This window comes from Neovison vison, chromosome 6 (assembly GCF_020171115.1).
Source record: "Neovison vison isolate M4711 chromosome 6, ASM_NN_V1, whole genome shotgun sequence".
Classification (NCBI taxonomy): Eukaryota; Metazoa; Chordata; class Mammalia; order Carnivora; family Mustelidae; genus Neogale; species Neogale vison.
The window spans coordinates 113,491,590-113,635,768 of NC_058096.1; positions in this window are offsets into that span (position 1 = coordinate 113,491,590).

A 144,179-nucleotide genomic window follows, 5' to 3' on the forward strand; every position below is an offset into this window, starting at 1 on the left:
AATGAAACTAATAAAAAGTGCATGTGCTTTCAAGTCATGGACCTGAGTTTGAATCTTGGACCTGCTACTCAGTTGTGGTGTGACCATGAAAAAATCAAAGAAAGTATGTGAGCCAAGGCTCTTAAGAGTTTACTGCATATGATGTCTTTCTCCATTTTTTTCACAAGATATTGACAATCTTCAGTTTTAAGTACAGTAGACTTTCAGTAGAATGTTTTGTTTTTGTTTTTAGTCAGGCTTTTATTGCATGTGGGCTTTTTTTCCTGCATTTTGTTTCCAAAGGATATGTTCTTGAGATGCCAAGATGGTCTTGCTGTAAGACTATCTTCCCTGGAGCAGCCTCATAGCTGATAAGTAGTTGTACCAAAAGTGACCCATGTGAGAAAACATTGTCTAATCATGGCACCTAAAGAAATCAGAGTTAATGAAAATCAGGCTGATGGTTTGATACATTTACTAAAATGCTGAAATACTTCATTGAAGCCTTTGTTGTTGGAACCTGGAGATAATGTGTGTGTTGGAGGAATTGGAATGTGGTGCAAAGTTATCACTGACTCATAGACTGCTCTTACGAAATATGGATACTAGGTTCATAATTTAAGAAAGAACTTGGTATATATAGAGAGCTGGGTATTTGTTCATATGGGTATTTGTTCAAATGAACATTGTTCAGGTACTTGGGACTGATATAACAGCTTTATCACATGAGTGTCACAATTTAAGACTAATAGCAAGAGTTATATCTAACAAATGACGGCTTGATTGAACAAAAAAATCTAACTATGGCAGCTTCCCATACTTAGAATGAAATGTCTAAAAAGATACTGACTCACATTTAGTTCATTTGCTGGTTTGGTTGTAAAAGAAAGTGTGTATTTAGTAAAAGAAGGACTAATAGACTTCTAAGGACCTTTTCGTGAATTGCTTGAGGAAACGGAGTTGCTAATAAGACTTGAATGATAGGAAAAGGCTGGTCGTTATTCTTAATCATCTGTTTGTGCTTAAATTTACCTTTAAAATTCAACTAAAAAAAGTTGTTAGGTCTTATGGTTTAACAACTTTAGGAGATAGTCAATAAAATTATCTACTGTTAGGTTAATAAATGCCAATACATCTATTTGCAGTTAATCAGTTCACATTTACTTAACATTCCCTGTCTCATTAGATATAAATTAAATGCATAGTTGGGAAGCTAAGCTGAAAACATTTTCCAGAATTTATACAAAGCATGAATACAAAATATGTTAATGGCAGCTGGAGGCAGAGCAACTTCAATACTGTGATGTTTAGTAAAAAACATGTTGCTATGTTGGTGAGCAAAAACCAGAGTGAAAGACAATTAGACATCTCTATTAAATGTACATTTTGTTATTCTGTGAAGAAAACATCAAAGGCATGTGTGGCATTGTCATGGCAACGATGGGATTTTTTTTGCCATCTATAATCACTACATGCAGATTTAGTAACATTGATTTCATTTTGCCTATTTCTGGGGCTATAGTTCAGGATATTTCTGCCTGGTTAGTTCAGAGATCATTAATGTAAGTTAAATTGAAGTTTTGAAGATACAATATTCAGAACTGAATTGTGGCTAAAAAAAATCCTAAAGCTAAAAAACTATGGTGGCTAATTTTCAGAAAAGGAAAGAACAATCAACACATGTATACCATTTATTTCTAAACTTGGAATTTGAATTTAAGTGAGACGTTTTGTCATGAACATGGCATTTTTGTGACCATAAATAAGTGCAGTCTGTTGGGAATTTATTAGGGTTCTTATTTCATACTAAGTACCTAGGGTCTGCAAAACAGTCAAGTATGACTTCTTCAACACATGTAAAGATTTTCTTCTTTTTAAATAAAGAAACAGTTTAGCAAAACGGTTCCTTCTTATTTGGTCTGTAAGATTTACCCAGTAATTCCCTATGTTTTTGCTACCATGATTCTCTTTTTCACCCTCCTGGTTTTCCAGGATTCCCAGAGGAGTGGGAGGCAAAACTGATAGCAGTGGATATTTCCTGCTTTCCTCATAGACACGCTCATCCTTTGTATAAAGGAGTTTTCCTTAGAAATTTTGAGAATTCTTCATTTGAAGAATTGAAGAACACAAAAGATTTAATTTGTCTTCAACCTCCCATGTTGAACTCATTATTCGTAGGTTTTGTTTTTGTTTTTGTTTTTTTACATTCTATTTACTTATTTTAGAGAGAGAAAGAGAGCATGTGAGTGAGCTGGGGGCAGGTAAGTAGCAGAGAGAGAGCAACGATCATACTCCACACTGAGCACAAAGCCCGAAGTGGGGCCCAATCCTATGACCCTGAGATCATGAAATCAAGAGTCAGATGCTTAAACTACTGAGCCACCCAGGTACCCCTATTCAATATGTTTTATATTAGTTTATTTTTTAAAGATTCATGCTATTTATTTTTACAGAAACAGAGCATGTGAGCATGGGGGTGGAAGGGGGCAGAGTGAGAGAGAAGTCCCGAGCAGGCTCTGTGTTGAGCATAGAGCCCAACTTGGGACTCTATCCCATGACCCTGAGATCATGAACTGAGATAAAACCAAGAGTCTGATACTCAACTGACTGTACCACCTAGCACCCCTATTCAGTAACTTTTAGAAACATGCTGGGACAACAGGTAAGAAACAGAATAATTTTAATACTGAAGGATTAATTTCACTTGGGGTTCTTATTTTAAGAATATTGCAGTCACAAATAGGCTACAGAGTCATCGTGAACTAATACAATTTCTGGGACTAAAAATAGGTCCCCAGTAAATTTGACTTAGCGTTTATAAATATGATAAAGATTCTGGATTTTAGATCAACTAGAATCATCAGTTGATAATGACCATACCAGTTTCAATGATTAGATGACATGCCCTTGGTCTTACCGCATGAGAAGATTGTTGCTTATCTATTTTCTAGATTAAAGTCATGACCTGGATTCAAAAAGGAAAACCAAACGAGGGATCAGGATAGAATAATGATAGAGTTCAGAGACTGGGCTTCTCTTCTGAGGGTACAGTCAATATCTTTTAAAAATATTCCTATATGTAGAATTATTGTGGATGTAGGTATTGACTTATGTGAGTAAAGAGTAGTAGATAAAAAATGGCTATAATTTGCAGCATTGAAATCTTTCCCTCATTTTTTCCCCTCCTTCATTCCAGTTTAGAGGTCATTTGAAAGTACAAAAGAAGATGAACCAATGTTAGTAAGTATGCACAATGGGGGTTTATGAAGGCAACTTGGGAAAAAGAAGTATTTTGTCAGTAAGTTAGCAATTTGATTTTTAAAAATATTTTATTTATTTATTTTACAAAGGGAGAGAGAGAGATAACACAAGCACAGGTGAGCTGCAGTCAGAAGGAGAGGAAGAAGCAGGCTCCTGTGCTGGGAGCCTGATGTGGGGTTGGATCTGAGGATTCTGGGATCATGACCCAAGCTGAAGGCAGATGCCTAACTGACTGAGCCACCAAGGTGTCCCAGCATTTTGATTTTATCTACCATTTTTATAACAAGAAACTCATACAAGACCATCTTTTAGCGTCAGCTAAAAGGGAAGAGTAGAGCACAGAGACTAAAGCAGCCACCTGGGGGATGTAATACAAATCTCCCAAGTCCTCAGATAGAAGTGTGAACACCTGAGTTTTTGTTCTTAATCTGTTCAAGTTGAATTATATGAACTTGGATAAGATCTTTTTACATCTCTCTCTTTCTTTTTAATATTTTATTTATTTATTAGAGTGAGAGAGGGAGAGAGAGAGCACAAGCAGGAGGAGCTGCAAATAGAGGGAGAGGGAGAAGCAGGCTCCCCACCCTGACACAGGGGCTCAATCCCAGGGCCCTGGGATCATGACCTGAGCAGAAGGCATGATTCTTAACCCACTAAGTCACCCAGGTTCCCCAAATCTCTTTACATTTCTGGTTCTTGGGCTTCATGTGTATGAAATGGTTTAGTTGGAAATGTCAAATGATTTGGTTGGAAGTGTCACCCACTCTGGAAACACAGATGACTATAGTACATAGTACTATAGTACATAGGTTTTGATATGTCTTTGCTTTCTTTCATTTCAAGGGAATTCGTTTGTATTACATTTTATAAAAGTATCAATCTTTGATTCTTGAGAAACCCTTACAAATGCTGGCTTCACTGTAGATTCATTGAGAAGCATTATTCTAGATGATAATGAACCAGCATTATTTTGAGTTCATGTAAATTGAAACAAACGATGTTTCTTCTTAGTAGAGCCTTTCGGGCTTCCCCAAGTCTGGAATGTCAGAGGACACCTTCCATATTTGACTAATGTAATTTATCTTTTTTGTACTCACCATTCCCTGCTACTGGACCCCAGGTTCCTCAAGGGCAGGATCATCTCTAAATGTCTCCCTTTCAGTAGTGTCGATCATCAAAGAGACATATAACTTGATGCATAAATCTCTTCTTAGTGATTTATTAGACACTTGCCTTACCTAGAAAAGAATAGGAACAATGAAGATCTGGGATATCTAGTGCTAGATGAATTGGCAAAGACAATGAGTCATTTAAATTCCCTCACCAGGGGAAGGCAGCTTGCTTCCACATCCACTTAGCAGATGCTCAGTTGCCCTTCTTTGTGCTCTGACTTTGATGAGGGTTGCATGGTGTCTAAATTTAAATCTCCAATGTGTCAGTTATTTAACTTACAAGGTGGGGGGAAGTATCACTCCCATACAGAAATATTTTGAGGAGCAGCATTTATAAGTGCAAGATTCTGAAGTACTTAACTTGGAAATGCCCTTATTTTGAATGTTCTACTACTTCTTGTTTATTCAGCAGGTGAGTATTTTCTCCCCATTGTGTGGGGGCAGAAGAGACAAACAGGAGAGAATTGGAATAGTTAGTATTGTAGATAGAGAAGATGAGAAGACCCAGAGAGAGCCAGTAATTTGCATGAGGTCATCCACAAAATCAGTCATAGAACTGACACCAGCCATAAGGCAGTCTCCTTCCAGTTGTGAAGTTCTTTGCTCTATGCTACCCTATTTATCTGAAGTAGTTTCAAGCCTCTACTTAGCATGCTGTGTCTAGTGTTCACATAAGCTGGGAATAAAGAAATAGCTGGGAATAAAGAAATTATTTGATCTATTAGCAGAATTGGAACAGTTTGTGATACAGGGACTGAAGATCACCATATAGATGAGAGACAGCACTGTGTCACGCTCTGGGTAAGCAGCATCAGAACTGAAGATGCATCTTTGAAAGATAATCACTATCTGTTATAAAGTGATGCATTTATGCCAGCATTGTTTTAATTCCTTTACCTACTTTACCTTATCTTCACAACCATCTTATGGCAATTACTATTATTGTCATCATCCCTACTTTGCAAATGAGGAAATTTACCGCAGGGGATAAGTAATCTGGGTAAGGTCACACAGCTGGCAATAGCTTAAACTAGAGTTAGAACCAGGTGGTCTGGCCCCAGTAGCTCTGCTCCTTCCCACTATGCCCTGCTGTCTCTCAATAGAAATGTTTTCTCTCCTTCCTTTCTTTCTCTTTCTTTCCTTCTTTCTTTCTCTTTCTTTCTTTCTTTCTTTCTTTCTTTCTTTCTTTCTTTCTTTCTTTCTTCCTTCTTCCTTCCTTCCTTCCTTCCTTTCTTTTTTTCTTTCTTTCTTCTCTTTCTGTTGTTAGGAAACATTTAAAATACAAAAAAATTACAAAGAAAATAAAGTTCATCCTATCCTACCCCTCAGATGTAATCGCTGTTAACAGTACTCCACAGCAAATCAAGAGACAGGAAGATATGAGGTAATACATTTCAGCAGCCCTATAATTGAATGCTTGAAGCTCCTTTTGAGTTCTTGTCGTTGAATTGTTAATCTATCCCGGAGCAAGGCTGCCTCAAATGGGTTTGGGCACCGTAAGGAGCTTCAGTTTGAAGGCTTACTTCCTCTTACCTTAGCCCCACACTGAAGTGCTTCTGGCCCCTTTGGTGTGCTGACAGTACAGATGGAAGTGGGCCTCCTAAATGAAGTCCTTACTACTAGATACATGGAGGCTTCCTATTACCTGGTCCCCCTTCAACCATTACTTAGGATAAAGGCAGGTGGGGATTGATGCGTCAGAGCTGGGGACAGCCTAAATTACTGTGTCTGATGTTGACAAACATAAAGTTCTCTAGAATTTGTAATCAAAGTGGCTTTCCATACATTAGCAGTAATGTCATTGTTAACTGATATCACAGTGATAGTAAGTCCAAAAGGAAGCATTTAAAACATAGACAGCCTTTTCTAATAATATAACACAAGCAGCTTCAAACATGTTAGGCTCACTCTTCTGAGTTAGCTCAGTAAGGTAACTGTTGATGGGAATCAAAGGAGCTCAGAATAACATCAATTCTTAGTTATGTGAGAAACAGGCATTTCTAGGATCTGGCTTGAGTATCTGAATGTTAAGTGTGGGCTTCCTTACCAATATTCAGTGGCCTTGCGTCGTTGTGTCACTAAGGAGAAAGTTTTGGGGCACACAAACAAAATTTATTGTGCTTTCTTAATTTTCTTTTTGTCTCAGGAAAGAATGTAATATAAATATGTATAATCTCATGAGGAAGTAAAAAGGGGAAAGAAAGTTCTGATTTCAAATGCCAAAATCTTTTGGAGTCCAAGAAAATACATGTGGCCTAAACATTACAAATCAAATTTCTTTGCTGGAATTGTGATATTTGTGATTCACACATTGTCTTTTACTAGTTTATTATACAACCTGTTTTTGAGGAGATACTACTGAATTCTGTGGAATAAATTCAGTGTGTGTGTGTATGTGTGTGAAGAGTGTATGTATGTGTAGAGTCCTAATATAATCCTTTTCACTTTAGCTTTCTGTAAATTTCTAAATAATCTGAGAGGTAGAATTTTTTTTTTAATTTTATGCAAGTAGACAAACTTCTGGCATTTATTCTCTAATTAAATCATAATTCTTACAGTCAAGTGATGATGCAGTCATTGTGAGTTACATAAGAAAAAAGGAAAACGAAGTAAAGTAGCCACAAATTTAATAAGATATTTCTAAATGGAAATTCTGGCAAGTTAAAAATGACAAAAAAAAAAAAAATCTATTAAAATGTTTTTGGAGGGGGCGCCTGGGTGGCTCAGTGGGTTAAGCCACTGCCTTCGGCTCAGGTCATGATCTCAGGGTTCTGGGATCGAGTCCCGCATCGGGCTCTCTACTCGGCAGGGAGCCTGCTTCCTCCTCTCTCTCTCTGCCTGCCTCTCTGCCTACTTGTGATCTCCCTCTGTCAAATAAATAAATTTTTTAAAAAATCTTTAAAAAAAAATGTTTTTGGAGAAGGCCAGAGCTTGTGCTGGAAGTGGAGAGGAAACAGACTTCCATGAGGTAACAATTCACCTTCACGGAACTCATGCTCTGCTTGGGTAATGAAAAATAAACACATAAGAGAGAAAGCTAAACTCATAAATTACAGTTCTCATAAAATATAATTTTATGCATACAAGGTAAATTTCATTGCTATATGATTTTAATTTTTATTATTGCCTTCAGTTATGAAAGGATCTCAAAGAATTTTATAATATGGAACTAGTCTTTCCATTTTGGGGACTGGGAAATTTCAGGTGTTAACAAATTGAATAACTTTTCTTATCAATGATGAAGAGAAGAAATTTTCTGAGATTTAGGCCTCAAGTTTTCATTCACTTTCCCATCGTTTGCCAGTCTAAATAACACACTTTATTTATCACAAAATCACAAGGCCGCAGTCCACCCTACTTGACACCTGTGGAGTCACCTGACCCTTCTTGATAGAGGGAAAGCATTAATGCATGACCCTAAATTAAGGCAATAAAATCATTTCCATATTACTCGAAAATGAAGGAATATATGATGTAGAGATACTGTAGAACATATTTTCCTGTGGGGAGCTATACAAAGAGACTATGTAGACTTTTAATGTTGATACAAAATTCACTGGAAGATGGGGAAATGGAACTGGCTGGAAGACATTCAAACCACTTTTCAACCTTACATGTTTGTGGTTTCTTTAAGTCTCCTCTATAGTTCCATGAGTCTGTGAGCTAATAGAATACTACTATGTGGATAGAAACAGAATTTTTTTCCTGGGCAAATCTTTATGAAGGTGAACCTTTTGAAAATGATATGATTTGTTCACAATATTCTTTGCCAGTGGTTATGACATGTAATGCTGTCTTGCAACAAAGGCCGAATTTCAATCCTGGAAAGGACACAACTAGAATAGAACTTCAGCTGACATTGTTTGATATTCCTGCCCCAAGAGGAATGGTTACCAGTGAGGCTCTGAGTTGGAGGAAGAGGAGAAATATAAAAAGGAAAGTCTTTAGCTATCTTTTTGAAGGCTTATTGTCTACCCACTTTGGTATAGATGCCCAGTGCTTGAACCAAACTCTTACTTACAGATTTATGCCGTCTTCCTTCTTCACCCCCATAATATGTATTCTTATCAAATTCTTAACTTCTTGTCAAAATCTTATCTATTTTAAAGACATTTTCCAAATGTCATCTCCTTTTAAAGTCCATTCTGATTAGGATCCAATCTCCCTTCAATTGAGCCTGTAAAGCACTCAGTATTTTCTGTATACCTTGCATTTCTCTGACTTGTATTAAAGTCATTTATGTTTGGCTTTCTTCACTCTTCTAGGCCCTGAACTTTATGTGCAGAAGCTATCTCCTACTTCTTCTATATCTTTCTGTATCTTCCCAGTTGCCTAGCAGAATACCTGGATCCTGGCAGGTGCTCAAAAGTGAAAAGTGAATAATTTTTTTTGCATTGAATTAAGTATAATTCTAATGAAATCTATCTCCATTTTGAACTTAAGGGATGGTTCACTTAACAGGCTAATAAATATAAGTAAGTATATATTATTTACCACAAAAGAGAGTGTTGTATGGTTATTAAGAACTCAGGCTTTGGAATTAGACAAAATACAATAAAAATCCTACCTCTACAACTCAAATTACTTGAATCAATCATGCAGTCTCTCTTTTCTTTAATTTTCTCATTTGTAAAAATGGGATAACAATTGTACCTCTCTCAAAGGTGGTTGTCAATAATCCTGGTAATATTTAAGGTATAATTTTAAACAAGATAATTCATGGAACAGATTTTATTTTCATTGTGTCACATGCCAGGGATATATTGGTATAAAAATAGCAACTAGTGTCCTCCAGGATCTTGCAGTTTGGTTGAGAGGACAGAGAAGACCAGAGACAGTTGGGTTCCATTGCGATAGGTCTGTGTTTAAGTGGTTTGCTGACAACAAGCATTTTCTCTTTAGCTGCCAGTCTCATGTATGCTTGCCAATATAAGCTGATCAATCGGATCAGGAAGATATCTGGTTTTCTGCCCATCAGTTTAACAGCAGTCTAAACTTTCAAACTGAGGAGATCTGTAGAGGCTCTGAATTTATATTAGCACTAAATGAGTGTAACAAATAATCCCATGGTCCGAGAAAATCATTTCCCCTAGCCTTTTAATGTATTTTATGAGCAGGGGGAGTCATAAAAGTGTTTTACTTAGCAGTTCAAGAGTCAAACTTCTCTTAAAAATTTTCCTTAAATAAAGCAATCTGAAGGAAAGTGATAGTCATAGAACCATAACAACTTTAAAGCTTAGGGATAATATTATCCATGTCTCACTCTACAGATGATGACAGCATAACCTTTAGAAGGAAAGTACTTGCCCCAAATTCTACAGTTCCTAGCTGGGAGAGCTGAGGCTCTGAGGACAACTTATATGGACTTTTACAATGTCTTAAGGTAAAATCTATACCTTTAGCTGGTTAAACTTAAGAAAATTGCATTTGTTTAACTTCTTATACAAGAATAAATTGCTTCAGGCACTGCAGTGGATAGCACCTATCTTATGATTTATCATGTACAGTGGAGGGGAACTTACTACTTTTCTAGACCACTTTCAAGATTAGACAGCTTTAAATGGTAAAAGTTATTTTTTACTTGTTCTACCCCTTCCCACCTCCACGTACTTAGAAGCAATAAAAATAAAATATTGTACTGTTCAAAATGACACTGGGAGCCTGGCAAGAAAGGGAAATTTTCAAGTGTCAGGGAGGAAGATTGAATGCATAGCTCTAAAATGAGTGGGGATAGTAACTTCATTTCATGAAGTATACAGGATCACAACCACATGACTAGTAGCATATTAAAGTCCACACAGAGCCTACAGCCATGACCATTAGAAAGTTTCAAACTGGGCTCCCTTCATATATCAAGAATCTATAAAAGATGCCTATAATAATAATAATATTGAATTATATTAATATAATTTATATATAATTAAATTATTATGGTAAACATAATAATAATAATAATTATTATTATTATTATTCCTACTACTACAACTGCTACTAGTAGTATATCATTATTATTTACTGGTACTAGAAAAACTGAGTCAAATGGGCTAAAGATAGATTCCTGCCCTGTCAAATAATTAAAAACAATTATTTGAAGGGTATTTGGAACCTCAAGCTTGCACTGAATGAAGATATAGGGCAAGAATTCTACTAACTATACATGATGAGAACAACAGAGAGAAAAATAAAAATTGAAAACTTAAAAGATATTATAGAACTAGGGATGGTTAGAAACAATTACAAACCACCCTTCAATGTGGAAGAGAATGATCACTACCAATAACATTATAGGCAAACATTTTAACATAAAGAGACCATACATAGTTGTGAAAAGCAGCCAGTGTATATAACAGGTATATTGATATGCAAAGGACCAGAGAATATGGATTGATCTGACAGGAATTTTAATTAAGTAGGCTTAAATATTGAAAAATTAAAGAAAAAAAGAAGGGAATCCATGAATCATAAAGATTTCAAGGAGTGAATGGACTTACGAAATAAATTTGAGTACGCCTAATAGGAATCCTAGGAATGACAAATGTAACTGTCAAAGTAAAAATAAATGGAACAAAGCAAAAAATCCTTATTAATAACTTTGATAATAAAATTATCAAAAGTTAAACAAGCAATAAGAAAAATCCCTTCTATGTAATTTCTGATTATAATAATTCTTGACATATTTGGGCCAAAAGATATAGTACATTCATAATTCAAATCTCCTGGGCACCAAACATTTAGCAATAGAATTGTGTATAATAGGTAGATAGATAGATAGACAGATAGGTGATAGGGACAGAAAGACATGAGAGAGAGAGACATAGAGATAGAGACAGAGAGAGAAGAAAGAAAATAAGACACAGAGAACAATGGAAATAACATCACTATCTCATGGATCAGACTTAGAGATATGCAAAATTAGCGGCAGAACAGCTATAGCAAATATTATCATCTTCTATAAAAGCAAACAGTAACTGAAGGCATGGTTCCTGAATGGTAAAAAGGAATAAGTCTTCCATGCAAATTGGGAATTTGGAGCCATCTTGCTATTTGGAACCAGAGATGGGTGTGATATTCCTTCCTTATCTAAGTATGTTGTATCTAACAATTATCCATGGCTGCCTGGGTCCATATCTTATATGGAATCCAGACTTGGGTGGTGAAGGGTGGGTTACATATATCACTGTGAGAATAGGAACTGAATCAAGCCACTTTGTGTCTGAATGTTCTGCAGGGTGCCTATATCCTTGCAGGCTTGGATCTGGGACATGCTATCATAATGTGGTTCTAGACTGATGTGATAGAAGATACAAGAAGAACTTGCTGGATAGTGAGATGTGAGTTCAGAGGGATAATAGGGAAGTTATAGAAAAATAAACCAACCATTTCCCTTAAAATGAACCTGGAGTTCCTAATTGCATTGTTATTTAATGCTAAGAATTACAGCAAGAAAATTTTAAAAATTTGATTATTAATTTACTCTACATGAAATTAATTTTATCAAGCTTTTTTGACAAAGACTAACAGAAGCATCCTATTTAGTTCTAATAATTCATTATGATAGTACTAATACATTCATTCAAAATAGAGCTGATTAAGAAAGAGGTAAACAAAAAAGAGTTATTGATGATAGATTGAGAGGATCCAATATATATTTAATCAAAGTTCCAAAAGAATAAAGAAAATATTACTGAAGCCACTTTAAAGAGAGATTGAGATTCTGGCTGAGAATTTCTGAGGATTGAAGAAAGCTATGATTCATGAGGTTTAAAGGATACAATAACAGCCAAATAAGATAAATAGAAATACAAATAAATATACAAACTAGGTTTTCTGCTCAGGTTCTTATTAGATTGAAATTAAAATATTGACCAGAGCTGAGATTTCATCTGAGGCTGAGTTCTCTTCCAAACTCAACAGTCATTGGCAGAATTCAGTTCTTCACAATTATAGGGCCAAGAATTTCCATCTCTTTCTGGTTGTCAACTGAGAGTTGTTGCTCTTAGAAGCCACCATTTACCCTGACAGTTGGCCTTCTCTACAGCTTGGCAGTTTGCTGTTTCCAGGTCAGCATTAAAGTCTCTCATCCTTCCTGTCTCTTTGTTCAGGAAGGGCCCAGTCCCTTTTAAGGATTAGGTCAGGAGAGTCTCAAGTCAGGATAATCCCCCTTTTGATTAACTCAAAGTCAGCTGATTTGGGAACCTAATTACAGCAGTAAAATTCCTTAACCTCTGCATATAACAACCTGGACTTGAAATCATCATACACATAGTCTTGCCCGGATTCTGTTGGTGGTCTAACTCTTAAAAATAATGCTTCTATATATTAGAGACAACCAATTAGAAACCTTCACAGAAAATAAAAGTTACTATTCACCATAGCTATAGAAAATATGAAATGCTGTGTTGGTCAGGATTCTAAGATGTCCCCCTGTATTTTCCTACTCCAGTATACATGCCCAGACCATGAAAATTTTAAATTTTACTTTTGTAATTAGATAAGGTAATATGGTACAGCTGATCTGGTCTGGGTGGGCTTGATCTAATCCTATGAGCCCCGTAGAAGTAGAGTTTTCTCCAGGTGGTAGTGGAAGAGAAAGTTAGAGAATCACACTCTACATGACCTGAAATAATATAAACAAACACACATGCTGTGGATTGTCAGTAGAGAGGGGCAGCCTTAAGGAGCTGCAAACTGTCCAGCACCAACAACCAGCAGGAGAATGGAAACATCCGGCCTACAACCCCAAGGAAATGAATTCTACCAACAACCTGTATAATCTTGAAACAATCACAGGTGACTTAATTTAGGGAGTCAGAATTAGAGCAGTCTTTCCAAACTTGAAATAACCTGCTTGTTTAACAGAAGACAATCAGGACAGGAGGCTGTAAAACCACCATTTGCTGGCAGGCTATAGGAGAATCAGGCTATGCATCCCACAATGTTGGCCATTTATTATTTTGAACTTTTGCTATTAATATAGCGTAGAAGCTTGTTTCCATACTTGCAAAACAGAGACAGGGATGTGCAGTTTCTCAGAGCACCTCTACTTTAATATCGGAGTTTATAAGGAGTACAAACAAATTATCTGACTTTCCTAATAACCCACCAAATCAGTCTGCCTTTTAATATCTGAATCTACAAAGCAGAACTTAGGCTAGGTAGAGGACAAGAAGTGATGTCTAGAAGTAAACAAATAAGATGCACTGTGTAAACAATTCCAGATGGATCTCAGGAAAACAGCTTGAAGGGCAGCCTTATAGGATCACACCTCTGCAGCAGGAACAAGCACTTGATAATGGGACAGGCTTTATTTGCCTGCACACTCTGCATTTGCTTTCAATCAGATGAGAAGGCGAAGTTTCTGTCAACCCAACAGAACAAAACTCTGCCTCTGTTTATGTTTTAGTCCCCTAGGTAGAAGCTTAACTTTGGGGATGACAGATGAAATGCTTTGGTTTGTCATTTATACCACTGTGCACAGATGGCTCTCAGGCATCTATATGATCTTTCGCCGTACTATTTACTGCTCCTCCATCCGGTCCCAGGAGACCAGGTGTGAAATCCAGCACTAAGCAGTTTTTGCTAGCTGTGAATTGCATTGAGCCAAAGAGGCCATGTGGCTGGACTTTGTAATGTAAAATAACGTCATTACTTATACCATCAAATTAAACTGCATGTTAACCAAACTCCTAAAATATGCTCCAGGGAGAAATTTTGCTCTTTTTTAAAGATGATATCACCAGCTTGGCTTATCATATAAGAAATATGACAACTTCCACATTTTAATTCTCTTGGTAGAAATATGAATATTTTTAAAATTTCTTTTTCTTATTTGCTAATGTAATTCTCGAGTAATGTGTTTTATTTCAACCCATTAGATATTTGTGGATATCTTACTATATATAGGTAATGCTTAAAGAACTAGTAAGGATTCTGTGATGGGAAAGTTACAGTTACCATTGCCAAGCATCCCACAGTTCTTGGGAAGGAATATGGCATGAATGGAAAAAACTGTATAAGAAATGCACGAAGTGCCTCTTTGGAAGGTAAGAGGATGGAGAGATGGTTAGTTGAGTGATATCAGGAATAGTTTTGGGTGAATTGGTATTAAGTCTGCTCAGCCTTAAAAGATGGTTAGAATTTCAACAGATAGAGATGGGAGAGAAGGTCATTTCATATTCATGAAAGTCAGCTTGACTGGGGAAGGTATAATGTACAGAGCAAGAAATGGCATATAGTTCTATATAGCTGAAACCTTCAGATTGGAAGAGTTTAAAAAAAATTTTGTTGCATGGAAACCATTCATCTTTCAAATAGAACTATATTTCCCATTTCACAGAAAGTGGAACTGACAATGTAGATATTAAGAACTGTAATTAACACTTTGCTGGGGCATCATGTGCCAGGCACTGTTCTCAGATGCTTTCCAAGGGTTCCTTCACTTAATCTGTAAAACAGCCTTATGAGGTAGTGCTCTAGTAACTTCACTTTACTGCTGGGGAGCTTAGATATACAGAAGTTAAAAAATTTATCCAGAGTTACAGACCTACTCATCATAAACTGAGCACTGGCTTTCCCAGTCTGTATTTACTGTTTTCTTCTTACCATTTCTGAGGGTAGAAAGTGAAAAAAAAAAAAAAAAAAAAAAGTTAGGCTCAGAAACTGGAAATTAATCAGACCATGAATGAGGCATTAAAATTTTTGAACAGAAAGATGCTCAAAGCTAGGTTCAGGCAAAATTGGAAAAAAAGAGAGAAATAACAATAGAAGAAATGATTTAGAAAGCCATTACGAAAGTCAAGGTTTGTGTGGATGAGATCTGTATTCGAGCTGTTCTAGAAAAACCTCTAGCATGGCCAGGCTATGGATGGCTGACTCCTGAAAGAATCTGAAGGTATCCTCAAGAAGTTTGCTCTTTATTCATCAGGTCCAAGTTGGGCACAGATCCAAGATTCTTCATGTGATTGATAGACTTGTGGCATTTTCTGGGTATTTTAATTTGTTTCTATTATTAGTTTTAAAGAGATTTATCGGCATGATTTTGCTTCTGTGGCCAACTGAGTGCATTAACAGATTTACTTTTCCAGAGATAGCGACTACAAAATCTGGAAAAATTACAAAAATGTAACAACTTAAAGGAGAGTGAGAATGAGGAGAATCAAAACTTGGAGGAAGGGGTTTGCACATGGTGAGTTTTTGCTAGTTTAACTTGAGAGCAGGGCAGCTGACATTTGGTGTCACACATCAGAAATAAAGCTCTAATAATTTACAGACTTTCTGACCTGAAGAATTAGAGAAGAGAGTTCAAGGTGATTACTGGTTCAAAAAGGTAAGGACTGAACCTTGAAACAGATACAGCCAGAGAAGAGGACCCCAAATCTTTGTATAAACTTTTCTCAAATCTCTGGCTGGCCCTGAACTGTTTACGTGTGGGAAGACTCTAAGCAACCTCATCTAGATAGGACAAAATAAATAAACAAACAAAAAACCAAACTGAAATTTGAACTACTACCTAGGAGACAAGGTTGCAGTTTGTAGTCAACAAATTATTGCCTACTAACCAAAAATATTGCCTACTAACCATTCTTTGGAAGAACAAATGTGACCCATTGTTAAGAGAAAAAGCAATGGAGGCCAAATCTGAGAAGACCCGAATGTTATAAGTAGATAAGTCCTTCTGTCAATTAATAAACTATGCTTAATATAATGCAGGAAAATATACTCATAATAAATGAAAAGATAGGCTATCTCAGTGGAGAAAAAGAAGTTCTAAGAAAGGACCAATGGAGATTCTTGAACTAGTCATTATGTACTTCATCCTGTAGTGGGGGACAGACCCAAAATACGATGAGAACCAGAGCAGAGTAGACTTGAGAATTATGTTTTCAGAAATGCCTAGAAGACCTAGTAACTATAAAACCTCTCAGACTTACTCCAGTATGCCTACAAAACAGTGCGGACAAAATTGTAGCCCAAAATCAATGGTAGAAGAAATTCTTGAGTGTTTCCTAATGAAATCCATTGTTGGAAATTTCACCATTAGCAAAATAATTCTAGGGGCTCCTTTGCCTCAGGTCATGATCTCAGGGTCTTGGGATCTGCCCTCATCTGCCTCTCTGCTCAGCAGGGAGCCTGCTTCCCTCTCTCTCTCTGCCTGCCTCTCTGTCTACTTGTGATCTCTCTCTCTCTCTCTGTCAAATAAATAATAAAATAAAATCTTAAAAAAAAAGAAATAAAGTAAATCTAAAAAGCTGTTGTCCTTTGTACCATATTTTGAAAGCAAAGCACATGTCACTAGAATAAAACGAGAATAAGGTAGAACAGGATGGTGTACCACCAAAAACCATGCATATTTTGAGAGCAAAGCACATGTCACTAGAATAAAATGAAAGTATGGGAGAACAGGGAGGTGTACCACCGTAAGATAAGGACAATAGAATGAATAATGATTCACTCATTTCTGCCTGTCACCGCCTTTGTCCCTCACCTAGAACAAACTCCAAGCATGTGGTCTTTAGGATATCTCCATTTGCTTGCTTATCTCATTTAATTATATGCATCCTCCATACTTTCAGGGATAATACTTAATTATCTTAATACTTAAATTAGCACATATTAATAAGAATGAGGTATAGATATCAATATAGTTTTCAGAATTCATGCAGAGAAATAAAACAAAATAGTAAATACTCCCATAATCTGTGGTACAGTGGTTTTAAAATTGTATATTATATTTTCTTTTGATTAAAATTTAAGGGCAAGCTTCATGGATATTAATAAATGGTATTAATAAATAATTATTTTTGTCATTAAAATCCTAATTATGAAGACTTTGAAGTAATATGGAAAATGCTTTTGCTATGACTGACATGCAAATTACAAAACAGTTTATGTACTCTAATTATAACTAAGTTAAGATCATCTTTGTTAGGCAAGATATAGAAAACAAAGAAAAAAAGAGGAATTTCAGAACTGAGGAAATAAAATTAGAATAGGTTTTTCCTAATTTCTGTAATGACTATGTATATGTAATAAATAAACTTCAGCTTTGCCCTCTAGAAACTAAGAAACAGCAACTGGTTTTATTTTAATCATTAGGTAAGGCAATATCTGAATATAAGAAGCTATTAAAATCATAAGAGTTAAAACAGCAACAACAACAAAACTATAAGGGTTTTAGAACTCTTCTGGACCGAGAGAATCCTTGAGATTCACAGTGTGTGTATGAAGCTACCCTCAGGTGCTCTGATGACACACAAGGGTTTGGAAGCCCCACATGCCCCTATCCTTTCAGCTTCTGGAGAACTAAAGAAGAACTCAAGATGGATGTAGAATACTTGAACTGTTGTGTTGTTGGATGAAGCTAATGAAACCTGGAACTTTTGTTTTGTTTCTTTCAAGATGTTCTTAAAAAATGATTCTCATCTCACAAACCACTTCAGCACAAAGGCAATTTAAATTGCATTTTTAATCAATAATGCAAATCAAGTGCTCCTTTTCAAGCTCGAGAGTAGGAAGATAACACATTATAAATGACGTCTCGAGTCTCCGCTAGAATCTGCAGATTTTTGCAGTTCTTGGAGAAAATGAGAGGATGGCAATTCCCACAGTAACTTCTTTTCTTCTCACTAAATGTGTTTAAGTCCCAAAGCCAGTGCCACACTCATAATTCAATTGGTAATTTGACTAGCATAAGAGAGAGTTTGAGGAGATTGAACAAAACACCCCTAAGACACAGGGACTTGATGGTACTTTTATAATAGTTTGGTTTACATCGTCTGAGATACTACCTGTTTTTTAAAGACTTCTATGAATCTGTCCCAAAGAGGTCTCTCTCATCTTGTGATCCAACAGTTCTTAATTTTCCACATTCTTATGGTGCTTGTCATGTTCTGACGGCCATTGTTCTTGTGCAAGGCAATAGGGAAGACATCAGCTTTGCTAATAGTTGGATATCATATGGCCTCAATCCTCTGATTAATATTTATATGATGTCAGGTGAGCGTTCTTAAATTCTGAAATCAGAATATTTCTCATTAATAAAATAGATATACCAGAACTCCTATGTTTTCATGAGGATTACATAAAACAATACACAGAAAGTGTTTAGCGGAGACCTGAAAAGGAGTACATGCTCAATGAACTGTAAGCATACACTTTTCTTATTTCTTTTACTGACTTTTAGCTTCTTGAGAGTCAATCTTTTTCTGCACAATAATATTGGAGAAAGTGAAGAGATAATACTGATACAGTTTCTGTAAAAGAACATTCCTGAATCATAAGCACACATTATAAAAAGAACTTGTTAACTGCCCTCTATGACATCTAATCTCTCTGTCTCCATGAGTATTATGGTTGAAGATTTTATTTATTTATTTGAGAGAGTGAACAAGTGAGCACAAGTTGTGGGGGAAGAGCATAGAGAGAAGCAGACTTCCCACTAAGCAGGGATCCTGACAAGAGGTTTGATCCCAGGTCCGCAGGATCGGGACCTGAGCTGAAGGCAGATGTTTAACCAGCTGAGCCACCCAGGCACCCTCTATCTCCATGCATGTTGATCGTGGAAAAGTTCTTCATCTTTTCTGTTGGATCATTGGTTTGTTTGTTTCCTGGGTTTTGCTCTGGTACATCTGATAGATGAGCCTGTGTGACTCCTAGGAAGTAATTTGTCTCCTACATAACAGAATAAGCAGAAAGGCAAGAAAGTGTGACTGGGTTATGAAAGGAGCACTTGATATCTGTTCCAATTTGTATATATATATAAAAAGAAGCACATCATTAAAGACTACTCATACTTTAAGTATTATTGTGCCTAAATTATTTGTAATGTACTTCACAACTGATCAAAAATCAGGAATATGTGTCAAGACTCAGTAGTTGAAAGCTGCTTTAATGGTTTCCTCACTTCCCTCTATTATTCTTTTTAGGACATTCTAGTAATTACTTTGATTATCCAGTAAGATACCTTTCCTTTTCTAATTCTTATAATCATATTTGAGGATGTTTCCTCCATGGTTAACACACTTGCATTAATTCTAAACTTTTAAAAATTTCCATATTTTAAATGTTTTGTTTTTTCTACATGTTATTACAACTGCTTAGGTCAACCAACTAAAATAAATAGGAAGAACCTATTTATTTTATCAATTTTCCTCTTATAGTCTCCTACATAGTAACCTTCATTTCATAGTATTCAAAAGTCGGTAGATGGAAGATTATCCAGGAAGGTCAATCAAGCATTGAGAATTTACCAGAGACTCACATCCAAAGGTATTGTTCCCTACACAAAAGCTGAAACCTTTCTCTTTAGTACAGGGGAATGATTCAAAACTCCAGAAAAATTAAAAATTTCATAAATTGGATAGTTTTCATCATTTTGTTAACTTCTCTAGCTGTTAAGTTGCCTGTGTATTTACTCACAGTGGAAATTTGGCTCATTCATCCTTCAAGGATAGATCTAGTAGCCCGAATTTCAAGATGTAAAACAATGCAAGAACTGAGTCAGAAAATAATGTCTCTTGCTGTAGTCAGTGCATTCTTCTTCAGGGGCAACAAAACAGCATACATCGCTGGGAAGGTGACTTTGAAATCTAACTCTGAAGAAAAAAAAAAACAACTGCTTTAACAGGAAATATATCTAGAGACTGCAGGAACTGCAGCGTCAAAAAACCCGGCCCACATCCTTTGCCTAACAACTCCAGCCCACGGACAAACTCTGATAACCACACAGGGGGATTTAATGATCCACACTCTGTGTCCATCTATAGTGTTTCCAAGGAACAGGCTCTCTGCTGAGAGAGAAATCTACCCAGTCCAGATGATGGACAAAACTGTGGGAGGTACAATTAGCTTCACAAATTGTCAGGGGCTTTTAAGACTTATTCACTCTTAAAATACTTTAATGATTAGGTATCTCAGGATTCAGCCTTTATGGAGGCAAAAATAAATGTCAGTTTTAATCTCCCAATCAGTGATTTCTCAAAATGAGTCTGGCAAACCACCTCCCATTTATCTTCCGCCTTGCCTGTGAGGAAGAAACTGGAGCAAATAAGATGGAAATCCCAGCAAGGTAGATGAGTAATGATGATTGCCTCTTTCCCATTTATCTTTTCTCTCACAAAATAAGTGGCTGGAATTTGAGATTACCATGGAGCTGTTTGTTAGTGGTGACAGCTGTATGGTCTTGGTGTAGAAAATGTGTTCTGTACTGGCTTGTTGATTCATGTAGGTCACTTGCAGTGTTTTTTCTTAAAAAAAAATGACAGAATGATAATTTAATTTCTGAAGTCTGATGGCTACCGAGAACTTAATGACCAGTTCTGCCTAGATTTTCCCTTTTGTTGGACAAAAATATCAAGTCATAATTTTTTAAGTTTTTATTTAAATTTCAGTTAGTTAGTGTACAGTGTAAATTAGTTGCAAGTATGCAATCTAGTGATTCAACACTTCCATACAATACCATTGGTCATCATTTAAGTCCCATCCCATCACCTACCTGGACTTAGGTGTGACAGCCTTAGGATACTGCACAAAAAGCATCTTGCACAGCTAGAAAGAGGGGACAATTAAGCATAGGAATAGAGGATCTATATTGGAAGGAGTGATTACCATAGTTCATAATTATGTATCTATTTCGGTACAGAACCTATCCCTCATTGATGCTTTTCTCAATTTTTGAGATGTTTTTCAACAATTGAAAGTTATTTCCTGGAAAATACAATTGTTTCTTATAAGGCTATCCACCTTAGATATTTTCCATGTAGTATATAATACAGCCAATATTTCATTGGAGAGCACATGGAGTCCAAAAGGAGAAGCTACATGAATGTCACATTGAGCAAATCAATGTTGGCATTAATTTACATTGTTTATACAGTAATTTTTATTCATAAGACTTCTAAAAAGTTTTTACAATTTGAGTCACAAGCTCATGCTCTCATTGATCATAATTTATTTAAAATCAGCTATTATTGTGACTTCCATAGAAATAAACCATGACAAAAAAAAAAAAAAAGAAAATGTGAATCAGTCTTTGTATGTTACAGGACAAGTAGTAGTGTCTGCAATTAGTGGAGGGTAAAAGTGGCTATTAGAACTGTATTCGGACACCTGGGTGGCTCAGTTGGTTAAGCCGCTGCCTTCAGCTCAGGTCGTGATCCCAGGGTCCTGGAATCGAGTCCCACATTGGGCTCCTTGCTCAGTGGGGAGTCCACTTCTCCCTCTACCTCTGCCTGCCTCTCTGCCTGTTTGTGCTCTTTCTCTGACAAATAAATAAAATAAAATAAAATAAAATAAAATAAAATAACTGTATTCACAGAGGCAGAAAACAAACAGTCAGCATTCCAGATGGCTGTAAGAGGTAATGGGGGTAGCACCTTAAGTGGTGGTAACTGTGTATTTGTTTCCTTCCCTTCTTGAAATGTTTTGTTTGTTTGTTTGTTTGTTCATTTTAATTTGCCAGAGAGAGAGAGAGAGAGTAAGCAAGCACAAGCAGGGGGAGTGGCAGACAGATGGAGAAGCAGGCTCCCTCCTGAGCAGAGAACCCAATGTGGGACTCTATTTCAGGACCCTGGGATCATGACCTGAGCCAAAGGCAGATGCTTAGCTGACTGAGCCACCCAGGCATCCCTGGAATGGGCTTTTATAGGACATTTATTAAATATTATGTATCAGTGCCCTGTTAAGTAGGTCATCTGTATGCAGATTTAGTGTCTGATGTCCAGGAGAATTTCCTGAACTTGAAGAATATCTAGTAAAAAAACCCGATATAAAAAAAAAATGGTGAAGCAGAGATTAGGCTTTGTGACAATAGTACACCAAGGTTTAAAAGGTATATTGAAATTCATTGTTGAGCCATTTGATTGAAATTGCTATTGTTCAACCTTGTCTGCATCTTAAAAATATGTAAGAAGATTTAAAAAAATATTGATTCCCAGGTGACATACAAGACTAATTACATCTTTGACAGTGGGATCTAGGCATTGATATTTTATAAGGTAATTTCAGTGTATATCTTGAAATGCTGGTCTAAATGATAACAAAAATGTTGCTAAATCCTCTGACAGTTCAATTGGCAGAGATATTTATGAGTAATTAAAACAAATGAAAAATAAAGGCTTATGGCTAGTGAAAGTTGTATGATAGGTGAAATTTTTCATTGTCATTGTAACCAATGATTTAGAGGTAGTGAAGTCTTATTTCAAAAACATTTGAAAAGACAAAGTAAGACAGTACGAAACATTTCTATACTAAGAATCTTTATCATTTTAGTCCATGTGTTTCTGGAATCATCAATATAAAAGCTTCCAGAAATATCTTTTTAGCCTTTCATGGGGAGCAGGAACAAAGGATATAGTCATTGGGATTGTCTGGAATATGCAGTCAACAGAGATAAATGTAAATATCAGAAAGACATAAATATATCTGACCTCTTTTTCGTAACCTTTAGCTATAGAGACTAAGCTGCTTATTCCCTCCATTCCCTTTGTCCTCCATTCTAAAGTCATCTAATAGGAAATGGAGGGACACTTTTTCAATAGCTTTGACAAAGGCCTGTCATTGCTGGGAAATAATAACAAAATAGTGTCTACATCTCTATGTCTTTTTCTTTTGGATTTTTCAACATTTATTAAAATGGTATGGAATATCCTAACATATTTATGAAAGAAGTTTTAGAACAACCGATCAGAAGTATCTTTGCAAATAGCCAGTCAACTTTGACATGGTTTCTAATGAATTCTGAGACACTAATTAGTACCATCTGTTACTGCAAGCTCTGCAGCTTTCTTTGTTGTTGTTTCTCATAAACAGAAGCTTCTAAGACTTTGGAGGTGATGAAAGTATTTTTCTAATTACTTCCTCTTTTCTCTTTTATTTCATGTTTCTCAAGGAAGAAGAGTAAGATACATTACATTCAAGACCATGATGAATGCAAGTTTTTCCTAGGATAATTTTAATTCAATAAGTACTTTTTTATTTCTTTTATTTCTTTTTTATTTCTCAGATATAACTGATAGTATGCTCCTTAACTTTTAGTTAATCCACTTGGAGCACAGGAGCCTCCTGAGTAATATGTATTCCAGCCTTTTTGTTGTTATTTTCTTGTTTTCTTCCTGTGATGATGTCTGGTCTCAAATTTTCACCCAATCACCCTGAGGTCATACTGTTGTGATATTCTGATCTTCTGGCCAGGACTTCCATGTTCTTCCTGGAAAGGAAGAAATATTGCTATGTCTACATAAACATTGAAAGCCTGAATAGTCCTAAATTTATGTTGGATGGCACAGCATTCATTCGCTGTTATTAAAAATATCCCATAATGTACACAGACCTGTACCCCTGGGGATAAAAATACACTATATGTTTATAAAAAAAATTTAAAAAATATAAAATATATCTCATAATGTGTCGTGTAGAGCAAAGAATGCTCATGAGAAGAAGTTCCTTAAAGAAGATGTTTGGGTGCATATGCATGGGTGGCTCAGTTGGTTAAGCATCTGCCTTCAGCTTGGGTCATGATCTCGGGGTCCTGGGACAGAGCCAGTGCAGGGCTACTTGCTCAGCAGGAAGCCTGCTTCTCCCTCAGCCTGACTCTCTCTCTCTCTGACAAATAACTAAAATCTTTTTTTTTTTTTTTTTTTTTTAGAAAGGTGGTTGAGTGAATAAAATTCTCAGACCGCCCTCATACATTTTCTTTCGTAGAGATTCATAAATCCAAATTCACACTCTGCAAAGACCACACTGTGAAATGCTAATCCATTCACGGCAGACCTGGTGAGCAAAGTGAAGCAAATGCTTTTTAAGTTCAGAGGGAAAGGCAGATGACACTGTCTGTACTAGAAAACTCGCCTGAATTGGTTAAGCATAAAAAAATTGTCAGGAGAAAGACAAAAAAAGTTCCTACTATACATATACCTCTGAGAAAGGTAGTGTGAATTTTATGGAAGTGAATTATACATGCAGTCTTTCCTTACATAACTTATCATCTAATAGAGGATATAAAACACGTCTGGAAAGGGACACGAAGTGTGTAAAATGGGCCACAAGAGAGGTACAGGATACTATGGATATTCTGTGCTAGTAGAGATTATTACTACCTGGGGATAGAATGGAATTAGAGAAATCTTCATAGAGCAATGGCTTTAACTGAGCATTAAAGGATGTACTTTAAAATGGAATGTGGGAATGGGTACAGAAGTAGGAGGCTAGAAGGCTTAGACCATGGTTGGGGGTGGGAATAGATGGTGAAGTGTTAGCAAGAAAGTGGTTACATTATTTTCAATTTTATGCAAAGAGTCTTAAATTTCAAGCTCAGGAGTTGGCTTAGGAGAAAGTAATTTAATGAAAATTAGGTCTAAAAAAAAAAATTTTTTTTTTTTTTCCTCTCTGTGTAACAATTAAGCATACATGGTAGGCAATTTACTCTGGTTTTACTCTGGTGCTTTTCATGTGAAACTTGAAAGCAGTGAAGAAATGAAGAATTGGAGATAGTTAACACTGCCCTCCAGTCTTTAGAAGAGCAATCTACAACCAGGCTCCTCACAATTTGGTGCACATGCTGATTACCTGGGATCTTGTTAAAATGTAGATTTTGGAATGGTATATATATGGAGTCTGAAACTAAATTTTAGCAAACTTTTAGGTACTAGGGTCTGTTCAGTTTTTGTTTTGTTTTTGTTTCTTGTGGGGAGGGGGCAACTCTATAGACCACGTATCGAGTTGTAAAGATTTCAGACCAGTGAACACCCAAACTGGGCTACACAGCAAAATCACCTGTGGAGCCTTAAAAACTACCCAATGCCTGGGCCCTACTTACAGAGATTCTGATTTAATTGTGTCTTAGGTGGGGTTTTGGTTTCAGTACTGTTAAAAGTCCTCCAGCGTATTCTAATGTGAGGCCTCTATTGAGGAGTACTGCTCTAGGCTACATCTTAAGTTAGGGTTTCTCAACCCTGGCTGCACATTAGAATCACCCAAGGAGGTTTTAAAAATCCCAGTATTCAGGCAGCATGCCAGACCAATTAAATCTGACTCTCTGGGGAAGGGACCTGGGCATTGGTATTTTTCCAAAGCTCCCTAGGTGATTCTGAGGTGCACAAGGTTCAGAATCAATGACCTGGAGGAATATAGGAATTTCTCTCCTCTATCTCTGGCCAGAAGCCTGAGCCTCTGTTGCTGTTTATAGAGCAAAGAGCACATGATAATCTGTTGTTAAATCTATCAAGTATTTACCATCTGTATGTAGCTCATTAATGCAAATAAGACCAGTTGTCTAGGGATCTTAGTTTGGGGGTGAAGAAACAAAGCTGATTTTTTCTGAAATGAAAAATGTTGAGGAATAAATAGAACAATGAGGAGTTGAGCCCATTACTTTGTCAAGAGCCAGTGGGCTTAGTGCAGGGGTCTCTGACAAGTGCAGGTCTGCATTATTAACACATGGCTCCAGATAGTCTCACTGAAAACCCAGAAGAGACACATAAAATCACTGTAAAGTGGTGAAACAAAAGTGGTGTTTGAATTAGTAGGACAGGACTAGGCAGAGAGGGGTAAGGGTAGAAATGTGTAGAAGGGGACTCAGAGGGTTTGGCCCTAGCCCTATTACTGGCTCTGTTATGAGCACCTCAGCTTCACAGTTCACCGACTGGAAAAAACTGACACCTATTTAGGGGTTATTATAAGGCCATAATAACACAAGTATTTTGCTGTAAACTGAAATGTACAACCAAATGTCAATAATTAAAGGCACAATATCTCCAGAACCACAGGAATGAGGATGAATAGCATTCGTGTTGTTCAATTCTCTTTTTTTTCCCCCTGGAATTATTGCTCTCAAGCATGCAGGTGCTCTGTATTGGCACTTAAAACTCTCAATGTTTGTTTGGGGTTTGATGAACAGTTCTCAACATGAAATGATCATTTGGGAGGAAATGAGAAACAAAAGAAAAGTTGGAAAAAAAATTCCTGTCCTGATCCAACTATATTTTTTAGACAACATAAGATGATGTTATTTTTAGGGCTATAGGACATCATTCTGTCATTAATAATAAAAAATTGAAGTTATTATTCAAACATGGGTTAGCAAGAGCAAATCTGTGCTATTTATACTGAATAGGTAGGTTAAAACTTAAATCCTAAGTTGTTTATGAATGTCGACACAGACTGACTAGGAAATCCATCTGGACTCAGATTTAACAAACATAAGAAGTATTTAACCTTGAAATATCATTATAAAGTCTCAGAGCGACTAAGAGAAATAAAGGCATGCACTTGAATTATCCATAGTAGATAATTATGTACTAAGTTGTCATTTCAACTGCTTAGTCAGACATAGAAAAGTCACTCATGACATCGAATTCATAGAAAAACAATATAAAATGTGGGAAAGATGCTACAGATTCATGGTGGAGAGTCTTCTTAATTTCTTTTTGCTTTTGATTCAACACTTTTCTTATTCTGCTAATTATAAGATTCAAAGAATAGTCAGAGTAAGAATGACATACTATATAGCCCACATTTACTCAAATGACTGGAATCATGAGGTGCCCAATCAGGGGTATGAGAAAAGACTTGAATGTTAGACTTCTGATCTACAACCATTTTCTAGATAGAATCAAATGATATAATTTATGTAAAAATCCATTGCATTGTGCTTGACACTTGTTATGCAACCTATTTGGGGATTCTTTCCCTATAGTAATAGGTCAAGCATTTTTGAGTTTTTATTATGTGCCAGGTAATGCTCTTAGTTCTTCAGAGGTATTGGTTTGTGTGATAGTTATAAAAACTACATGAAGAACATACAATCATTTCCATTTATTTTATGGGGAAATTCAAGTACAGTGTTTAAGCATTTGCCTATAGTCACGTAGCTAACAGGTGACAGAGCTAGGACTTGAGCCCAGGCAGTTGGTCTCTAGAGTCCAGATGCTTTCCAGTAAACACACTATCCTTTCTTGATTCACATATTTTGCTGCCAATCCCTTACCCCATCCCTGGTCCACATGTTACTAATGAGGAAAATAAGGTCCAGAGGAAGAAATGTACCAAACTATAAATTAAACAGAGCTCTCGGGGCTTCGATTAGCTTAAAGTGTTACAGCCACTCACAGAGTCAAGTGTCCTTTGTTCCAAGATCACATCCGTGTTCTGTGTTCTAGTGAACTGTATCTGAAATCCCACCTCTTTTGCTGTTTGGATCTCTGAGAATCCCAGATTTCAGAAACTCAAAAGGATTTCGGAACTTCTACTTTTGATAGTGTTTTTTTTTTTTCAATTTCTTATCCACTTGACTTTTTCTTTAGTCTTGTTTCTGGGAAACCACATATCCTTGGCATCTCTCCTGGTTAGCTTTTGGCATCACGTATCTATTTCTTGCTTTTATTATCTATATTTTGTAAACCAAACCTTGTTAACTATTTTCTGAATTACTACTTGGTTAGGTTTAGTGCAAGTTACTGGGGATGAGTGTAGCAGACCGGCATAGTTAACATTCTCAACGGGCTTGTAGTTTAACAAGACACTCAAGCCATTAAACAGGAAGCTATCATCACTTAGGGAGGGAAGTCTATGATGGGGGCTGTAGACCCAGATGAAGTGGATCCAGAGAAGTCTTCATAAGGGAGATCTCTGAGATGAAACATGAAGGAGGAGTAGCAGTCATCCAAGTTCCATAATGGCAGGGACAGACATGTCTAATTGATCTTAACAGAATGTTGCCATATATTTAGAATTCTGTAAATATTTTTGAATGAAGAGATGAATGCAAAGTGAAGAAGTTGAGAGAGACTCCTTCTTTGATCAAACTTGATTCAGGTTCCCTTGAGCCCTCTCTTTTTGGCTAGGCTTCATCCATGGGCCTAGCACTTGGCCTACTGAGTGCAGTTTTAGCAAGAAAAAGCCAGTTTATTGAGAATACCCCTATCCTTGGTATCTAATAATCTTAGCTTATCTTTATCAGGAATCCAGTTTAGCAGAAATCCTCCTATCCTTGATAAATAATCAAATTCCTCTTAATTTTTCCTTCACTGACCTCTCCTCCTCCCCCTTCTCTGCTCATTGGATATAAATCCCCAGCTGCCTTTGCTGGGTTTGGGATTAGGTTTAACCTCTGTCCCTCACTGCAACAGTCTCAAGTAAAATGGTTAACATTTGAACAAGTGTCAGAATAATTTGTCTTTAACAAGAGTAAATATACTATGAAGGCTGAGATACAAGCACCCTTAGTTCATTTACTTTCCTCCTGTCCTTTGGCAGTTTTTCTGCAAAAGAAGACATTTTTTAATAACACTGATTATTATGGAGATTAAAGGAAATACTGTATGAAAATGATTATGCAAAATATTAAAATAATGCTAGGCATATAATAGATGTGAAATAAGTAGTAGATACCATCTTTTTTTTTTAAGATTTTATTTATTTATTTGACAGAGAGAGATCACAAGTAGGCAGAGAGGCAGGCAGAGAGAGGAGGGGAAGCAGGCTCCCTGTTGAGCAGAGAACCCGATGTGGGGTTCGATCCCAGGACCCTGAGATCATGACATGAGCCAAAGGCAGAGGCTTTAAGCCACTGAGCCACCCAGGCTTTTTTTCTACTGGCATTTCTTCATGCCATTAGTTATCCAAAGCAAGCTTTGCTTCCCTCAATTTAGATAGAATCAATGAAGTCTGAGCATCTCCTAAAATTATGTGCAATATGGTGCATACACTCTCCCCCTTATATAATACCCCTAATCCTTTCATATCTCCTGTCTCAACACCTGCCCCAAATTGGCTTCTCTTTCTAAAGACTGTATTTTTTTTCTGTGGTATTATTTTCCCCCTTAGTCTTTCAAGGTACACACCTTGTAATAAACTTTGGTGGTTCTCTCTACTTTACCCTTTTCCAGTAGTTCTGCAATTAAATGTCAACAGTGTTTCTCTTAAAATGCTATATTTAGTCATTTTTTTCCTACTCTCACTTTGGACCATCTTCACTTTGTGCTGGGATTTCTGTAAGATCCTTCTAGCTGGTCTCCTGGCCTCTAACTCTTCTTCACAGTGAGTCCAGCCTTCATGGTATTGCCATATTTTACAATTAATGGATTATTCCTGTACTTCTAACACCATATTATTTCTTAGGTGAAGCCCCTTACCCACTATGATGGCCCTCTGACACATGCTTTATTGTTCAGTGCATTTGCTATACTCTGTCATCAAGAGTAAAATTAATTTTCCTGATGGATCCTCTTCCCAGTAATTAATAATTATTAATAAGTACTTAATCCAGGCAACAAATGATCTGAGCCTATTCTGCTTGTTTTTCCCAAGAACGTCCTTCCACTCTCTCTTCTGCCTCTCCAAATCCTAGTCATCTTTCAGGCTTTAGTTCAAGTCCTGCCTATTTCACAGGAGAAGTCCCTAATTTTCACTATTTTTATGTTCTAACCTCTGACTGCATAGATTGTTAGTTTCATACCATTTAGCCCTTTGTACTTACTGTATAATGTCTGTGCACTTGAGCACGCAGACGTATGCACCACTTTCTCTTCCTGTGCTCATGACTGGAACAGGACTTGTTTTATATTTCACAGTGTTCCCACCACCAGACTACTTTAAAATGGTAAAATGTACCAAATAATTGTAGTTGATAAGCAATTTTAACCATATACATAGATAAAATTTTAAACCTAATTTCTTAAATATTTTCAGAAGTAGAAAAATGTAACCATATAAATTTTAGTTCTTTAGAGTAACAGTGTACTCTGAACATTGCTTAACAAGTAGTCAATTCTCCTAAGTATGGAAAAAGATACATAAATCAATAAGGAATCTGTTATTTTCAAGCTACGTGCTCCTGTAAGACATTATTTATGAATAAGTTTCACATTAAATCAGAAGTCACATCACTCCTTTTGATTATGTCGTAAGTTATTATCTGACTCTGCAATCTTGGCTCTTATTTCTCCAAAGACAAGGACCTGAGCTTAGTGCTTTGCAAAGGTCTTTGCCATCTGAAAATTTCTTTATTTTTTTTTAAAGATTCTATATATTTATTTGACAGAAAGAGACACAAGAGAGGGAACACAAGCAGGGTGAGTGAGAGAGGGAGAAGCAGGCTTCTTGCTGAGCAGTAAGCCTGATGCGGGGCTCCATCCCAGGACGCTGGGATCATGCCCTGAGCTGAAGGCAGACGCTTAATGACTGAGCCACTCAGGCACCCCTGAAAATTTCTTTAAATAGTTCAACAGAGATACACTTTCACACATGCATTGAAGGTCTTGAAGGTTATTTTCCTTCCTGAAATTTATATGCAAAGTGTACTGTAGGCTAAATGAAACATAGACAAAAATGCACACACTATTTTTCCATTTCCTAATTCAGAGAAATGACTGAGTAAATTTAATTTTAATCTTTAACAACATCTTACCTAAGAGAAATGACAGACAAATAGATAAAACAATGATCATTTTAGACTGTTTGAGAGAAAGAAAGCAATGAGCCGAAGTGAAATAATAATAATAATAATATAATAAATATTTATTTATTGCTTACTATGTTCCCAGCTTTGGTACACAATTGATATCAACTTTTTGTTCTTCAATTCCAAAGTGAAATATCTGCTGAGCCCATATAAATAATAAAATGTGAGAACTTTATGGGACCTTAGAGATCACCTAGTCTACCTTCTAATTTTATGGATAAGGACACTGAAGTGAGGAAACAGGAGTTAAATTGTCCAAGGTCACAGGGCAGTTTAAAGATAGTCTTACTAGAATTAAAAATACAGTTTTCATGACCTTCTCCCACCTGATAATTTTATCTTAATCCTTCCTGATGTAAAGGGATGAATTTTACAAATATAGACTTACCTCACATTGAAGTCTGATCTCATATCGATAAGGATTCGCTATACAGCCTTGCATCCGCTCTACAACATAGTGTAGGATGCAATGTTGTGCACTTAAGAACTTTTTAAGAGGGTAGATCTCATGTTAAGTATTTTTTAGAAGAAAAAAAAAGGAAAAGGAAAAAGAAGCAAGGAGACATAAATCCTTTGGAGATGATGGATGCATTTATAACCTTGAGTGTGGGTGATGGTATCACAGGTATATGAATACATCCAAACCCATCAAAATGCATATATAGTAAAAAGGTATGATTTTTTGCATATGAAGTATACTTCAATAAAGCTAGGAAATGTCACGCTCAAAAAATAAAAAAAATACATATATATTTGTATTAAATGTTAAATAAGTGTTAATTCATTCAAATTATTAAATAAAAAAAATGGGAGTTTTTACAGAAGACCTTGTTTTCTGGGTGCTTGTTTCCTGTGTCTGAACAGAAGCAGTAGCTGAAGTTTTGCTGAGGTATGTGCTCTGCAGTTCAACCTGCCAATCTCACGTTATGTGACCTTTCTGTTACCAGTGGGACTTTGAATTTCAGATATTCATTCTCAAGCTTTTTGTCTGTATGTACGTACCCAGGATTCTTCAATCTCCTTTTTTCTTCCCTTTTGTCTCTGCCATCCTTCAGGCCTTCAGCACTTGTTCTATGGATTAGTTAGAAAACTGGTTTTCTTGTCTCTCCTGACATTTATTTGATAGTTTGCTTTCAAGGCTCATTAGTTGACCTCCTGCCTTCAGAAGTAGCAACGAGTGTAGCCACAGAGAAGTAAGAAACAATCGCTCACTTTCTTGTTAAGGGATCATTTAAAATTCTTTTTCCAGGTAATGTGATATGATACCCATTCAGTTGGTGAGACACAGAGAAGGCTCACACTGTCCAAAAGCATGGCTGCCCACCTGCCTCCCCGGGGCTAACTCTGGCTCCTGTTCTCTGTCTCTGTCCTGCAACCCAGCTACGCATTACAGTACCAGGCTTTTCCTCTCACTCTTTTCTAGTCAGTAGGTCTGCAGTTACGTTTTCCCTGTGCCTCTAATGCCTTTCCCTTCCTATAGCCCCCATTATTTATATCCGTACCTTGAGCTTGGGAAGATCAATAAAAAGATGTTTCAAGTTTTTAAATGTTTTTCTTATCAATTAATTTATGCTGGGCATAGTATTTCAATTTCAATTTCACAAATGATCTAGGAGTATCTCTCCATGGAAATGATCTCAGGCATTGAACTGAAAGTATAAAATAATATGCTAATAATGAAAAGAAAGGGCAAAAGGGACATTACAAGCAGAAATATTTTATGACCAATATAATGGCATAGCAAACCACTTTTAGAATAACTAAGCATTTCTGTTAAAAACATATAAGGTCAAATAGCATATTTTAAATTGCTGAAAGAAATTCATTCAATTTTAAAGTTGTTCTTGCATTACCCAAAGTTACTTAGAGGACAAAATAACTGAGGTTAATAGACTTTAATATATCACCAGCCTAAGTGGCTGATCAAAATATAAATTTAAAGGAATAAGGCAGATATTTCAAGCCTATAATGAATGTCATCAATCTCCAAAATGATTTTTGTTTCCAGTTAGTCCTAATACGATGACAGTTTTAATCCTGCATATTTTCCCACCAGAGGTGCAACTTTCAGTTTCTTTATTATTTTAACTTTGCCATCATCCTCGTAAATAGTGAAACCCTATTCAGCACTGACTCCTTTAAAATCAGTAATTTCGGATGACGCTTGCTGGAGTTTGAGGCAGGCAGGAGTTTGATTCTGAGGGATAGCTACTGGCCTGACTCCATTAACTAGTTTCATCCCTCCCTTACGGGAGGATTTGCTCACTTGGAACTGGCAAATAATCAGTGTTCTGGGCCACTATTAACTCTCTCGATCATATAGCACTTGGTTCTTTTTTATTATTTCATTCTTCTACAATTTCACGTTAGATTGCTATATTGTTTAAGAGGAAGATGGCTAACAGTAAGTGAGCAAGATGCCAAAAAGGTAGTTTACTCTTTTCAAAGCTCTTACTAACAGTACAGTATTACTGGTCTCAACAAATGTCTCCTTGGAGACTTTCAGAACAACAGCAACAACAAACAAACAAACAAAAAAAGAAAGAAAAGAAAAAAGAAAGGGTTTCTTTCATGATGAAAACATGGAGATTCTGATTACTTGAGACAGAAGCTGTTATTGCGCACCAACTCTTTTGACAATTTTTCCCCGTCAAGTGAATTGAGGTAATTTGTAGGGAATTTCTGGTAAAACAGTATAAAAGTCTTCACGTGTGCTATTCCCTTTGCCAGGAAAGTACTTCCCCAGATGTTCCTCTGCTCTTGTGTTACCTCTTCAGAGACATTTTTCTTTTGGCTAACTGATCTAAAGTAGCACAGTAGCTCTCTTTCTTCCCTTGCATTGATCTATTTTTCATCATAATCATTGTCACCTACATATGAGTCATACATTTCTTTGTAGATTATCTACTTAGCACATTAATTAAATGAGGGCAAGGATGTCATCCCTTTTGTTCATGGCTCTATTCTCAGAGCCCAAGACAGAGGTCTGGCACAAAGCAGGTTCTCAGTAATTATTTGTTGAAATTATTAATTAGTAAAATATGGGTCCTGTACAAAGGATTATTTTATTTTAGAATTATGCACTGTGTGATTACACTATCATGATAAATATCCAATCTTCCGTCTTTCTTGAAGTTCCAACACATTTGTACAAGTATATACTCTAGTTCATCAGATATATTTGCACAAGTAACAAGTTATAAAAAAACAAACAATACAACATGGTTAAGCCAAGAAGTCAATTGGAAAACAGCAACATTCTTTATCTAACTTTATTTCAATTCAATTAATTTAATTTATTATATTTAAATTTAATTAATAATTTTAATAAATTTAAAATATATTGTTTGTTTTGTTTTGTTTTGTTTTTAGTGACAAAGAAATGGAGACAGGAGGGCAACAGTATTCAGGGAAGTGTTTTTAGAGCAAGAGATGGTCAGTTGCCATTAGCATAACATACTCCTCTTATTTTTACCCTTTTTCTCTAGCATGAGAACTTAAAATATATTTGATATATAGAATACCTGCAGTTGGTCTATTTGATGACACTGAGAAGAACCTTGAGAAATGTTCTTGTTTATCTGTATAGTCAGAATAACGTTTTATTGACATTGAAATGCATATAAATTTTCTTTTCAATAAGTGTTTCAGTTAAGATGGAAATGCCAATTTAGTTTTGTCAAAGTGTCCAAAAGTACTCTGAAAGAAAAGTTATAGTTTGATTTTTAAACTGAGCTGGATTGAGCACTTGCCATATGCCATCTCTTCTGCTACCTTCTGGGACAGCAGCGGTCACCCCATGATGGGGGCTCTCTCAAGGATTGCACAGAGCAACGTGAGAGATTATTTCTTTGTTTATTCACACATTTATTGATTTATATATACTTCATCTTGCTATGAAAATGATTTACACTATATATACTTCATCTTGCTATGAAAATGATTTACACTAATCTATAAAAGGTTAAATGCTGGGATGCCTGGGTAGATCAGTTGGTTAAGGTCTGCCTTCAGCTCAGGTCATAAACCCAGGGTCTTAGAACCGAGTCCTACATCAGGCTCCTTGCTCAGCAGGGAGCTTCTTTTTCCTTGTCCCTCTGCCTTATACCCCCCATAGCTTGTGCTTGTTCTCTCTTTCTGACAAATAAATAAATGAAATCTTTTAAAAAAATGGTTATATGCTACGAAACAATAGGAGTTGGAAATATGACAGAAAGATAAGATGAAGAATATAAGGAGAGGACAATAAAATATGGCTATGGAATATTATATCCTTGCTGAGGGATGTATATGAATGGATAGTTATGACTCAGTGTGTGAATAAGTGTACACTGTAAGTATGTACATGGTACAGTTTTAACAGATAAGGGAATGAACAACTGTCTAAATATTTCTCAGGAGATTTTGATGAATCAGAGAAGATGCCCTAGAATTAATGGAAAGCCTGAATTCCTGAGGAGGAATAATAATTGTTCAGACAGATTGAGTGGGGGGTTACAGTACTCTAGGCAAAGAGAAGAGCATGTGGCATGTGCAAAATTATAGAAGCATGCATAATTAAAACAGCATGAGACGTTTGGGAAATTATAAGGATAAAAATGAAATGGGAGAAGCCAGTGATGAGGGTAAAATGGAAGGATGGCTTCCAGCCAGTTCTTATGCTGCATTAATTTGGTGTCAGAAAAACACAGGTTATGGAGCACCTCAGTGAACACAGTTTTGGATGGTGGTTCCGTTGTTTTTTGAGGAGGAGATGTTGTCACTCATTCAATTTTTAAGTATGCTGTCATGTTGACTGTTGGCCAGAGAGGTGAGCTGATGGTTCAGCTGTGCTCACCTATGGATAAATTGAAGGTATTCCCAGCAGAGCTGTGTGTACTCTGTGTGAGGATCAGGAAGTGATCCTCCCAATGCAAATTCTTTGGAGCCGGAATGATGGGGCTAAGGCTCAAAGGGTACTTACAGAATCCTATTTCTTTTGTAGTTGCCTTAAACATTTTTTCTCTGCAGCAATATTTCAAAAAGATGCTGCCACACAAATATTCGTGACACCTTACTTTTTTTTTTTTGGCAGGGAAACATACTCCTGTCAGATGGGAACCAGTAATGATTTAAGGACAGGGGTCCAACAACACAGTGTCTTTATTTTATTCTATGTTGTCTGCATCTCACATCCATTCATTTGTTGGACCACGGTTTCCACCCAAGTTGAGTCTTTTTCCCTTGTATGGCATTACCACAAGCCAGGTATCTTCCTCTGGCCCCATGGTTGACAGAACAATCCTTTAAGCTCTACTCTGAATCATTAGTCCTGGTCACATGACTCACTTTTGCTCATTAGATAAGTTTTAACTGAGTAGGTGGACATTGACAGCCTTGTACTACCTGGGATATCCACAAACCAAGTTCTAAAGCTATCCTGGTCCCTAATCTCAGGGTTCTTTCAGACATAACCTCTCTCCTCTGCCCTGTGTCATATCTCTAACACACATATCTCACTCCTACTTAATGAAATTCTGAACATTTTTCAAGGTCCAGGTAAAGCATATATTTCTTCATCATGTCTTTCAACCTCATTGCCCTGGAACCAAAATCCTCATTATTTTGGCTTCAATAACGATTTTTTGTTTGTTTGTTTGTTTTGTTTTTTCAGTGCTCCAAGATCCATTTTTTATGCACCACACCCCGTGCTCCATTCAGTACATGCCCTCCTTAGTACCAACCACCAGGCTTACCCAACCTCTCGTCCCCACCCCTCCAAAACCCTGTTTGTTTCTGAGTCCACAGTCTCTCATGGTTCATCTCCTCCTCCGATTTCCCCCAACTCACTTCTACTCTCCATCTCCCAATGTCCTCTGCGTTATTTCCTTATGTTCCACAAGTAAGTGAAACCATATGATAATTGACTCTCTCTGCTTGACTTATTTCACTCAGCATAATCTCCTTCAGTCTCATCCATTTTGATACAAAAGTTGGGTATTCATTTTTTTCTGACAGAGGCATAATATTCCATTGTATATATGGACCATATCTTCTTTATCTATTTGTCTCTTGAAGAGCATCTTGGTTCTTTCCACAGTTTGGCAACTTGCTGCTATGAACATTGGGGCACAGATGGCCCTTCCTTTCACTACATCTGTATCTTTGGGGCAAATACTCAGTAGTGCAATTGCAGGGTCATAGGGTAGTTCTATTTTTAATTTCTTAAGGAATCTCCACACTGTTGGCTGCACCAACTTGCATTCCTAAAATTTGGATGGAACCAGAAGAGACCCTGAATTGCTAAGGAAATGTTAAAAAGAAAAACAAAATTGGGGCCATCACATTGCCTGATTTGTGGACCATAACAAATAGCATGGAGGACAAGGGGCGTTAGAGAGGAGAAGGGAATTTGGGTAAATTGGAAGGGGAGGTGAACCATGAGAGACTATGGACTTTGAAAAACAATCTGAGGAGCTTGAAATGGCAGGGGAGTGGGAGGTTGGGGTACCAGGTGGTGGGTATTATAGAGGACACGGCTTGCATGGAGCACTGGGTGTGGTGAAAAAAATAATGAATAACGTTTTTCTGAAAATAAATAAATTGATTAAAAAAAAAAAAAAAGCTGTGATCACCAAGACAGCATGGTACAGGCTCCAGTAACAATTTCTTTCTCTTATCTCATTTGTGGTATTGTGTGTTTTTTTCTTACTAGACTCTGAGTTTTATAGACAGCAAATTATGTGGCCCTCTTTGTTTCTTCGCATTTCGACAGTCACCTTCACTTCAGACTTCATCCACAGTGGTTGGCCTAGTGCCAACACACCTAGTGCCAACACAGTGCCTGGTGTGTGTGTATATGCTTTCAAATTTGTGAAAGGATTCCCTCCATACCCTCATCTAGTTAATTAATATCTATCACCTCATATATATATATATATATATATTTTTTTTTAAGATTTTATTTATTCATTTAACAGAGATCACAAGTAGGCAGAGAGGCAGGCAGAGAGAGAGGGGGAAGCAGGCTCCCTGTCAAACAGAGAGCCTGATGAGGGGCTTGATCCCAGGACCCTGGGATCATGACCTGAGCCAAAGGCAGAGGCTTAACCCACTGAGCCACCCAGGTGCCCCTCATATATTTTTTTAGTAAGTATATTTAAGTTTTACTCTTTTAGAAAATTTCAATTATATAATATAATATTGTCAACTATAGTCACCACATTATAAATTAGATTCTCAGACTTAATTCATCTTAAAGCTGAAAGATTTTAACTTTTGCTAACCTCTCCCTTGCACCCCCCGCATCCCTGGCAACCCACTTTTTCTATTCCCTTTCTATGAGCTTGACTTCTTCTTTTTTTTTTTTTTTTTAAAGATTCCACATGCTAGTGACACAAGACAATATTTTTCTTTCTCTGACTTATTTCACTTAGCATAATGCCTTCAAGGTCCACTCCTATTGTCTTAAACAGCAGTATTTTCTTCTTTCTCAAAGATGAATACTCTCCCTGTCTCTGTCCCTGTCTCTCCCCCCCCCCCCACACACACACCCTGAATCTTCTTTATCCATTCACCTGTTGACAGATACTTGGGTTGTTTCCATGTCTTGGCTATTGAACATGAGAGTGCTCCAAAAGTGGGATTGCTAGATCACATGGTAGTTCTTTTTTTAATATTTTGAGGAACCTGCGTACTGTTTTCCATAGTGGCCACCAATTTACATTCCTACCAGCAGTGCCCGAGAGTTCTTTCTTCTACATCCTCACCAACACTGGTTTGTCTCTTGTCTTTTTGATGATAGCTATCCTGAAATGGATGAAGTGATACCTCACTGTGGTTTTGATTTGCATTTCCCTGATGATTAGTGATGTCAAACATCTTTTTGTGTACCTGTTGACCACATGTCTTCTTTGGGGAAGTGTCTATTTGGTTCCTCTGCCCATTTTTTAACATTTTTTGTTAGTTTCTTTTTTTGTTTGTTTGTTTTGCTATTGAGTTATGTATTTTTTATACATTTTGGATATTAACTTCTTTTCAGATTTTTGATTTACAAATATTTCCCCCATTTATAGGTTGCTTTTTCACTTTGTTGAGGCTTTCCTTTGTTGCATGGATGGTTTTTAGTTGGATGTAGTTCCACTTGTTTGTTTTTGCTATTGTTATCTTTGCTTTTGGTGTAAATCCAAAAAATCATTGCCAAGATTGATATCAAGGAGTTTACCTCCTGTATGTTTTATCCTAGGATTTTTCTTTATTTTATGATTTTTTTCATTAAAGTATAGAAGGATACTAATCAATAAAATAAAAGCAAATAGCCTCTTTGGAAACAGCTGCTTTGGTGACAGGTAACATGCAAGAGTCACACTGCATTGCACCAGGGAGATCATTAAGAGGGTAGCAAAGGCCCAGCTAAATGACAGTTCAAACAAATTAGCCACCTACATGGGGCTATCATGGATTTCATTTCCTCCTGCTTGTCACATGGAAAGAAAGTGCCTCACAAGTAAAGCCAACAGCTTGTTGAAATGTTGGAAAAATGTTGTAGGGACATGGGCTGAGGCTCCATAGGAATTAAGAACAATTATATAATCTGCAGTTCTGATGACATCATCTGTCTTTATTCACAAAAATGAAAACATAGCTAAGAATTCTTTTCTGTGTATGTTACTCTTTATAAATTAGAGAATATTTCAACATCTGTTATCTCATTAGAGATATCTGATTATCTCACTTATATGAACAAATCAGTGAATGAAGAGAGATTACATTTACCTGTCCCAATTACAGGTAGAGAAGCAGAACCTTCGAGTTCTGAAGTAAGTTACTAAATGTCACAAACTCACTGACTTGCAAAGCTAAGTCCAGAGTGCCAAATTTTCCCTTCTAAGAAAGTGTCCTTCCTTTCTAAATAGGAAGAATAGCTCTGATCTGGGAGGAAAAAACAACACTGGGAATGAATTCTAGAAGATAAGAAATCTCTAACATTCTAATCCAGAATGATTTTTTTTTTCTGCCTGCCTTAGAATATGTGGTGAATTCATATGTACCAATTTAGGTAATCCCAGAGTACATTTTCCAGAATTCCCTTCTATGCATAGTTCCCAGCTAGCACAGCTCACCTGGATCATCCTTTGGTTTCTTTAACTCCTCAGTCAGGTGTATATTTAGCTCCAGTTTGAAGGGCATCTGCATGTCTTGGAGAAGACCTGTGGTGTCAACGTTGGTGGCTTGGAGATGGTGAGGGGCTAATGTGAGTTCCCCTTTATCCTCATGGGTTCTAGCTTGTGTTTGTGGGTTCCACTTTGTCGCTGTTTTCACTAACCTCACATCCACCTGCCTTTCCTTGCTGCCTATTGTATACAACAGCCTTTTCATTGACTATTTAACCAGCTCCCACAAATACCTATACCTAATCCTTTGTTTGATGGCATGGATGTATGTATGCATGTGTATTCATTATATATGATAAAATTATATATACACATATATGATTATATATGTTGCTACTACACCATGGGGATGAGAAGAATATGTCTGTAATAATCTAGAGCAATCTGCTGGGATGCCTCTCTATACTTGCATATCCTGTGATTAAATTCTAAAAAACTTTAATGTCCTGACACAAGCAGTTCTGCTAATGGTTCAGACCCTTTGAGAATGAAGGTATGGTACCTATCCAGCAAGTAACTGTGACCAGCTGACATACTTGCTAAGGATAAAGGGAACATGGAACAGGTAGTGGAAAAAGGCAGTTGTAGATACCAGTTAGGATGATGTGACCAGTTATAGAAATGGTCACTGTATTACTCATGCACATTTCTTCTTTACTTTGATACAGATTTGTATATATATTAACTTTTTTTTCTCTTCACCTGCTCCATTTCCCTACCATCTACGGTAAAATGTATTAGTAGTAGTAAATTTTATATCTCAGTGTTTACATTTCAGAATATCAAAGGGGGAATGTGACTCCGCTAGAAGAGTTATGGATAAGCATCACTCCAAAATAGATTAAGGCAATTTATAGCCTATTTTAAGGAGACAGTTAGCATGTTTTTGACTTTGTGTGGAATTGTTGCATTATGTTAGGTGGAAGCATGATTGTCTTTGTTTGTAAGTTCAGTTCAGTATGGCTAAAAGAACTGTAAATGGATGCCAACTTGACCAGAGGTAGACTATAGATTTGTGTATTCTTTCAATTTAGCAAAGCTGAAATTTCATTTCCAAGAATCCCCTTCACTGTAGAATTCCAAGTTAGTGGGACAAAAAAGTTATTTGTATTAAACTTAGTGAATCAACAGGCAGTTGACAAGATGGATGGGAAGTGGTGACAGTGAGGACAAACCATGAGTAGTGACTGGATCTAGGATGGACTGAGACTGCACTGGTCTGGTCCCTTACTACGTTCCAATTTCCAACCCGAGTGATACAGCTGTTCTTTCCCAGGTAAGTAAACAATACCTGAGACAGAAATCAGAAAAACTGCAGGAGGACCTGGTGGGAACTATGGCAGCAGTTGGCCAGCTCCTGACCTATATTAACAAGGTAGGACTGGCCAGCAGCAGCAGTGTGAGCCAGCTACAAACCTACATGGGGCCCCTGTGCTAACCTTCCCAGTCTAAGAAATATGTCTCTTGCATCACTTCCCTTTCCCAGCTTAGGCTCTGGCCCCAACGCAAAGGTGACAGCCTTCCATGCACATTGAATCATCTCCCACAAGTTTATATACTATGAAATACTTATATACTTACCATCAGTCAATTTGCGCATGCGCATGTGTGCGTGTGTGTGAATGAGATTCCTGGTGGTACAGTTTCTTCTTGAAACTGCACTGATTTATGACTCAAACACTGTTAGATTCATACAAACAGATACGGTACTTTAATGGGCAGGGGTCTTTTCTTTGAGGCTGTGGCTAATAATGGTGATCATAACAATAGCTAAAATTTACTATGTCCTTACAGTGTTATAAGACTAGCTTTTTATTTTTTTATGATATCACAATAGCCTTGGAGATAGGTACTTTCCCTATCATCATTCTTTTTATACAAATCAGACAACTGAGATATATGGCATCTGCATTGTGTGATCAGAAGCCCAGAGTAGGGCATAAAGGACCTGCTCTAACTATTGTGGTATGGGGCTGTTTGTCCAACTCTCTAAATGAAGCTCATTATGAATGATCTGATCTGATTGACCTGTGTGTCCAATAGTGGGATAGAGGATGGGGAAGTAAGATAATGGAATTATCTGTCTAGTTAACTGGGTTTAGGGATTCTGGTAAACTGGTGGTAAAAGGAAAGGAAAAGATGTAAAAGAGGAGGAAGTGGGAGCAACTCTTGTACTGTGAACACACAGCTGTTTCGAACCACTTTGATAGTCATCTACTGTCTCGGGGGAAATCAAACCTTTCCTCCAGTGTGCATAGTATTTTATCAAATAACACTCCTGCTTAGTGTGCCAGACATCTGGCAAAAGATGCTATGTTCTAACTTTTGTTGACCTTGATCTTACCAGAATTTCAGAGTCATCAATTTTCATTCCATATTTAGTATAATAAAATGATCATAACCTATATTTAAACTTATAATCAAATTGTTTTCTGCTTTTATGGTAGAATTTAATTTAAGAGAACAATAGTTTCAGTGATCAAATCAACAGGATTTTTTCATCTAATATATTTGAATTTTTATTGAGGGACATTTTATATAACATAAAATTAACCATTTAGAAAATTTATTATTTGAGAGAGAGAGAGAGAGCATGAACGAGAGAGCTGAGCAGGGGGAGGGAGAGGGGCAGAGAGAGAGGGAAAAGCAGACTCCCCTCTAAGCTGGGAGCTCCATGAAGGACTGGATCCCTGGACTCCAGGATCATGACTTGAGCCAAAGGCAGATACTTAGCTGAGCCACCCAGGTGCCCCCAAATTAACCATTTTAAAGTGAACAATTCATTGGCATTTAGTACATTTACAATGATATACCAAAACTATCCTTATGTAGTTCCCAAACAGTTTTATCACCACAAAAAGAAGCCTCATATTTTTTAAGCAGAGTAACTATTTTCTTAATTAAAAAAAAAAAATTGTGTGTGGATGTTGTTGTTGTTGTTGTTATTGTCTTTTTTTTTTAGCAAGGAGAGATAATTTATTCTTTTTTATATTTTTTTATTTTTTATAAACATATATATTTTATCCCCAGGGGTACAGGTCTGTGAATCGCCAGGTTTACACACTTCACAGCACTCACCAAAGCACATACCCTCCCCAATGTCCATAACCCCACCCCCCTTCTCCCAACCCCCCTCCCCCCAGCAACCCTCAGTTTGTTTTGTGAGATTAAGAGTCACTTATGGTTTGTCTCCCTCCCAATCCCATCTTGTTTCATTGATTCTTCTCCTACCCACTTAAGCCCCCATGTTGCATCACCACTTCCTCATATCAGGGAGATCATATGATAGTTGTCTTTCTCCGCTTGACTTATTTCACTGAGCATGATACGCTCTAGTTCCATCCACATCATCACAAATGGCAGGATTTCATTTCTTTTGATGGCTGCATAGTATTCCATTGTGTATATATACCACCTCTTCTTTATCCATTCATCTGTTGATGGACATCTAGGTTCTTTCCATAGTTTGGCTATTGTGGACATTGCTGCTATAAACATTCGGGTGCACGTGCCCCTTCGGATCACTACGTTTGTATCTTTAGGGTAAATACCCAGTAGTGCAATTGCTGGGTCATAGGGCAGTTCTATTTTCAACATTTTGAGGAACCTCCATGCTGTATTGTCATTGTTTTTAAGTAGGCTCCATGCCCAGAGTGGAGCCCAACTCAGGGCTACTCTGAGCATAAGACACGAGCTGAGATCAAGAGTCATACACTTAGCGTAACTAAGCCAACCAGGCACCCCAAATCCTAGTTGTTTTTTGAAATCTATCAAAAATGTCTCTCATTCTGCATTGCTTTTTGTCTTTTATTTATTGACACTAGTCTATTCTCCTAATCTCTGACATTTTAAAAATTTGTTTTGTGTGTGTATAATATGTATGCTATGGATACCTATTAATATATTTATATTTATATTCTATTTAATTTAAGATACTTTAATGTTTTATATATTTATATCTGAACATATTAATATATTATGTTTTCAATTGTAATTTTAGACAAATCCACCTGTCTTTTTTTTAAGTTCTAGATTTCTCCAATATCCATTTTAAAAAATCTCTTCTCTTATTGAGATAATAGAAAATATTTTCTTCTAAAATGTTAAGCCTAGGGCTCCTGGGTGGCTCAGTCGGTTAAAGTCTCTGCCTTTGGCTCAGGTCATGATCCCAGGGTCCTGGGATCAATCCCCATTTGGGCTTTCTGCTCAGTGGGGATCCTGCTTCCCCTTCTCTCTCTGCCTGCCTCTCTGCCTACTTGTGATCTCTCTCTGTCAAATAAATAAATAAAATCTTAAAAAAAACTATAAAATGTTAAGGCTTCCTTTTCAAGGCTTTACTCTTGAATTAATGTTGTGTATAGTGTAAAATAGGAATTACTGTTTTATATGTGGAGAGCCATTTGACTGAGGATCAGTTTCCGATAGCTAGTTCCTTTCTGTCTGATGTGTTGTGCCACCTCTTTCCTTTATAAGCTGCTGTCCAAGTGTAGGTTTAGAGAGATATGTAAATTATCTAGGCTACCCCTCATATTTTATAGGATAAACTAATAGGACCAAAGCCAGAGCTCGTAGTACAGAAATAGAAAACTCATTCTTGTCCATGGACAGAGGTTAGGTAAATGCCTGAGTAACAGCCTGGATTGTGTTACTGTACTTGCTACATGTATTTTGTACATAAAAATTATGCCTATGTTTCTAAAAAGTTTTTTTTTAATTAAATTTATTTATTTATTTTCAGAAAAACAGTATTCACTATTTTTGCACCACACCCAGTGCTCCATGCAATCCGTGCCCTCTCTAATACCCACCACCTGGTACCCCAACCTCCCACCTCCCCGCCACTTCAGACCCCTCAGCTGTTTTTCAGAGTCCATAGTCTCTCATGATTCACCTCCCCTTCCAATTTACCCCAACTCCTTTCCCCTCTCTAACACCCCTTGTCCTTCATGATATTTGTTATGCTCCACAAATAAGTGAAACCATATGATAGTTGACTCTCTCTGCTTGACTTTATTTCACTCAGCATAATCTCTTCCAGTCCGGTCCATGTTGCTACAAAAGTTGAGTATTCATCCTTTCTGATGGAGGCTTAATACTCCATAGTGTATATGGACCCCATCTTCCTTATCCATTCGTCCGTTGAAGGGCATCTTGGTTCTTTCCATAGTTTGGCGACCGTGGCCATTGCTGCTATAAACATTGGGGTACAGATGGCCCTTCTTCTCACGACATCTGTATCTTTGGGGTAAATACCCAGGAGTGCAATTGCAGGGTCATAGGGAAGTTCTATTTTTAATTTCTTGAGGAATCTCCACACTGTTCTCCAAAGAGGCTGCACCAACTTGCATTCCCACCAACAGTGGAAGAGGGCTCCCCTTTCTCCACATCCTCTCCGACACATGTTAAAAGTTTTGAAAAAATATGTAAGACCTCATTAATGCTGTAAAATATTGTGAAGTATATTAAAAAAAATCTATGATTTGCTGTACTTTATAAGTAAGGCAGCCCTGTGATGCTCTATATTTTCTCTAATGTTTTAAAAAACCCATGAAGTGATGAATAGCAATGTTTGGTTGCCTTTTATATTTGACCTTGAATCTAAGAGACCTATGTTTGAATTCTACTCTTCACACTTATTAGCCAAATGACCATTGAGAATTTCTTAAATTGCTGAATCACATTCTACTCATCTGCCTTACTACATAAATAAAATTATTTTGAGTATTACTTAAGATGATACATATAAAATAGCTCAGAATCTAAGTCAAACTAATGCCTATTCAATGATATTTGTTGTTATTATTATTACTAGTGTTAAAAACACCCCAAATTTCAGAAATATATTTAGATGAATCTCAGTGTAGCACATGTCTGGAGTGGCACAAGAACTACAGAATTATATACTAAACAAGTAACACTAGTACATGTAACAATCTATCACATGATAAATGTCCCATCATCTACCAATGTAGAGACATAAATTTAATAAGTTTTTTTTGCATATTTAGCCAATTATTTCATCTAAAATATTTAGAGCCTTACTCTCCACACTGTTAAATGCTCTGGCAATTATAAATAATGAAAGAAAAAGCCAAAGGAAAAGGAGAAATCTACGTATTGGAAAAGAGGTGGCAAAATCAGCATCTTTTCCAAATGTTGATTGTTCACATGAAAAGTTTGTGGAACTAAATGATAAAACAATTAGAACTAAGCATTCAAAAATTTAAAACTTTCTATCCGATCAATAAGAGGTTAAAGAATAGACAACGGAAGATTTAATTCACTCTAAGAGTCAAATATATAAACTATTTGAATAAACTCAAGAACAAATCATTTGAAATCAATATGAATTTAACTATGTCATTTTTTCTTAAAATAAACATAAAAGCTGATTAAAATTTGAAAGTGTTAACTCTCTCCAACTTTATTAACACAAGTCCAAACAAGATCAATCAAATAAGTCCAAAATGGATTTGAGAAAATAACCCAGTAAGAATAATAAATACTATATATTTTGTGTATATACATGTTACAAGCACATGAAAAGTTCCTATCCAATATCAAAACATGTTAAAGCTACAGTGACTTGTGTGGCATTGTTCAGGAGTAGGTAAATAGCATTGCAAAAGAAAGTTTTGCAACAAAATAACATATTTGACAAAGAAGAAGTCACCACCCTGAAGTCAAAGAGAAGTGACCAGTCCCTACACTTAACCCCTATGATAATTCTTACTGAAAAAAGGGAAAGTTAGTTCTTTGAGAAGAAGGAAATTGGTCTCAGAAAAGGGAAAAGCAAGAGACATTAGGGAGAAAAGAAACTGGTAACCATGTAAATAAATATAAATCAATGTGTGTGTGAGTGTGTGCACATTCACTTTAGAAATATAAAAATAGGTTGTATTGAATACAAGAAAACAAAAAGTACTAAGATGGTAGAGACAATCAGATTTATGGTTTACTAAGGTCTTTTATTGTAGGATAAAGTGAGAGATACTGATACTGACTTCAAATTCATCAAATCAAATGCACTCCATAAATTTTTTAAATTTTTATTTTTTTTTAAATTTCTTTTTAGTGTTCCAGAATTCATTGTTTATGCACCACACCCAGTGCTCCATGTAATACATGCCCTCCTTAATACCAACCACTAGGCTCATACAACCTCCCACATCCCTGCCCCTCCAAAACCCCCAGATTGTTGTGCTCAGTAAATTTTAAGTAAAAATTCTAGTTATGTATAACATATATTTTATATATCTAATATATAACTTCCAGAAAATTATATGGATGGAGAGAAACAAAATAAATGAAACTTGATCATTCCAGTCAAATGTAAGAAGGGAGGGGGAAATACTTTGAAAAAGTTGGGTAAATAGCAAATACAATTATGTAAGAAATAAATCCAACTATATAAGTAATCATGATAAAATGAGATAAATTTCATATTTATCTCAGTCTGGTGTGTCCAAGATTGTAATGTTGGCTATAGCAAGTAATATTATTGGGTATGTAATATATGCCAGACACTGTTCTAAGTACTTTATGTATATTAGCTTATTTAATCCCTGTGATAACTCTTGTAGGTAGCTGTAGTTCCACTTTCATAAAGTAACAGAAAAATGGAGAATTTAGTTCAGTTTTAGACCTGTAGTTCAGTTTTAGACCACTGTCCTTTATTACTCTGCTCTATAGTTGCTCTAAGAGAATTATAAAACAAATGTCATTCGTAGGACTGACATGTTAGCCATCTTTCCTTTAATGTTAGGAATAGAAAATGGGTGCCTGATATTAGAGCTTATCTGCTAACATTGTATCATTTATCTTAATAAGCCTGGTAGTGAAAAGATAAAGAAATAAGAGGTATTAGAATTAGGAAAGAAGAAACAATTTTACCACTATTCATAGCATAGTGAGAACAGCATAGTGGTTAAAAAAAAAAAAAAAAGAAAAGAAAAAGAAAAAGAAGAAAAATGAATAAAGACTGCAGGCAGATTCCTTACTTTTGTCATTTGGCATTGACCTTCTCTGGCTATATGATTTTGGGTGTTACTTGATTTTTCTGGGACTCTGTAGCAATGAAATGGCACACTAATTATACTTATTGTATGTAACTTTATGAAGATTAAATGATGTTCCTGCATATAAAAAGGGAATAATTTTGCATAGGTTGTGTGAAAATTAGATTTTTAACAATAGTATGTGCAATCAGGAATGAAACCACGCACACACACACACACACACATGCAAACATGCTCATACCAATACTATGCATACAGTTTTTATATCCTGAATCATTCTTTAGAATTAGCATCTTTTAATATGTCACTTGATCATTTCATTATCCTCTTCTGTTAAATGACCATTCATATATGTCACTGCTTTCCTGTTAAGTTGTTTTTCTTACACATTACTTTGTTATCTACAAGATATCAATAAGATAAATGGATTCTGGATACCAAGCCTTTGTTTATTTTACACGTGGTCTTTTTCTTTCAATCTTTGGCTTTTTTTGTCCTTTTGTTATAATTTTGTTTGATGGACCAGAATATTTATTTCAATTTAGGCAAGGTTATCAATCTTTTCTTTTAGGGTTTGCATTTTGTGTGTGTGTGTGTGTGCGTGTGTGAATTCTACTTTTTTTTTTAATTTTAAATTTTTAATTTTTTATAAACATATAATATATTTTTATCCCCAGGGGTACAGGTCTGTGAATCGCCAGGTCTACACACTTCACAGCACTCACCAAAGCACATACCCTCCCCAATGTCCATAACCCCACCCCCTTCTCCCAACCCCCCTCCCCCCAGCAACCCTCAGTTTGTTTTGTGAAATTAAGAGTCACTTATGATTTGTCTCCCTCCCAATCCCATTTTGTTTCATTTATTCTTCTCCTACCCCCTTAAGCCCCCATGTTGCATCACCACTTCCTCATAACCATATGATACTCTCAATAGATGCTGAAAAAGCATTTGACAAAGTACAGCATCCCTTCCTGATCAAAACTTTTCAAAGTGTAGGGATAAAGGGCACATACCTCAATATTATCAAAGCCATTTATGAAAAACCCACCGCAAATATCATTCTCAATGGAGAAAAACTGAAAGCTTTTCCGCTAAGGTCAAGAACACGGCAGGGATGTCCATTATCACCACTGCTATTCAACATAGTACTAGACGTACTAGCCTCAACAATCAGACAACAAAAGGAAATTAAAGGCATACAAATCGGCAAAGAAGAAGTCAAACTATCACTCTTCACAGATGATATGATACTATATGTGGAAAACCCCAAAGACTCCACTCCAAAACTGCTAGAGCTTGTACAGGAATTCAGTAAAGTGTCAGGATATAAAATCAATGCACAGAAGTCAGTTGCATTTCTCTACACCAACAACAAGACAGAAGAAAGAGAAATTAAGGAGTCAATCCTATTTTCAATTGCACCCAAAACCATAAGATACCTAGGAATAAACCTAACCAAAGAGGCATAGAATCTATACTCAGAAAACTATAAAGTACTCATAAAAGAAATTGAGGAAGACACAAAGAAATGGAAAATGTTCCATGCTCCTGGATTGGAAGAATAAATATTGTGAAAATGTCTATGCTACCTAAAGCAATCTACACATTTAATGCAATTCCTATCAAAATACCATCCAATTTTTTTTCAAAGAAATGGAACAAATAATCCTAAAATTTATATGGAAGCAGAAAAGACCTTGAATAGCCAAAGGAATATTGAAAAAGAAAGCCAAAGTTGGTGGCATTACAATTCCAGAGTTCAAGCTCTTTCACAAAGCTGTCATCATCAAGACAGCATGGTACTGGCACAAAAACAGACACATATATCAGTGGAACAGAATAGAAAGCCCATAAATAGACCCTCAACTCTATGGTCAACTAATCTTCGACAAAGCAGGAAAGCATGTCCAATGGAAAAAAGATAGCCTCTTCAATAAATGGTGTTGGGAAAATTGGACAGCCACATGCAGAAAAATGAAATTGGACCATTTCCTTACACCACACACAAAAATAGACTCAAAATGGATGAAGGACCTCAATGTGAGAAAGGAATCCATCAAAATCCTTGAGGAGAACACAGGCAGCAACCTCTTCGACCTCAGCCACAGCAACATTTTCCTAGGAACATTGCCAAAGGCAAGGGAATCAAGGACAAAAATGAACTATTGGGATTTTATCAAGATCAAAAGCTTTTGCACAGCAAAGGAAACAGTTAACAAAACCAAAAGACAACTGACAGAATGGGAGAAGATATTTGCAAACAACATATCAGATAAAGGACTAATGTCCAAAATCTATAAAGAACTTAAACTCAACACCCAAAGAGCAAATAATCCAATCAAGAAATGGGCAGAGGACATGAACAGACATTTCTGCAAAGAAGACATCCAGATGGCCAACAGACACATGAAAAAGTGCTCCATATCACTCGGCATCAGGGAAATACAAATCAAAACCACAATGAGATATCACCTCACACTAGTCAGAATGGCTAAAATTAACAAGTCAGGAAATGACAGATGCTGGCGAGGATGTGGAGAAAGGGGAACCCTCCTACACTGTTGGTGGGAATGCAAGCTGGTGCAACCACTCTGGAAGACAGCATGGAGGCTCCTCAAAATGTTGAAAATAGAACTGCCCTATGACCCAGCAATTGCACTACTGGGAATTTACCCTAAAGATGCAAACATAGTGATCCGAAGGGGCACGTGCACCCGAATGTTTATAGCAGCAATGTCCACAATAGCCAAACTATGGAAAGAACCTAGATGTCCATCAACAGATGAATGGATCAAGAAGATGTGGTATATATAAACAATGGAATACTATGCAGCCATCAAAAGAAATGAAATCTTTTTTTTTTTTTTTTTTTAAAGATTTTATTTATTTATTTGACAGAGAGAAATCACAAGTAGATGGAGAGGCAGGCAGAGAGAGAGAGAGAGAGAGAGAGAAGCAGGCTCCCTGCTGAGCAGAGAGCCGGATGCGGGACTCGATCTCAGGACCCTGAGATCATGACCTGAGCTGAAGGCAGCGGCTTAACCCACTGAGCCACCCAGGCGCCCCAAAAGAAATGAAATCTTGCCATTTGCAACAACGTGGATGGAACTAGAGCGTATCATGCTCAGCGAAATAAGTCAAGTGGAGAAAGACAACTATCATAGGGTTTGCATTTTTATATAGATAAAAGGAACCATTCCATATTCAATATCCTAGTCTCCATTTTTTCCTATGGATGTTTAAAGATTTGCTTTTCATATTCAGGTCTTTCATTAAAAAAAAAACAAAACTTTTATCTATGATGTAAGGAAGCATTTTTTCCTGTATAGTAAACAATTGCGGGGCCCCTCAGTAGCTCAGTGGGTTAAGCCTTTCCTTTGGCTCAGGTCATAATCTCAGGGTCTTGGGATCAAGCCCCACATCCCTGATGAGCAGAGAGTCCGCTTCCCTCCTTTCTCTCCTACTTGTGATCTCTCTCTCTCTCTCTGCCAAATAAATAAACAAATAAATCTTAAAAAAAACCTTGCTTCCTCATAATTTATTAAATAATATGTCTTTTCCCCAGTAATTTATGACATTTCTATATAATTTATTAAATTTCTTTTTATGTGTGAATTTTTTAAAAGTCATTCTAGTCCATCCTTTTAGTGTGCTTGTCATTGCCCGCACCAGTGTCAGATTGTCTTAACCATAGCTTTGTGATAACCTTGGCTATCTTACAGACCAGTTCCTTTATCTTATTATGGGTTTCCGAAGAAGCAGAGCCTAAAGTGGAAAGCTTGTATCCTACAACTTTACTGGGGAATGCGAGCCCTTGGAGGAGAAGTAAGGGACAAGTGACATGATGCAAGGAAGGAAGGTGAGCCCTTAGGTGTAACTGATAGATGGATATATATATGGGGCTGTTCTCAATAAGCAGAATACATTGAGTCTCATTGAGTCTCTACAGTCCATTCAGGGGAAAGGGAAAATAAATTTATTCATCTGGCATTTATTCTTGTACTCCTTCATGTTGTCTGTGTATCAGAGCTGAACAAAGTTGACATGAACAGGGAATCACTGAGGGAGGAGACAAGAAGGATAATGCAAGTCCTGAATTGAGGTGTGGTCAGGTTGGAACACAAGCACAGTGAGATGCCTCAGAAATAGCTACAACAAGAGTGGGAGGCCACAAGGACCTGGAGTGATGCATGGATGGTGGCTAATACACTTTCCCAGCTTGTTTTCCTTCTGCAGAAAGTTCCTGGCTGTTTTTGATTCTTCATGCTCAATATGAATTTTAAAATCAGATTATCAAGTATCATTTTAAAAAGTACTATTTAGATTTTGATTGGAATTACATTGAATTGATAGATTCTTTAGAGAAAATTGACACTTTCATGATGCTTAGTCTTTCATACAGTTCAAAGAATTATCTTTCCATACATATTTGCCTTATTTAATGTATTTAAGGTTTTATATTTATCACGAAAGATTTGCACACTTCTGTATATTTATTCCCAAAAGTCTATTAGCTTTTGTTGCCACTCAATATTTTACTCAGAATATATTTATATCTTAGAAATCTATAAGAAAAATAAAAACAATCTAAGGGAAGATGATAAAGATCCTATTGGAGGACAGCTATTTGGTCAAAAAATATAGAAAGCTCATGTTTCTTAGAAAATAGGATAATCTATCCTTAACAAGATAATATACATCATGCAAAAATTAAAACCTGACAATAATATGTGTAGTTAAGAATGAAACCAAACAGGGCACCTGGGTAGATCAATAGGTTAAGTGTCTGCTTTCAGCTCAGGTCATCATCCCAGAGTCTTGGGATTGAACCCTCCACTGGGCTCCCTGCTCAGTGGGGAGTCTGTAGCTCCTGCTGTTTGTTTTGCGCGCTCTCTCTCTCTCTCTCTGTCTCTCTGACCCTCTCTCTGTGTGTCAAATAAATTAAAAAGAAAATCTAAAAAAACAACAAAGTGAAACCAAACAAATGATCATTCTTTTGATGAAGTATATAGCAGTAAATGCATTTAGATCAATTTGACAACATCTAGTAAAGGTAAATGTGAAAACAATTTCCAGAGAAACATGCATATGGTTAAAAAAACTAAACAGAAGGGAACATTGTTGAATTATGATAGAAGAACATCTTAATATTTGCCAATCGGTGAATTGATGAACACATTATAATATATCCATAATGTGATATACTACAGGAAATTTAAATGAATGAACTGTATTTACATATATCAACAAAGGTGAATATCAAAGAACACAAAATCATGGCAAAAAAAAAAACAAGTTGCAAAATAATTGTGTATAGCAGGATAGCATTTATGTAAAACTTAAAGCATATAAAATAATACAATTCATCCTTAATAGAAGTAGAGATAAAGGTAAACATATACAACCATATGCAAAATTAAGCATATTTAATATCTTTTGAAAAGGAGAGCAAACGAATGGAAGAATAATTTCTAGGAAACTTGACCTTACTTATGATGTTATGTTTCATAATAAAGATTACTTTTATATAACATGATAAGCTGGCTAAATTTTAGTAGAGTGGTGTCTACACAGGTGTTTGTTAAATATTATCTTCACAATTAATATTCTTTGAGATCAAACATCCTTAAGCTTGTACCCAGACCCAAGAATTATTTAAATTTTGAATTATTTTGTAGGCTTTCTATTGCAGATAATTCTGATATCCATAGAAAATAAAGAAGTCATGCCTTGTGCTAATCCTTAGATAAATTTTAAGCAACATTATTAAGCAACCAAGTAGGTTCTGTGATTCCATTCAGTCAGAGAACGTATCAACATATGCCATTTCCAAATGGGACAGTCCTTTTATAATTAAGAGGACATTTTATTCTGTCTAAACCTTTTCACCTATAGATGGATGCTTGCTTTGACATTTATATAGTTAATTGAAAGCATCTGATCACAACGACTTCCTCACAAAGCTTTCCAGCTTCTCAGTTGCATACAAACAGTACTTTCAAATGAGAATCTAAATATTTTTCCAGTATAAACTATTTCCCATCATAGGAGCTTTAAATAATATTCTAATATAAAATATTCAATTTAAATAGGGATATATAAAGTGATGTGTATATAAATCCTATAGTGAATGTTTTTGAAAAGTTAAATTCTTTTTGTTAGGGGAATACTTTTTAAGTATAAACCGTAATTATCTGTTTTTAACTACCTTGCTTTCTTCAGTAAATGTGAATATTTATTTTTATCCTTAAATTATGTTCTGAATTTGTTTTTAATTAAGATTTTATTAAACCTACTTTATTGAGTTGTAGCTGACATGTAAAAAGCTGTACTTAGTTAATGTATACAGCTCAGTGAGTCTGAGGTTAAGCAAACACCCATGAAACCATTATCAGCATTAAGACCACAAACATATCCATCACTTCCCTAAATTTTCTTGTGCTCTCCTTTTTTATTTACATATGGTAAGAATACTTAAGATCTACCCTTTTTAGCAAAAGTTAGTGTACAGTACAGTATTGTTAGCTCTCCTAGGGCTATTTTTATGATAAGTTTGTTTTTCAGAAAGGGAATCTATAGGTGTGGCCAGAATTTCTTTTGCATGCATCACCTTGTGGAATGGCTAGTTCTGGTTAGGATTTCTTAAAGTGTAGTCTACTGCGAACACTTTTCAGACCTTCAAAGAAAATCAAGTCTCTGTTCAGAACAGAGTGGGTACCGAAGAGCAAATTCAAGTGTGTTTGGTAAAGATAAAAGGCTGCTCAGGTCCACGAAACAGTAACTAAAAAGGACAATTCATGTTGTCACAGTGATCAGATGCAATGTCCACAGTTAATTAAACAGGAAAATTCACTTAAATACAATTTAGTAGATAGTCTTTCTGGGGGGAGCTTAAGGGAATAATATCTTCTGTATCAAACAGCCTGTGAGTAAATACTTGAGCCATTTCCTTGGAAATTGACAGTTCTTTTACTTCCACCAGCATTAGGAACTCATTCGCTCTTTCTGGCTAGATCTTTCCCAATTCTGTCTTCAGAAGAGTAAGTTACTAAAAAGTACTTAAGCATCAATTTTTTTTTTTTCAGGTGGCTAAAAGAAGTGGGAGCATTAGTGTTCATAATAGCGAAGTGCTAAAGTTGTGTTTCCACATGTTGAGAGCATACCCTTTTCCGGAATAGCTACAAGGCCATGTAAGAAGGGCTCTTGCTCACCCAGATTTCACATAGAAATATCTCCTGTCTTGGGGAAGCAAAAATCCACCCCACCCCCACACACACCCATAACTGGATGGAAGTCTTGTAGTAGGTTTTCAGCATAGTTGCCTTCTGTCACATTGTAGGATCTCAAGTATAGACATCTGTCCTCCAGTACGGACTTCATGGGATCTACCCTGTTTGTGTCCATGCTTCAAAGCTCGTCTACAAGGGGGATGGCTTTCTTCTGCAAAGTCCTAACCTCTGGGCTGCTGAAGTCCCGAAGCACTAGATGATAATAGCTGTTGGATCACCTCCACTGTGATCTGGCAGCTTTCCTGAAGATTTCTACCTTGGAGGTGAAGCCCTGTTCTCACCCTCACCCCCCAGTTGGCTGAAAGGCCCAGTCACCTATGACTTTATTTTTTTAGAACAGTTTTAGGTACACAGCAAAATTGAAAGGAAGGTACAGAAATTTCCCATATACACATGCCTAATCTCTCCCATTATCAGCATCCCCCACCAAAGTGGAACATTTGTTACAATTGGTGAACCTACCTTGACACATCATAATCATCCATAGTCTATAGTTTATATCATAGTTCATTCTTGCTGTTGTACATTATGTGGATTTGGACAAATGTATAACTACATATATCCACATTATGGTATCATACAGAGTATTTTCACTCTTCTATAAATCCTTTGTGCTCTGCCTATTCATTCCTTCCTGTTTCTAGTCCCTGAAAACGTTTTTATTATTATCCTTGAAGAAACCTTGGATTAAGGGTTTGAATTTTGTGAAAGTTACATAACCTCTGTCAAATGAAAGCATTTTGTAAGTGCTTACAAAATCAATAATCTGGTAACATAAATAGATATGTGAAGAGATACCAAGATTAAAGAACAATTATTTGCTGCTTGTTAACATTCTAGCTCGCCTAACGTTTTATGCCAACTGTTATCCTGAAAAACAAAAAGCCACAATGAGAGGCAAATGAGCATTTATTTGGGATCAAAGAAACGCAATTTGAGGAACGGATTCAGATAGAAACCCCAATAGTGTTTCTGCTTGTAGGGTGAAAACAGGTTTTTTTTTTAGAAGGAAAACAAAAGGGGGGCAATTTAATGACTTGGATAACAGAAAAAAAAAAATGTCAGTTAGCACTAACAGACTGAGCTGCTTTGAGTTACACACTGATCGATTGTTCTATTGGTGTTAACAAGTGAAATTATTCGTGGCAAGTATTATTTAACTATTCTACAACCAAAGTCTTTTGCTTAGGTTGCTCCTTGTCCAACTGATTTCTCAAACAATTGCGTGAAACAACTGCTGTTTTGCCCAGTCCAAAAGTTTTTTTGTTTGTTTTTGAGAGGGATGGGGAAGGAGACAGGGGGAGGGAGGGAAAGAATCTTAAGCAGGCTCCACATCCAGTGTGGGGCATAATAACGGACTCAATCTCAGAATCCTCAGGTCATGACCAGAGAGGAAATCAAGAGTCGGACACTAAACCTACTGAGCCACCCAGGTGACCCCAGTTCAGAAATCTGGCCCAGTTCAAACAAAGGTAGGTAAGACAGTTTCTCTACAGAAGCCTCTCCAACTCTATTTTAAAATGGCTCCAGTCAGGGGCGCCTGGGTGGCTCAGTGGGTTAAAGTCTCTGACTTTGGCTCAGGTCATGGTCCCAGGGTCCTGGGATCAAGCCCTGTGTCAAACTCTCTGCTCAGTGGGGAGCCTGCTTTTCCCCCCTCTCTCCTGCCTGCCTCTCTGCCTACTTGTGATCTCTGTCTGTCAAATAAATAAAATAAAATCTTAAAAAAAAGGCTCCAGTCATGTAAATTTTTCACAGAACCAAGAACATAAACATTAACTAATATATCAGAATACACTTTGTGATTTATGACTAAACAATATAAACACTATTTCAGAATATTTTAGAACAGCAACTATATTATCCCTAAACATAGCATCAGTTTTATTACACAGGAATCAGTCTTTGAATGTGTACTTACACAGCACTGGAGCAACCCAAGAATTTCTTTTAGAGTGATGGATGTCTAGATCTTCAGCATGCTTCAAGAGGGGCAGTGAATGAATAAGAAGCTGGATGGGATTCCTAACTTCTAAAATGAGGGAACTGATCTAAATATTTTAGTGTTTGCTCAATTTAACAAAACAAGAATCTCTTACATATTTGATTGTCTCCATTCTCCAGGTAATTTCACTTGGAACTTATCATCTTTGTGATCTTGTACCTCACCTATTTCTTTTTTACTGAATGCTACAAGACCTCTCTCTTGGCCATTGTTGGTGCATAATTTCTTAAATAGCTTTAGAAACTTTCAAGAGGAAAGGAACTAAATGAATAGATTAATGAGGGGCTGTTTGTGAAATTCTTAGGCTCCTTCGATGGCAGGTGTGATAAATTACACACATTATCATTGTGATGATCATGCAGCAAACCATTATTAGAGCTTAATGTAGACTAGCTCATTACACAAGCACTACTAAAGTTTGAACATACTTTAGCAGAAAATGTAAACTGTTCACATTATTCCAACTAAATAGGTATTTCTCGAGATTGAAAATACACTTTCATTTAAAAGCATTAACCATGTTTACTATCAAATGGCTCAGCTACATTTTACTCATGGACAAAGAAACCTATTACCTAAGTCTCATGGACATGGGAAGTAAGTCAACTCGAACACTTCTGTACTTAAAATGGCCTAAATTTATAGCAATTTATATTTTTGACACAATCCTTAAATAAAACATCTGCTAAAATAATAGCAATTCAATGAGTTTAAAAGCAGATATATGATACAATAGGACAGTAAGTAGCTTTTATAAGGAATAGATCACATAAATGAGCAATTGTTTGGTGTGTTATATTGTCAATATTTTTTATGAGTAAAATGACTATTAATGTCTAAAGAAAATTTTGTGTATTGTGTATTGCATAGAAAAATTCTAGTTTTTAACTGTATTTTACTTTATCAAGTTAATCATTATTCAAAAACACCTCAGATTATTTTTTTACTTTTCTAAAATGGAAGAAAATCTGTGCAACATGGGCCAATTCAAAATGAGTTTAGAGCTATAAACTCCATTGTTAAAGCATTTGACTGGTCTCCTGCTTCCACCCCTGCTCCCTAAATTCATTAACCACAGAGTCATCAGAATATACTTTTAAAAATCTATATTAGAGCTGTTACTCTCTTGAATAAGACACTCCAATGCATTTCTACTGTAAATAGAAAACAAGATTTCCCCCACGGGCTCCAAGGCAAGTGTGATCATGTTCCTGCTGGTCTTTACAGTGTCCTCTCATTGCTTCTGTCACTTCTTTCACACTGGGCTTTTCTACCCATTGGAAAATTCCAGGCTTATCCTGGCCTCAGAATCATTACTCTTAGTAACTTTGGAATCCTCTCTCTCCTGCTTTTAATATGGCTGTCTCCTTCATTCATTTCTTAGGTCCAATATAGCATTTTCTTAGCTAGATATTCACTTGCTAAGAGTCATTATCATGCTAGATACCATTGATTTAGAGCTGCTAGAGTCTTTGCAAACCCAAAATAAAAGATGTCAGCAGTTTTGACTATATATTCTGAGATAATAGAATTCATTATTTCTCTATTTCTGTATCTATCTCCCTCTCTCTATATATATCAGAATATATTTTATGCTATATATATGTGTATATACAATTCTTTGTAATATATATATATACATATATATAAATTAAAACAATGACATAAAATACCCAGAATATCCACATATTGATAAAGCTATATGAGAACAATGAAGGCACTACCTACATTCACAAATAAGGAAATTCAAGGAATCCAAATTCATGATGAGAGCTAACTAAAAATGTATAGTTTAGTTCTAAGAGCATATCATTCTAGAGATTACCTTGTTCTTAGCCTAGAAAAACCAAATAAAACTAAATAAACTAACAAAAAGTTTTCCTCTTCACTATGTTATTATTAGCTGGCCTTTTTATTTTTTGCACTTTCCATTTTACAAGAAAACAGATGTTTCTGAACAGGTGTAAGTGGGTGGATTTGGAAACCTACAAACACTGAAAGCTTTTATGTCTCTTTTTTAAGAAGGATAGAGAAGCAAAGAAAAAAAAATACAGTGCCCATTTCTTTTAAAAGTCTTTCTTGGCACCTGCTTTTACATTTGACTGCTATTTTCATTTTTCTTCCCTTAAGCTAGTTGACCAAATAAATAAATAATAATGGAATGCAATTTACTTTTATTTCCTTCTTCAAAATTGAACTACCCCAGAGGGAAAATACCCAGTTGTCCAGTGGTCTGTGTAATAACCTCATACTACCTATCCCATCTGTCCTTGCATTTCCATTCCTCTGTTCTGGTTTAGGCCCTCATTATTTCATTATTTCATCCCCCTCCACCTTTTTTTTTTTCTTTTGCAGAAGATTCCTAAATGAATTCCATAACTAGATTTTTTTTGTCATTAAACTCTCATAAATAATGCCTCCAAAATAATGTTGCAAACTGGAGATTTATTCAGGGTAGGCAGAATGGAACAAACCCTAAACCCCATATCAGAAGATTTGTTTTAAAACTATTCTGTGCACCTATGAGCTGTTTTACCCTTTCAGATTATTTATCTTTTCTGGGAATTTGTTTCCTCAATCCTACAATCTTATTCTTGACATATTGAGAGGATTAAATAACATGTCATTTTTTTCAGACAATGACTGATGTTACATAAACACTACGAAATTACTGTTTCATGTTTCTCCCTTAGGCAAAATCATCAATGGCATCACATTAGCAAGAAACTAAATTCCAAATGTCTATGAATGGTACTTAAATACTGCCAAAAGTTACCACTACCATATTCATTCAGTGAACTTGCCTCCACATATTTAGTCTTTTAGGAACTCGGACATTGTTTCTCTATCAGGAATGTTTTTCTTCTTTCTTCTCTACTCATTTAAAGAATGCTCATTGATCTCTTCCAAAATCCCTTGTGCCCAACTTTCCAGATCTCTTTTCAAGATGTTGTAAGGCACGACCTTGTTATCTCTGTAATAGCATTTACAAAATTCTGTCATCAAACACCGTAGAGTTAAGCAGTCAATGAAGGTGAGCCTGCATCAGAGGAAGTTTTCTGTTTCTTCATTATACACAGGCAGCAGATTCCCTGAAGGCAAGGAGCATGCCTTCAGCCATTTTCCTTTCATAACATACTGTACCCAAATGAGCAGAATCTGGTGCAAATCTTGATACTTAATATTTGCTGAATTAAATAAAGACAAACATTATTATGTATGTGTGCCATTGTACATGTGTGTTAGTGTAGGTATTGTATGTATGTGCTTACATGCATAAGGACATATGGAGATGGTGTTAGAGTGCGCTGTTACAAACAGTGACCTTTATGAGATACTCAGAAAACTCAACTATCCATCGCCTTCAGCAATATCGTCACTGAGTGTTTAAATCTGAGTGAGCCACTGTTGTAAAGGGCCAGGGATACAGCTGGGAATATGACAAAGTCCCTGCCTTTCCATAACACTTAAACATCCTAGAGGGGGATATAGAAAACTAACAGGTCGACAAATAAATACAACTATGATGTTAGGATGTGATAAGTGTTATGAAGAAAGTAATATGGGATAAAGGGATAGAAAGGGACAGAAGCTGTTATTTTGAAGTGGGTGTTAGGGAGGCCCACTTAGGAAGTAACATTTGTTGAGCAAAGACATGAATGAAGTGAGGTATTACGTAGGTATCTAAGAAAGGATATTTCTAGACAGGAAAACAGCAACTGCAGGTTTTAGAAAAACAAAATGAGTATAACTCAGGCTCACCCCTCCTGTGGAACCTAGATGAATCTGTCCCTCTTAGAAGTGAAATCACTATTAGTGTTTCTGCAGCAGAGAGAGCGTTTTCATCATTTTAGTAATGTGACAATAGTTATTATTTCCCTCAAGCTTCTTTCTTTATTTTTGAAGTAAGGTTCAACTAGGGGAACGTTAAGATTACTTCTAATTCCAGACTGGTATACTTTATGACTGGAATGCTTCTCTGTTCATTTAGCTTCATGTTGTTCATATGGATAATGAGTGAAATATTTTTATCTCATGAATTTATAGAAATGATTAGGATACTATGGAAATAAAAAATGTTGTTTGTAGTAGTGGCATTTTCTACTTATTTGTTTTTTAAAAAGATTTTATTCACTTAGAGAGAGAGAGAGAGAGAGACCATGAGAGCGGGGAGGGGGGGCAGAGGGAGAAGCTGCATTCCCGCTAAGCAGGGAGCCCAAGGTAGGGCTTGATCCCAGGGCTCCACGATCATAACCTGAGCCAAAGGCAATGTTTAAATGATTGAGCCACCCAGGCACCCCTCTCTTTACTTCTTGTTTGTGAAGTAATGACTGCCTAGCCCTTTCTGTTTCAGTCATGACTCTAATTTTGAGGCAACAAGCAAGTGGTCAGGAATATGCTGCAGAGTTAGATTCTCTCTTCTTTATTAACTCCAGCACATCCAGAAAAGGGCACTTTTGAGGGCACATTAAGACGGATTCACAAGGTGCAGCCAGACATTTAGTCTGCTGAGCAATCATGGTATGGAATCCAAGGACAGTTTATATTCCTTGTTGGAAGAGGTCCTGGATGTGACCATAGGACCATCCAATTGACAGGTAAGCTGGATCACAGCCAATCAGAGGCTCCTCACCCAATCTGTCCTTGACATGTATGTTTCGCCCACCATTCCCAGCATAGGAGCATAGGAGCATAGGAGAAGCTGTTTGAAGGACACGGCTTTGAGAGAAGGAGGTGTTGTTGACAACTTCGGGATCTTATGTGTGACCAAACCCAGTTAAGGCCTCTGCCTAAACTTCTAAGACTCCAGCAGCTGAAAGGGAGATCTTCTTGCCTTGTGTCACTGAAGACAAGCCTCCTGTGCAAGTTCCTTCCTTGTTAAACTTGCTACCTATGGATCTGAGGCGGTCTGCTCTTCCTGGGACAGTTTCCAGTTTCACCCTGGGACTCCTGAGGTTGTGAACCAACACACTAGCTGTGAGTTTGGAGGCTGAAAGGAGAACCTAGAGCAATTAGCCACGTTTACTTAAGCATCTGGTTTGGGAAGACAGTGGCTCAGCTGGGATGTTGCGTATGGCTGGTCCCCAAACCCGAATCACAGCAGGAATTTCACACACAGAGGCACAAATGAGCACTTGTGAAAATCCCTATGAAATAGCTGCTAATATTGTCCAAACTGACTTTCAGCTTGTAACCAGTCTTCTGGCTAACTGTCAAGTTAACTGGATGATTAGTTAACAATGAACCTAGTGGGCAGTGTTAAGTATTTGGGAGGCAGATTTATTTTTCTTTAAACTGTGTTGTCTTCATAATTATATAGAGATGTTGTTTACCTTAGATTCTGAGAAGTATTCAAACAGATAAGGCACTAAACAAAATGGGCTGCTTCTTTCTCCCTCACTCCTTTCCTCCCTCCCACCCTCCTTCCCTCCCTTCCTTCACCTCATTGTACCTACTGTGTGCCAAGCATTATGCTGGGTGCTGTGGAATAAAAAAAGAAAAGTTCACATACATTCTTTTGATAGTTAACTGACAACCTAGTGGAGCATGTGGGCATACATGGGTTAAATGTAAAATATAATAACCTTGCTGTCACAGGAATACCCACAGAGTGTTTTTGAAAACACAGCCAGCCAGGAATGTGTGTCTTGGCTGCTGCTGTAAAACTCCATTGCTCAGCAAGGTGATGAAACATAGTAGGCGTTTACAAAGGAGGAGGGAACACTTTGTCCAGCTTTGTAGAAGAAACTGGTGGCCAATGAATGAAAAATTAACAGAAGAGGTCATATTTATACTAGGATATAAACATATTTCTTTTTTTAACTTGTCTCTGTGAAGAGCCTAGAGCCTTCAAACATTTCCTCCTTCTTCCTTCTTTTTTTTTTTAAAAACATTTCCTCCTTCTACAATGACCACCGTTTTGTCTTTCTGGGGCAACACAAATACAGTGACTGCTCGGTCTGTGATTGGCTTTAATTTCACCAGCACTGGGCACCTGGGTGGCTCAGTGGGTTAAACCTCTGCCTTCCTCAGCCTTCGGCTCATGTCATGATCTCAGGGTCCTGGACTGAGTCCTACATCAGGCTCTCTGCTCAGCAGGAAGCCAGCTTCCCCCCTCCTCTATCTGCCTGCCTCTCTATTTGTGATCTCTCTCTGTGTCAAATAAATAAATAAAATCTTTAAAAAACAAACAAACAAAAAAGAATGGGTTTAATTTTCATTTTATACATTTGATTAAATTTCATTTAATATATTTAATACAGCCCCAGACAAATATTCTGGTTGCTCTAGATACTTACCACCACCAGTTTTCAGTCTTTATTTCCTTATCAGTCTTTTAAAAATATATGCAGTGTCATTTCTTTGTAATTTTAATTTGTTTTTCACTGATGACTAAGAATGTTGAGCATATTTTTTAAGTGTTTCTTGACCATTTGCAGATCATTTTTGCCTATGTGGTTCTTCAAAACCTTTGCTTGTTTCCTTTTTTACAAAAATTTTTTACTTATTTATTTGACAGAGAGATACAGAGACAACAAGTAGAGCAGTAGAGAGGGGAGAGGGTGAAGCAGTCTCTCCGCTGAGCTGGGAGCCCAATGCCAGGCTCAATCCTAGGACCCTGGGATCATTACCTGAGCTGAAGGCAGCCGCTTAACCGACTGAGCCATCCAGGTGCCCCAAACATTTGCCTGTTTCTACTGGGTTGTTTATATTTTCTTTTTTCTTAAGATTTTATTTATTTGTGTGTGTGTGTGTGTGTGTGTGTGAGAGAGAGAGAGAGAGAGAGAGAGAGAGAGAGAGAGAGAGAGAAAATGAACAGGGGGAAGAGCCAGAGGGAGAAGCAGACTCCCTGCTAAGCAGGGAGTCTGTCGGGGGCTCTATCCCAAGACCCTGGGTTCAGACCCAAGCTGAAAGCAAATGTTTAACTGACTAAGCCACCCAGGTGCCCATACATTTTGATTTTTTTAATTATGAGACTTCTTTATATCCTCTGGGTCCATGTCTTTTGTCTCATGCTGTGATTATTATCTCCCAGTCTGGGGGTTGCCTTTGAGGAAATTAATAGTGATTTCCTGGAAGAAAATTTTAAGTTTTGATTAAATTTGTTAAAAAAAAATTCACAGGCCCAAATGGTCACTTAAGACTTAATACCTAACCTAACTATGATTTTAACCCCCAGGAATACAACCTTTAATCACTCAAAACAATATATTCTCTGCTAATAATTTTCTCTCCCCACCTTTAAAACCTTTTCTGCAGCTCTGTGTCACTCCCTTCTATCTGCTAGAGGGGATGCTGTCCATTTCATGAATGTTTAATAAAGTCAATTAGATCTTCAAGTTTACTCAATTGAATTTTATTTTTTAACAGGTTCAACTTATCAATGTTTTCTTAATCATTCATATTTTGTGTTCTGTGAAAGTTAACCCCTTGCTTAATCCCTCTAGAAATGTTATTTTACATTGTACATTAGGTCTATGTATAATATCCAGTGTGTATTATAAGAATTTTTTATCTAATTTTTAAAAATCTGTATGGAAATCTAATCCAGTAATATTTATTAAAAATAATTTTCTTTATGCATTTAATTGCTTTGGTAATTTTGTCAAAAATCAGCCTATGTTTGTGTGGATCTATTTCTGAACCCCCTGATTTTGTTCTGTTGTTCTGTATGCCTAAACTTCTGCCACTCCCACTCTTTCTGCAGTTTTATTTTTTTGTTTATTTATTTATTCATTTATTAATTCATTTATTTTGGGTGGGTGGAGAAGAGGGGGAGAGGTTGAGGAAGAGAGAGATTCTTAAGCAGGCTCTATGACCACGGCAGAGCGGGATGTGGGGCTTCATCCTACAACCCTGAGATCATGACCTGAGCTGAAATCAAGAGTCAGATGCCCAACCAATTGAGTCACTTAGGCACCCCATCTGTAGCTTTCTTTTGAATCTTAAAATCAAGTATGGTAGTTATTACAACCTTGTTCTTTGTAAGAAAGTGCTTAACAAGATAATGTTAAAGTAATTACCTTAACAGGGTAATACATCTTTGTAGGTGTATACAAATTTTAGAACCAGCTTGTATGAAAGATTGTGTAGAACCACATTTTCCAAAAAAACTGCCATATTTTTGTCGGAACTGCTTTGAATATGTAGCTCATTTTGTGGAGAATTGACATTTTAACAATATTGAGTATTCCAATCCATTAACAAAATATATCACTCCATTTATTTAGACCTTCTTTAATTTCTCTCAATAATACTTTATAATTTTTATTGTGGAGATTTTGGTTTTCCTTGTCATGTTTTTCTATGTAATGGATTTTAAAAACTTGTATTTTGGGGCGCCTGGGTGACTCAGAGGGTTAAGCCTCTGCCTTCAGCTCAGGTCATGATCTCAGGGTCCTGGGATGGAGCCCTGCATTGGACTCTGCTCAGCAGGGAACTTGCTTCCCCCTCTCTCTCTCTGCCTACTTCTCTGCCTACTTGTGATCTCTCTCTATCAAATAAATAAATAAATCTTTTTAAAAAGATTGCTTGATTAATTAATTTTACAGAAGAAAAGCTTAATCAACACTTTCCATGAGCAAATAAAAAAAAAATTTTAAATTTTATCATGTGTAACCAGGGCTCTTGTTTGCCCCAAACATTTTTGATTCCTTTAAAATGAAAAGAGTAATTCTCACTGTGCATCAACCGAACCCTGTTCAGCTGCTGTTGATACTGGTGACAAGGGAGTTGTTTGGAAGACTTTTTTCTTACACAAACAGGATCATCTGAAGACTTTCTTTTCCCCTCCAAATAAGTTAGTGTGAGACGAAGCCACCAACAGTCTTTCAGCTTAAGAAAAGACAAAAAAGGGGGTGCCTGGGTGCCTCAGTGGGTTAAAGCCTCTGCCTTCAGCTCAGGTCATGATCCCAGGGTCCTGGGATCCAGCCCACATAGGGCTCTTTGCTCAGCAGGGAGGCTGCTTCCCTTCTTCTCTCTCTGACTGCCTCTCTGCATACTTATGATCTCTGTCAAATAAATAAATAAAATCTTTTTAAAAAATTAAAAAAAATAAAAACATATTTTACATCTATTTGTGTCAGTATATTCAAATCCAAAATATTGTTATATTCACTCTGTCCTATAATCCTGGAAAGTTTACTTACTAATTCTAATAGTTATTTTTTAAATTAATTGATTTTTTTCACATGTAAGCAAAGACAGCATTTCCCAGAAAGGCTGTTCTACTTTTTTATTTCTGAACTTGATATGTTTTATTGCTTCTACTCTCCATATTCCAAATGATAGGACCTCTGATACAAGTGTTGAATAGAAATGGAGGATATGGGCTTCTTCACTTTGCTCTTGATCTTAACCAGAAATTTAGTCTGTCACTATTAAATATAATGTTAGTAATACATTTTGGATGATATGCTTACTATTTCTACTTTGCTGAGAGTTTTATTATGAATGGGTATTGAATTTTGTCAAAAGCATATATTGAAGTAGTCACTTTTTTCAAATTCTGTTAATATAGTGAATTACATGGGTTGATATTTATTAGACCAATATTGTATTTGGGGAAGGAAATTTAATTGTTTATATTGTGTTATAGTTTAGCTATATTATTTAGCTTTATAATATAGTTTTTCTATATTATTTAGCTTTATAATATTTTCCTAGAAATTTTTGTGTCCATGTTTATGAGGGATATTGGGCCACAATTATTCTTTGTTCTCAATATCTTTGTCATGTTTTACTCTTAGATTTATGTTAACCTTATAAAATGATTTTGTCAGGGGTGCCTGGGGGGCTCAGTGAGTTAAAGCCTCTGTCTTCAGCTCAGGTCATGATCCCAGGATTGGGATTGAGCCCCGAATCGGGCTCTCTGCTCAGCGGGGAGACTTCTTCCCCCTCTCTCTCTGCCTGCATCTCTGCCTACTTGTGATCTGTCAAATAAATAAAATGTTTAAAAAATGATTTTGTCAGTGCCTTTTTTATTTTCTGAAGAAGTTTATATAATGCTGATATTATTTCTTTCTTGAATCTTCAATAGAATTAATACTTGAAACAATTTGGGCTTGGAGTTTTGTGTGAAGATTCTTGATAATGTGATTTAAAAATGTATGTATCAGACAGTTCAGGTTTTCTTATTGTTATTGTGTTAACTTTTGTAAGTTACATTTTCTAGGGCTACTTTTCATTTCATATAAACTGTCAAATTTGTTGGCATAAAGGTGTTCATATTATTTTTTCATCATACTTTTAATGTCTATAGAGTCAGTAGCAAAAACCCTTCCTTCATTTTTGGTATTTGTTATTTTTCCCTTTTCCTTTTTCTTAGTGTATTTAGGGGGTTGTTTATTTATTTTTGAAAGAATTAGGTTTTGGTTTTGTTAATGTCTTATTATTTGTTTCTTTTTTATTTTCATTTACTTCTACTCTTTATTACTCTTATCCTTCTACCTACTTTCATTTTAATTTGGTGTTCTTTTTCCACCTTTCTAAGATCAAACCTTGGATCACTGATTTTTTTTTCTTTTTACATATGCCTTTCTTCCTTTCTAAGATAAGCATTTGCATTTTTAGTTGTATGTCATTTTTTGTAAATTAAAATAAAATGTAATGGCTTTACACTTAATAGTTTGGGATATAATTATAAATTCACATGCAGTTGTCAGGAGTAACATGAAGACATGGATGAACATGGAGGGTATAATGCTAAGTGAAATAAACCAGACAGAGGAATGTGAATACTCTATGATCTCACTTATATAGGGAATCTAAAAAAACAAACAAACAAACAAACAAACAAAAAAAAGAACAACCAAAAAAACCAAAAACCAAAAAAAAAAAAAAAAAAAAACCCCGTCAAATTCAGAGAAACAGAGTAGAAGAGTGGAATGGTGGTTGACAGGAGCTGAGTGCAGAGAGAATGGGGAGATGTTAGTCAAATGGAACAAAAATTATAGTTATAAGATGAATATGTTCCGGGGATCTAGTGTACATCATGATGACTATAGTAAATAATCCTGTATTATATTTCCTTGAAATGTGCTAGGAGAGTAGATAGATCTTAAGTATTGTCTCCTCACACACATAGGAGTTAACTATGTGAGATGTTGGATGTGTTAATCAATTTGATTTTGGCAAATATTTTATAAAACATACATATATCAATCATCCCACTGTATACTTTAGATAGACACAATTTTATACCTCAATAAATCTAGAAAAATTAAATATCATCCAAAAAAGAAGAAATAATTCATCAGTCTTCCTCAATGGTAAAGTCTTACAAAAATTATAGTAAAATATCACAACCAGGATATAAAGATCAATACACCCCAGAGAGAAAACATTTCTACTATCTCAAGTATCCTTATATTGTCCTTTAAGAACCACACTCTTATCCCTCCTGTTTCACCTCTCTAATCCCATTCTGAAACCCCAGGAAACTAACATGTTTCCCATTTATATAATTTTGACATTTTAGCAATATTGTATAAATAGAATCATACAGTATATTACTTTTGGGATTTTTTTTTACTCAGCTTAATTCTCTGGAGATTCATCCAAATTGTTATGTGTATCAATAGGTCATTCTGTTTCATCCTTTCTTTCTTTTCTTTTTTTTTTTTTAATGAGTAAAATTCCATGGTATAGATTACCACAGTTTTTAAACTATCCATCCATTGAAACATATCTGGGTTGTTTATGTTTTGTCCTGTGATGAGTAAAGCTCCTATACACATTTCTTTACTGGCAATTTCTCTCTGTGTGTGTGTGTGTGTGTGTGTGCATGCATGCACGTGTGTGTTTTGTGTGTGTGAACACGTGTCTTTGTTTCTCTGGGATATATGCCCAGGATAGCAACTGCATATTTATTTTAACTTCCAAACTGTTTTCAAGAATGACTGTACCATTTAATATTTTAATCAGCAATGTATGAGTATACAGTTTCTCCAAATCATCACCAGAATTTAATGTATCACCATTATATTTTAGTCATTCTGATGGGTATGTTGTGGCATCTCATTGTGATTTTAATTTACATTTCCCTAATGACCAATGATGATGAATTCATAAGCTTATTTGCTATCTGTATATCCTGTTTGTTGAAATGTCTGTTCATGTCTTTTGACCATTTCTAAATGGATTGACTGGAGGTTTAACCATTGAGGTGTCAGAACAATTTTTAATTTACAGAAAAATTATAAACATTGTATAATTTCCAATATACTTTGTACTCACTTTCCCCTGTTAAAATCTTACATAATATGGTACTTTTATTATAAGTAATGAGCCAATTTAATATATATGCTGAAGTCCTTAGGTTATTCTGATTTTCTTAATTTTTACCTAATGTCCCTTTTCAATTCCAGGATCCTATTCCTTATCATGTCTTACAATTAGTCATAATGTCTCCTTTGACTATTCTTGGCTGTGACTATTTCTTAAACTTTCCTGTTCTTAATGACTTTGACAGTTTTGAGGAATACTGGTTAGATATTTTTGAAGAATGTCCTTCAGTGGTGTTTGTCTGAATATGTTTCTCACGGTTGGGCTGAAATTATCAGATTTTTGAAAATATTACAGAGTTAAAATAAAAAATGGTGTAGGATTCCGTTCTCATCACATTGTATCATGGGTATATTGACAATTTGACTAGTCACTTTTGATGTTAATCTTGTTCATTGGCTAAAGTAGTGACTGTCCAGCGTATCCATTGTAAAGTTATTCTCTTTCCTCCTTTTCAAACACTACTTTGGAAAACAGTCACTATGTAGAGTACATGCCTAGGAAGTGGAGATTATTGTTCACCTGTTGTAGAGTTTCTGTATATATTATTTGGAGCTCTGTGCAGGAGAGTTGTCTATTTTCTATTTATTTATATCAATATTGACTCATGGATAATTACTTTATAGTTTTGGTTATAATCCAATACTACTTAATTTTGTTCTTCAACTTTTCTCAGTATTGGCCATTGGGAAATCTTTTTCTTATGTTAAGATACAAAGTATTATTTCTACCCAAGAAGTACAGGTCTGTGAATCATCAGGCTTACACATTTCACAGCACACACCATAGCACATACCCTCCCCAAGGTCCATAACCCAGTCACTATATCCCTAACCCCTCCACCCACAACAACCTTCAGTTTGATTCATGAGATTAAGAGTCTTATGGTTTGTCTCCCTCCTAATCCCATCTTCTTTCATTTTTTCGCTCCCTACCCCCATCAGTACCCTGCCCTGCCTCTCATTACTCATATCAGAGAGATCATATGATAATTTTCATTCTCTGACTTATTTCACTTAGCATGACACCCACTACTTCCAACCATGTCATTGCAAATGGCAACGACATATATAGATATACATATATATGTATATATATATACACACACATATATATACACACACATATACACATGTGTGTATATATATATACACACACACATATATATACATATACATACACACACACACACACACATACATATATATTTTTTTTTTCACATCTTCTTTATCCATTCATCTGTTGATGGACATTTAGGTTCTTTCCATAGTTTGGCTATTGTGGACATTGCTGCTATAAACATTCAGGTACACATGCCCCTTTGGATCACTACATTTGTATCTTTAGTGTAAATACCTGATAGTGCAATTGCTAAGTCATAGGGTAGCTCTATTTTCAACTTTTTGAGAAACCTCCCATACTGTTCTCCAGAATGGCTGCACCAGATTGAGTTCCCACCAACAGTGTAGGATGGTTCCCCTTTCTCCACATTCTCACCAACATCTGTCATTTCCTGACTTGTTAATTTTAGCCATTCTGAATGGTGTGAGGTGGTATCTCACTATGGTTTTGATTTGTATTTCCCTGATGCCAAGTGATGTTGAGCACTTTTTCATATGTCTGTTGGCCATTTGGATGTATTATTTGCAGAAATGTCTGCTCATATTTTCTGCCCATTTCTTGATTGGATTATTTGTTCTTTGGGTGTTGAGTTTGATAAGTTCTTTATAGATTTTGGATACTAGCCCTTTATCTGGTATGTCATTTGCAAATATCTTCTCCCATTCTGTCAGTTGTCTTTTGGTTTTGTTGACTGTGTCCTTTGCTGTGCAAAAGATTTTGATCTTGATGAAGTCCCAGTAGTTCATTTTTACCCTTGTTTCCCTTGCTTTTGGTGATAGGAAGAGGTTGCCGCAGCTGAGGTCCAAGAGTTTGCCACCTGTGTTCTCCTCCAGGATTTTGATGGATTCCTGTCTCACACTGAGATCTTTCACCCGCTGTGAGTCTATTTTTGTGTGTGGTATAAGGAAATGGTCCAGTTTCATTCTTCTGCATGTGATTGTCCAATTTTACCAATACAAATTGTTGAAGAGACTGTCTTTTTTCCATTGGACATTCTTCCCTGCTTTGTCGAAGATTAGTTGACCATAAAGCTAAGGACCTATTTCTGGGCTCTCTATTCTGTTCCATTGATCTATGTGTCTGTTTTTGTGTCAGTACCATCTTGTCTTGATCATTACAGCTTTGTAATAGCTGTTGTAATAGAGCTTGAAGTCTGGAATTGTGATGCCACCAACTTTGGCTTTCTTTTTCAAGATTCGTCTGGATATCCAGGCTCTTTTCTGGTTCCATATAAATTTTAGGATTATTTGTTCAATTTCTTTGAAAAAAAAAAGATAGTATTTTGATAGGGATTGCTTTGAATATGTAGATTGCTTTAGGTAGCATCAGCATTTTCTATGGATAAAGAAATTTTTATTCATAGAAATAAATGCATAAGCATAGAATGTTTTTTTTTCTATTTCTTTGTGTCTTCCTCAATTGTTTTCATGAGTACTTTATAGTTTTCTGAGTGCAGATTCTTTGCCTCTTTGGTTAGGTTTATTTCTAGGTATCTTATGATTTTGGGTGCAATTGTAAGTGGGACGGACTCCCTAATTTCTTTCTTCTGTCTTGCTGTTGGTGTATAGAAATGCAACTGATTTCTGTGCATTGATTTTGTATCTTGACAGTTTACTGAATTCCTGTATACATTCTAGTAGTTTTAGAGTGGAGTCTTTTGGGTTTTCCACATAAAGTATCATATCATCTGCAAAGAGTGAGAGTTTGACTTCTTCTTTGATGATTCAGATGCCTTTTATTTCTTTTTGTTTTCTGATTGCCAAGGCTAGGACTTCTAGTCTATGTTGAAAAAAAATGATGAGAGTGAACATCCCTGCTGTGTTCCTGACCTTAGGGGGAATGCTCTCTGGGTGTTTCTCCATTGAGAATGATATTTGTTGTGGGTTTTTCATAGATGGCTTTGATGATATTGATGTCTGTACCCTTTATCCCGACACTGTGAAGAGTTTTGATCAAGAAAGGATGCTGTACTTTGTCAAATGCTTTTCCAGAATCTATTGAGAGTATCATATAGTTCTTGTTTCTTTCATTAATGTACTGTATCACATTGATTGATTTGCAAGTGTTGAACCACCCTTGCAGCCCAGGAATAAATCCCACTGCTTTTCCAGAATCTATTGAGAGTATCATATAGTTCTTGTTTCTTTCATTAATGTACTGTATCACATTGATTGATTTGCAAGTGTTGAACCACCCTTGCAGCCCAGGAATAAATCCCACTTGGTCATAGTGAATAATCCTTTTAGTGTACTGTTGGATCCTGTTGGCTAGTATTTTGGTGAGGATTTTTGCATTTGTGCTCATGAAGGATATTGGTCTGTAATTCTCCTTGTTGATGGGGTCTTTGGTTTTGAGATCAAGGTAATTTTGGCCTCACAAAATGAGTTTGGAAGTTTTCCTTCCATTTCCATTTTTTTGGGACAGTTTCAGGAGAATAGGAATTAATTCTTCTTTAAATGTTTTGTAGAATTCCCCTGGGAAGCTGTCTGCCCCAGGGCTCTTGTTTGTTGGGAGATTTTTGATGACTGCTTCCATCTCCTTACTGTTTATGGATCTGTTCAGGTTTTCTATGTCTTCCCCGTTCAGTTTTGGTAGTTTATATGTTTCTAGGAATGCATCCATTTCTTCCAGATTGTCAAATTTGCTGGTGTATAGTTGTTCATATATGTTCTTGTAATTGTTTATATTTCTTTGGTGTTGGTTGTGATCTCTCTCCTCTTTTATTTATGATTTTATTAATTTCGGTCCTTTCTCATTTCTTTTTGATAAGTATGACCCGGCATTTATCAATATTATTAATTCTTTCAAAAAACCAGATTCTAGTTTAATTCTACTGTTTGTTTCTATTTCATTGATTTCTGCCCTGATCTTTATGATTTCTCTTCTCCTGCTGGGTTTAGGCTTTCTTTGTTGTTCTTTCTCCAGCCCCTTTAGGTGCAGGGTTAGATTGTGTATTTGAGACCTTTCTTATTTCTAGAGAAAGGCTTGTATTGCTGTATACTTTCCTCTCAGGACCGCCTTTCCTGTATTTCAAAGATTTTGAACAGTTGTGTTTCATTTTCATTTGTTTCCATGAATTTTTAAAATTCTTTAATTTCCTGGTTGACCCATTCACCCTTTAGTAGGATGCTTTTCCAACTCCGTGTATGTGAGTTCTTTCCAACCTTCTTATAGCTGAGTTCTAGTTTCAAATCATTGTGGTCTTAAAATATGCAGGGAATGATCCCAATCTTTTGGTACAAGTTGAGACCTGATTGGTGACTTAGAATGTGATCTATTTGGAGAATGTTCCATGTCCTCTAGAGAAGAATGTGCATTCTATTGCTTTGGAATGAAATGTTCTGAATATACCTGTGATACCCATGTGGTCCAGTGTGTCATTTAAAGACTTTATTTTCTTGTTGATCTTTTGCTTAGATGATCTGTCCATTTCATGGGGGGGGGTGTTAATGTCCCCTACTGTCTTATTGTCAATGTGTTTCTTTGATTTTGTTATTAATTGGGTTATATAATTGGCTGCTCCCATGTTAGGGGCATAGATATTTAAAATTTTTAGATCTTCTTCTTGGATAGAGCCATTAAGTGTGATATAGTGTCCTTCCTCATCTCTTATTATAGTCTTTGGCTTAAAATCAAAATTGTCTGATACAAGGATTACCACCCAGCTTTCTTTTTATGTCCATTAGCATGATAATTTTTTTCTACCCCCTCACTTTAAATCTGGAGGTTTTTTTTTGTCTAAAATGAGTTTCTTGGGGCACCTGGGTGGCTCAGTGGATTAATGCCTCTGCCTTTGGCTCAGGTCATGATCCCAGGGTCCTGGGATCGAGCCTCACATCAGGCTCTCTGCTCAGCGGGGAACCTGCTTCCTCCTCTCTCTCTGCCTGCTTCTCTGCCTAATTGTGATCTCTCTCTGTCAAATAAATAAATAAAATCTTTAAAAAAATAAAATGAGTTTCTTGTTGACAGCATATCAATAAGTCTTGATTATTTTTGTTTTGTTTTGTTTTTATCCATTCTTTTTTTTTTTTTTTTGGTTTGACATTTTATTTTATTTTTTTTCCAATTTATTTATTTTCAGAAAAACAGTATTCATTATTTTTTCACCACACCCAGTGCTCCATGCAAGCCGTGCTCTCTGTAATACCCACCACCTGGTACCCCAACCTCCCACCCCCCACCACTTTATGCTGCGTGAAATAAGTCAAGCAGAGAGAGTCAATTATCATATGGTTCCACTTATTTGTGGAGCATAACAAATAGCATGGAGGACAAGGGGTGTTAGAGAGGAGTAGGGAATTTGGGTAAATTGGAAGGGGAGGTGAACCATGAGAGACTATGGACTCTGTTTTTATCCATTCTGATACCCTGTTTCTTTTGATTGGGACATTTAGCCCCTTTACATTCAAGGTAACTATTGAAAGATATGAATTTAGTGCCATTGTATTGCCTGTAAGGTGACTGTTACTGTATATTGTCTCTGTTCCTTTCTGGTCTACTACTTTTAGACTCTCTCTTTGCTTAGAGGACTCCTTTAATATTTCCTATAGGGCTGGTTTGGTGTTTGAAAATTCTTTTAGTTTTTGTTTTTCCTGAAAGCTTTTTATCTCTCCTTCTATTTTCAATGACAGCCTAGCTGGATATAGTACTCTTGCCTGCCTAATTTTCTCATTTAGTGCTCTGAATATATCATGCCAGTCCTTTCTAGCCTGTCAGGTCTCCGTGGATATGTCTGCTGCCAAATAATATTTCTACCATTGTATGTTACAGACTTCTTGTCCCAAGCTGGTTTCTGGATTTTCTCTTTGTCACTAAGAGTTGTAAGTTTTAATATTAGATGATGGGCTGTGGACCTATTTTTATTGATTTTCATGAGTATCCCTGTGCCTCCTAGATTTTGATGCTTGTTCCCTTTCCCAAATTAGGGAAATTGTCTGCTATAATTTGCCCCAATTTATCTTTTGCCCTTTTCTCTCTTTTTTTCTCCTGGGATCCCAATTATTCTAATATTGTTTCATTTTATGGTATCACTTATCTCTCAAATTCTTGCCTTGTGATTGAGCAGTTGTTTGTATCTTTTTGCTCAGCTTCCTATTCTTCATCATTTGGTCTTCTATATCACTAATTATCTCTTCTGCCTATCATAGCTGTAAAAGCATCCACTTTTTATTGTACCTCATTAATAGTTTTATAAATTTCAACTTGTTTATATTTTAGTTCTTTTATTTCTCCAGAAAGGGACTCTCTAATATCTTCCATGCTTTTTGTGAGCCCAGCTAGCCCCTTGATAGTCATTATTCTGAACTCTAGTTCTGACATCTTACTAATGTCTGTATTGATTAAGTCTCAAGCCATTAGTACTGCCTCTTATTTATTTATTTATTTATTTATTTAAAGATTTTTTTTTAATTTATTTATTTGACAGAGAGATCACAAGTAGGCAGAGAGGCAGGCAGAGAGAGAGAGAGGAGGAAGCAGGCTCCCTGCTGAGCAGAGAGCCTGATGCGGGACTCGATCCCAGGACCCTGAGATCATGACCTGAGCCGAAGGCAGCGGCTTAACCCACTGAGCCACCCAGGCGCCCCTATTTATTTATTTTTTGAGGTGACTTTTTCTGCCCTTATTTTATCCAAATAAGAATAGATGAATGAGAGAACAAAATATTAAAATGCAGCAATGGCCCTAGAAAAATATACACTATCCAAATCAGAAGAGACCTGAAATGGGGGGGGTGTTAAGAAAAAAAATACACACACACACACACACGCACACACACACACACACACACACACACATATATATATATATATATATATATATATATATATGTATGTATTAGACTGGTGAATAGAACAGAGCCACTCACTAGATTTTGGATACATTTTGGTCTGGTAGAAGAAACAACCTCCCAAAATTTTAAAGAAAGAGAAATCTAGATCTAGATCTAAATTTCTCTTTCTTTAAAACAATATATACAAAAATAAGGGCAAACACAATGAAGGGATGGAATATGATTGTAAAGATTAAAATTAAAAAGTTTCTAAAAAGGCATTGTTAAGATAAGGAGTTCACCGAAAAAAGAAAAGAAAAAAAAAAAAAAAAGAGGAAAGAATGTGATCAGCCTGAAGACTAAACAAAGCCATGCACTAGAGTTAGGGTATATTTTGATGTATTAGAAGAAATTGTATCCCAAATTTTTAAAGAAAAAAAAACCCTATAGTATACAAAAAATAATATTAAATAAAATGAAGGGATAGAATATGGTTATAACAATGAGAATTAAAAAGTATTTTTAAAAAGATATTAATAAAATAGTTTAAAAATGTTAAAATATGTAAGAGGAAAAATTTTAAAATAATACAATAAGAAAAAACATAAAATAAATTAAATTTGAAAGATGACAAGATCATGGGGAAAAAGCCGTGAATTCTATGTGTTGCTTTCCCCTAGCTCTGGAGTTCTGCAATTCTCATTGATCAGTGAACTTGGTCTTGGCTGGATGCTCTTGCTGATCTTCTGGGGAGGGGCCTGTTGAAGTGATTCTCAAATGTCCTTACCTGAGGCAGAATTGCACCACCGTTGATAGGGACCAGGCTAAGTAATCTGCTCAGTTTTGGTCTCGGGAACTTTTGTTCCCTGAATGCTTTCTGTACAGCTTTGGAGGACAGGAATGAAAATGTTAGCCTCCTAATCTCTGGCCCCATAGGATCTGAGATCTTGGGGCCCCACTCCTCAGTGCACCCTCAGTGAAAAGCAATCATTCCTGTCTCTCTCATTTACTGTTGTGCTCCAAGCTCACCCAGTTTATGACCAAGCATTTCTAGCCCTGGTGTATGGCCCTATTTGGAATCTCCAAACCCAGCTGATTACTGCAGCATACTCCCATGCCACTCCTTCTGGAGGAGGAAGGTGAGACTCTCTGGATCTGCTGCTTTTTGGGTCCTTGCCCGATGAGCATGGCCCCATTGTGACTTTGATCATGGTTTAAGGTAATCCTGAGTTGACAGCCCACTCCTCAGCTCCATCTCTGTAGTTGGCTTCCCCACTGTGATATTTGGCAGCTTTGCTATACTCAAACACTCCCAGTCTTTCTGTGACTCATGCGTCCTGAGACCACACTGTCCCTGCAAGGTCTCCTCACATCCCCTCCCCTGCTCAGCCTCTGGAGCAATGCCCCTCAGTGGAGCAGACTTCTACAAGTTCTGATTTTGTGCTCAGCTGCTCTAGCACTTGCCAGGAGCCAGCTCCACCCTCTGTGGTCTATCTTCCCATATGTCACCTCAGATTCACTTCTCCACACATTCTACCTTCTGGAAAGTGGTTGATCTTCTATTCCTAGAATTTCTGGTCTTCTTCTCATCTCTCTCCTGTTGAGTTTGTAGCTGTTCAGCATGGTTTGATAACTATCTAGCTGGACTGGGACCTGATGATATTTAGGTCTCATACTCATCTTTCTCCTCCAGCTATTTGGAAATCTTTCAGTTGACCTCTATATCTGTTGACCTGTCTCCATCTTTGTGCTTGTTTAAGCATTTATTTTTTGGCCTGCCAGGGTTCCAAACTCATTTTGTGTATTTTCTTCCCTAGTCCTAGAAATAGCCATTCATCCAGGGAGGCCTAGTTTCTTTTATTGGGAAATAGAATTGGAAATGATACAAGAAACCTAGATCTGGGTGCTAAGTGTTGTCATTGATATCAGGATTTCATTGACTCTGGGTCCTCTCAGCTAACAGAACAATGATATATACTAACCTGTGTATGTGTGTGGGCAGTATAACTTATATAATAAGATATATGGGCATATACAGATAATGATATATATTACCATATCTATACTTAGCTAAATATATCTGTACTTAGCTAAATATAAGCTTATAGTGATATCTCCACCTCTAATCAGTTACTGTGTGGCTTCCTATTCAAGTTTATCTGTAACTTTCCTCATACTCCCCACATTGGCACACCCAGTTTTCACTATCTGCCGTCTAATAAATTGGTTATTTCTATTTCAGTTTAGGTACAAGTAGGTTTAAGAATTTTTAACCTGTACTCTTGTGGGAAATAACTTTATCAACTAGAGTATAGTACTTATGTTTAGTTCTTTCTAACCTTAGTCTTATAAATTCCACTTGTCAAAGAATTGTCTTTCTTCCTACTCTATTAAATATGGTTATTTCAGAAATTTTGATTCAGGTCTTCACTCTATTTTAGATTCTCCAAACTCTTAAATGATTTTTTAAATTGCATAAAATAAGAGGTTTTTTTCATTCTTTTGTAAAATTCTATGGGTTTTGTCCAAATGCATGGTGTCATGTAAACACCTTTATAAAATTGCACAGAATAGTTTCACCACCTTAAAAAAATTCCTGGTGCTTTTCCTAATCAGTCTTCCATTGTACCTTGAATCTTTGTCAAGCACTGATCTTTTAAATAGCTCCATAATTTTGCTTTTTCCAGAATGTCTTATAGTTTTAACCACACATTGTCTTTCTAGACTCAGTTCCTCTACTGATCAATATGCATTTGAGATTCATCTATATTATTGCATGGCTTAATAGAGCATGCCTTTTAACTACCAAATAATATTCTATCTATAGATATCCTATAGCTTGTTTATTCACTTTTTCAAGAGAATCTTGATTGTCTCTGGTTTTTAGTAATTATGCATAAAACTATTATAAACATTTTATGCAAACTTAAGTTTTTAAATCAGTTGGATAAATACCTGGATTATATTTAGTTTTGTAAATGACTTCTAAACTGTCAAACTTCCAAAGTGTCTGTGCCATTCTGCACCACTATCTTAATGTATATTTCCTTAGTAATAATTTCCATCTGCATATTTTTTGGTGAGGTGTCTGTTAAGAACTTTTGCCCATTTTTCTTTTTTTTTTCCAAAAAAAATTCTTTTTGCAGTGTTCCGTAATTGATTTATGCATCCAGGTTGTTCATATTCTTATTGAGTTTTAAGTGTTCTTTGAATGTTTTGTGTAAAAGTCCTTTATCAGATGTGTTTTGCATTCCCCCAGTCTGTGGTTTATGTTTTCAGTGTTAACAGTGGCTTTCATAGGGCAGAAGTTTTTAATTTAAATAAATTCAATCAACCAACATTTTTCTTTCACGGATTCTGATTTTTGTTCACTGATATTTTAGGCCTTAAGTATACCAAAAATATGATTGTATTTTTGGTTTTTCTTTGTTCTGTTTTTCCATTTTTTTTTCTTCCTCTGCCTTCCTGTAGATTACTTGAACAACTTTGCAAATTCTATTTTGATTTATCACTAATGATTTTAAGCATATCTCTTATCTATAGATATTTGTATTTATTTATTACAGTAAAATATATACATATAACAAAGTTTACTGCTTTAATCATGTTTAATGGTACAGTTCAGTAGTATTAAGTACATTCACAGTGTTATGAGTATAAATATCACGATCCTCCACCTCCAGAATTTTTTCATCTTCCCAACAGATAAATTAGTACCAGGTAAATAGTAACTCCTTGTTCTTCCCTTTATCCAGTGCCTGACAACCATTATTCTACTTCTTATCTATATGAATTGGACCACTCTAGAAAGTCTAGCTCTTTGTATAGCCTTTGTAGTGGTTTCTTTAGGTTGTTATAATATATCACATAATTTATCACAGTCTCCTGGTGTTGGGATTTTATAAGTTCAAGCGAAGTGTAGAAACTGTATTTCCTTTTAGGCCTCTTTATCCTCTGCCATTTATAATATAATTATCTTAGGTATTTTCTCCATTTACATAGAGAACCATACCAGATAGTATTATACATTTTGCTGTATTGTTAAACATAGTGTAGAAATTCAAGAAGAGAAACAAATATATTTTATTTATCTATTTTTTTTTTACTCTTCCCATTGTTTTTTCTCCTTTCTGAAGTTCAGATAGCTTGTTTCTACTTTTATCATTCTCGTTTTTTGATATGTTATGTTTTCATTATCATTTGGTTAAAATATTTTCTAATTTTCCTTGTGATTTCTTTGGTAACCCTTGAGTTCATTATAAATGCATGATTTAGTTTCCAAATATTTGATGTTTTCCAGGATATTTCATTGTTACTGATTTCTAATTTTGATTCAAGTTTTACTTCTTTTATCAATTATGTTAACTATAGTTCTTTATGTTATTGGTCTTAAAATTCTACTATCCAGGTCCTTTTCAGGTATGATTTTCTTTTTTTACATCTACATTGAATCCCCATTGTTTTCCACATGTAACTTGTTTTTTTAGACTGTAGTTTATTTTTGAATTATTATTTTTTTAGCTTCCATAGCACTACATAGTTCTATTTTTCAACCTCACTAGGTTCAATGTTTTAAAAACTCTTTAGGAGGACTTATCCTTCTATGACTTTTTCAAATGTTAGATCACCTATATCCTTTGCTTTACAATAAAATTTCTTATCTAAAATGAGCATTTTTACTTCCAATACTTTATGCTGATATCTTCCAAATTTTCATCTCCTTTTCTGAGCTCCAGACTCATATCCAATGGGTCACTAACATTTCTACTTATATATAAATTATATATTCAATTTATATATATTAAGCATATTATATACATTCCATTTACATATAAAATACATATTATATATAAGTGCAAAATAGAATTTTCTAATTCTATTCCTTTTGCATCAGGCTGTCTCCTTTTTTAAAAAGAACTTTTATGACCATCAAATATTTGCTTTAGACAAAAAAACTAGTATCAAATTGATTCCTCTTTTGCTTCATCTTCCACATAAATCCAGAAAAATTTCTGGGTGTCTCTGCCTTCTTAAATCATTCCAGTTCTATTTATTTCTACAACTACCACCTAAGTCCATGGCCACAATCTTTTTATATTTGTTCAATTAAAAATCATTTCCCAAATGGTCTTCTTGCCTCTACTTTTAATCTCCACACACAACAAAGAGAAAAGGATCTTCTTAAAAATGTTTGTGGTATCATGCTTACTAGCTTTTAGGCTATCCCATTAAACTTTCATTGTACATTACTTACCACTGTGTTCAATAATAATTTTCCCATAGTTATTCTTTATCTCATTAAGCTGGTTATTCCCTCCAGAGCATTTATCACAATCCAAAATAATCTTTTTATTATTGTTTTTCACTGGTCTTGCTTCTATTATTAGAATAAAAGGGCTCTTGTCATTTTGGATTATCGGTATATTCACAGTGTTTTAAATAATGCTTGATGCATAGTAAAAATCAATGTTTGTGTATTGAATGAATAAATGAATGAATAAATATTCCTAAAGAAAGAGTCTAAGTTTTTGTTAAATTCTTAATGGGAAACTTAAGAACTACTGCTTTTAAAGTACAAAAAAACAAAGATTTGTTCTGTTTTGTTACAAAACATTAAAAACAGTAACATTAATCAAAGGTGGGAATACAGATTATATAGACCTCTGTATCAGTTTATTTCTGTCAACTGATTAAATCTTAAACAGATAAGATAGTCTATAAGAGGTTCATTGGTAGTTTTTCAGTGTTTGCTCTGAGATGTGCTGTGTATTAGCATCTTTGATTGCTTTAGAATTGCACTGGTATATTTTTCATGGGGTTAAAATGTTGTCCTGTCTGTTTGTGTGTGTTTTTTTCAGTTCCATACAAACTTTAGGACTGCTTTTTCTATTTTTTTTCTGTTTAAAAATGGCCTTGAAAGTTTTATAGGGATTGTATTGAAACTGCAGATTTCTTTGGGTGGAATAGACATTTTAACAATATTAATCAGTGTAATCCATGAATATGAGATTTAGTTCCATTTGTTTGTATCTTCTTCAGTTTTTTTCATCAATGTCTAATAGTTTTCAACATGCAGGTCTTTCACTGCCTTAGTTAAATTTGCTTTTAAGTATTTTATTCTTTCTGGTGCTATTGTACATGAGATTACTATCTTAATTTCTTTTTCAGATAGTTTGTGGTTAGTATATAGAAGTGCAGCTTGTTTTTTGTATGCTGATTTTGAATCCCACAACTTTACCGAATTCATTTATTAGTTCTAATAGCTTTTGGGTAGAGTCTTTACTATTTACTGTTTTTTCTTTATAAGATCATGCCATCTGCAAATAGAGACAAGTTAAATTCTTCCTCTCTGGTTTAGATTTTTTTATTATTATTATTATTTCTTTCTCTTGCCTGATTGCTCTGGCTAGGACCTTAGCTACTTTGTTGAATAGAAGTGTAAGAGTGGGCACTCTTGTCTTTTTCCTGATCTCTCAGGAATAAATTAGCTTTCCACCACACATATGCTATTAGCTAGGACCTTGACATATATGAACTTTTTTAATGTTAGGTCACATTCTTTGTATATTTAATTGGTTGAAAGCTTTTAACATAAAGTGAGATTAAATTTTGTCAGTGATTTTTGCATTTATTGAGATGGTCATGATTTTTATTTTTTCATTCTGTTAATGCAGTATATCACATTTGTTGATTTGTGTATACAGAACCATCCTTACATCTCAAGGATAGATTCCACTGATGGTAATATATGATCCTTTAGTGTGATGTTCAAATTGTTTTGTTGAGGATTTTTGCATCTATATGCAGAAGAGACACTGACCTATAGCTTTCTTTTTATCATGTCCCTATCTGACTTGGATATTAGGGTAATGCTGGACTCAGAAAATGAATTGGAAGTATCTGTTCAGATATTTCTGTTCAGATATATATATATATATATATATATATATATATATACACACACACACACACATATATACTGTTCAGATACTAAAAAAGTATCTGCTTTTTAAATTTAGCTATCTTAAGAAAGAAAAACAAAGCTGAAACCATTATACTTATTTATTTCAAACTGTATTACAAAACTATGGTAATCAAAAGAGTATGCCACTGGCATAAAAATAGACATACAGACCAGTGGAACACATTAAAAAGCCCCAAGATAAAACACCCATGTATGGTTAACTGATCTTTCTTTCTTTTTTTTTTAAGATTTTTATTTATTTGAGAGAGAGAGAGAGTGAGATAGAGCCCAAGCAGAAGGAAAGGCAGAGGGAGAGGGAGAAGCAGACTCTCCGCTGAGCAGGGAGCCCAAAGCAAGGCTTCATCTCAGAACCCCAGGATCATGACCTGAGCAGAAGACAGATGCTTAACTGATTGAGCCATCCAGGTGACCTGGTCGACTAATCTTTGAAAAGGATATTAAAAATACATGATAGGAAAAACAGTATGTTGAATAAATGGTGTTAAGAGAACTGGATACCCACATGCAAAATAATGTAATTAGACACTTAAACCATACACAAAAATTAGTGGATTAAAGACTTAAATGTAAAATCTGAATCCAAAGTGTTAGAAGAAAACATTGGTTTTGATAATTATTTTTTTGGATATGACACCAATATGAGAGACAACAAAATAAAAAATAAACAAGTGGGACTGCATCAAACTAAAAAAACTTCACCACAAAAGAAGCAATCAGCAAAATGAAAAGACAGTAGAATAGGAGAAAATAATTTCAGGCCATATATATAAAAAGGGGCTAATACCCAGAATGTATAATAACTGATACCACTCAATAGACAAAAAAAGAAGAAAATAATAATAAAAGAAATAGTCTCATTAAAAATTGATAAAAAACCTGAATAGACATTTTCCCAAAGAAGAGATACAAATGGCCAACAGATACATGGAAAGATGCTCAACATTGATAATCATTAAGGAAATGTGAGTCAAAACCACAATGAGATAATGCCTCACACTTTTAGGGTGGCTACTATAAAAAAGACATAGGTAACAAGTGTTGGTGAGGGTGTGGAAAAGAGGGAACCCTTAATACTGTTGTTAGTAATGTAAATTGGTATAACCATATGAAAAACAAACAAACAAACAAAACCAGAGTGTTTCTTTGAAAAATTAAGAATAGAACTGGCATATAATCTAACGTTCCCACTTCTGGGTTTGTATCCAAAGGAAATGAAATCAGGATCTTCAGGAGATAGCACATGTTTTATTACAGCATTATTTACCATAGACAAAATAATGGAAACAGTTTAATTCTTGAATAATGAATAAATAAAGAAATGTCACACACACACACACACACACACACAATTTGTAATATTATTCACCCACAAAAAAGAAACAAACCCTGTCATTTTTGACAGCATTGATGAAACTGGAGGACATTATGTTAAATGAATATGCCTGATAAGGAAAGATAAATACTGTGTGGTCTCACTTGTACATGGAATCTAAAAAAATCAGACTCACAGAAGCAGAGAGTAGAATGATTGCGAGAGGTTAGGGGTGGGGAGAATAGGGAGATGTTATTCAAAATGTACAAACTTGGGGTGCCTCAGTAGCTCAGTCAGTTAAGCATCTGACTTTTCATTATTTTGGCTCAGGTCATGATCTTAGGGTCCTGAGATCAAGCCCCATGTTGGGCTTCACACTCAGTGTGGAGTTTGCTTGAAATCCTTTCCTCCTTTCTCCTCCTCTGCTCCTCCCCTCACTCATGCTTTTTCTCTCTCTATTTTTCTTTCTCTCTACAATAAATAAATAAAATCTTCAAAGGGCACAAACTTTATCATAAAGTGAGTAAGTTCTGAAGATCTAATGTGCAAAATGTTTGCTGTACTTAATAATACTATATTGTATTCTTGAAATTTGCTAAGAAAGTACATTTTAAATGTTTTCAACTCCCCTTAAAAAAGGTAATTGTGTGAGGTGATGTATGTGTTAATTAGCTTGATCGTGACAATCATTTTACATTCTATACATGTATCAAGTGATCACATTATATGCCTCAAATATAAACAATTTTGATATCTCAAATAAACCCCAATAATGCTGAAGGAGAAAAAAAAAGACTTATTAGCCACACCATTAAGATGAGAGATGGTATTTCCCCTGTAAAAATATTAATTGATAATTCTTACCACTACTCTTATATTGTTTTTTTTTGCCTTTACCTTGATTGTCTAGTTTTTATGGCTTTATTCCTTACATCTTTTAAAAAATACAGCATCTTTTTCAACTGAGAAATATTTATTTGTGATTTAAATCATGTTCCTCCTCATTTTTGATGTATTAAGGGAAATCTTAGTCTCTCTATTTTCTCATATTAATTTACAAGGTATCATATTCCTTTTCAAATGGTCAGACTCCACAAAAACAATATATGTTTTCACATGAATTTTAATCACATCTAAACAAACATACCCTGCCCAAATGTATGTTGATGTTTCTTTATCTATTTAAATAAAAGGGGGAAAAACATGGTCAACACAAACTACTACATAATTAAAATAAGTGAACTGATACTGTTTCCTATAATAAAATCAATCTACCTATTCTTATATCCAATGTATTTTGTATCTTATAGCATTTACTTGGCACCTGTCATTTATTGAGTGACTTCTCCTGTTGCAATATTTTTCATAATTATTATTTTATTTTTTCAGTGTTCCAAGATTCATTGTTTATGCACTACATGCAGTGTTCCATGCAATATGTGCCCTCTTTAATACTTACCAACAGACTCACCTAACCTGCCACCTCCCGCCCCTGAAAAACCCTCAGTTCCTTTCTCAGAGTCCACAGTCTCCCAGGGTTCTTCTCCCTCTCCAATTTCCCCCAATTCACTTTTCCTTTCTTTCTCCTGATATCCTCCATGTAATTCCTTATGCTCCACAAGTAAGTGAAACCATATGATAATTGACTCTCTCTGCTTGACTTATTCCACTCAGCATAATCTCCTCCAGTTCAGGACATGTTGCTACAAAAGTTGGGTATGCATCATTTCTGATAGAGGCATAATATTCCATTGTATATATGGAACAGATCATCTTTATTCTTTCATATCTTGAAGGGCATCTTGGCTCTCTCCACACTTTAGTGATTGTGGCCATTGCTGCTATGAATATTGGGGCACATTGGCCTTTCTTTTCACTACATCTGTATGTTTGGGGTAAATACCCAGGAGTGCAATTGCAGTGTCACAGGGTAGCTCTATTTTTAATTTCTTAAGGAATCTCCACACTGTTTTCCAAAGTGGCCGCACCAACTTGCATTCCCATCAACAGTGCATGAGAGGTCCCCCTTCTCCACATCCTCTCCAACACTTATGGTTTCCTGTCTTATTAATTTGGGCCATTCTAACTTGTGTAAGGTGGTATCTCAATGTGGTTTGGATTTGAATCTCCCTGATGGCTAATGATGAACATTTTTTCATGTGTCTCTTAGCCATTTGTATGTTTTCTTTGGAGAAGACATCTTCTGCCCATTTTTTGACATGATTATCTGGTTTTTTAAATGTCAAGTTTGAGGAGACCTTTATAGAACTTGTATATCAGCCCTTTGTCTGTATTGTCATTTACAAATATCTTCTCCCATTCCGTGAGTTGCCTCTTTGTTTTGTTGACTGTTTCCTTTGCTATGCAGAAACTTTTGATCTTGATGAAGTCTCAAAAGTTCATTTTCAATTTTGTTTCCTCTGCCTTTGGAGACATTTCTTGAAAGAAGTTGCTGTGGCCAATGTCAAAGAGGTTACTGATCATGTTCTTCTCTATGATTTTGTTAGATTCCTGGCTCACATTGCGGTCTTTTATCCATTTCAAGTTTATCTTTTTGTATGGTGTGAGATAATGTTGAGTTTCATTCTTCTACACATAGCTGTCCAATTTTCCCAGCACCATTTATTGAAAATAATATCTTTTTTCCACTGTATATTTTTCCCTGCTATATCAAAGATTATTTGACCATAGAGTTGAGGGTTCATATCTGGGCTCTCTACTCTGTTCCACTGGTCTACGTGTCTATTTTTTTGCCAGTATCATGCTGTCTTGGTGATCACAGCTTTGTAGTAAAGCTTGACATCAGGCAATGTGATGCTCCCAGTTTTGTTTTGCTTTTTCACTATTTCCTTAGCAATTCCGGGTCTCTTCTGGTTCCATACAAATTTTAGGATTGTTTATTCCAGCATGTTGAAAAATGCTGGTGGAATTTTGATTGGGATGGCATTGAATGTATAGCTTGCTCTAGGCAGTATAGACATTTTAACAATGTTTATTCTTCCAATCCAAGAGCACAGAATGGTCTTTCATCTTTTTGTGTCTTCTTCAGTTTCTTCCATCAGTGTTCTGTAGTTCCTCAAGTATGGATCCTTTACCTCTTTGGTTAGGTTTATGCCCAGGTATCTTATGGTTCTTGGTGCTATAGCAAATGGAATTGATTCTCTAATTTCCTTTTCTATATTTTCATTGTTAGTGTATAAAAAAGCAACTGATTTCTGTGCATTTATTTTGTACCCAGCCACTTTACTTAATTGCTATATAAGTTCTAGTAGTTTGGGGGTGGAGTCTCTTGGGTTTTCCATATAAAGTATCATGTCATCTACAAAGACAGTTTGACTTCTTCTCTGCCTATTTGAATACCTTTTATTTCTTTTTGTTGTCTGAAGGCTGTTGCTAGGCCTTCTAGAACTATGTTGAACAGAAGTGGCGAGAGTGGGCATCCTTGCCATTTTTGTCACGTTCCTGATCTGAAAGGGAAGGCTGTCAGCTTTTCCCCATTAGAATGATATTCACTGTGGGTTTTTAATAGATAGATTTTATGAAATTGAGGAATGTTGCCTCTATCCCTAAACTTTGAAGAGTTTTAATCAGAAATGGATGCTGTAGCTTATCAAATGCTTTTTCTGCATCAATTGAGAGGACCATGTGGCTCTTCTCTCTTCTCTCATTTTGTTCTATCACATTGATTAATTTGTGAACATTGAACCACCTATGCATCTCAGCAATAAATCCCACCTGGTCATGGTGGATAATCTTTTTAATGTACTGTTGGATCCTATTAGTTAGGATCTTGCTGTGAATCTTGGCAGCCATATTCATCAGGCATATTGGTCTGAAATTCTGTGGGATCTTTGCCTGGTTTGGGGATCAGGGTAATGCTGTTTTTGTAGAAAGAGTCTGGAATTTTTCCTTCTGTTCCTATTTTTTGAAAGAGCTTCTAGAGAATAGGTATTACTTCTTTTTTGAATGTTTGGTAGAATTCCCTAGGGAATCTGTCAGGTCCTGGACCCTTGTTTTTTGGGAGGTTTTTGATCACTGCTTCAATCTTGTTAATAGATATTGGTCTTTTCAGGTTGTCAATTTCTTCCTGTTTCAGTCTTGGACGTTTATAGGTTTCCAGGAATGCATCCATTTCTTCTATGTTGCTTAACTTATTGACATATAACTGTTGGTAATAATTTCTGATGATTGTTTCTATTTCCATGGTGTTAGTCATGATCTCTCCCTTTCCATTCATAAAAATTTTATTAATTTGGGTCCACTCTATTTTTTGTTATTGGTTTGGCCAGTGGTCTATCTTATTGATTCTTTCAAAAAAACCTGCTTCTAGTTTCATTGATGTGTTCTACTGTATCTTTAGTTTCTATCTCATTGATTTCTGCTCTAATTTTCATCATTTCCCTTCTTGTGCATTGGGTTGGTTAAATTTGTTGTTGATTTTCCAGTTCTTTAAGGTCTAAAGAGAGCTGATATGTTCTGGATTTTTCAATTTTTTTGAGGAAGGCTTGAATGGCTATGTATTTCCCCCTAAGGACTGCCTTTGCCATATCTCAGAGGTTTCGGACCAATGTGTCTTCATTCTCATTGGTTTCCATGAATTGTTTAAGTTCTTTGATTTCCTGGTTGATCCAAACATTCTTAAGCAGGGTGGTCTTTAGCTTCCAAGTGTTTAAATTCCTTCCAAACTTTTTCTTTTGATTGAATCCCAGTTTCAAAGCACTGTGGTCTGAGAATATGCAGGGAATAATCTCAGTCTTTTGGTATTGGTTGAGTCCTGATCTGTGAACAAGTATGTGGTCTATCCTTGGAGAAAGTGCCATGTGCTCTTGAGAAGAATGAGTATTCTGTTGTTTTAGGATGGAATGTTCTGTATATATTTATGATGTCCATCTGCTCCAATGTGTCATTCAATGTTCTTGTTTTTTTATTGATTATCTGCTTGGATGATCTGTTTATTACTAAGAGTGGTGTGTTAAGATTCCTTACTATTAATGTATTCATATCAATATGACTCTTTATTTTGATTAACAATTGGCTTATGTAGTTGGCCGCTCTCATATTGGGAGCATAAATATTTACAGTTGTTAGATCTTCTCAGTGGATAGACCCTTTAAGAATGATGTAGTACCTACTGTATCTCTGACTACAGTCTTTAGTTTAAAATCTAATTTATCTGATATGAGAACCACTATCCCAACTTTCTTGATGCTTCTCCATCCCTTCACTTTCAGTCTGGATATATATTTAGGTTCCAAATGGGTCTCTTGTAGACAGCATATGGATGGCTCCTATTGTTTTCTCCTATCTGCAACCCTGTGCTGTTTTATGGGAGCATTTAGGCTATTCACATTGAGAATGATTATTGAAAGATACATTTTTATTGGCATCATGTTGCCTGCGAAATCTTTGTTTCTATAGTTTGTCTCTGTAAATTCCTGTTCTATGTCACTCTTGAGTTCTTCCTTCTTCTACAAACCACCTTAATATTTCTTGTGGTGCTGGCTTGGTGGTCACATACTCTTTTATACCTTACTAGTCTTGGAAGCTTTTTATGTCTCCATCCATTTAGAATGTCAGCCTTGCTGGATAAAGTATTCTTGGCCACACATTCTTCTCATTTAGTGCCCTGAATATGTCTTGCCATCCCCTGCTGGCTTGCCAGTTTTCCGTGGACAGGTTTGACGTTATTCTGATGGACCTTCCTCTTTATATAAGGAATCTCTTCCCCCTAGCTGCCTTCAGGAGCTCTTGTCTAAAATTATGATTCATGACTTTCACAAGCAAGTGTCTCAAGGTCTTTTTTAGATTGGTTGATCTTGGTGGGTGTCCTTTCTGCCTCTAGGACACGAACGTTTGTTCCATTCCCCAGATTTGGGAAATTTTCATCCAGAATTTGTTCAACAATATCTTCTAGTCTTCTTTCTTTCTCCACCCCCTCAGGAATCCCAATAATTCTGGCATTGGAACATTTCATGGCATCATTTATTTCCCTAATTCTGTTTTCATGGCTTCTAAGCTGTTTGTTTCAGGCCTCCTCCTGATCCTTTTTTCCTATCAGTTTGTCCTCTAGATCAACATTTCTATCTTCTGCCTTGGTTACCTTAGCTGTTAGAATATTTGGATTAGATTGGATCTCATTGATAGCACTTCTACTTCTGCCAGGTTGGCTCTCATTTCTGCCCTTAGAGATACTATGTTATCACTAATGGTTTTCTCCAACCTAGCCATTGCCTGGATAATTGTTACCCTGAATTTTCTTTCTGACATACTGTTTATATCCATATCCAATAGTTCTGAGGGAGAGGGCAGTCTCTTAATTTTTCCTTTGTTGGATCTTCCTCCTCTTAGTCATTTTGATGAGATGTAGTTGAGGGGTGTATAGCTGAATATATCAACCACAATCCAGGCAAGGTGCACCTTGGAAAGTTTTGGAGCAATTGGATGTCACCACCAAAAATAAAGAAAAAAGGAAAAAAGAGAGAGAGAAACAGAGAGAGAGAGAGAGAAACCAGCCAAACTGAGCCTCAAAGTAAGATGTAGATAAACAAAAATGAACGAACAAAAAAACTGACAAAAGGAAATGACAAGAAAAGAAAGAAGAACCTAGCCAAAATGAACCCGAAGAGTAAGATTTATGTTGTACCAGAACAAAAACAAATACACAGGAACAATGAGAGAATAAAAAGATGGGAGGGTGGTTATAAATCCTTGATGTGGGTGAAGAAGGTTATTTTTGTTCTTCTGTGGTGCATCTTGATATCTTTGTTAAAGGACTCAACTTTCCAGAGATAAAGGGTGATTAATACTGGTTTATATATAGGGGTAGTATTGAATAGGAAAAAGTATTACCTTGAAGCTTATATCTATATGTATATTTAAAAGGAAAGAAAAACAGGTATATGTATGAAAAAAGTTCAAGTTAAAACATATGGAATATGTTGTATTAAAATGCAGGTTGTAATGGTAAGTAGATTTAAAAAATGAAAAGAACAAGAATTCTGAGAATGAATTTTTAAAAAAGCTGTATCTATGAAATATACAGGTTTTAGGGCAATACTGTAAGCTTAATATATTTTTTCCCTGGTGTTGAGTTTTTATCATTTTATGGGAACCCTATGGTGGTTGTCCTTATGTTCTTTTGGCTTGCCTTCTGGGGGAGAGCTCTGCTGCATTGTTCTCCCATCAGCCTTGCTTGGGTTGAGTCACCCTGTAGGCTACCAAGGGGCTGGGCTTCGTGGAAACCATTTTTTCAGGCTTTTGTTCTCTGGAAGTTTTTGTTCTTTGGTGGCTTTTTGTGACTTTTCTGAGGTTTAGTGGAAAGCAAACTGTAGTCAGACATCCACCTCAGAAAGAAGCCTCAGTCTCTTCCCTTCTGGGTAGGCCCAAATGCACAGATTCCCCCTCTACAATCTCTGCTGAACAGTACAAACTGCCACAGGCCATGCACACCCCCAACCCCTGTCTCAGGGGTTGCCCAAGGTGCCACTTGTCTCTGCACCCCTGTGCCACTAAAACTGAGAGCAATATTGGTCCAGGGAGGCTACTTCTGGTGGCTGCCTTCCAGGATTGCTGTCTGGAGTCCAGGCCCATGCAGGGTGCATTCAGACCCTACGGTTGCGCAGGTTACGGAAGATTGCCACCGAGGGATCCTGACCAGAGATTGTGCTGGGTTCTCTCAGGCATGGGCTGGGAGCATTCACACCCCATGGCTGGAAGGCTGTGGTCCTAGAGACTGGCTGGTGCTCACACCAAGCTCTCTGTGGCATGGGCAGGATGCACTCAGCCGAGCGGTGGTGTGAACAGTGGAAAGCTGGTGGCTCAGGGACCATGGACTGGAGGCTCCACTGCACTCTCTCTGGCTCAGGAGGTCACCATCCTGGGTCTATGGGCTTAGGCCTATGCCCATGATGGCCCAATCCCACCAGTCGCCCTTTAATATCTTTTTCTCTTTTTGAGTGCTTTTAACCAGACTCCAAGTTAATGCTGGTCCCCAACAACACAGCACATTTGTATTGGTGTATTACTTTCCAATGGGTCACTTCTGGTGGCTCCCTTCCTCTTCTGTTTATCTTCTGGTATCAGTTTGAGCATTCACACCCCACTTTAACTCTCCAATGATGTCTTCTGCCCCTTTAGAGATCCAGAAAAGTATAATCTTACATCCCAGGATGATGTCCTGCATGTTCAGATTGTTCTGGTAGCTATTTAGCTCACTTTAGGAAACCTATTGAAACAGGGTTTCCTACTTTTCTGCCATCTTGCCCCTCCTATCTATGATATTTAATATACATTTTTTGTTTATTTATTTTTCCACACTGGTTATATTGTAAGCTTCTTGAGTACTGAGTTAAGCATTCTGATTTTAAATGTGCCACAATACTGAGAACACAATAGCTGCTTGTTGAATTTAACTATTTGTGTTGGTCAAAGATCTTCAGAGAAACAGTACCAACAAGATGAGAGAGAGAGAGAAAGATGATATGGATATAGATATGTAAGAGATTTATTATGAGAGTTGTTTCATACCATTGTGGACACCAAGATATGACATGATATACCATCTGCAGTCTGGAAAATCAGGAAGGCCATTTGTATAATTCAGACCTCCCAGCATAAGAAAAGAAAGAGAATTCATTTTGCCTTTGTCTTTTTGTTCTATTCAGGCTTTCAACAGATAGGATGATTTCTGTTCTAATCAAATGAATCTTCTTTACTAGTCTACTGATTCAAATGCAAATCTCTTCCAGAAACATCTTTAGTGACATAGCCTCAAATGATGTTTTACCAGCTGTCTGGGCATCCCTTAGCCCAGTCAAGTTAACACATAAAATTAATCATTATACGCATATTAATTGGTCATTCTTCATGAATTGCTTATTAAACACTTGTCTGTTCATATGGACAGACAAGTAATAAAATATGGCTATTTATATTTCAATATTACAATGTCTCTATGTATTAAAGGCATTTAATTCTGACTATTATGTATGTTACGAATATTTTCCAGCTCTTCACTTGCACAGGTAGAAAAATCTGAACTATAATTAATGAGTTGCTGTGTGCTCAGTGTGGACAACTCTGAGAGTTAAAAACTCCAGGAGCACCCCGACATAGCAAGCCCACATATGTTTGTGAGATTTATGTTTAGGAGCTTGACCAGATTTCCACAACCAATATCAGAGAAAAATCCCCTCTTGCTTCTAGCAGAGGGAGAAAGAAAGGAACCATGTTCAAATGCATCAAAGCATTCTATTCTTCTTAAAAGGGACTACCCTCAGGGGACATTAATTAACCAGAACCTAACCTACTGGGGTAAGATCAGAGCCTCACTGACCTGGGGGAGGGAAATACCCAACTCCAGCCCACTTTAGCCATCCTGTATGACCTAAACAAAGAGAGAGAGAGGAAAGAAAAAAAAAAAAAAAAAAAAGAGAGAGAGAGAGAAATGTTTGTGAAGTTTACAGTCCAAAATAGGTTCATTAAAAGACTGAGACCTGGGGCGCCTGGGTGGCTCAGTGGGTTAAGCCGCTGCCTTCGGCTCAGGTCATGATCTCAGAGTCCTGGGATTGAGCCCCACATTGGGTTCTCTGTTCAGCGGGGAGCCTGCTTCCTCCCCTCTCTCTGCCTGCCTCTCTGCCTGCTTGTAATCTCTGTCTGTCACATAAATAAATAAAATCTTAAAAAAAAAAAAAAAAGACTGAGACCTATTCATGACACTGTAGAATGTTTCTCTTCCCCCTACACCTCACCACCAAATTACTAAAGGACTATTTTTGGAAGTTCCTTTTACCCGATACATCACATCTGACTATCAGGAAAAAATTACAATTCATACCAAAAGGCAAAAAACACAATTTGAAGAGACAGAACAAGCATGACCATACATAGCAAGGATGTTGGAATTATCACACTAGGAATTTAGACCAAAATGACTAACATCCTGAAGGCTCTAATAGATAAACTAGACAGCATATAAGAACAGATGGGTAGTTTAAGTAGAGAGATAGAAATTCTAAGAAAGATATGCTTAACATAGAAGACAGTGTAACAAAAAATGAAGAATGCCTTAAATGGGTTTGTTAATATATTGGACACAGCTCAGGAAAGAATTTATGAGCTAGAGGATAGATCAATAGAATCTTCAAAAAAATGAAAAAGCAAGACTGAATCCCTATCATGTAATATCTACTCTGAAAGATTGAAAAAAAAAAAAAAGAACAACATGTGAGGACTGTAAAACAATTGCAAAATTACACATGCACATTATAGGAATATTATCAGAAGAAAGAGAGAAAAGAAGAGGAGAAATATTTGAAACAATAGTGACTGAAAATATCCCCAAATTATGTCAAACACTAAACCATAGATCCAGTGAGCCTAAAGAATACCAAATAGGATAAATACCAAATAATAACTTCAGCACATTATTTTTAAATTGCATAAGCTGAAAGTTAAAAAACCCTTAAAGAAGTCACAGAGGGAAAGGAAAAACACTTTAGTTAGAGAGGAACAATGATAAGAATTACATCTGTCTTCTCATCAGAAACATCACAATGAAGAAAAGAGTGGTGCTAAATATTTTAAAAATTGAGAGAAAAAACTCCATCAGCCTGGAATTCTCTACCCTGTGAAATTATCCATCAAAAATGAAGGAAAAATAAAAACTTTCCTAAACAAAAATCAAATTTGATGCCAATATACCTTCCTTCCAAGAAATATTAAAAGAAACTGTTTAGACATAAGGAAAAAGAATAGGTCAGAAACTCAGATATATATAAAGAAAGGGTTAGCATTGATGTGTTTGAATGGCTCAGTAAGTTAAGTGTCTGACACTTGTTGTCAACTCAGTTCTTGATCTCAGGGTCATGAGTTCAAGCTCCACGTGGGTCCTCCATGTCAGCAGTGGAGCCTACCCCTGCCCCCCCCCCAAAAAAAAAAAAAAAAGGAAGAGCATCCAAGAAGGAATAAATAAAATTAAAATAAAACTTTCTTTTTCTTTTTCTTTTTTAAAAATATTTTATTTATTTATTTAATAGAGAGAGAGGAGCACAGAGATGAAGGGAGAAGCAGATTCCTCACTGAGCAGGGAGTGCAACATGAGGCTCCATGAGATTTTGACCTGAACTGAAAGCAGACACTCAACCAAATGAGCCACCTAGGAGACCCCAATTGTTTTAGATTAGTACCTAGAAATGGGATTGGTGCATCATGTAGTATATATATATATATTTTTTTTTATTAACACATAATGTATTATTAGCCCCAGGGTCTGTGAATCATCAGGCTTACACATTTCACAGCACTCACCATAGCATATACCTTCCCCAATGTCCATAACCCAGCCACCATATCCCTAACCAACCCCCCCAGCAACCCTCAGTTTGTTTTGTAAGATTAAGAGTCTCTTATGGTTTGTCTCCCTCCTGATCCTATATTGTTTTGTTTGTTCCTTCCCTACCCCCCACAATCCCCTATCCTTCCTCTCAAATTCCTCATATTGGAGAGATCAATGATGATTGTCTTTCTCTGATTCACCTTTTTCACATAGCTTAATATCCTCTAGTTCCACCCATATCATTGCAAATGGCAATATTTCATTTTTTGATGGCTGCACAGTGTTACACACACACACACACACACACATACATACACATACACATATATACCATATCTTCTTTATCTATTCATCTGTTGTGGACATTTATGCTCTTTCTATAGTTTGGCTATTGCGGACATTGCTGCTATAAACATTTGGTTGCATGCCCTTTTGGATCACTACATTTATATCTTCAGGGTAAATACCCAGTAGTATGATTTCTGGATCAAAAGGTAGATCTATGGGGTGCCTAGGTGGCTCAGTGGATTAAATCCACTGCCTTTGGCTCAAATCATGATCCCAGAGTCCTGGGATCGAGCCCCACATCGGGCTCCCTGCTCAGCGGGGAACCTGCTTCCTCCTCTCTCTCTGCCTGCCTCTCTTCCTACTTGTGATCTCTGCCTGTCAAATAAATAAATAAAATCTTTAAAAAATAGATCTATTTTTAACTTTTTGAGTAACCTCCATACAGTTTTCCAGAGTGGCTGCACCAGCTCGTGTTCCCCCCAAAAGTGTAGGAGGGTTCCCCTTTCTCCACATCCTCACCAACATCTGTCATTTCCTGACTTGTTAATTTTTAGCCATTCTGACTGGTGTGAGGTGGTATCTCACTATGGTTTTGATTTGTATTTCCCTGATGCCAAGTGATGTTGAGCACTTTTTCATGTGTCTGTTGGCCATCTGGAGGTCTTCTTTGCAGAAATGTCTGTTCATGTCTTCTGTCCATTTCTTGATTGAATTATTTGTTTTTTGGGTGTTGAGTTTGATAAGTTCTTTATAGACTTTGGATACTAGCCCTTTATCTGATATATCTTCTCCCATTCTGTCAGTTGTCTTTTGGTTTTGTTGAATGTGTTCTTTGCTGTGCAAAAACTTTTGATCTAGATGCAGTCTCAATAGTTCATTTTTGCCCTTGCTTCCCTTGCCTTTGGTGGGAAGAAACTGCTGCAGCTGAGATAAAAGATGTTGCTACCTGTGTTCTTCTCCAGGATTTTGATGGATTCCTGTTTCACATTGAGATCTTTCATCCATTTTTAGTCTATTTTTGTGTGTGGAATAAGGAAATGGTCCAGTTTCATTCTTCTACATGTGGCTGTCCAATTTTCCCAATATGATTTGTTGAAGAGACTCTTTTTTCCATTGGACATTCTTTCCTGCTTTGTCAAAGATTAGTTGACCATAAAGCTAAGGACCTATTTCTGGGCTCTCTATTCTGTTCCATGGATCTAGGTGTCTGTTTTTGTGCCAGTACCATCTTGTCTTGATGATGACAGCTTTGTATTAGAGCTTGAAGTATGGAATTTTGATGCCACCAACTTTGGCTTTATTTTTCAATATTCCTCTGGCTTTTTGGGGTCTTTTCTGGTTTCATATAAATTTTAGGATTATTTGTTCAATTTCTTTGAAAAAAATTGATGATATTTTTATAGGGATTACATTGAGTATGTAGAGTGCTTTAGGTACCATCGGCATTTTCTCTGAATAAAGAAATCTTTATTCATAGAAATAAATGCATGAGCATGGAATGTTTTTTCTATTTCTTTTTTTTTTTCTATTTCTATTTTTTTCTATTTTTTTGTGTCTTCCTCAATTGCTTTCATGTGTAATTTATAGTTTTGCCTCTTTGGTTAGGTTTATTCTTAGGTATCTTACGATTTTGGGTGCAATTGTAAGTGGGACTGACTCCTTAATTTCTCTTTCTTTTGTCTTGCTATTGGTGTATAGAAATGCAACTGATTTCTGTGCATTGATTTTATATCTTGACAGTTTACTGAATTACTGTATATGTTCTAGAAGTTTTAGAGTGGAGTCTTTTGTGTTTTCCACATAAAATATAATATCATCTGCAAATAGTGAGAGTTTGACTTCTTCTTGGATGATTCAGATGCCTTTTATTTCTTTTTGTTTTCTGATTGTCTAGGCTATGACTTCTAGTACTATGTTGAAATGAGTGATGAGAGTGGACATCCCTGCTGTGTTCCTGACCTTAGAGGGGAATGCTTTCATTGCTTCCCCATTGAGAATGATATTCACTGTGGGTTTTTCATCGATGGCTTTGGTGATATTGAGATACGCACCCTCTATCCCTACACTGTGAAGAGTTTTGATCAAGAAAGGATGCTGGGGGCACCTGGGTGGCTCTGTGGGTTAAGCCTCTGCCTTCATCTCAGGTCATGATCTCAGGGTCCTAGGACCAAGCCCCACATTGGGCTCTCTGCTCAGTGGGGAGCTTGCTTCCCCCTCTTTCTCTGCCTGCTTCTCTGCCTATTCGTGATCTCTCTCTCTGTCAAATAAATAAAATATTTTTTAAAAAAGGAAAGAAAGGATGCTGTACTTTGTCAAATGCTTTTCCAGCATCTATTGAGAGTATCATATGGTTCTTGTTCTTTCTTTTACTAATGTATTGTATCACATTGATTGATTTGCAAATATTGAACCAACCTTGCAGACCTGTAATATATCCCCTCTTGGTCATTGTGAATAATCTTTTTAATGTACTTTTGGATCCTATTGGCTAGCATTTTGTTGAGAATTTTTGCATCTGTATTTTTCAAGGATATTGGTCTGTAATTCTCCTTTTTGATGGGGTCTTTGACTGGTTTTGGTATCAAAGTAATGCTGGCCTCATAAAATGAGTTTGGAAGTTTTCCTTCCATTACTGTTTTTTGGAACAGTTTCAGGAGAATAGGTATTAATTCTTCTTTAAATGTTTTGTAAAATTCCCCTGGGAAGACTCTGCCCCTGGGCTCTTGTTAGTTGGGAGATTTTTGATGACTGCTTCAATCTCCTTACTGGCTATGGGTCTGTTCAGGTTTTCTTTGTCTTCTTGGTTCAGTTTTGGTAGTTTATATGTCTCTAGGAAAGCATCCGTTTCTTCCAGATTGTCAAATTTGGTGTTGTATAGTTGCTTATAATATGTTCTTGTAATTGTTTATATTTCCTTGGAGTTGGTTGTGATGTTTTCTCTTTCATTTATGATTTTATTAATTTGGGTCCTTTCTCTTTTCTTTTTGATAAGTCTGGCAAAGGGTTTATCAGTCTATTAATTCTTTCAAAGAACCAATTACTAGTTTCATTGATTTGTTCTATTGTTTTGTTGTTGTTTGTTTGTTTCTATTTCATTGATTTATGCTCTGATCTATATTTTTTCTCTTTTCCTGCTGGGCTTAGGGTTCCTTTGTTATTCTTTCTCCAACTTTCTCCAGCTTCTTAGGTTGTGTTCTTGGGACCTTTGTTGTTTCTTGAGAAAAGCTTGTATTGCTGTATACTTTCCTCTCAGGACTGTCTTTGCTGTGTTCCAAAGATTTTGAATGGTTGTGTTTTCATTTTCATTTACTTCCATAATTTTTAAAAAAAAATTAATTTCCTCATTGACCCATTCATTCTGCTTTTCAGACTCCATATATATGAGTTCTTTCCAACTTTTTTCTTGTGATTGAGTTTTAGCTTCAGAGCATTGTGGTCCAAAAATATGCATGATCCCAATCCCAATCTTTTGGTTCTGGTTGAGACTTGATGGGTGATTCAGAATGTGATCCATTCTGGAGAATGCTCCATGTCCATTAGAGAAGAATGTGCATTCTGTTGCTTTGGGATGAAATGTTCTGAATATACCTGTGATACCCATGTGGTCCAGTGTGTCATTTAAAGACTTTATTTTCTTGTTGATCTTTTGCTTAGATCATCTGTCCATTTCAGTGAGGAGGGTGTTAAATTCCCTTACTATTACTGTCTTATTGTTGATGTGTTTCTTTGATTTTGTTATTAATTGGGTTATATAATTGGCTGCTCCCATGTTAGGAGCAAAGATATTTAAATTTTTTAGATCTTCTTGTTGGACAGACCCTTTAAGTATGATATAGTGTCCTTCCTCATCTCTTATTATAGTCTTTGACTGAAAATCGAATTTATCTGATATAAGGATTGCCACCCAGCTTTCTTTTGATGTCCAATAGCATGGCAATTTTTTTTTTCCACACCCTCACTTTAAATCTGGAGGTTTCTTTTGTCTAAAATGAGTTTCTTATTGACAGCATATCGATATCGATAAGTCTTGTTTTTTTAATCCATTCTGATACCCTGTTACTTTGATTGGGACATTTAGCCCATTTACATTCAGGGTAACTATGAAAGTTAGAATTTAGTGCCATTGTATTGTCTGTAAGGTGACTGTTACTGTTATATTGTCTCTGTTCCTTTCTGGTCTACGACTTTTAGGCTCTCTCTTTGCTTAGATAACCTCTTTCAATATTTCCTATAGGGATGGTTTGGTGTTTGCAAATTCTTTTAGTTTTTGTTTTTCCTAGAAGCTTTTTATCTCTCCTCCCATTTTCAATGATAGTCTAGCTGGATATAGTACTCTTGCCTGCCTAATTTTCTCCTTTAGTGCTCTGAATATATCATCCCAGTCCTTTCTGGCTTGCCAGACCTCTGTGGATTAGTCTGCTGCCAATCTAATATTTCTACCATTGTATCTTACAGACTTCTTGTCCCAAACTGCTTTCTGGATTTTCTCTTTGTCACTAAGGGTTGTAAGGTTTACTATTCGATGATGGGGCGTGGACCTATTTTTATTTTGGGGAGTATCCCTCTGCCTCCTGGATTTTGATGCTTGTTCCCTTTGCCAAATTAGGGAAATTGTATGCTATAATTCATTCCAATGTAACTACTGCCCCCCTCTCTCTCTCTCTTCTACTCCTGGGATCCCATTATTCTAATATTGTTTTATTTTGTGGTATCACTTATATCTCAAAATTCTCTTCATGGTCTAGTAGTTGTTTTTCTCTCTTTTGCTCAGCTTCTTTATTTTCCATTATTTGGTCTTGTTTATCACTATTTTTTTCTTCTGCCTCATTTATCCTAGCAGTAAGACCCTTAACTGTTTATTGTACCTAATTCATAGCTTTTTAAATTTTAACTTGGTTAGATTTTAGTTATTTTATTTCTCCAGAAAGGGATTCTCTAATATCTTCTATGCTTTTTTCGAGCCCAGCTAGCCCCTTGATAGCCATCATTCTGAACTCTACTTCTGACATTTTACTAATGTCTGTATTGATTAGGTCTCTAGGTATCAGTACTGCCTTTTGTTCTTTTTTTTGTGATGAGTTTTTCTGCCTTGTCATTTTATCCAGATAAGAATATATGAGTGAGAGAATAAAATACTAAAAGGGTGGCAAAGACCACAGTCAAAGATACACTAACCAAATCAGAAGAGACCTAAAACTGGGAGAAGAAGAAAGGAGGAAAAATAAAAATAAAGTATATGAGACTGGTGAATAGAACAGAGTCACCCACTTTATTTTGGGTGTATTCTGCTCTCTTAGAAGAAACTACCTCCCAAAATTTTAAAAAAAGAAAATGTGTATACACACACACACACACACACACACACACACAAATAAGGGCAAACATGATGAAAAGATGGAATAAGACCCTAAGATGAAAATTTAAAAAGATTCTAAAAAATGAATTGATAAGGTATGTTGTTTGGAAAAAGAAAAAAAAGAGAGAGAATGTTATCAGGCTATAGACTAGAACTAAGCTATGCACTAGATTTAGGGTATATTTTGATCTAATAGAAAAAATTTTATCCTGGGGTGCCTGGGTGGCTCAGTGGGTTAAAGCCTCTGCCTTCAGCTTAGGTCATGATCCCAGGGTCCTGGGATCGAGCCCCACATCGGGCTCTGTCCTTGGCAGGGAGCTTGCTTTCTCCTTTCTCTCTCTGCCTGCCTCTTTGCCTACTTGTGATCTCTCTCTGTCAAATAAATAAATAAAATCTTAAAAAAAAATATATATATATATATATCACTTTGACCTTGGTTAGAAGTCACACAAGATGTCTAAGGGCTACATCTCTATCTCTTACTTGGCAACTGTCATTTCTCTGTTATTATAATCTTTAACACACACAAATAACCATGAGAAGTTCCTTAGCTTCACTCAATTTCTTCATATATAAAATGGAAAATTTTTTTTATTGAAAATTAACTGAGATGACATACACAAGAAACTTAGAATCAGTCAGACATATATTAAGCAATTAAAATGTTTCAGTTTAAAAATAGTAGCTTAAATTTTACATAGAAATTTTAAGAAAGTAACTATCTTTAGACTATATGGGTTATATCAACTGAATTAAAGTAATTATTTAACTTACTAAAAATAATACATAACTATAAAAATTATTCTTACTAAAATGTAATGCCTACTCACTGTTGAAAAATTAGAAAATGTAGAAAGATTTTAGAAATATACTTATTTCAATCATTAACATGTTTTTGTATTGATCAAAATCCTATAATGTAAATATTAAATAAAATAAGAAATATTTATAATTTTTCCCTCAATAATTGTTAGTTATGTTCTAGGCACTGTTCTATAGGTTCAGGATATAATGTTGATTAAGACAGAACAAGTACCAGGCTCCTATTATACCTCATTCCATTTGAGGACAGTACAATAAATAAAAATCAAGTTATATTTTTGCTAATATGTTATACTTAATAACTGAATAGATTATTTGGGCTGAAGTCAATTGCACTTACTAGATAAGTTCACCCCTCTAAAAATACAGGATATCTCATAGGAAAGTTGGGAATTCTGATAGTAGGAACTTTGTGCCTAAATAGAGGACTGAAACAGGCCTTTGCCTGATGACATTTGGCAAATCAAAGAGAACTGACCTTTGGTTTTCATGACCTCAAGAAGTACAGAGGACAATGGAGAAATCTGCAAGAAGTGGAGAATTCAGTAGTGACCTGTAAGAGAGATTTATTAATGTCTCAAAATTTGACATTGGATGGAAAGAGAAAACATATTTTTAAATAATTTATTGCCACATGAAATCAAATTTGTTAAAAGCATTTTAAAAAAATGAAAAAGAATAGCAAGATTGCAAAAATGACCAAGCAGATTTTAAAAATAATAATATTTCTAAAAATAAAAAGTAAAATAACTGAAATAATTAAATATATGAAATTATCAGTAGTTTAGACACAACTGGGAGAGAATTGATATATTGGAATTAGATTCAAGAACTTAATCAGATCATAAAAAGAAAAATAAAGAGGGGCACCCAGGTGGTTCAGTTGGTTAAGCATCCGACTCTTCATTTCTACTCAAGTCAGGATCTCAAGGGTTGTGAGATTCAGCCCCTCAGCAAGACATTCCCTGGGTTCCATGCTCAGCAGGGAGTCTGCTTGACAATTGTCTCCTTTACCCTCACTCACTCAAGTTTAACAGGTGCACACATGCCCTCACATGCCTGCTCTCTCTCTCTCTCAAATAAATAAATAAATAAATAAATCTTAAAAAAAAAAAAGAAAAATAAGGAAATAGAAAGAATGAAAGATAGGAAACATAAAAAAGAAATGAGAAAAATATGATATACTTGAATTACCTGAAGAAAACAATAGGAGAAATGGGGAGATCTATAGTTGAAGAAAAAAATGGCAGAAAAGTTTTCTATAAATTTTTACAAAGTACCAATTTTTTTTGATTCAGGAAGTCAAATGAATTTCAGTAGGATATATGCCAAGTAATTCTCACTTGTTCACATTGTAGTGAAATTACACAATGCTAAAGAAAAAGATCTTGTAAGTGGATGATGGGAAAAAAAGGGAGATTGTTATTGCCAAGTAATAATTTGGCTGATAGGTGACTTCCAGTAAGGAACAAAGAAAACCCAAATATAGGAGAAACACATTTTGAGAATTTTGAAAGAATTAAAGAAATCTCAAGTATCATACCAAGAGTAACTAATGTTTATTTTAAAAAATCAGACAAATAGAACAAGGTATTTCTTACCAAAAGATTCTTATCATCCCTATGTCACTATTCCAGCTGAGTTGCAGTGATCTTAGGTAGAAGATTTGAGAGCAGAGGAAGAAATAAAAAAATTAATAAGAATTTAGATAATTCTATACAAATATTGATACAGAAAACAGTAATAAAATGACTGTAGTCTTAAAATATAGAATTAAAATATAAGGAATAACAAATAATTGAGAGAGGTGAATCAGAATGGATGCCTCATAAATAAGATTCCTGTGTTGATCTTGTGATGATGGTCAATGATGATTGACAGACTGCCTATGAAATCCGAGCCAGGCCACTTATTTAGTAATCCTGAAAATTTTCCCTAATCTGTGATTTTAAGTCAAAAACCAGTTTAAAACACAAGGAATATATAAGAATTTGACATATATTTCAAAATATGTAAAGCCAACATATACGAATAAATACAAGGACAAATACACAAATATGCTATCACAATAAGGGCTTTTAGGATGCCTTATAAGCAATTGGTCCTACTGACAAAACTCAAAAATATTTGTACAATCCAATTAACAAACTTGATTTAATAGACATATGTAAATAACCATATAGTTTACACCTAATGACAGTTCAGTAAATTCCATTCTGTTTCTCATCTTTTTTTTTTTAACTTCTTATTTTGTCATACTGAATAAGATACCTAGAAGAAAAAAAGTTAAATAGAAGGAATGATACTGGATACCTTTGTCAGTTAGGAAGGTGTGTAGAGAACAGAAACTACACCATGTACTTTTTTTTTTTTCCAATTTATTTATTTTCAGAAAAACAGTATTCATTATTTTTTCACCACACCCAGTGCTCCATGCAAGCCGTGCCCTCTATAATACCCACCACCTGGTACCCCAACCTCCCACCCCCCCGCCACTTCAAACCCCTCAGACTGTTTTTCAGAGTCCATAGTCTCTCATGGTTCACCTCCCCTTCCAATTTACCCAAATTCCCTACTCCTCTCTAACGCCCCTTGTCCTCCATGCTATTTGTTATGCTCCACAAATAAGTGAAACCATATGATAATTGACTCTCTCTGCTTGACTTATTTCACTCAGCATAATCTCTTCCAGTACTCCATGTACTTTTAAGAAAGAAGAGGTTTGACTAAAGAGGGAGACCGTGACAAAGTCACAGGAGGGGCCTAAGGACTATGTTGTAGCTAAACCTCCAAGAATGGCATTCAGCACAATGCAAGATTGCTTCAACCTAGCAGTATTATTTCTAAAACCACAACTGAGCAAAATGATGCCACTAGGTACTTCCCATACGTCTTAATACGTGCACACAGGAAAGAGAAACATAGATCTCCTTAGCTGAGATACAGGGATACAAATTCTGGAGTAAGAAACTCCCACTGATATAAATGCCACTGTTCTCATTACAGTAACTGTGGCTTGATACTCTGGGACACTGTTGCAGAATATTTTTACTTTTTCATGTCAATATTTGCTTGCAGAAGAGCCAAAAGGGGAAGAAAGATGGTCTCTAACTCATCATTTGTGTCTTCTAACTTTATGGGAGTACACCTAATTGGCAGATTTTATTTTGCATTCATATTACTAGCTACAAGGAAGTACCAAAAATCTTATGCCTCGGCATATCATGCTAAAAAAGAGTAAAGGATAGGTTCTATGAGTTATACAGTATCCCAAATAGTACCTGTGTTTTGTTCCTTATTTTAATGAAATGTCACTAAATCATCAGTGTGTCATTTACTGTATGCTTTTTGGCATATCGTTTATTATGATAATTATTCCTAAATTAATGGTGGAAATAATTTACAGTTAAACATCTGATGGAAGATTATTTTTTAAACTCAGGGCCAGGTTTTCTCAGGTAGTCTTTAAATTAACTTGCAGTTTTCTTTTTTTTTTTTTTAAAGATTTTATTTATTTATTTGACAGAGAGAGATCACAAGTAGGCAGAGAGGCAGGCAGGGGAGAGGGGAAGCAGGCTCCCTACTGAGCAGAGAGCCCGATGTGGGGCTCGATCCCAGGATCCTGAGATCATGACCTGAGCCGAAGGCAGAGGTTTAACCCACTGAGCCATCCAGGCGCCCCAACTTGCAGTTTTCTGAGGGAACTTTTGTGTACCTGTATGCTTTCCGATTTGGACATCTTTGGGTTCCTGCCTAGAAAATAATTTTTCTCCTATTGCATTTTCCTTTATATATATTTTATCCTGTTACTACTGCTATTATCTTTCTTCTACTACTTTCATAATTCTGTCTTCCAGAAGTTTTTGCAACAAATATTGTTGTTAGATGTAAATGTATATATAATCTTTCTGTTGAATTGAATCTTTTCTCAATAGCTGATTATTGTGTTTACTGTTCTCTTTCTTTGATGTATATTTTATCTAATGTTAATGTAGATATGCCCAATCTACTTATTCTGCTTGACTTTGGCATACTTTTTTATTTTCCTAGACTATCCATGCTTTGTTCCCCATACAATGTTTAAAAATTTTTAAAGATTTATTTTAAATTTTTAAATTTTTAATTCAATTAGCCAACATATAGAATATTATTAGTTTCAGATGTAGAGTTCAGTAATTCATAGTGGCAGATAACACCCAGTGCTCCTCACGTCACATGCCCTCCTTAATGCTCATCACACAGTTATCCCTTCTCCTTTCCCACCTCCCATACAGCAACCCTCAGTTTCTTTCCCATAATTAAGAGTCTCTCATTGTTTGTCTCCATCACTGATTTCTTTCCATTCCATTTTCCCTTCCCTTATGAACATCTCCACTGTTTCTTATATTCCCCATATGACTGAAACCATATGATAATTGTCTTTCTCCATTTATTTCCCTCAGCATAATAACCTCTACTTTTATCTACATCAATGTAAATGGTATGATTTCATCCTTGCTGATGGCTGAGTAATATTACATATATATGTACAACACATCTTTTTTATCAATTTATCCATCTTCTTTGTCCATTGATGGACATCCTGGCTCTTTCCACAGTTTGGCTATTGTGGACATTACTGCTATAAACATTCAGGTGCACATGCCCCTTCAGAGCACTGCATTTGATATCTTTGGAATAAATACCTAGTAGTACAATTGCTAATCATTGGGAGCTCTTCATAAGTAACCTCTATACTGTTTTCCAGAATGGCTATACCAGCTTGCATGCCCACCAACAGTGTAAGAGGGTCTCCCTTTCTCTGCATCTTTGCCAGCATCTGTCATTTCCTGACTTGTTAATTTTAGCCATTCTGACTGGTGTGAGGTGATATCTCATTGTGGTTTTGATTTGTATTTCCCTGATGCCCAGTGATGTGGAGCATTTTTTTCATGTCTGTTGGTGAGGTCAGCATGGTCAACATTAAAGACTTTGCATGTCTTTTTTGGAGAAACATCTGTTCATGTCTTCTGCCCATTTCTTAACTGGATTATTTTTTTGTGGGGGGGGTGTTGAGTTTTATAAGTTCTTTGTAGGTCTTGGATACTAGCTTTTTATCTCATATGTCATTTGCAAATATCTTCTCCCATGCCCTATGTTGCCTTTTAGTTTTGTTGACTATTTTCTTTGCTGTGCAAAAACTTTTTATCTTGATGAAGTCCCAAAAGTTCATTTTTGCTTTTGTTTCCCTTGCCTTTGGAGATGTGTCTAGCAAGAAGTTGCTTCAGCCAAGGTCAAAGAGCTTGCTGTCTGTGTTCTCTAGGATTTGTTCCTCATATATTTATGGAAAAATATAGTCTGACAACTTGCTTTAGCCCTACATTGGCTATGATTTGATTGTATGTTCTTTAGGTTCATTTAAATTTATTTCTTTCTCCTTTTCTGTTTTTTCAGTCATAATTTTTCCACCTACTGCTTTAGAACTTATATCTAAACTTTACCTAACATTTAGTGGTTTTTCTATACTTTGTAAAATTCACATGTGTATATGTATGTGGTTGTGTATTTAGTAATAAATCTTAATGCTAATCTCTTATCAAATAATGCAAAGAATTGATTATGACTACTTCTCTACCACCATGAATCCTCTCATATATCATTTTTTCCCACTTACTGGCCAAAATCTATTTTTACTTTAATTGATTAATTTTATAAACTCAATACTATTATTGTGGTTTGATGTATTTAATTTGTTAATTTTAGTGACCTGTATCATTTTCTTTACTCAAAATTTCCACTTGCACCTTAGACTTTACCTTAAAATTAATTTTATTTCTTGATAAAAAATATGCTCCAGAGATATCTTCAATTAAAGTCTACAACATGCTTTCAGTTTGCATCTGTCTGGAAATACTTCTATTTTATCTCATTTCTGAAAGTTAATTTCACCAGGTGTAGATTTCCAGGATTTTTTTTTTTAAGTCACCTATGTAAAGATAGAAAAACACTGTCTTCTGGATTTCAGTGTTGCCAATATTTATTTATAGACCTTTTATACTTAGTCTATATTTTCTTATGAAGTGCTTTTAATTTTGTCTTTGGTATTTTACTATGATGTTCCTAATTTGGATTTTCAAATATGTATTCTTCTTGGGGTTAATTATGTTTATAAATGTGTGAGGAGTAATGGTTTACTTCAGTTACCCACAAATGTCAGCAGTATATTTTTCAAGGATTGCTTTTTCTCCATTCTTCATGTTATCTCCTTCTGGAATTCTAGGTCATGTAAGATTTTCTTACCCCATCCAACTTTATTTTATTATATTATATTATATTACCCTAGTACAACACTAGGTTATAATTTCTCTTATTTATTATTCATGTATGTCCTCCATGTTCTGTTGTGGGTTTAATTTCTTTGTTTCTGTTCTCCATTTTGCTAATGGAAGATGAATATACAGATCTTCTTACTGTATTGCATTTTGTCCATTAAATTTATAAATTCAGTATAGACATTCATGTCTAGAGTTTATATTTATTCTTATCAAATCTACTTGGCCATACTTTCTAAAGCATTTTATTTCTTTGAACATAGTAAGCATACTAACATATTCTGGTCAGACAATAAAATAACTACAGCTTTTATGCGATTGATATTTTGGTTCTTTTTTCTTGCTGGTTGTTTCTCATGGAGATAAACATATAAATATTTTCCCTTTAGTTATTTATCTATATTGCCTTTTATTTTATTTTCATCATATTATTAGAATTACATGTGAATTCCTTGATATTTTATTTTAAAGTGCATTCTACTGAGGTGCTTATGTGGTGAAATCAGTTAAGCTCCAACTCTTGGTTTTAGCTCAGGTCATGATCTCAAAGTCATGAGATTGCGGCCCACAATAGGCTCCACACTCAATGTGGAGTCTGCTTAAGTTTCTCTATTTCCATCTCTCCCTGACATTCCACTCTCTCATGCTCTCTCTCTCTAATAAATAAATAAATAAATCTTAAAAAGAAAATCGAGTGCATTCTACTTTTTTTTTTTTTTTCTTTTTTCTGAAGGTCATACTGACCTGGCACCAGGCTACAGGAAATTTCCAGTTTGGGGGTTGTTTATCAGAAGTGGTGGGAAATCTGTCCCCAGACTTATTTAAATGCAGTTTTGCTCTTAGTAATTCTCAAAGGAGACTACTTTGCCTTTTCGTTCAGTTTCAGTTTCACTTGCAATCCAATAGAGTCAGGTAAAAGTTTCTGCTAAGTCTCTCCAGTCAGATTTTAACCTACTTTGAATTATGATTGTTCCAAAGTTCTAGTCTTCTCTAAATTTCTTTTAACTGAACTGCCATCCTTCTAGCACCCTAGTGATTGTCTACCCTCTCCAGTGTGTTTGGCTGATTATAATAGAAGCTTTAGGCTGTCAGTGATGGACAGTTGGCCCCAGGTTAATGCAAGCTCCAGTGCACACAGAATCCTCTTCTTTTTGCTGGATAGGATTTTTGTATCTGCATTTTATTCATCAACTTAGGTGTGCTGTTGTGGAAGGTGTTTCAGTTAATGTTTAATCTGCCTAAAATTACAAAAAAGTGGGAGTTCCTATGTATTTCTATGACTAGTTTTTAATTGTTAAATTTAATCTGTCTGTCATAGAAATGGTAAAAGTACATTAAAAACATGATATTACATGCCTATATATGATGGAATATCTGACATTGGAGAAATCATTTATTTTAACCAAAAGGAAATACTGTGTTATGACTCAGGTTAGTTGTTTTGAAGAAGGACCAAATCATTATCAACTTTCTTTACAATAACAATGGCTATTATATCCTCTACTAAATTTTACTTTTGAAGTGAATAAAAAAAGTTCAGCAATTTTGTTGGGCTGGTATCTTATCCTAATAACTAGCACAGCCAATGCTCCAAAGGTTAGGGCAGGAAACCACCAAGTATAACTTTATTTGCTAGTTAAATATGGTATGAGATTAATAATATCTGCATATTAGAATTAAAGAAGTTATTTAATTCGTCTCAAAATGTCTTAAGATGTGTCTAGTTCTCATTTATTTATTTTGCTGGACTATAATGATTTCTAAAGTAGAAATAGTAATTATGTATGCCTGATGAAAAGTTTTGTAAGCTAAGAGTGGAGATGCTTACAGCAATGCAGCCATATGAATCAAAGAAGACCCAGATCTGTCTCATTTAAAACATAATTATGATATACATTACACTCAGTTGGAACATACACCATTGGCCACATTTTGGCACTTCTTTTGGAGGCTGTTCGGATTCTATATGTTTTTACTACTGTCCCTATTATATTCTCCTCTTTAGTAGTAACTTACAGTATGGTAGTATGTTATTTCTTTCAAAGTATCCCTCTAGTCTATCTCATGCAAGAATAGAAGACATTTTTTTTAAGTTATTTATTTATTTATTTATTTGACAGACAGAGATCACAAGTAGGCAAAGAGGCAGGCAGAGAGAGAGAAAGAGAGAGAGGAAAGCAGACTCCCTGCTGAGCAGAGAGCCCAAAGTGGGGCCCAATCTCAGACCCTGAGGTCATAAACTGAGCCAAAGACAGAGGCTTAACCCATTAAGCCACCCAGGTGCCCCAAGAACAGACAAATTAAATTAATTTCTCTTCACTCCACAAGTTTAAAAAAAATGGATGAGCACGGGAAAAGTGAAGTGATTTACTTAAGGTCATGCAAAAAAAAAAACTTGTTGAGCAAGTATTCCTAATTACATCACACAATTTCTAGTTCTGACAGTTGAAACTGCCATGTTCTTCTGGGAGAGATTTATGAAGAAATTGTTCTCCTAATAACGAAAGCCCAGAAACTCACAGAGTGTCAAGGTCCTATATCTATCTCAAAGTTCAAGGACAAAGTTAAGAGAAAAATCTTGTGGCCTAAACAGAATAGTGACAGGTGGTCTTTTTTCCAATATTTTACTTTAGGCATCTGGATCTTTTAAAGCCACACTTTTGGGTAATCATCTCAAATGTCAGCATGAAGTGATCAAAGTGCTACCCTGGCTATCCTGGCTTTGGAACTCCTTGCTTTATAAGAGGATGAGTAGCAACTTTCTTCATAGTGAAAGACAGGCAATTTGATTCCAGGAATAAAAGTGGGTGGTTCAGTTGGTTAAGTGTCTGATTTGGCTCAGATCATGATCCCAGGATCCTGGGATTGAGTCCCACATCAGGTCCCTGCTCAGCAGGATCCTGCTTCTCCCTCTCCCCCTTCCTGCTTCTCTGCCTACTTGTGATCTCTCTCTCTTTCTCTCTGTCAAATAGATAAATAAAATCTTTTAAAAAATTAAAAAAAATAAAGGTGTAAAGCTATTAGGAACTTAAAATATATTTTAAAAAATCAGAATATACTTGGAATGATTAAGCTACAGTGTGGTTGGCTGTTGAACTAAAATGTGTCAACATGTTGGCATTTTGGAAGGAAGCTGAAGATGGCATCCAAAATGTTTTTCTTAGAATCAAACCATCAGGATATATGACAATTGTGATGAAAATAATTCAGACAAATTGAAGTGAAGTGGAATGTGGATTATATCAACTCTGCAGGACATGTGTCAGATTTATTGAACCCAGCAAGGACAGTGTGTGAGATATCACTGTCTGACTGAGAGAATTAGGCACACTGTCTCCTTTCTTCAAAAACAAACATTTGAGAAAGCATCATAAATATTTTAAAATTTGAACGTTTTATTTCATTTTGGGAGCAAAGTGTATTACCTACTTAATGGTCTTTTGTTCTCAATGAGGAGTACTATATTTAAAAGGAATATTACTTGTAACCTCCCCAACATTAGTTTCTTAAAATAGAAAGCTTCTTCCCAAATTGCTCTTTTTTTCTCCTACCTGGTTAGTGATTCTGAAACAAAATAGTTAAGATTAAAAATTCAAAACAGATATTTGTAAATCACCCAGAAGAATTTAAACTGGGATCTGATTTTAAAAAGGGAGTTTGGTGAAAAAATAATGAATAATGTTTTTCTGAAAATAAATAAATTGGGAAAAAAAAGCTTATTAAAAAAAAAAGAAATAGACAAAAAAAAAAGGGAGTTTGGGAGATAGTTCAAGATAGCAGAGGACTAAGAGCCCTCACTTTGTCTGGTCCCAGGAATTCAGCTAGATAGCTATCAAATCATTCTGAACAACTTTAAACTCAATTAATATCTAAGAAAAGAATTGGTGCAATTCTATAAATAGAAAAGCAACCACTTTCTGCAAGAATGAAAAGACAGAAAAACTCATGTCAAAAAAGAGTATGAGAGACAGTACTGACTGCCAGGGACCTAATCAGTATGGATATAAGGAAGATGTCAGAACTAGATTTCAAAACAATGATTTTAAAGATACTACCTGAGCTTGAAAAAAGGCATTGAAGACACTGGAGAATCCCTTTCTGGATAAATAAAAGAACTTAATTCTAATCAAGTCAAAATCAAAAAGGCCATTAATGAGGTGCAATAAAAAAAAAAAAAATAGATGTTCTACCCTGGCTTTCCGCGGCTTGCACCACCACTCAGCTAGGTGCACTCTGGCCCACACACGTGAGGGAGTCTGGTGTGTGCGCCAGCCAGTGCTCTCTAGAACCATAGCATCTGTGTGCACTGCATGACCACAACGAGGGTCGGAACTGTGTTCCCAATCTGCCCCTAAGAAAGCTCCATGGGGGCGCTAGCTGGTGGTCTCTAGGACTGACCAAGAGACTGAACACTCCCAGCCTGGGCTTGAAAAATTCAGGTTGGGATCTTGAGGGGAGGGCAAGACCGGTGAACCCTGAGGTCTGGACCCCAAACAGCAGTCCCAGCAAAGGCAGCCACCGGAAGCAGGCTCCTTGGACCAATATCGCTCAAGGTTTTAGTGGCATGGGGGTGCAGAGACAAGCAGGCGCTTTGGGTGATTCTTGAGACAGTGGCTGGGGACATGCACTGTCTGTTGGAAGTTGCACAGCTTAGCGGAGTTTGCAGAGGGGGAGTCTGTGTGTTCTGGACAACCCAGAGGGGAGCAGTCTTGAGGCTTCTCTGTGAGATATAATATAGAGGTCTGGGTGCAGTTTGCTTTCCACTAACCCTCTGAAAAGCCACAAAAAGCTGAAAAAGAACAAAAACCTCCAGAAAACAAAAGCCTGAAAAAACAGATTCCACAGAGCCCAGCCCCTTGCTAGGGAGCAGGAGGACTCAACCCAAGCAAGACTGACTGAAAAACAACGTGGCAGGTCCCTTCCCCAGAAAGACAGCCAAAAGAATGAGAGGACAACTGTAAAACCCCAATATCAGGGTAAAACAATATATTAAGCTGCCGGTATTACCCTAATACCTCTATATGTCAAAGATACAACTTTCATTTTTAATTCATTCTCACTTTCTTGTACTTTAAAATTTTTGTTTTTATTCTAGTCTATTCTTGTACTTTAAAATATTTTAATCTTCTTACCATTACAACTAAATTTCAATACGACATATTCCGTAACAACCTTTTAACTTGAACGTTTTTTTCATACATATATCTGTGTTTTTCTTTTGCATTTCTATTTTTTTAATATACATATAGATATAAGCTTCAAGGTAATCCTCTTTTCCTAATCAATACTATCCTTATATATAAACCAGTTTTAATCTTGCTTTATCTCTGGAAAGTTGAGTTCTTTAACAAAGATAGCAAGACACCTTGGAAGAATCAAAATAATCAGGAAGAGTCAAAATAACCTTCCTTTCCCATATAGAGGATTTATAACCACCCTCTCATCTTTTTCTTCTGTCAGTGTTTCTGTGTGTTTGTTTTTGTTTTGGTATTCTATAAATCTTATCTTTGGGGTTTCTTTTGGCTGTTTTTTTTTTTTTCATCATTTACTTTTGTTAGTCTTTTTGTTTGTCCATTTTTGTTTGTATACCTTATAAATCTTACCTTTGGGGTCCACTCTGACAGGGTCTTCTCTTTTCTCTCTCTCTCTCTCTTTTTTCTTTTCTCCCTTTTTAGTGGTGACTTCTGATTACTCAGAAGCATTCCACAGTGCACCATTCCTGGATCATGGTTGATATATTCAGCTACACATCCCCTCAACTACTTCTCACCAAAAGGAATAGAGGGAGGAACACCCAACAGAGGAAAATTAAGAGACTGTGCCCTCTCCCTCAGAACTATTGGATATAGACATTATGTCAGAAAGGGAATTCAGGTAACAATTATCCAGGCAATGGCTAGGATGAAGAAAACGATTAGTGACAACATGTAATTTCTAAGGAAAGAATTGAAAATCACCCAGGAAGTAGTTAAAAATGCTATCAATGAGATCCAATCTAATCTAAATACTCTTAACAGCTAGGGTAAACGAGGCAGAAGATAGAATTAGCAATCTAGAGCACAAACTGAGAGAGAGAAAGGATCAAGAGGAGGCCTGGAAGAAACAGTTTAGAAGCCATGAAACCAGAATTAGGGAAATAAATGACATCATGTAACATTCCAAAGTCAGAATTATTGGGATCCCTGAGGGGGAGGAGAAAGAAAGAAGACAGAGTTAAACAAATTCTCAAGTTCAAGTTGAACAAGATAGAGTTGAACAAATTCTGCATGAACATTTTTCCAATCTGGAGAATGGAACCAGCGTTCATGTCTTAGAGGCAGAAAGAGTACCCCCCAAGACCAATGAATCTAGAAAGACCTCAAGACACTCGATTGTGAGACTGATGAATCATAATTTTAGACAGGAGCTCCTGAAGGTGGCTAAGGGGAAGAGATTCCTTATGTAAAGAATAATGTCAGGCCGGTCCACAGAAACCTGGCAAGCCAGAAGGGACTGGCAAGACATATTCAGGACACTGAATGAGAAGAGCATGCAGCTAAGAAAACTTTATCCAGCAAGGTTGACATTCAAAATAGATGGAGAGATAGATAAAGAGCTTCCAAGACTGACAAAGTTTAAAAGAGTATGTGACCACCAAGCTGGCACTACAAGAACTATTAAGGAGGTTCTGTAGAATAAGGAAGAACCCAAAAGTGACATAAAACAAAAATTTACAGAGACAATCTATAGAAACAAGGACTTCACAGACAACATGATGTCAATAAAAACGTTATCTTTCAATAATTACTCTCAATGTGAACGGCCTAAACAGTCCCATAAAATGACACAGTGTTGCAGATTAGACAAAATGATAGGACCCATCCATATGTTGTCTATAAAAGACCCATTTGGAACCTTCACAAATCAATCAATGTGATAGAACAAATCAGTAAGAGAAGAGAGAAGAAACATATGCTCCTCTCAATTGATGCAGAAAAAAGTATTTGACAAGAGATAGCATCCATTCCTGATTAAACCCTTCAAAGTATAGGGATAGAGGGAACATTCCTCAATTTCATAAAATCTGTCTATGAAAACCCACAGCAAATACCATTCTCAATGGGGAAAAGCTGACAGCATTCCCTTTCAGATCAGGAACACAACAAGGATGTCCACTCTCACCACTCTTGTTCAACATTGTGTTAGAAGTCCTAGCAACAGCAATCGGACAACAAAGAGAAATAAAAGGTATTCAAATTGGCAATGAAGAAATCAAACTCTCTTTCTTCCCAGATGACATGATACTTTATAAGGAAAACCCAAAAGACTCCACCCCCAAAGTACTAGAACTTATATAGCAATTCAGTAAAGTGGCTGGATACAAAATAAATGCACAGAAATCAGTTGCTTTTTTATACACTAACAATGAAAATATAGAAAAGTAAAATAGAGAATCAATTCCATTTACTATAGCTCAAAAAACCATAAGATACTTGGGAATAAACCTAACTGAAGAGGTAAAGGATCTGTACTTGAGGAACTACTGAACACTCATGAAAGAAACTGAAGAAGACACAAGGATGGAAGAACATTCCATGCTCATGGATCAGAAGAATAAACATTGTCAAAATGTCTGTACTGCCTAGAGCAAGTTATATGTTCAATGCCATCCCAATCAAAATTCTATCATATTTTTCAATGTGCTGGAATAAACAATCCTAAAATTTGTTTTGGTTAGTATGAAATCTAACTACATGAAGTAGTGTAAGATTACGATTATGTATTAAAAATCTTTGTTTTTTTTTTCTTTTGTCAGCTATATTGAAGTTAGTAAGCAAAAATTTTTTCATATTTAGTAAATACATATTGATGAGTTTGGGTATATGCATATTTCCATGATGCCACTACCACAATCAAGTTAATAAACATATCCATTACCTCCAAAAGATTTCTTGCACTTTTTTTCTGTGTATGTGTGTGCATGTGCATATATGTGGTAAGAGTTCTTAGCATGAAATGAGATATACCCTCCTAATTTCTAAATTGCACATTACTCTATTGTTAACTATAGGCACTATGTTATACAGCAGCTCTCTAGAAATTGCACTATATTCCATGTCCATTTGATAAAAACTACTCAAGCTCGAGGCTCATCTGAATTTTTTTCAGGAATACCTTATCTCTACTTCCATATATTTCTTCCATCTCTACATTCCATAATCCTGTATCTTAGGACATTTTGACACATTCTTCTGTTTAAAATACCTAAGACCTTGTACAGTCTTTTACTTTGCCTGGAATACTCTCTTCAAATCTTTCTGGTTGTCTTTTTCTTGCCATCAAATTGTTAGCTTACACTCCACCACTGCAAAGAGATCTTCTCTAACCATTCAAGGTAAAGTAACCTCCTAGTCACTGGCTATTCTTTCATCATGTTTTATTTTCATTCTAGCATAATCTTTTCAAGTTACTTCTTATATGTCTTCTTCATTAAAATGTTTGCTCCTGGTGTGCCTGGGTGGCTCAGTGGGTTAAAGCCTCTGCCTTCAGCTCAGGTCATGATCCCAGGGTCCTAGGATCAAGACCCAAGTCAGTCTCTCTGCTCAGCGGGGAGCCTGCTTTCCCCCACATCTCTCTCTGCCTGCCTCTCTGCCTACTTGTGATCTCTCTGTGTCAAATAAATAAATAAAATCTTTAAAAAAAAAAAAAGTTTACTCCCTGTCATGGGGAACTGACAACAGACACCTTGCCTACACCCTTCACTACTGTATTCACAGCACTTTAAAATCATGACTAGAGATAACAGATACTCAATAAATATGCAGCGACTGAATTAATCTCTTTGTCTATATGGATTTCATCCCATTATGCTGGACAGGGCATTAACCTGAGAACAACCTTGCCTCTGTTTCATCTTTTTTATCTTCTGTAATATCTGGCACATGATCTTGCATACCATAAATACTCAGTAAAATTTTTATTAGTAGAATTGTATGAATGTGGCTGATAACTAGGTAATTGGAACTGTTACTCTCACTCTATTTAGAAAATACAGTTTCTGTTGTAGCACCATTTCATTTCATGGACACTTGGTTAGATGAAAAATAAAGAAAAGCACTCCACAATTTTAGTATGCTAACTTAAAAAAATCCTTATCACAGCAAAGCAATTGTATTCCCAGGGGAAACTTGATTTAATTTCTTTCTAAGAAATTTATCCTATCCAACTGAAATTTAGCAAATGGGGAGATTATTTAAATAAAAGAGATTTAAAACTAGAGCTCTTGTAAGATATCTAAAACTATAATTGCAAATTTTTAATATAATTAGAGAATTTTATGCATAGATGCAGTTTGGTTTCAGAATAGTCAATCCACCAAAAATATAACTTTTTTATTTATATTCTTAAACTGTCATATAATAAATAATTCTTTAATTGACCTATTCATAAACACAACACTGGCTTAAACAAAGTAGATAAAAGTAGAAGATTTCTAAAATTTGTAGTTTATTTTTATAGAAATTGGGGAATAAATCAAAGGAATGTATTCTTGCAACATATCTTGGATTGGATTTGCAACAGGCTTGCTACTTTAAAATTGAATTTACTATCAACAAGACTTTCTTTTTGTCAACTGCTCACTCCTAAGTATATAGTCTGCTGACTCCTATTTTCATCCTACAAAGTACCAAGTAACAAACTTCTGAAACAGTTACCCAGCAGCATTAAAGGCTAGTAGGTTTGGACTTACCAAATTTTAAATTCAGTTATATCCAAAAAGAATTGCAAATTTTTAGTAATACATGACAATCAAATAAATAATATTAAAAACACACCTAGCTCTGCAAAAATGTTTCTTTAATTATTTGGGGAGATACTTGTGGATCTAGCACTGCTTTCTTCATAAAATGTAGTGAGATTTGTATTGGGTCTGCTGAGTAACATTCTGATTATCAGAATGTGAAGTAGCAGAGAAGGATGTTAAGTGTGCTGGTTTGGTAGGTGTATAGGATCTTTTCATCTACACAAGGCAGAAACTCGAATTAGCTTATACAAAAACAAACAACTCACTGACTGAGATGAATAGAGTAGTTTAGAACTTAAAAGGAAAATTATAGAAAAACAAAACATCCAGGACGGGATTAAACAGTCAGCACTGTTAATTTAAATATTCTTTCTCTCTCTAACCCCCATCCCTTTATCTATCCTTAATTTTATTCTGCAAAAAGCTTCATTTTTGTTTTAAGTAAAATATGGCCCTGGTAGCATGAGCATTATTTCCTCTCAGTTAAGAAGTCTCTAACGGAATTGAGAACTTCTTTATTCCAGGTTCTATCAATTTAAAGAAGATCTTGAATTGGCACAGTTAAGGAAGGTTGGCCACAATGAGATATTGGGGAATTCTATGGCAGGATGATATAACTGATATCTTCACCAGAACTACATGCAACTGAGCAAGAGTGATTTCCCCCAAAGAAAGGTTGGTAGATTAAAAAATATATATACCCACCTTGAGCCTTTTTTTGAAATTGGTATCTGCCGTTCTAACCTCTATGAGTTAGTTGTTTTAAAAGTAGCATTATCAATTTCCAGTATTTACCTTACTTACTTATAAATTTGTAAAGATTAAAACATGGTAAAACCAAGCATTGATAAAAGCTCAGTAAGATGGGTCCCCGATTACTTTGGTGGAAGTGTAATTGGTAAAAGCCTTTTGTAAAGGAAATTGATGTATTAAGAATCTTAAAATATATCACACCATTGGATCTGTAATTTTACTTCCAAAAGTGAATTCTAATAAAATAATAAAACATGTAGATACACATTTATGTGAAACATTTTAAATAATTCAGAGTATTGGAAGCAAGTGTTGAACAAAGCTGGTTTAGTTAAATAAAACGATATAATGGGCTAATATGCAGATTACACTATAAACTTCTCACATGATTTTGCTAGTATATTGTGTTTGCAAGATTAAAAGGAAACAAATGTTCTTCTAAACTGTTGGTAAAAACATAAACTGATGCAAATTCATTGGAAGGAATTTTTTTATATATCCATACATTATAAATATATATATCAAACTTAAAAATGCAAATATAGCCTAGCTATTTCATTTCTAGGAATTTGTCCCCTAGATATTTTTTATGTATTCTAAAATGTTCATTGCAATATTATTAGCAATAGAAAATATGTGGAAACATGCTAAATGTCCACCAATACAGAACATATTAAATAAATGTACAGTTAAAAAGAAATAATGTATCCATATCTTAATCCTGCAAAATATGTTAAATAAAAAAAAGCAAGAGATAAACACTATTTGTAGTAGACCCTCATTGTTCTAATATTGTATGAATATGTCTGCATATGTATAGAATTTTTGGTAAGATTCAGAAGAAATAGCAGCTTTGTGGCCAACATGCCTAGTATTCACTCATATTCAGTTCTCTTTTCCTTCTTGGACATACAGAAGATTATCTTTTCCAAACTTCTTGCAGCTACCTAGAGCCATGAAACTAGTTCAGGCAAATAAAACGTGACTGGCAGTGAGTTTTCAGCTGACAAAAATGAAAATCCTTTTCAAACTCTCTGATTTCTCTCTATATTCATGCAGGTCTTGTGTTGAAAAGGTGGAGTAAAAAGATAAGAGCAGTCTAGATGGCTGTCTCGCACATAAGACAGCTGTCCATGGGTCACCAGGACTGTCAAGGAGTTTTCAGGAAGAAGTACAATTTTACTGTGTTAAACCACTATGGATTTTGTTTACCACAGAATAAACGTAGTCTATTCTAATTATAATAAACAGTAAATATGGGAAGCCAACTATGTTTAAAATTATCTTACTCTTGTAGTATATGGACTCCAAGTTGTATAATAGCTCAAATGCTCTGGAAGTCCACTTTTTGCCCATTTATCCATCTATGGAGATTCTGCATTAATTGTAAAGATAGAGATGGGTGTGTCTTCATACAGGAACTCAAGGTGATCCAGTTTGTAGCATCTCTTCCCTGTGGCTTTCAAAGTTTTCCTGGATATTAAAATTCAATTAGAAGAAGGGTAAAGATCATGAAAAATTACATATGGGAGGTCTTTATGGAGGGACTTGGAGGTGATACATTACACTTAAATACTTATTGGCCAGGAAACTCACATGGCCCACTGAACTATCAGTGAGGATGAAAATGTAATAATTTGGTTGTGTGTCCAGGAGAAAGAGGAAATGAATTTTTCTGAACATAATTTTTCTGCCCCAGATGGAAGACCTTTTATTATGTAACCAGTAATTATTGCTGAATTTAGAAAAAGGCTATATTATTTTTGCATAAAAATAATCAGAAAAATGACATGAAAACGGTGCTCATGATGTATCTTTTTGCTTTAGTTTTGTGAGTTTTTTGGTTATAATTTAAGTAAATACATGCTTTTTGTAGAAACTTAGAAAGTAAGGTGAAGGTAAGTAAACAGAAATAGTCATTCAATAACCTCCATGATCCCACCATAGTAATCTTATTAGGATAAGTGAAATTACCATCCCTATTTTACAACTGGAGATGATAACCCCCAGGGAATTTAAGAAACTTGTCAAATTTAGGAAATGGTAGAGCTTAGAGGAGAAAAGAACTAGGGAATCTTTCACAAAGGTTACTACAAGGATAGAAAATGAATTATTAATAAAGAAACTCAATTTACAAGTTACTTTAGAATTTTGCATTTCAATTACCCTGAGAGGGAATAAAACAGGAGAAGCATGTCAAGGCAGGGAAGTAATGAAATCAGCTTTAAGTATATTGTGTCTGAGGTATAAATTAGATACCCATAGGCAGTATGAACCTGGGTCTTAGAAAGATAAATGGTCGGGATACTAGGATTAATAACTCACAGTGGCAGTAGTTCACAGCACTGGTATTAGGTTGAGAAGAAGCAGAATCCTGAGCCTCAGTACAACTTTAGAGTTAGATGTTTTAAGGATTGTTGGAAGCTGGAATTGGTTTTGGTTCTTTTCCTAATGCCTCAGTGTGTTTCACTGAAGACCTCCCCCTCTGGATCAGTCAGAGTTGGATGCAGTATGAGGTTGGCCAAAATTGTAAATGGTGAACATGGCAACTAGTTAGCTGCCTGACAATAAATACATCCAGGTGTTTACTTTTCCTCAAGGCTGTTAATTTTTTTTTATTGAAGTATGATTAACACACACTATTATATTAGTTTCAGATGTACAATATAATGATTCAACAGTTCTATACATTACTCAGTCCTTAAATCAGTAAATGTAGTCAATCCCCTTTATCTGTTTCAACCATTCCCCCTCCTAACTTCCCTCAGGCAACCACCTGTTTGTTCTCTGTTAAGAGTTTGGGGTTTTTTTGTTCGTTTGTTTGTTTGCCACTTTTTTCTTTGTTCATTTGTTTCTTAAAATTAAATTATATGAATTATATGAAATTATATGGTATTTGTCTTTCTCCATCTGACTTATTTCACTTAGCATTATACCCTTTAGGTTTGTTAATGTTGTTGCAAATGGAAAGATCTCATTCTTTTTTAAGGTTAGGTAATATTCCATCATATATATATATATGTATGTATATATATGTATGTGTATGTATATATATGCATATTATATATGTATGTATGTATGTATATATATGTATGTATATGTATATATATGTATGTATATATATGTATGTGTGTGTGTATATATGTATGTATATATATGTATGTATGTATTTTATATATATATATAAAATTGATATCACATCTTCTTTATCCATTCATCTATGGATGGAAATTTGGGTTGCTTCCATATCTTAGCTATTGTAAATAATGCTAAAATGAACAAAGGTGTTCATATATCTTTTTGAATTAATGTTTTCATTTTCTTTGAGTAAATATCCAGTAGTGGAATCACTGGATCTTGCTATAATTATATTTTTAACTTTTTTGAGGAACTTCCATGCTGTTTTCCACAGTGGCTATGCCAATTTGCTTTCCCACTAATAATACAGAGAATTCCTTTTTCTTTATGTTCTTGCCAACACTAGTTGTTTCTTGTCTTTTGGGATCTAGCCATTTTGATGTAAGATGATATCTCATTGTGGTTTTGATTGGCATTTCCATAATTAGAGATGTTGAATATCTTTTTATGTGTCTGTTGGCCATTAAGTTTTCTTCTTTGGACAAATGTCTATTCAGGACCTCTCCCCATCTTTTTTTTTTCCCCCGAAGATTTTTTATTTACTTATTTCACAGAATGAGAGAGAGAGAGATCACAAATAGGCAGGCAGAGGGAGAAGGGGAAGCAGGCTCCCTGCTGAGCAGAGAGCCTGATGCTGGCCTCGATCCCAGGACCCATGACCTGAGCCGAAGGCAGAGGCTTAGCTCACTGAGCCACCCAGGTGCCCTTCTCCCCATATTTTTAGTTGGATTATTTGTTTTTGTATGTTTGTTGAGCTGCATAAGTTCTTTATATATTTGGGGTATTAACCCCTTATCAGATATATCATTTGCAAATATCTTCTTCAATTTAGTAGGTTGCCTTCTCATTTTGTTGATGGTTTTCTTCACTGTGCAAAAGTTTTTTATTTTGGTGTAGTCCCAGGAGTTTAATTTTGCTTTTGTTTCCCTTGACAAGGCTGTTTTTCCATTGTAAACATCCATTCCTCTAAGTATCAAAAGACAGGGAATGTTGAAAACTTACTTTCCTTCTGGGTCTGTTACTACTTAGTTGTACGAGCTAGGATAAATTACTTTTCCACCCAGAGCTCTGATTTCCTCATATCAAAAATAAAGATAATAAACTAAATAATTTTTATCTTCCACATTAAAACTCAGAATGTAAGATATGAGTCATCATTCTTCCAAATTCCATAAACTTGGTACTTTTTTATCCTTTGACAGAAATTTTTACTTTATCTTCATGCTGTGTATATCTACATAAATGTCTCATCACTCCTACTAGACCATAACCACCACGATAGAAAACAACACTCTATGTCTTCCTCAGTATCAGATACAAAATCTCAAATATAGTAGGAATCAATAGGTATTTAAACAATGAAAAGACATACATTTTTAACTGAAGATTTTGTGTGGTGTGCTGATTTATCTGATAATAACGTGCTAAGTTTTGAATACATGGTTATGAAAAGGGTATTCTAGGACCATTTTACATATCGCACTATTCTTACTGAACAATTGTGGAATAAAGTTTGAGCAACCCCACAATATTTCTCATGTCTAGAATACTAATGTATTAAAAATTCTCTGAAGTATATACCTTAGGGATTTATGACCTGGAGAAATCTGATTGCATATTGTGGTTAGAGTGACAATATTCATTTATATTTCCTCCTTGGAAACTTGTCCCTATATTGCTTTGACAGCTTGTCAAACACAAATCTTGTCAAGGGGTTTTTCCCTTTGGAAAACTTGATGCAATTTGTCCTGCTAGTGAAGAAGAAAAAAAAAAAAAGAAAGAAAGAAAAGAAAGAAAACATAGCAAGTCTGTTTCCTCCAATTAACAAATATGTAAGGTTATCTTGTTGTGCAGCTGGGCAATTGGTAATGGAAGAAATTAATAATATGGCCTTTTAGCACCTCTCATTTATGATGGGGAACTCAGGAAACTAAAGATTATTGTTAACGTTCTAAAAGCTATTTTTTTAAATTTTTATTTATTTATTTGACAGACCCCAAGTAGGCAGAGAGGCAGGCAGGAGAGAGAGGAGAAAGCAGGCTCCCCACTGAGCAGAGAGCCCAATTCAGGGCTTGATCCCAGGACTCTGGCATCATTACCTGAGCCAAAGGCAGAGGCTTTAACCCACTGAGCCACCCAGGTGCCCCTCTCAAAACTATTTTGTAGTTTCTTTGCTTTTATAACTGTAGCAATGAAAAAAGTTATCTTTCTTTATGTAAGCAGGAATGGTTCAATATTTTTATCAACCCATTAGAAATTACTGAATAATTCATCTTAACTATGGATTTAAACCTGTTATATGGTGCTATGCAAAATGTTCTAAACTATTAGTTTTAAAAATGTTGTAATAAGTACAAAATTTAATACTTGCAGGCTATAAATGCAAGTTATTTCACTGTTGAGGGCATCAGTTTTGTCATACACAAATAATTACAATAGAACTATATCTTTTATGCTACCATAAAATAATTTTGAGGATCACTGTATACCCATTTGCGAAATTACAAAATCCAAAGCATCATATCAATTCAGGTGTATATATGGTTTTACCATATCACATCATCAGACAAATACTGATCTCAAATATTTACAATTGCTCATAAAATAGAATCTTACATTTTTACTGTTGCGCAGTTAATGAGCCATTTTCATGCTGACCTGTCCTCAGAATTTTGCCATACAATGTGATCATGCATTATTTTTCCTCACTTGACTGATGAGGGAAGTGAGGTGCAAAAATCTTCAGTGATTTTTCTCATTAATATGGGTCAAATCTGGAGGCTATAGGGGCTGGGCTGCTGCTGCTGAAGGGGGACAGTTGGGAGCACAGAACTCAGGCAAACCTGGGTGCCAAGCCCTGGGAAAACAGAGGAGTGGGAGCTGAAGACTTGGGAGATTAAGTGGATGCACAGATGGGCTGGACTGGACCAGACTGGACTGGACCAAGCTGGACCAGGCTGGACACAGTGGGAGGCAAGAGGAGCTGAACTTGCTGACCTCCAGCAAACTTGCAGCTTTTATCTGCTAGGTGCAGGCAGATTGGCTTACCCAGGCCAGCAACCATGAGCCCATGGGGAGGCCAGGCTGTGCACATAAACAGCCTATGGAGGGCTTTATGATAATGAGTTTCCTGTCAACACTGAGACACTGAAAATCACATTCCTGCCTACACTAGTGCAAAGCACAGTGGGTCATCTGAATTCAGTCTCCCACCCTGCCAACACCTATGATGTCCTCACAGACATCCCTTTTGGGCATTCTGGACAGAATCTTAAAGTCAGTTAACTCTCAAAGCCTTTCCCAGTCATCCTTTTCCTGTTCCAAAATCTCAGGACACCTCTGTAGTGTTCTGTAACACACAAGCACACACTCAGTGGCCCTCTGGACCTCAGCTATGAACCAGCAAGCAGGCTCAGGTCCTTAGCTCTGCTTGGCTTCGCTAAGCTTTAACAACCCCCCAGGTCCTATAGTCCCTCAGGAGGAAGGATTGGCTAGTCCTCTCCAGAGAGGTGGGGGAGACATTCTTTTGGCTCCCTGCTGCACTGTCAGAGCCATTACTCTTTGTCCATCCTCTAAAAGCACAGATCTGATTCCTAATGAAGAAAAAGGCATGATTTGTTTTCAATATCTTGGAATTCAAATGTTCATAATCATAACAAACACTAACAGTTCTGCATGAAATTAATACTTTTTTTTTTAAATCAAATAATGAAAGACAAGGAAGCAACATAAATGACAACCAACAGAGTACATTCGTGAATATATGAATCCACAAGAAAAGGACAAATAACACACTAGGAAAGTGAGCAACAGACTTGGATGAGATGAGCTAGTGCTTGCAGAGCACTTACTCTACAGGTGGCCAGTGCTCTTCTAAACACTTTGCACTTATTAACCGGGGAAGTTCTCCCAATAGCCCCTCAGCTCAGTGTGTGTTGTCCTTCCTATTTTAGGAGAGGAGATGGAAGCACAACAAATTTAAGTAAATGGCCCAAGGTCACACAGCTAGAATGTAGAAAAGTTAGGATTTCAACTTTGACAGTTTGAACCACTAGGTTACATACAATAATAATAATAATAATAATAATAGAAAAGAAAAAAAGAAAGAAAGAAAATCAAATAGTAAATATGAAAAAAAATGTTCAACCCCACTCAAAAAAATACAAGAATCTCAATGAAAAGCCATTTTCACCTATCAGATTGTCAGACTAGGAAGTTTGATAGCAATGATACCAAGTGAGTGGGTATTGTCCTTTGTTCATGGGATCATATATTGACACATCCTCGTCAGAGAGCCAGTTGGCATAGTTATCAAAATTAAAGACATTGGCTCACACCTCAATAAATGAAACAATAAAATTAACACACTTGCTCTTGACCAAGTACATCCACTGCCAAACTTACCCTACAGATGTTCTCACCAAAATGGCACACATCTGTGTGGTTTCTGCCACCATTCTTTTTATATCAGTGAAAAACAGGCAACAACACAAATACCCAGTAGTGGGAAAAGGTCAAATTATTTGAGTTACATACATATAGGGAGTGTTATTTATTAAAAAATAAATAAACAAAATCTTTCCTATGCTTAAAAAAACGCTAATCAAAATTTCAACATTTTGTGGTACTTTAATCCAAGTCCACTATAGTCTGCATCTACCATCCTATTTTAAATAGGGCCATTGAGGGACACTATTTGTTGAAATGATATTTTGACAGATTCTGGAATGAAGGGAGGCAGTAAGCCATACCAAAGTGTGGGCAAAGGGCACTTCAGGGTAAGGAAACAACAAGTGCAAAGGCTCTGAATCAGGGAAGATTTGTTGTCTTCGAGGAATACTAATAAGCCCAGTGTAGCTGAAGTCAGATTAATGAGAGAGAAAACATGGAAGGAGAGAAAGTAAAAAACATGGACATCTATCTCACTACGTCATCCCTCTGACCATGGTAAGTGCTTGAACTATATTCCAAGAGCAGTGAAATGGCATTGAAGTCTGAATAGGGAAGCAATATGATCTGATTTTTTATTTCAGTGGATCATTCTAGCTCCTGTGTGAAACATGTAATTTAGCATAAAAAAAGTGAAAGTAGGTACAATATTGCAGGTATGGAGATAGATACAGAGGTCTGAATGAGGGTGACAGCAGTCAGGATACTGGAGTGGATTATTAGGGCCATTCCAACAATTATATTGATCTATAAGTATTTTCATCTCGGGTAATAAAAACAGCAACAAAGAAAAAATTATATAGCCTTTATGTATGCCAGGCATAGGTCTAAATGCTTTTCAAATATCAAACCACATAATGGGTTAATAATGCTTTGTCTAAGGGGCACCTGGATGGTTCAGTTGGTTATGTGTCTAATTCTTAATTTCAGCTCAGATGAAGACCTGGGAATCACGAGATTGAACGCCACGTCAGCCTTCTTGCTGACTGTGGAGCTTGCCTAAGATTCCTTTCTCTCATCTTCCTCTGCCCCTCCCTGTCACTCTAAATAATAATAATAATAATAATAATAATGTTTTGTTTAGGATGTGTCTAGGACATTTAGACTGCAGGGTCAGACTACCTGAGATACTATAGCTTAAGCAAATAAACAGTCATAACTGTTATTATAAACATATTGTTGACTTCATATAATAAAATACTTTCAAGTAGTTGGTTTTAGTCTGAATTACCTTTGATAGTACCAAGTATCTGGACTTTTATTAATTTTCTATTTTGCCGTGCTAAGGATATTGACTTTTTCCTTTATGTTTTTTGCCAGATGGCTGGATCAGCTTCAAGGAGTAGGAGTTTACAGATTTGCATTCAAGGCAGGATTCATGGACCAAGCCAATTAAGCAGGGGTGTTGGAGGCCATGGCATGGTTGGAGTCGTGGATCAAACCAGGCCCTAACTTGTATCTCCTTTAAAGTCTGGACTCCTTGATAAGGGATTAAGGACAGGAAAGTTGAGTAACACTGAGAAAGTTTCTGTGCTATGTGTCGTGCACTCACCCACGTGACTTCCCACATGATCTCCCTACAGAAGGGAACAATGTGGCCAGGGTCATGAATTCTTAGTTGGTCCATGTTGTTCCTGTAATTCCCATAACCCACTCCCTGGTTGATTTTAACTTCTTATATCAATAGTAGCTAAAGGTATTAGCTGTGACTACCTGGCATCATGAGATTTGTTTGTAGTTAACGTAAGTTTGTTATAGGAACTTGTGGTTATCTGACTAGATACTGATGCATTACTCCTTCTATTGTGATCTGCCTTATAAATGCTTGTAAGATGTGGAATAAAAGCACAGTTGGACATCCTCCTCAGTGTTCCACCTTCCCCCATCTCTTTGTCTCTTAATTTCTTTTCACCATCATCTTACCCTCACGTTCTTGGTCGATTTGTTGTGCCGGCCATAACATAGGGGTTTTTCTTCATCAGACAGAAAAATCTTCCCTAAGGAAGATCCAATCAGACTGATTACTTCTTATTGGATCATTTTTTTTCTCCCAAAGGAGTTAATAAAAGAATTACCTTTTTGCATTTTCCTTCCACAACTTTTAATTGGGGATTTTTGGTTGAGGTCTTATGGGAGGCAACTAAGAGGGAAATTATATATTTGGTTAAAACATAAAAAAATGAAAACACTAAAAAAAAATAAAATGACAATCACAATCTCTTACCAATCCCTAAGTGGTATATTTGTGACTGGTAGAGATGTCTGTATGGATATGTGTGTTTACATGTATTTGTCACTATCCCTTAGAAATTATTTTTAATGAAATGCCTCAAAATTCTGGAAACTTGAAATCAGAATAAGTCACAACCTATAGCTCAAGATTCATATTACACAATTGATCTTTGCTCAGGGATTCAAAGAATTCAGGAAAAGTTCCCTGTCACAGGAGAATATTAACAGCAGAAAATCTATAGATAGCAAGTCCCAAAGAAGGGTTGTGGGATTAGTTTTGTAAGAGATATACAATACAGAAATATCAGGAGAATTTTTTTTTCCTAGAGCTAATCATTGTTGGTTGTAATTTGTGTTTTTTTTTCTTTTTCTTTAAATTTCTTTTCAGTGTTCCAGAATTCATTGTTTATGCACCACACCCAATGCTCTATGCAATACATGCCCTCCATAATACCCATCACCAGGCTCACCAAAACTCCCACCTTCCTCTGCTTCCAAACCCTCAGTTTGCTTCTCAGAGTCCATAGTCTTTCATGGTTCATCTCCCCCTCTAATATCCCCCAGCTCACTTCTTCTCTCTGTCTCCCCATGTCCTCCATGTTATTCTTATGCTTCACAAATAAGTGAAACCATATGATAATTGACTTTCTCTGCTTGATTTATTTTACTCAGCATAATTTTCTCCAGTCCTGTCCATGTTGATGCAAAAGTTGGGTATGCATCCTTTCTGATGGAGGCATAATACTCCATAGTATATATGGACCATATCTTCTTTATCCATTTGTCTGTTGAAGGGCACCTTGGTTCTTTCCAAAGTTTAGTGACTGAGGCCATTGCTGGTATGAACATTGGGGTAGAGGTGGCCCTTATTTTCACTACATTTGTATCTCCAGGTATTTACCCCAAAAGTGCAATTGCAGGGTCATAGGGAAGCTCTATTTTTAATTTCTTAAAGACTCTCCCCACTGTTTTCCAAAGTGGCTGCACCAACTTGCATTCCCACCAACAGTGTAAGAGGGTTCCCCTTTCTCCACATCCTCTCCAACACATGTTGTTTACTGTCTTGCTAATTTTGACCATTCTAACTGGTGTAAAGTGGTATCTCAATGTGGTTTTGATTTGAATCTCCCTGATGGCTAGTGATGATGAACATTTTTTCATTTGTCTGTTATCCATTTGTCTTCTTTGGAGAAGTGTCTGTTCATGTCTTCTGAGTTAAGGGATCTGTACTCAAGGAACCAGAGAACACTCATGAAAAAAATTGAAGAAGACCCAAAAAGATGGAAGACAATTCCATGCTCATGGATCAGAATAATAAACATTGCTAAAATGTCTATACCACTTACAGCAAGTTATATGTTCAATGCCATTCCAATCAAAATTCCATGGGCATTTTTCAAAGAGCTAGAGTAAGCAATCCTAAAATTTGTATGGAACCAGAAAAGACCCTGAATTGCTAAGAAAATATTGAAAAAGAAAAACAAAACTAGTGGCATCACATTGCCTGATTTCAAGCTTTACTACAAAGCTGTGATCACCAAAACAACATGATACTGGCATAAAAACAGACACATTGACCAGTGTAACAGAGTAGGGAGCCCAGATATGGACCCTCAACTCTATGGTCAAATTATCTTTGACAAAGCAGGAAAAAAAATACAGTGGATAAAAGACATTATTTTCAATAAATGGTTCTGGGAAAATTGGACAGCTATGTGTAGAAGAATGAAGCTTGACCATTCTCTTACACCATACACAAAGATAAACTTGAAATGGATAAAAGACTTCCGCGTGAGGCAAGAATCCATCAGAATCCTAGAGGAGAACATAGGCAGTAACCTCTTTGACATTGGCCACAGCAACTTCTTTCAAGAAATGCCTCCAAAGGCAAAAAAGCAAAAGTAAACTTTTGGGAGTTCAGCAAGATCAAAACCTTCTGCATAGCAAAGGAAACAGTCAACAGAACAAAGAGGCAACCCATGGAATGGGAGAAGATATTTGCAAATGACAGTACAGACAAAGGGCTGATATCCAAGATCTATAAAGATATCCTCAAACTCAACACACACAAAACAGACAATCATGTCTAAAAATGGGCAGAAGACATGAACAGACACTTCTCCAATTAAAACATACAAATGACTAACAGACACATGTAATTTGTTTTAATTGTATGCGTCTTTTGCCTTTCAAGTTAGACATTTTAAAAATTTAAAAACAAATTGATCCTGTAAAACTCATTACCATATCATGAATGCAGCCCTTTTGCCTCAGCTGCTTTTATACCAGGGAAGGAAATAGCTAGGTTAATGACGAAGTTTAAGAAGGAGGGAAACTTCCAAAGAAAAGTAATGAGGAACAGTTCCCTTTGGACATGTTCTTAATGTTTAATACAGAAAGCCTTCGGCAAACTTTTAAGATTTGCAGGAAATATCATGATGTAGGCAGTGTTTCTGGGTAACTCCTTAATAATATCATACTTAGTATGGAACTTTTCACATAGTAGGTAGAATGTAGGTTATGTTTTTTATTGCAGTCATCATGGTATAGAGCAAATAGGTTGATTGGCATTTGAATATATCTTTTCTTATGTTAGGCATTCATGGCATGCTATTCTAGCCTGATGACTTTGTCAGAACCTGAAGCTTGGAGAGGTGAAATAAATGGTCAAGATCATATATCAGCAAAACAAAAACAAAACATCCTTTTTGACCTGTAAGTTCAGCACTGAGTTTGGAAAGAGCAGGTAATGACTTTTTTCCTGCTCAGTGTTTACCTAAAAATTAGATCATTTTGAAGAATGATGTTTTTATTTGTTTGGGGGAGGCAAATTAATGCTTGGAAACTGAGATTTCCTTTGCCTTGCCAATAGCTTATTTAATAGAGATTCACTATGGAAATTTGATAAGCCAATAGCCTACCTGATAATGTCTCTTAATAAATCAATAAAGAGGGAACATATTCCAAATCAATGATAGATTAACAACACTATGGCTCCAGGCAAGGGGAGATGAAAGGAGTAAAGTTTAAATTTTGTTGAAGTGTATCTTTATAAGATTTGATACAAGAGACAACTTAGTCAACCAAGAGTTGCTGTCTAGCTGCCAACCCAGAAGTAGAATTCCCTTGTTGCTACAGCATGTTCCTAGGAAGCAATGATGCCAATGTTGAGGGACAAGATGACCTTTACAGGGCCACTGCATGGTTTTCACTATTGTCAGTAAAAGAGTTGCCCTTACTGTGGCAGAACTTAATTTCTGGTCTTCAGAAAGCTATTTAGATCAACAAAATGTAGTCTTGCCCAGAATGAACACTCTTGGATAGTATTCACAGACTCCCAGGATTTAGAGTTGAAGTGTCTTTTAGACTAGAAATTGTTACTTCTTTATGTGTTTTTATTCACAGACCCCCATGGGATCCCTGAGCAGCTGAGATACTGAGTTCTTATCCATGATAACAGATGACAGGATGACATCTGAACACATTTTACTTTATTCATATATCAAAACAACTTTATTTCCAAAAACAAAATTTTTAATTAACATATAATGTATTATTTGCTATAGGAGTACAGGTTTGTGAATCATCAATCTTACACAATTCACAGCACTCACCATAGCACATACCCTCTCTAATGTCCAGCCACCATATCGTAACCTGTCCCCCAAACCCCAAAAAAACACTCAGTTTGTTTCCTGAGATTAAGTGTCTCTTACGGTTTTTCTCCCCTCCTGGTACAATCTTGTTTGATTTTTTCTCCCCTCCCTTCCCCCCATTGGCCCCATACCCTGCCTCTCAAATTCCTAATATCAGAGAGATCATATGATAATTGCCTTTCTCTGATTAACTTATTTTGCTTAGCATAATATCCTCTAGTTCCACACAGGTCATCATAAATGACAAAATTTTGTTTTTTATGGCTGCATAGTATTCCACTGTATATGTATACACCATATATACCATACACCTCTTCTTTATCCATTCTTCTGTTGATGGACATCTAGGTTCTTTCCATAGTTTGGCTATTGTGGATGTTGCTGCTATAAACACGCAGGTACATGTGTCCCTTTTGATCACTACATTTGCATTTTTAGGGTAAATACCTGGTAGTGCAATTGCTAAGCCATAGGGTAGCTCTATTTTCAACTATTTGAGGAACCTCCATTCAGTTTTCCAGAGTGCCTAAACCAGCTTGCATTCTCACCAACAGTACAAGAGGGTTCCCCTTTCTCTACATCCTCACCAACATCTGTCATTTTCTGACTTGTTAATTTTAGCCATTCTGACTGGTGTGAGGTGGTATCTCACTGTGGTTTTGATTTGTATTTCCCTGATGCCAAGTGATGTTGAGCACTTCTTCATGTGTCTGTTGCCATCTGGATGTCTTCTTTACAGAAATGTCTGTTCATGTTCTCTTCTGATTTCTTGATTGAATTCTTTGTTCTTTGGGTGCAGAGTTTCATAAGTTCTGTGGCAGAACTTAAAAGGATTCTAGCCTTTTGTATGATATGTCATTTGCAAATTCCTTCTTCCATTCTGTCAGTTGTCTTTTGATTTCGTTGACTGTTTCCTTTGCTGTGCAAAAGCTTTTGATCTTGATGATGTCCCAATAGTTTACTTTTGCCCTTGCTTCCCTTGCCTTTAGTGATGTTTTTAGGAAGAAATTGCCAAGGCTGAGATCGAAGAGGTTGCTGCCTGTGTTCTTCTCAAGGATTTTGGTGGATTCTTGTCTCACACTGAGGTCTTTCATCCATTTTGAGTCTATTTTTGTGTGTGGTGTAAGAAAATAGTCCGGTTTCATTCTTCTGCATGAGGCTGTCCAATTTTCGCAGCATCATTTGTTGAACAGACTGTCTTTTTTCCATTGGACATTCTTTCCTGCTTTGTTGAAGATTAGTTGACCATAGAGTTGAGAGTCCATTTCTGGGCTATCTATTCTGTTTCATTGATCTATGTGTCTGTTTTTCTGCCAGTACCATACTGTCTTGATGATTACAGCTTTGTAATAGAGCTTGAAGTCTGGAATTGTGATGCTGCCAACTTTGCTTTTCTTTTTCAATATTCCTCTGGCTATTTGGGGTCTTTTCCAGTTCCACATAAGTTTTAGAATTATTTGTTCCATTTCTGGGCGCCTAAGTGGATCAGTGGGTTAAGCCTCTGCCTTCGGCTTGGGTCATGGTCTCAGGGTCCTGGGATTGAGCCCTGCATCGGGCTCTCTGCTCAGCAGGGAGCCTGCTTCTCTGTTTGCCTCTCTACCTGCCTCTCTGCCTACTTGTAATCTCTGTCTGTCAAATAAATAAAATAAAATAAAATAATTATTTGTTCCATTTCTTTGAAAAAAATTAATGTTTTTTGATAGGGATTGCATTAAATTTATAGATTGCTTTAGGTAGCATAGACATTTGCACAATATTTGTTTTCCAATCCATGAACATGGAATGTTTTTCCACTTCTTTGTGTCTTCCTCAATTGCTTTCATGACTACTTTATAGTTTTCTGAGGATACATTCTTTGCCTCTTTGGTTAGGTTTATTCTTAGGTATCTTATGGTTTTGGATGCAATTGTAAATGGGATCAGCTCCTTAATTTCTCTTTCTTTTGTCTTGCTGTTGCTACTTAAAAAAGCAACTGATTTTTGTGCATTGATTTTATATCTTGAAAGTTTACTGAATTCCTGTATGAGTTTTAGTAGTTTTAAAGTGGAGTCTTTTGGGTTTTCCACATAAAGTAACACATCATCTACAAAGAGTGAGAGTTTGACTTTTTCTTTGCCGATTCAGATGCCTTTTTTTCCCTCTTTTTGTTGTCTGTTTGCCAAAACTAGGACTTCTAGTACTATGTTGAAAGGAGTGATGAGAGTGCACATCCCTGCTGTGTTCCTGACCTTAGGGGAGAATGTTTTCAGTGCTTCCCCACTGAGAATGATATTCGCTGTGGGTTTTTCATAGATGGCTTTGATGATATTGAGGTCTGTACCCTCTATCCCTACACTGTGAAGAGCTTTGATCAAGAAAGGATGCTGTACTTTGTCAAATGCTTTTTCAGCACCGATTGAGAGTATCATATGGTTCTTTTTCTTTCTTTCATTAATGTACTGTATCACACCGATTGATTTGCAAATGTTGAACCAACCTTGCATCCCAGGAATAAATCCCACTTGGTTGTGGTGAATAATCCCTTTAATGTACTGTTGAATCCTATTGGCAAATATTCTGATGAGAATCTTTGCATCTGTGTTCATGAAGGATATTGGTCTGTAATTTTCCTTCTTGATGGGGTTTTTGTCTGGTTTTGGGATCAAAGTAATGCTGGCCTCATAAAATGAGTTTGGAAGTTTTCCTTCCATTTCTATTTTTTGGAACAGTTTCAGGAGAATAGATACCAATTGTTCTTTAAATGTTCTGTAGAATTCACCTGTGAAGCCGTCTGGCCCTGGGTTCTTGTTTCTTGGGAGATTTTTGATAATTATTTCAATCTCCTTACTGTTCATGGGTCTGTTCAGGTTTTCTATGTCTTCCTGGTTCAGTTTTGGTAGTTTATACATCTCTAGGAATGTGTCGATTTTTTCCAGATTGTCAAATTGGCTGGTGTATGGTTGCTCATAATAAGTTCTTATAATTATTTGTATTTCTTTGGCATTGGTTGCGATCTCTTCTCTTTCATTTATGATTTTATTAACTTCGGTCCTTTCTCTCTCTCTCTCTAAGTATGGCCAGGGGTTTATCAATCTCATTAATTCTTTCAAAGAACAAGCTCCTTGTTCCATTGATTTGTTCTACTGTTCTTTTGGTTTCTATTTCATTGATTTCTGCCCTGATCTTTATGATTTCTCTTCTCCTACTGCGTTTAGGCTTTCTTTGCTGTTCTTTCTCCAGCTCCTTTAGGTGTAGTGTTAGGTTGTGTACTTGAGACCTTTCTTGTTTCTTGAGAAAGGGCTTGTATTGCTGCATACTTCCCTCTTAGGACCACCTTTGCTGTGTCCCAAAGATTTTGAACCGATGTGTTTTCATTTTCACTTGTTTCCATGAATTTTTTTTTAATTCTTCTTTAATTTCCTGGTTGACCCATTTATTCTTTAGTAGGATGCTCTTCAGACTCTGTGTATTTGAGTTCTTTCCAGCTTTCCTCTTATAGTTCTAGTTTTAAATCACTGTGGTCTGAAAATATGTAGGGAATTATCCCAGGTTGATTTTTTGCTTGTTTGTTTGTTTTTTGTGGTTTTTTTGGTACTTGTTGAGACCTGATTTATGAATGACCCATTATGTGATCTATTCCAGAGAATGTTCCATGTGCACTAGGGAGGAATGTGTATTCTGTTGCTTTGGAATGGAATGTTCTGAATATATCTGTGATGTCCATCTGGTCCAGTGTGTCATTTGAAGATTTTATTTCCTTATTGATCTTTTGCTTAGATGATCTGTCCATTTCAGTGAGGGGGAGTGTTAATGTCCCCTACTATTACTGTATTATTGTTGATGTGTTCCTTTGATTTTGTTATTAATTGGGTTATATAATCGGCTGCTCCCATTTTAGGGCCATAGATATTTAAAATTGTTAGATCTTCTTGTTGGACAGACACTTTAAGTATGATATAGTGTCCTTCCTCATTTCTTTGTATAGTCTTTGGCTTAAAATCAAATTTATCTGATATAAGGATTGCCACCCAGCTTTCTTTTGATGTCCACTAGCCATGGCAAATTTTTTTCACCCCCTCACTTTAAATCTGGGGCTTTCTTTTGTCTAAAATGAATAGCATATCAATGAGTCTTTTTTTTTTTTTTTTAAATCCATTCTTATACCCTGTGTCTTTTGATTGGGGCATTTAGCTCATTTACATTCAGGGTAACTATTGAAAGATATGAATTTAGTGCCTTTGTATTGCCCATAAGGTGACTGTTACTGTATATCATCTCTGTTCCTTTCTTGTCTTTTACTTTTAAGCTATCTCTTTTCTTAGAAGACCCCTTTCAATATTTCCTATAGGGCTGGTTTGGTGTTTGCAAATTCTTTTAGTTTTTGGTTTTTTTTTTTTTTTAGAAGTTTTTTGTTTGTTTGTTTGTTTCTTTTTATAATCTCTCCTATTTTCAGTGACAGCTTAGCTGGATATAATATTCTTGGCTTCATATTTTTCTCATTTAGTGCTTTCGATATATCATGCCAGTCCTTTCTAGCCTGCCAGGTCTCTGTGGATAGGTCTACTGCCAGTCTAAGATTTCTACCATTGTATGTTACAGGGATCTTGTTCTGAGTTGTCTTCAGGATTTTCTCTTGGTTACTGAGACTTGTAGGTTCTATTTTTAGATGATGGTGTGTAGAACTATTTTTATTGATTTTGAGGGTGATTCTCTATGCCTCCTGCATTTTGATGCTTGTTCCCTTTGCCAAAATAAGGAAATCCTCTGCTATAATTTGCTCCAATATATCTTCTGACCCTCTCTCTCTTTCTTCTTCTTCTGGGATACCAATTATTCTAATATTGTTTCATCTTATGGTATCACTTATCTCTCAAATTCTCCCCTTGTGGTCCAGTAGTTGTTTGTCTCTTGTTTTTCTCAATTTATCATTTGGTCTTCTATATCACTAATTCTCTCTTCTGCCTCATTTATCCTAGAGGTAAGAGCCTCCATTTTTGATTGTACCTTATTAATAGCTTTATTGACTTCAACTTGGTTAGATTTTAGTTCTTTTATTTCTCCAGAAAGGGATTTTCTAATATCTTCCATGCTTTCTTCAAGCCCAACTAGCATCTTAATAATTGTCATTCTGAACTCTACTTCTGATATCTTACTAATGTTTGTATTGATTAGGTCTCTAGTCATTGGTACTCCCTCTTGTTCTTTTTTTTTTTTTTTTTTTTTGAGGTGAGTTTTTCCACCTTGTCATTTTATCCAGATAGGAATAGATGAATGAGAGAAAAAAATACTCAAAGTGTAGCTATGACCCCAGAAAAATATACACTAACCAAATAGGAAGAGCCCTGAAACTGGGGGGAGATGAAAGGAGAAAAAATACATATATTAGACTGGTGAAGAGAACAGAGCCACATGCTTGATTTTGGATGTATTTTGGTCTGTTAGGAGAAACTGACTCCCAAAACTTTAAAGAAAGAAACACACACACACACACACACACACACACATATAGAATAAATAAATAAATAAATAAATAAGGGTAAACACAATGAAGGGATGGAATATGACTGTAAAGATGAAAATTTAAAAAGATTCTAAAGAAGGAATTGATAAGACAGAAGTTGGTTGAAAAAAGAAAGAAAGAAAAGAGGAAAGAATTTGACCAGTCTGGAGTCTAGAACAAAGTCATGAACTAGACTTAGGGTGTATTTTGATCTATTAGAAGAAACTCTATCTCAAATTTAAAAAAAAATTAAATATATATATATATGTACAAAAAATGTTAAATACAATGAAAGGATAAAATATGACTATAATAATGAAAATTTTAAGAGATTTTTTCTTTTTCTTTTTTTAATTTTTTAAAAAAATTTATTTATTTGTTTGACAGAGAGCACAAGTAGGCAGAGAGGCAGGCAGAGAGAGGGGGAAGCAGGATCCCTGCTGAGCAGAGAGCCCAATGTGGGGCTCAATCACAGGACCCTGGGATCATGACCTGAGCCAAAGGTAGAGGCTTAACCCACTGAGCCACCCAGGTGCCCCTAAAAAGATCTTTTAAAAAAAGGTATTGTAAAAATAAAATAGTTTAAAAACATTAAAAGAGGAAAGAGTAGGGTGCCTGGGTGGCTCAGTGGGTTAAGCCGCTGCCTTCGGCTCAGGTCATGATCTCAGGGTCCTGGGATCGAGTCCCGCATCGGGCTCTCTGCTGGGCAGGGAGCCTGCTTCCTCCTCTCTCTCTGCCTGCCTCTCTGCCTACTTGTGATCTCTCTCTGTCAAATAAATAAATAAAATCTTTAAAAAAAAAAAAGAGGAAAGAGTAAATGTTAAAAACACAGAATAAAGAAAAAATAAAATTAAAGAAAATTAACTTTGGAAGTCTAAAGAATCATGGGAAAAGAGCAATGAATTCTATGTGTTGCATTTCCCTATCTATGAAGTTCTGCAGTTCTTATTGATCAGTGAACTTGGTCTTGGATGGATTTTCTTGCTGATCTTTTGGGGGAAGGGCCTACTGTAGCGATTCTCAAATGTCTTTGCCCAAGGTGGAATTGCACTACCCTTGCTAGGGGTCAGGCTAAGTAATCTGCTTGGTTTTGGTCTCAGGAGATTTTGTTCCCTGAATGCTTTACATACAACTTTGGAGGACGAGAATGAAAATGTTGGCCTCCCAATCTCCAGCCCAGAGGAGCCAACAGCTCAGGGCCGCACTCCTCAGTGAGCCTTCAGAGAAAAGCAGTCAATTACTGTTATCTCCCTGGTCTCCGGCCACACTCCATGCTCACCTCTCCTGTGACTATATTTCTATCTCTGGTGCATGGCCCCATTTGGAGTTTCCAAATCCAGCAGATTCCTGCAGCATGCTGCCATGCTGCTCCTCCTGGAGGGGGAGGAAGGAGATCTTCCTTGATCTGCCACTTGTGGAGTCCCTGCTTGAAAAGCAGTAGTCTAGCTGTGCCTTGGATCATGGTTTAAGGTAACCCCCCCAGCTGAGAACCAATTCCTTGGCTCCATCTCTGCAGCTGGCTCCCCTGCTCTGAAACCTAGGAACTCTGCCACACTCAGACACCTCTGCTGGAATGAGGGTTCCAGCTCCTGCTTAGCCTCTGGAGCGATGACCTTCAGTGAAGCAGACTTCTAAAGTTTCCAATTTTGTGCTCTGTTGCTCTCCACTTGCCTGGAGTCAGCCCCTTCCCACCCAATCTATCTTCCCATATATCACCTCGGATTCACTTTTCTGCATGTCCTACCTTCCAGGAATTGGTCACTTTTCTGTTCCTAGAATTGCTGCTCTTCTTTTCTTTGATCTCCTGTTGAGTAGGTAGGTATTCAGAATGGTTTGATAATTACCTAGCTGAATTCCTGGGACCTGATGATATTTAGGGCTTGTACTCCTCTGCCATCTTTCTCCTCATCAGACAAAACAACCTTTTAATCTTCGTCATAAGCAGTGGATTAAAATAACTTCATTTGTGGCATTAATAATTTGAAATTGTATCAAACCAATACATAATAGATATTAAGAAGAAAGAGTGTCTCAAAAAGGGTGCTCATTCTCTTGGTGTTTCAAAATTACATACTGATTAGTTATTATGCATTGAAAATGGCAGTCTGTAAGACTTACTCTGCTTCTGGAAGAGTGTAGATTATCTATGGTAAAGAAACTGAGTAAGCAGAGATTCATTATCTCTTCCGAGAAAAGGGTAGGACCTCCTCTCAGTCACTTCCTAAACCTCCTTGTTGTCTGTCCTCCTGCTGTGTGCTGAAAGAAGGAAGCTCTCTGAGAAGTCACATGAAAGCCTTATTTATTATGCCTTCTGTGTAGAGATATCATCTCTATAACTCCAGTGCAAAAAATACAACTCATCTTCAAAGCTTAGCATCAATATCACCTATTATATGTGATTTTCCCTCCAAGTAGAATTATTGCTTCTTCCTCAATACTGTCATTTTTGCCATCTCTCTACATGGAAATTGTCCTGCAAAATAAGCAAAACAAGAGTGGTTACCAGAGACCTATATGGTGGTTCCTTCCCCTGCCCTCCCCCAAAGAGGGATAGTCCCACTGGACTGGCTCAACCTCCAGGAATAGCTTGCAAATCAACACATTCCATAAGAAAAAAACTCAGTGTGCTGAATGCTGTGTCCACCCTTTCTGGGCTTTTCTCCTTTATGATATGTTGGACCTGCAAATCTCATAACTCAAAAGATATTAGTGATACCTTCAAGTAGATCCTTTTAAATATTGTTTTCATGTTTTCTAACTATATGGAAGAACTGTTGATATTTAAAAATCTAGGCTGCCATTACCAGGAACAGAAATTATTACTCTTGGGCTTTATGGTAGCAAAACAAAGTAAAAATTAGTGGTATAAATATATTTTTCATATCAGCTTTCTTAAGAAAAAAGTTTATACAAGAAACAATATTCATTTAAAATGCATATCGATGGGTATTGACACCTATATGCACTCATAAAACTACCATTCTCATCAAGATACATAACATTTTCATTATCCCCAAAAGATCCTTCCTGTACTTTTGCAGTAAGTACTTCCCCTAACCCTCAGCTACCAGCAGCTACTTACCTGATTTTTGTCCCCATGAATTAGTTTGAATTTTTATATAGGGAATATCATACTGTCATCTTTTGTATCTGACATGTTTCTGCAAAATTATTTGGGATTCGTTCACATCATTGTATTTATCAGTAGTTTGTTCCTTCCTATCATTAAGTATTACTCCATTGAATGTATATCACTTAATTTTTACTTTATTGATTCATCTAATGGTGAATATTTGGGTTATTTCAATTTTAGGGTATTGCAAGTGAAGATATTATGAATACTTGTGTGCTTGGACATCTGATTTTATTGCCTTATGCAAATATCTGGGAGTGAAATGGTTGAGTCATATGGCCAGTATATTATTAACTTTATAAGAAACTGATAAACTGTTTTTGTAAGTTGCATCATTTTACATTTCTATCAGAAATTTATGAGACTGTCAGCTGTTCCACATCTTAGCCAACAGTTGGTATTGTCATTCTTTTTAATTTTAGCTATTTTTATGGGTGGTGTAAGAGTTCTGATAACACTGACTCCATCTTTGTCCTTCCATTGTGTTCATGCCCAAACAATGACCTCCCCCTGGGCTGTATGTTCCAGACCACAAGAAGGTTAATGTTTGCCCTGACTCAGAATGCAGGGAGGCTTGTTCTGATCTTCTCTAAAGAGGCCCACAGAAGGCACCACATTGAGAACTACTAGAGATGATTGTCACACAGATGGTGCCACTTTAGGTAACTAGTAAAAGATCTTCTGATCCTTTAGTGCATTGTGACCTCACCATAATGCTGCTCACTCAATGAAAGCTGTGGATTAAGGTCCAAATGGGGGCAGAGAATGGCTGCATAGCACCTGGGTGGTTGCCGGCTTGATCCTGTTGTCAGTAAGTTATCTGAACAAAATTCTGTAAATGGCAGAGTGACTTGCTACATTTTTCAGTCTCAAAGTTCCTTCTCAATCTGGACGATACTTTACTGTCCCTCCTCCACCTTTTAATTGCTGGTAAGTGGTAGCTCATTGTGTGTGTGTGTGTGTGTGTGTGTGTGTTTTAAGATTTTATTCATTTATATGACAGAGAGATATCACAAGTAGGCAGAGCAGCAGGCAGAGAGAGAGGGGAAAGCAGGCTCCCTGCTGAGCAGAGAGCCCGATGCAATGTGGGGGTCAATCCCAGGACCCTGAGCTGAAGGCAGAGTCTTAACCCACTGAACCACCCAGGCACCCCTTGTTGTGTTTAATTTGAATTTTTATGATTTTTCTAATGATGTTGAGTATCTTTTTATGTATTGTCTTGTAATATATCTTCTTTTGTAAATTGCCCATTCAAATCTTTTGAACGTTGTAGGAATGAATTGTCTTTTATTGAATTGTAAGAGTTGTTTATATTGTCTAGATGACAGTTCTTTCAGGTATATATTTCATATATATATAATATCTTTATATATATTATATATTCTTTATATATTATATATTCTTTATATATATTATATATTCTTTATGTATATTATATTCTTCCATATATTCTTTGCTTATATATATTCTCATATATATATATCCTCTATAATTATGCCATACATGTTCTACCTTTAAATCTTCAAGACTATGGTTTGTTTTGTTTATTATAGGTGTTTTATAGTTTTTAGCAGTTGTATTTAGTTATATTTAGGTCTATAATCCTAAATTGGATTCAGTTTGTGTAAGGTAAAGTTGAAATTATTTGAAATTTTTTTCAAACTAATATCAATCTCTTCAGTGCCATTTCTGGAAAATAGATTTTCCCACCATTAAATTGGTTTGTCATTGGGTCTATTCCTGTATACTCTAATCTGTTCTATTGATTTATATATCTATCCTTAGGCCAATACTGTGTTGTTTTGATTCTTAGTGTTATTGTAATTTCTAAGATCTTAGAGTGTAGGTCTTCCAGGTTTTCTTTTGACTAACATTGCTTTCGCCATTCTTGGTCATTTGCATTTCTATATACATTTTAAAATCCACTTGTAAATTTCTATAAAACAATTTTCTGGACTTTTCATTGAAATTTTACTGAACTTATAGGTCACTTTGGAGAGATTTTACATAATAATATCTTCTAATTTATAAATGTGTAATTCCATTTATTTAAATTTTTGTTAATTTCTCTCATTTTCTGTAGTTCACAGTGTAAAGGTCGTGCACATATTTTGTTAAGTTTTAATTTAAGAAATGTATGGTTTGGGGTGAATGCAAATGAATTTTTTAAATTTCGTTTTCCATGGGTTTACTGCAAGTATGTAAAATTAATTTAATAGTCTACACTAACCTTGTGTATTAAGGAAATTGAGAGAACTGTTATTTATAAATTTATACATTTACTATTTTTTAATCTTTATTCATTTAAATTTTATTCATTCCCAAAGATCTAAGTTTCCTTCTGATATCAATTCTCCTTGACCCTGAAGAATTTTCTTTGCATTTTCTGTAGTTTTTGCTATATCCGAAAATATTCTTTAAAAACAAAACAAAACTCCATTCTAGTTTTACTCAATATAGAATAATGGGTTAACCACTAGCTTTTTTTTTTTCTACATTTTAGATATGTTTTTCCTCATTTTCTCTCCTTTGTGGTTGCAATCTCATATCCACAATAATTTGGATCATCATTCTCCTATATGTAAAGATCTTATTTTGTGGGTATTTTTGAAATTTTCTCCATATATTTGACTATGAT